At 39.9% G+C, this 125984-nt stretch overlaps 1 protein-coding gene across 3 annotated transcripts; it reads left to right on the top strand.

Moving 5' to 3' along the window:
* Positions 1-40254: 40254 nt before the first annotated feature.
* On the top strand, positions 40255-125487 carry Vmat (Vesicular monoamine transporter). Of its 3 annotated transcripts, none has more exons than XM_089241592.1 (14): positions 40255-40474; positions 85981-86129; positions 95672-96029; positions 100022-100080; positions 101228-101311; positions 101956-102138; positions 106880-106981; positions 108073-108247; positions 110834-110885; positions 112215-112278; positions 118697-118816; positions 118963-119008; positions 119099-119186; positions 122808-125487. In XM_089241592.1, exons 2-14 carry the CDS (start codon positions 85997-85999, stop codon positions 122913-122915), a joined length of 1572 nt encoding a protein of 523 aa, XP_089097718.1. In that variant the 5' UTR covers positions 40255-40474; positions 85981-85996; the 3' UTR covers positions 122916-125487. The 3 variants fall into 3 exon arrangements, with proteins under 3 accessions (XP_089097718.1, XP_089097720.1, XP_089097719.1); XM_089241593.1 differs by lacking the exon at positions 40255-40474 and adding an exon at positions 51867-51902; XM_089241594.1 differs by lacking the exon at positions 122808-125487 and having other exon boundaries at positions 118697-118812; positions 119099-119151.
* The last annotated feature ends 497 nt before the right edge of the window (positions 125488-125984 follow it).

Here is a 125984-nt window from a genome sequence, read left to right as displayed (position 1 = left end):
GAAGCTTGGCACTTTTCTGCTTCTATCCTCAGTCTCTCGAGTTCGAACTGCATTTCTGCTCGCCGGTTCCTCTCTTCGGCTTCTTCTCGTCAAATTTTCTCTTCAGCTTCTTCTCGTCGAATTCTCTATTTCTCTTCGGCATCTTCCCGTCGAATCCTCTCCTCTGTTTCTTCTTGTCGAATTCTCTTTTCTACGAGGGTCTGTAGCACTCCTTTTGCGAGGACCTCGTCGTATTCTTTACTGGACGTAATAAGTTTCTTCAGCTCTACCACTTTCATCTCGGGTTCGGTAGGTTCGCCCATCTCTTCGGCAAGGCGACGGAGTTCGTCTTTTCGATATTTCGCTAAATAGGCCATTTTCACTCACTTGCTACCTAATTAGGATGTCCGCTTAGCTAAAACACTCACGCGTCTATTTTAAAACATTGGGTGCCAATGTGACGATTGGTGAGGTGTATACGAAGCGACGAACATGAAGCATTCCTTTATTTTGCATTAACATGCGAAACGCACAACCCTTCGTTATGAAGGTTAAAATCGAACTCCTCGAGAATGTCTTCGTCTCTCGATACAACTTAAATCTCACGTGTCTCGTGAATAAAAGTATTGCTGTACATCCTTGTTAACAGCTTGCCTGTTACAAACTGTCAATTAACCAAGTAGCATTTTTAAAATCGGCAATCATTTGACAATCATTACTGAGCATTTAGAAAGCATTGCCGAAATTTAAACTGAGCATTAAATAAATTTTATACCAGAGCGGCGGATGTGGGGCCTTATGTTAAGTTCATAAACAAAATGTCATATATTGATGGTTCTTTTTTTCCCGATACAGCGACGCATACGTCATGTGCTGCCTTATTCCGAGAAATACGGTACCGTATATACGGTATTTCATTATTTCAAAAGTTTTGATCCGATGCTTGTAGTGACAAGATAAAACGTAATGAAAACTTAACGATTTAATATACGAAAGAAACATAACGAGAAGGATGACACGTGTATACAAATCGGTGGTACAATTCCAACTGACATTTTTTCATTTTTTTACAATCACCAGAAGCGTGAGGAGGGTGCGCCATCTATACAGATAAGAACGCACTACAGCACTCCCCCTCCAGTCGAAGACGAAACATTTAAGAGAAGAAAATTTGAATAATAATCATACAAATAATAAAAAAAAATTGCAATGTATATACCATACATAATTACGAATCATATAGCTAATTTCGAAGGGTCAATACGAAATCGCACTCTTCGGCCAGACCTGGAAATATACTGATTTTTGAACGTGTCACATAAATTAGTATTATTTAACATAAAACATAGCTTAAGGCGATCTATGGATATATTTTTATGATTGCCATTAATGTTAACTTATCAGTTCTTGAAATAACTTCAAATGGTCCGGTGTATGGTTGTTGTAGAGGTTTGCGTACACATTCTTGTCGGACGAATACTGATGGAGAAGTTAGCAAGTCTGTCGAGACGAAGGGCTTAGACGAATTGTGATGAGAGGTTGGTACTGGTCTCACACGGGAGAAATGGTCTCTCAGTCTTTAGAAATTATGTAATGTGTGCATTTATTGATTTTGTTGCTAGACTGTAACCAAGTACGCAGAAAGTATGGTGCATACATTCGAATTAAATCTATCAGTGTTTTTCATCGATGTGTAGGCGCATGAGGGCTGGACGTTGAGCAGCCCCCGTTATATATAGCAATCATTATGGATCGGAATAGGATACGAATACAGGACAGAAAAGCAAAATTTAGGCGCAACTAATATACAGTAACCACTTTTTCATTTTGTTTATGATTTATAAGTAATGCCATGGGAGTGGTGGAGGGAGGGGGTGGCAAAATTTGTATAGCTCACAAGCGGCAAAAACATAAATACGGCCCTACCTCTACTACTAAACCAGACATGGACCTCGTCCATATTCCTCAGCGGAACTTCTAACGAATAGGTACATGTTGGAATGTGTGTGTATGTATAGTGAACCTTCCGTGAGAAGTTTGTTTCTGTATAATGCTTGTTATGTGTAGTGCTGCCATCTGCAATTCGGAATTTGACCAAAACTCTTGCCCAATTCGCACACCAAGCTTTGGCCAGGGATCTCTGGCCACTTCGCGAAATGGACGGACAAAGTCCGAATCATTTCTGCTATTCGGACTATGGCCAAAACTCTTGCCCAATGCGTGAAGTGGCCGACCCCGTCGTAAATTGGCCGCACTTCGGCCTTTGCCAGTAACATCTACATCCCCAGCGTGGTCCAGCCCCTCGGGGTAAAACGCTTACATCCCTCTTGGGACAGAGCGTGGACCATGTCTGGTCTTACAGTAACATCTACACATTTGACATACAAAGCGTCGAAAAACGTATTTTGAATATCAATGACACTCCAACGATCACTCCTCAAGGACTTTAAATTCATAATGATAGGGTAATAAATAAGTCATAATTTTCTGTATTATCGGAGTCATGAGCACCGCTAATGTCTATCGTTGATGAGCACCCATAAAGCTGCTTTCAAATATGCTTTCACACAAAAATCAACATTATACCAGTTCTTGGATCTTTTAGGTTGCGATGACTGAAACGAACATAAGATGCTCTTGGGTATTTCAGTGAGCACCTCTGCGCTCACAAGCAACAGGTCGAAGGTTTTTGATCTAGTAAATTGAGTTATATGTCCCGTATATATATTTCCAATTAGGCTATATAACTACAACATTTATATTACCGAAGAAATTCATTAATTAGGTAAAATTTATTTAATTTATGGATAGAGAGGGGAATATAGAAAAAAAAATGTCCGTATATCAAACAATATTTTGCGTTTGACTGTTACTGTGATTGTTTAAACTGAATGCATTCTTGTTAAAAAAAAGTATACGAAAGCGCAACAGTCAATTTTTTCTTCAGTTTGGGATTGTCGTCCGTCCGGTAAAGGAGAATTTCTCAAGACCTCCTTCGTTTTATCAATTAGGTAATCCCAGTGAATGTAGGTATAGATAATTAATTCTTTTATTCTCAAATGTAACTATTTCACTGCCTTCAGATATGATGTGCAACCTAATACATTCATTTATATTTTTTTCAGTTGGCAGATGAATGGCAGGTCCGGGAAATTGCTGAAGATGTTCGACCGACAAGTCGTGTCTAAGGATCCCCAGTTCGGGTAAGTAAAGGAGACATAGTCGTTTTAGTTATCAATTAATATGTTTTATACTATAGTCCTTCTTATGGATAAGAGGGGTTTCTTATATATGGGGGAAAAACTTTTGGTAGGATTATAAGTGTTTCCCAAAGTGGTGGGCGATATCTAGGATTTCCCAAAGAGGGGAAATGTGGAATGGTCCAGGAGAGGGGGGGGGGGGTCTATAAAAGTTACCTTGATTCAGGGGCGATGAGAGGGAAAAAAATTAAAGTTTGTTAAAAAAAAAACCTATTTTATTAGTAGGGGTAATTTGTAGTAGAAGCACATGCTTTGGTACGAATCTAGTCAGCACCTCCTAGAGATAGAAGGCCTCCACACTCTGCTTGTGACTTCGGTAAGTAGTCCATTTTCATCTCAGAATATTGAGGGGGAAAAAATTCCCTGCTCGTGCAAGTATCATCGTTGTGAGGGAAAAGAAATGATCGGGCTCAGAATTGGCGATTTCTATGCCCCGCATCCAATCACTATGCGGTATTTGCGAGCCAGATTCTACGCCAAAATAAGAAGACACGAAATAGGATGCTGTGTTTCAAAATGGGGCAAACTTGCTAGGTAGTCTGAATGACGTTTAAGGCAAACCCGTGCAGAAGCCTTCGGTCTCTAGGAGGTGCTGAAGTAGTGCAGTGGTAACCATCAAGTGATCGGGAAAGCGGTCTTTAAACTTTTTCAAATACTGCACCAAGCGGTGGTTTGGGCCTATTGTTATCAGAAGAGCACCCACACGCAAATTGGACATGTCCTCAGATATAAAATAAGCAAAATGTTAATTGTGCAAGTTGAATAAGGTGCACAATTGGTGATGGTCAAAATGGGATGCTCAATCAATAGTTTGCAGCACGAAATCAGAATCGAGTAGCCTTAGGTGCTTTAGCGAGCACCGTAGTTGTAGCTAAATTCTCGGTAGAAGACGGATGTAGGGATTCCTCGTAAAACTTGACAAATATGTCTTAAAATTAATCGAAATATGAGGTAACGCCAAGTAACCTTTATCGTTGAAGCTGCTAAAGTTTTCTTTGACCATAAGCATAATGTGCCTAAATAAAGTGCTCTGGAACTGTGCTACGCATCACTTAAATAATCTGAGAATATGCCGCGGGTAACTTGAGTGGTGTAGAACCGCACTGGGGGACCACTTGAGTGCTCTAAAACTACGTCACATGTCACTCAAGGGATCTCTAAATGTGTCACGGATCGCTTAAGTGTTCTGGAACTGTTTCCCGGGTCATTCAAGTGATCTGAAAATGTGCCACGGGCGGCTTAAATGTTTCGGAATTGTACCAATGGGACACTTAAGCGATCTGTGAATGTGCCGCTTAGTTCATTTTTACAAAATTAGGTTTGAAGAGGGCAGGCAGGCCGCATCAGATAACCCCCAGGGCCATATTTGGTTCTCGGGCCAAGGGCCTTCCTTCATGTGATTTATCATGATGAAATACGGATTCGTGTGAGTCAAATATCTTGGCAGAAATTTAAATGATCATGATTTTTCCTACCACAACTTATGTAATTGATAAATTTAGAGAGAGCCAAGTGTGTTGTGTGTTACCGTATTCCCTAGCATTAGTCGGCATGCCATAAAACTCGAGGGATACCTGGTTTCTGAATATTCGGGTCTGGTTTGTTCCCGGCATGCTGGAAAAAACGAGGTTCGCAGTAAACATTCGGCGAGTTCGATGAATTTTTAGAGTAAAATTGTTTAAGAATTTTCCCAGAATATCTGTGACTCGAATTTCCCGAAATGAAGGAAAATACGGGCATTCCTGGAAAATGCGGGTTTTTCCCTCGCTGTTTCCCGGCATGCTGGCCAATACGGAGAGATACGGTTACATGTACATAAAAACAAATATTAATCTTTATTATTTTTTGGCTCTGAAAATATTGGGGATGGGTAACTGGGGATCCTACATCACACATTGAATCATCAAAACGCATTTGATAGATGATAATTCGATATATCATATTACAATAGATGCTATTTTGAAGAAGATAATCGTCTCGAAGTACAACATCCTTGCTGAGGGAGGACATCGAAAAAGGGACTCCATCTTGCTGAGGGAGGACACCGAAGAAGATACTCTATCTTGCTGAGGGAGGACATCGAAAAAGGGACTCCATCTTGCTGAGGGAGGACACCGAAGAATATACTCTATCTTGCTGAGGGAGGACATCGAAGAAGGTACTCCATCTTGCTGAGGGAGGACACCGAAGAAGGTACTCTATCTTGCTGAGGGAGGACATCGAAGAAGAGACTCCATTTTGCTGGGATCTTTTAAGAAAGGGGTGAGCTCAATCCATGTAGCTATTATCGCTATCCATAATTTAGCGTAAGATACTCAAAATATTTGATACGCGTAAACCAGTGTTTCCTAAAGTGAGCAATATCGCCCTCCCTTTGGGTGAAGCAATGAAATGGTACGGGAAAGGGGGGTGGGGATCGGAGTTACGAGGCTACATGTTGGTTCGAGTTGGGGAGCTACGAGAGAAAAAAAAAATTCGGAAGAAAGGGGCGATGGGGAGCGATTAATACGAAACAGAAATAAAATTATGTCGCGTAATTAACTGATTATATCTCAAAGCTAAGCATAGAAATTCATGACAAAAAAGCCCTTACTATAGGAAAATCACTTATACGTGGAAAAATTAAAGAAATATAGTAATAACATTAATATATTCTAGTTTGAAATTAATGAATTAAGATCTAAGAAAACTAATATAAAGAGATGAATAGAAAAATAATATTAATTTTCAAATACAATTATACTTGATTTTTATAAAGCTAGCGGTTAGTAGCTAAAACGGCAGTGATGGAAGTAGATCCCAGGGCCTAAAGCACGGCGTCTACCCTGTTGGTAAATGAGTAAGCGAGCGTTGCAGAAAACTTTATCAAAAGGGTATGGTGAGGTTCTATATAGGTCTTGGCCTTGTATACAGACTCTCACGCAGATTTCTCGAAGCGTTATTTCATTGGCAAGCAAGTAGGTGAGCGTTGCTGAAACCTTTACCTTCGAAATACGTCACTAGAATCTGTGTGGACCCTAAAGGGCAGAAAATGTGAGGCATGACTCTAAACGAACTATATAATTAATATTAATTAATTTTCACGAAACAAATAATAATTAAAAGAAGCTATATTTACTTAATATACCTACACTTAACGAACCTATAAAAATACTAATGCGCAAACTATTCCCAAATTTATAAATCGAGCTCATTTTTTAATTAACTGTGATAAACTACATAACAAACTAAAATAACTTACATAATTTTTAAAAATAATTTTTTTTTTGCTTCCAGTACAAAAAAAATTACTTTTATATTCATCCTCATATTTCTAATTCCAGATTTTTTTATCGTATAATCTACATATTTTACTACATGTTAATCAAAACTTAAACAAGCTATTTTCAATTAAACGTTTCAGGAAACAATGACAGTAAAGCTTGTAAATCCGAATCTAAAAATCTTCTAATTCACATTCAGCACAAAAACATTCGATATAAAAAGAATCCATTCTGAATGGAAACCGTGTAGCTCGCGACCCCAAAATACGCCCGACCCTATTTTTTTAAGAATAAGCAGTAACTTTTTATCTGTTCAAATAATGCATCCAAAGTTTAAATGTGAAAAGGTATTTGATACGACAAATCGTTTGTGGCTCGAGATGCTCACCTAAAAAAAAATTACTACAAAATCTTGCTGTCGAATAATAATCAATTGAACATAAAACAATTTAATTCCAGGTACAGCAGTTAATAGCATCAGTATTAATTTTTAAAATAAAAGAATTGTAATTCGGAAGGACGGCAAAAACTAAGATAATTAGATAAATCTAAATTTAGGACGGTAATAGTTGAGTTTAAGACTCATAATGAGGCACGGCGTCTACTCCGTTGGTAAAGCGAGTAAAGTGAGCGTTGCAGAAAGCTTTACCAAGATGGTATAAAGAGGCTGTATTTCTTTGGGTGTCAGCTATATACATTCCTCTGACACGTAGATGACTTGCGGTGCCATTACACTGGCAAACAAGTAGGTGAGCGTGCTGAAAAATTTGCCTTTGAAATGCGTCGCCAACATCTACGTGGATGCTAAAGTGCAGACAATTACATGAGTGACTAAAAACTTACCATAAAAGCATTATTAATTATTAATTTTCAGAATAAAAGTAATATTGAACTATACAGTAATTAAATTACACTACAACATTTAAAAAAAAACCTATAAAAATACATCACGAACTATTTCCAGCTTTATAAAAATTGAGCTTAATTTTTTAAAAACTAAAAAAATTATGCTATAAAAACGAGAAAAAAAAAATTAAATCAACATCTTTGTATAAAAGTTCCATTATTGTAGGAAATTATATTTTATTCGTCCTCCAAGAGTATCAATTAAAATATACGACCTACACACTTCATAGATGAATATTCACACTTCAAATGTTCCTTCTCATCGCCCCCAAAACTCAATACAAACCATAGGATCGTACATTAAACCCAAAGCTCTTTCCACCACTGAACCTTTCCATCGCCCCTCAGGGGGTGATTGATATTGTCCACACTTTGGGAAACACTCATATAAATTAACTAAAATTTTTTTTCGGAAAAATTAATCATATATAGTAACAATTAAATTTCTAACAATTTATATATAATATTCATTACCATTATTGTAGTGCAGGTATCAACTGTTCAGTATTTCTATGTAAGGCACGGCGTCTACCCTGTTGGTAAAGGAGTAGGCGAGCGTTGCAGAAAACTTTACGAACAGGGTATGGGGAGGTTGTATATATGGCTTTTATCGTGTGTACACGCTTCTCACACGTAGATGTCTGGAAGCATTATTGCTCTGGCAAGCGAGTAGGTGAGCGTTGCTGAAAACTTTGCCTTTGAAATGCGTTGACAGCATCTGCGTGGATGCCAAAGTGCAAAAAAAAGCAAAAACTAGACCATAAGATACAGCGGAGATAAATAAAAGTGATAATTTTTCTCGCAAAAACAGTAATATATAGTAACTATTTCAAATTACGATTTAAACGGTTTCAAAGCTATCATTAATGCCCTAATCGCACTACAAATATTAATAAGTTGCTAATGTTTCCAACGCAGACACACAAGTAAACTGAATTCGTAAATCAAACTTTTAGGATAAAAATCTCTTGTTTGTATAAAGTTTCCAATTTTAAAAATACTAAAATACCTAAGACCTAATAATACTAAATAATACTAAAGACCAAATGATACTAAATAATACTAAAGACTCTAATAATAGTAAATAATACTAAAGACTCTAATAATAGTAAATAATACTAAAGACTCTAATAATAGTAAATAATACTAAAGACTCTAATAATAGTAAATAATACTGAAGACGCTGAAGACTTTCAAATTCTTCAAGCTTAGTTACTCATTAAAATAATTCAAGATGATAAAAGCTTCGATATTTAACTCTCTTTTAGTAAAACCTCCTAATAATTTTATTTTCTCTATTCCGCGTCTGCTAAGTTTCAAAATACTTTTCCTGCGTGATACTGCCGTCGATTCTATTGTTCATCCTTGCAGATCTAGTAGCCTTGTAGCTGTTTAAGGACGCCACACCGGTTAAGAAGGCATCATTAGGAGCCCGGACGGGATTCCTGAGACTTTTCGTGAAGAAACGTCCGACTACTTGTAATCATTGATTTGAATAAACACTCGAAATTTTAAAAGTTTGCTCGTTCTCGGTACTTGATATAATCGTCGTGGAAACATATTTTTCAACTTCATACGAGTTGGAAAATTTCCATTAAAATTCATAAATTTAATGCTTCAATAAGTCGAAGCTTAATATTATCAAATATTATTAGTTTCTTCAAAATATTTGTTAGCTTCAAGTTATAAACATTGAATATGTGAATTTAAATGGAAAATTTGCAACTTGTGTATGAAGTTGAAAAATATAAATATTATGAGTGGATAAATGTTATAGCAGATGCGATAAATTAGTTATTATGCATAATATAACCGATTGTTATACATCCATTTTTAATCGTCTCGGTACGTAAGTTTCATAAACTTATCTTTACCACCGTTTATGCATAATATCTAAGTAGCTTTGATAAATTTGTGAATACTAAAAAAATTACCGCTTTTCCTGTGGCAATTATACATAAAACCCAAGCATACCTGGTAAATTTGATAAATACTTTCCTTATCTTTTACCAATAAATACTGTCATTACCTATTTGATAAATTTAGCGGAATTTATGAAGCTTACCTAAAAATGGTCGTCTTACCAAATGGTTTGCATAATAACCTATGGTTATGCGTAATACGGTAAACACCAATTAATTGGAAATTCCGTATAGGAATGTGTACGAGCTGCAAGTACGGTTAAGTAGTAGTATAATACTCCAATTTACGTCAGTAATTCGGTCCATGAACAGCACGTAAGTCGAATAAGATGTAAATCGAGATACATTTTTTCACACAGATGCTGTTGAAATAACATCGTATCAGTGAACAACTAACTTTTATAAAAATTCCAGTGACCTTAATCAACACTACCTATAGCAGAAGGCCTCCGCACGAAGCTCGTGACGTCACTGGTCACATCATATCATCTATAGCCATTGGATATACATAGCAGGCCGACGCATGAGCCAGCTTTACCTTTTTTTATTGTATATCCAATGGCTCTAGGTGAGATGGGTTTCTTCAGTGACGTCACAAGCTTCGTGCGGTGGCCTTCTTCTATAAGTGGTGTTGCCTTAACCCTTTGTATTCAATGGTCTTAATGATATACACATTTCTACTACTTTACCTTAGTGCGCCCAAGGGGCATAGGGGTAAAACAAGCCTCAAGTTCGTACGAAAAGAAAATAGGTAGCAAGATGTTTCACACCTAACGAACTTGAGGCGAACACCGATAGATGGCGATTTAATTTCCAACCCAATTCGTTAACGGCAGTAAATTGCGTACAGCCGAAATTGGTGTGTGGGTGAAATATACATTTTCCTACTGACGATGAATAATTTTTTTAATGCTCTTCAGGCTGACCATATTTCACCGAGAAAAATACAGGAAATACGTGACATTGCTAATTTTTGTCAGGAAAAGCAATAATTATTTTCGATTTCAGTTAAAATAAATTCTTCCTTGAAAATACGGGAAGCAATAGGTTTGTAAGAAACTCGAGACTGTGAAAATTTCGGTTATGTCCTGTAAAATAAGGCTCATTTATCTGTCCATCCTAATCCAGAAAGATTTCTTAGGCTAGCCAGTGCCAGCATAACGCATGACGTTCTGTTGCAATTATGACCCCAAATTTTATAGTCCCGTATTTTTTTTTGGGCACTCTCAAGTTTTTGATGTCGTCAATTTCCTAGTTCGTTCAATTTAGATGCTACCAGGGCCGTCTGAACGCACAGGCCCACCTGGAAACGGACTCTGCTGTATTTTATGCCCCAAAATGATCAGATCTGGTTTGAGGTTTTACAAGAATATTCAGAGAGACTCAATAGCTTTCAATTCAACCGATTCACAGAACAGCAGGGCTTTACATGTGCGTAGTGGATCTTCAGCTCCGTATACTACGAGCGCACTGCTACTTAACCTCGTACACATTCCTCCGCAGGATTTCTAAGGAATTGGTACATGCCAGAATGTGTGTTGTGAGTGTATGTATGACTAACGTGTTTACGTCGTCAGAATTGTGCTTGTTTCGTCTTTTTAATGCTGCAGAAAAAGAGACCATCGTGAGGGAGATGCACAACTCCGGGGGACGTATACAATATCCACGAAGGGCTCCAAAACGGACAAAGGGGGGGGGGGTAGGCTCAGCTCTAGTTGTCTACAATAATAACAAAGACATAGGCTGCAAATTCAGTCTTTCAGGCTGAGCCGAAAGTCAGATCATAGAAATCACTCAATCGCTAAAGTGATCTATAACAATCAAGTCGGATAACTTATCTATCCTCCATCAAAGCAAATAGCAACTCTCTTTCACCGAACTCAATTTCCAAAGAAGCGGGCCACCAACTTCTTACGAACAACCGCATCAGTATAGAGTGGGTCAAAGCTCATAACTACAACGCCGACAACGAAAGGGCCGACCAGCTTGCTAAGGATGCCACACGGCTGAAATATGAGGATAGCTCCAATTTGCCGTCCAGGTCATAGGTCAAACGAATCCGGCAGTAAGACCCGCTCTCCACATGACAGGAGAGATGGACACGCGAGTGCAGGAAGATCCACCTTTGCTGGTGGTTTGTTATTTTGTTTGCAACAATTAAGTTATTGTGAATACAGACAAAGGGTCAACCTCAAAACCTACCGGGGAGACGAAGCAACACTTTGTTCGTCATTAAAAACGGGTAATTCCAGGAGTACCTGCATCGATTTCACGTAGTGCCCATTATAACGCGTGTACGTGGACAAAAGTGGGGAGTACCTCAGACACTACACCACCGAGTTCGTGATCACCTCGTTGAAGTACGAGCTGAAGATCACTCCCAAAGTTGGAAATAAATACGCCTCAATAATTCCATAAACTGCAACAAGGCAGAGGAACTCGCTTGAGGTGGTTTGGGATTCCAAAGACGAGCATTACGACGCCGAATCACGTCAAGCGAAGAAAGGAAGCCAAAAGCCGGGTTTTCCTAGGAACAGGTTTTCTGCGCCACGCGCAACGTGATTCGCCCAGCGCGACACACCGTCCACTCACCAATAAGAAAAGCAGCATGACTGTTTTCCTACAGAGCACAATACGCCTGACGATAGCGCTTTACGTCGAGCGTGATTGGCCGACTGTTTCTGGAGGAGTTAAACGCGTCGTGCGCCGCGCGCGCGGTTTTGCCCCGATATTCTCTTCACTCTTGTGTGTTTTCTTTTCCTTCCCTTCAAACCGGAGCGTGCAGACGACAGAGTAGCTGATGCCAAAGCCATATACTTTATATAGTTGTCCTGATCTGATGCGCCACGCTAGGAAAACACAAACGCGTAGCGTGATTATGTAACACGTTTCTGTCGGCGGGTGCGAAATGGTCTAATTCTGTGCACGCTGCGCAACAAACCTATTCCTAGGAAAACCAGGCTAAAAATATGGCAAAGACGCCCGCAGGGGACAGTGGCAACACCTTCTATAGCATGTAGAAGTCTCTACAGCTGGTGTTGACAGTGATTTGTGCTGTGACTTAACGTATATATATATATATGTGTGTGTGTGTGTGTTGTTGTTGTGTGTTATAACGCGCTGCTTTGTTAGTTTCTAGTTAATGCGTTCTGGTTCGATTAATCGAGTCTGATATCATCAGGCTCTCCGAGACTTTTAGGAAAGAGCACAAACCATCCCAAGATGGTATTCCTGGGTGGTCAGCCGTCACGTCTGTCTGCCTGGTGCTGCTATCTGCTTCCATATTTTTAAGTAAAGATGGTAAATGCTTGGATTTTTCATGTTAGGAAAGTATCGTATTGTAGGTCTCTGCGGACAGACTTTTTTTTAAATGGAAGACCGCTAGTATTCACCCCGCGAAGTTGGTAAACCTCAAAAAAACCAATTTCATCCGACCGCCGCTGTGCCGCAACGGGGTTCGAAACCTCTGGATCCTCTCCGTGAGAGTCCAGCACGATACGCACACGACTGGACAGCGACGGCTCAGCTCCGTATAGAAAGTCAGTATATTTAGGATGGGAATTTGTCGATTTTTTTCAGAAAGCTTCTGTATATGCTATACACCGGGTCCTTTAGGCCCCACATGAAGTCCCCCACTCCGATTCTATTGTACGGTTTCGCACTTATTGGGGGCCGTTCAAGTATTACGTTATCATCGATGGGGGGGGGGGGGTTTGGATAATGCTTACGTCATCAACCACCCTTTATGGAAATATGAAATATTTTTAATGGCATCTTACTCGGTGCGCCAAAAACAGAAAAAACCTTTCGATAGTTTGTGGGCACTTGAAGTAACAATCCCCCTTTTGATAAGTACCCTACAAGAGCCACTTGACTGATCTCTAAATTTTTCGCGGATCCAAGTGATCTGGAAATGCGTCCGGGACGCTTAAGTGTTCTGGAACTGTGCCACGCATCACTTCAATAATCTGAGAACGTGCCGCGTGTAATTTGAGTGATGTAGAACTTGGGGGTGGGGGCGATTAAGTGCTCTAAAACTACGTCACATGTCACTCAAGGGATCTCTAAATGTGTCACGGATCGCCTAAATGTTCCGGAATTGTACCAAGAGACACTTAAGCGATCTGTATATTGTAGCGCTCTATCTTATTACAAAAGCTCTATCTTTATCTACAAAATTAGGTTTGAATTCGCGGGTCACATCAGATGACTCTGAGGGCCACGTTTGCCCGGCGGTTGAGTATGAGTGATATAAAGGGTATTTCTTTTTCGTTATTTCAATTTTTATCACCGAAATATTACATACTTATCGAATTTTTAGTTGGCTTGTGGGGTGCACTTGCCCCCTTGAGCACCCTCCTGCGCGGAAGCCTTTTCCCACAAGGGTTGGGCTGACGGTGCTGAAGCCCTGGGACCCTTATTCTGATTCTTATCAATTTTTTGTTTTGTTTTTCACACTATAAATTCTCTATTTGGCGGTGGGGGCAGTAGTGAAAAATCTGACAGGAACTGCAACGCGGGTCACAAATGGGTAATCTGGAAATGTGACTTTTAGTTCACTTTTACAAAATTAGGTATGAGGTCATGGGATACGTTTGGCTTGCGGTTGAGCATGAATGATATAAAGGGGAGGGGGGGGGTATTTTGTAACGTTTTACTAAGAAAAACCTATCGTCGGGGGGCACCCGGTTTTATTCGTCAGAATGGTGGCGGCATCTGCAGTGGAAATTGGTAAAAGTGACATTACCAATGGTGCGCGCAGGCGTCCTCCTTTCTCAGTTTGCGCAATCGGGTTACCCATGTAGGCTATATGTTACGGTAAATCAGGGGCATAGCCAGAACTTTCGTTCCGGGGGGGGGGGGACCAAAGTGACAGAACAATTGATTTGGCCATCTTTTTCCCTTTTTTCGGTCATTTTCTCACATATCGGGGGGGGGGAAGACCAGACCCCCAAGTCCCCGTCCCCCCGCTACGCCCTTGCGGTAAATGTGATAAATCAATTATTAATCGTTTTGGTAAGTTTGATGAATTTATCACTTTTTTTACCGGCGAATATGCGTAACACCTAAGCATTAGCGGTAAATTTGATGAATACTAAAAAAATTAGCACTTTTTAAAAGTGATTATGCATATAATACCCAAGCGCGGCACAGTTCCAAAGCAATTAAGCGACCCGCGGCTCAGTTACAGATAATTTAAGAGGCCCACGGCATATTTACAGATCACACACGAGACACATTTACAGATTACATAAGTAACCTGCGGCGCTGTTCCAGATCGCTTAATTAAGTGGCCCGCAACGAGTTCTAAAACAAATGAAGTGGCCAGCACCGTCGTAAGGAGAAGGTCGAGCACTCTTGCTCTACATCAGTGATTTCCAACGAGGGCGTTAACGCCCACCACTGCTGGGGGGGGGGGCGGAATGTTCCAGGGAGGCGGTAGAAGCTACGGGTATAACATGGGATGCTATGGGTTAGATTGCGTTTGGGGGGGGGGGAGGCGATGGGAGAAAAAAATTTCTGAAGAAGGGGGCGACGGGACAAAAAAGGTTGGGAAACTGTGCTCTATATCAACCAATTTTTCTTAATTTAAATGCTTTTTGAAGGGTGGTTGCTCAAAATGTTTTGGAAAGAAAATGTTTGTGCCCCCCCTCCAAAGGTTGATCCTGCGTACGTCCCTGCTTACGGGCCCTTGTAGAAGACTCACAAAATAGTAATGCAAATTGGTGGTCCTTTAAATTATTTCAGATATTTTAGTGATCCTTGAAATTATTTCAGATATTTTAGTGATCCTTGAAATTATTTCAGATATTTTAGTGATCCTTGAAATTATTTCAGATATTTTAGTGATTCTTCAATTATTTCAGAATTACTACGAATTATTTCAGCTGGTGCTGCCGTCTGTCTTCCATATTCTGAAGTATAGATGGCAAATGCGTCGTGTTGCAAATCTGGATTCTCTCTGCGGACAGATCCTTTTTTTTTTTTTAAAGGGAGAGACCGACTCGTGTTATACGCCTTGAAGTAGCAAAACCGCAAGAAACCAATTTCAGCCGACCACCGGCAACGGAGTTCGAACCTAGATCTTCACGCTCAGAGTTCAGCGGGATGCCCACAAGACCGGACAGCGGCTGAGCTCCGCATAGAAAGAGAAAGTCAGGGCATTTAGGAAGCGAATTTGCAAATTTTTTTTTTTTGCTGAAAATTGTATATGCGATAATAACAAACTTGAAGATTGGTGTTGAGGGTTTTTTTTTTTCAACATTAGGTTGATGAAGGTTCATAGAGACTAAAAGAATCGATACTTCCCTTTAAAAAAATATATATATACATCTTATATAATATTAAAGCTTTAATTAGAGCTAGGAATGAGCTCAGAATTATTTGAATTGTGTGTCTGATGGTAGATTACGATGGCCAATTATTGCCATCAAGCAAATTCGTTCACACCTTTTACTGTAGTTTGTACCTAAAGCGCTCTATCTTAAAAGCACTATAAGCATGGAGAGAACTAGAACGCATAATGTATTATCATTATTCCAGACTAGACCAGAATTGAATTTTGGCTGATTCCCAGCCCTATGGGCCGGCTGTCAGCATACTAACTAGCCAAGAAGGCCTATGAAGAAAGGAAAGTATACATTGTTTGTGTATAGAATTATGTTGCGCGTGTATGTGTTTGATAGAAAGAAGTCCAATCGGTCATGGTCTGTCTGTCTCACTTAACACATTCAATGCCGCCACAACATACTCAACACCACCACATGACACACAATATCATCACACACATCACCAAGGGAGAAAGTCCATTCGCTCGTAACACTCAATTCGGGTGGAAAGGGGGGGGGGGAAACCCTCACATGGGTGTCGCAACGCAAAAACCCCGTCAATTTTTATCATCAAAAATTAATGTTCAAAATAGCAAGTATGAAAGTTCTGCTCAAGTATTCAGTGCAGTAACTTCAGAATATACAAGTTGTATATATATATTTTAAACAATTCAAAAATTCTGCCAAAAATCGTTGCTGAAATGATCGATGCGATCTATAAATGATAAATTTTTGTTTAATATGCAACCTAGGTATTTAATTTTTCTTTCTGGCCTTAGTATTTGGTTACCTATGTATAAGGCCCTATCAGGCAATTTGCGTCTCCTAGTGAACCAAATAAATTTGCCCTTTTCAAAATTTAACTGTATTGCTGTGTGTTCACACCAATCCTCGATTTCATCAATTGTTTCTTGAAGATTATTGTATGCTTGGTTAGCATCTCTACTGCTGAAAAGGACAGTACAGTCATCAGCGAAGAGAGATATTTTTCCATTTTGAGGCGCTGAAATATTGTTGATATAAAATCAAAAACTATTGGGGGGCCCAAAAACGCTTCCCTGTGGCACAGATGCTCTTATGGACTTTATTGATGAAACGGAGTCATTTATTTTGACTTGAAAAGTTCTTCCAAGCAGATATCTGTAAAAGAAAATGACCATATGAGGGGGAAAATCCAAGTCAATTAATTTTTCAAGAAGAGTTGCATAATCACATTTGTCGAAAGCCTTTGAAATGTCTAAAAAGGCCGCCGCAACGAAATCGAAGTTGTTGAAGGCATCAGTTATGAATTCTGTGACTCTTAGGAGCTGAGTCACACATGAATGTTCAGGTCTAAAACCATAAATTACGTTGTTGTCAATCATATATTTTGTCAATCTAGATGCAATAATTCTTTCAAACAGTTTACTACAGTTACTCAAGAGACTGATAGGTCTAAAATTTTGAGCAACTAGAGGGTCTGTTGCCGTTTTATGTATGGTTTTAATTATAGAATGTTTCCAAGATGATGGGAAAAAATTAGATGAAATAGCAGATGAAAATATTGGTCATGTGAGTGATAATATTGTCTGGTAAACATTTGAGTGCTTTATTACTAATTCCATCGACTCCAGGGGCTTTTTTTGTATCAAGTTTATTAATTAGAGCCCGAAGTTCCTCATTTGTAGTAAATTCCATGTGGTCAGTAGGATTGTTGATGTGATTATGAATGAATAATGAGATCTTTCGTCTAATTTGTTGTGTAGTAGCAATCGGTTGGTTTCTATTTGTAGTAAATTGCCTCTCGTATGTCTGGGTAAATGCAATTTCTGCAATTTCTTGGCTTGTATATACAGTGTTGTTGTCACTAGTTTTAATTTTGTTAAAAAATGTCCTTTTGGGTTTACAGATGCGCCACGCCTTCCATAAGTTCCCATTCTCCGCTGTGGCATTACCAACAAAGTCGGAGAATCTCTCGTTTACATAAGCCGCAACCTCTAGTTTAATTTCTTTTTGCAATCTATTCAAAATTATTTTGTCTAATGAACCTCTAAATCTTTGCCATTTTTTACGAATTCTGTTTTTATACCTAATTTTATCCATGATTTCTCGAGGAAGACCAAATTGATTTTCAGTTTTCGGCTTAGTAGCACTAGATGAATCAATGGTATTTTTAATTAAATCAGTAATTTCATCCACAGCAAGGTCAATATCTTGTAATGTAGGATTTTCTGCCAAAGTGGGTGTTACGTCTGCCAATTTACTTGTGTACTCAGCCCAGTCAATTTGTTTGATCAAAGTCTTAGTTCTTGGGACAAGAAAATCGATATTAAAAAATAGCGGATTATGTGGTGAATAAAGTAATTCTTTAGTGTGCATTTGTATGTCACAGAGGAAATTTTTTGCTATTCCAAAGTCAATAACGTTAGGTGTTCCTCTATTTTGTGACGGGAAATGTGTTGGTTTAGGTGACGAAATAACTTGCAGAAAATTTTCAATGCCAAATTTTCTCAAAATTTTGCCATTACGGTTTGTAGATTTGGAAAAAAATAGCGAAGATTTACAGTTCCCGCAGTCTCCTGCCACAAGGACAGGAATTCTTGTATTGAATATTTCTCTAAGTATGTCAATATCTAATGCGTTGTTAGGAGGTTTGTATACACACACGGGTTTCCTTTTTTGCGATCTTTTTTTTATGAAAGTTTTTTTATTAATCAGATATTTTTTATTACTCAAAGTTTCAGACAAATACAAAGACTTGGACTGTATAGATACCGTAAAGTTGAGTGATTTGGGCACAGATTTTAGACATTTTTTTGTATTATCTCCCTTATGAATTACATTTTACTAGAAAGAAAGAGAGAGTTTTGCAAGTTAATTATGAGAAAAAAAAAAAAAAATGAATGCAAAGTCGTACCTAAGTCATCCCGTCAGATGGTAGTCTTGCTAATATTATGGCCATTCTAAGATTCAATGGATTCTCCTTGGAGGAGGAAAAAAGGACCAGGCGTCCTCTTTTTTCAGTTTTGAATCTGGTAACCCTATCTGAAGACCACATAATCCATGTTCGATCATCCATATTGTCTGAATTTTTTTGTGGAAAGAAATAATAATTATTTTTTGCAACATAAAAATCGATTATTTCAAATGTACAACTTTTGTTAACGAAATTTTCGTCTCATAAAAAAATTTTTATGCTAGAATATAACAAAGAACTCCCTCTTTTCTCATCATCGCATGATGGCGGCACCAGCAGTATATAAATCGAAAGCCTGTATAAACAATCAATAAACATGACATGAATGTCGCTCTCCACCCGCCAATACAAGATATACAGAAGACTGGATGTTGTGAAGATATTTAGTATTTGAGATGTTGATTTTTTTTTTTTTTTAAGGAAGGAAAAAACTCATCTCTGCCTCTACCGGGAGTCGAACCCGGGTCCCTCGATTGCCGGACGAGTGCTCTGACCACTAAGCTACAGAGGAGATAGAGATTTAATTAATAATTAACATCTCAAATACTAAATATCTTCACAACATCCAGTCTTCTGTATATCTTGGATCAATAAACATCTCTAGAGATGTATCTCTAGGAGGTAATGGCTGAGAACGGTGTCCCCCAACATCTTTCATCAGAACATCACATGACTCGGTGAAAACAAATACAATCCCACGTTATTTTCTTATGGCCTCCCCACGGGAATTTAAAACAATAAATGAAAGAAATAATTTCAGCATCGATGAGATAATTCCAGAATTAATGTAAGAGATAATTTCAGCATCGATAAGATAATTCTAGAATTAATGTAAGAGATAATTTCAGCATTAATGAAAGAGATAATTTCAGCATTAATGAAAGAGATAATTTCAGCATTAATGAAAGAGATAATTTCAGCATTAATGAAAGAGATAATTTCAGCATTAATGAAAGAGATAATTTCAGCATTAATGAAAGAGATAATTTCAGCATTAATGGAAAGAGATAATAATAAAAATTAATGAAAGATAATTCCAGAATGAAGGAAAGATAATTAATGAAAAAGGGATAATTCCAATATTAATGAAAGAGACAACTCCAGAATCAATGAGATATCATTTCAGAATCAATGAGATATCATTTCAGAATCAATGAGATATCATTTCAGAATCAATGAGATATCATTTCAGAATCAATGAGATATCATTTCAGAATCAATGAGATATAATGATAAATAATTTCAGCATTAATAAATGAATTCATTTCAGCATTTATGAAAGAAACAAATCCAGAATTGAGAAAGCAATTATTCCACGAGTAATGAAAGAAATAATAATTAATAAAGGAAATAGTTCCAGAATTAATGAAAGAAAATTCAAGAAATAATGAAGGAAAATTTCAGAATTGATGAATGAAAATTCAAGAATTGATGAATGAAAATTCAAGAATTAATGAAGGAAATGATTCCAGTATTAATGAAATAAATAATTTAATCTTTTTTTCACCTTTAGATGAGTTTTCTCTGTCTTTTTTTAACCTTTAAACCCAATATTTAGAGACCGAATATTTAGAGACCACTTCAATGGGCAAATTGACAGGCGGGAAATGTTTTCACCGAGTCCCGTTATTTCCTTGCATTCGATGGCGCTGCCGTCGCGGCGGCTGGATGTTCCCTCAAGTAATATAAGCTCGATGAAATCTCCTCAGAATCTCTGTCGTCTGCTTCTCTCCAGGTTACTTGTTTTGGACGTCTCCTTGTGTCCTGAAAAAATTACTGAACTGGCAGTTCGAACTTCCAGTTCTGTTTGTAGGGAACCGAACAAACCGACTTCTTTTCGGTCGTCTGCTCATTAAGAGGTTCTTTGTTTTGGACGCCTCCTTATGCTCAAATAAAATAACCGAACTTTCAGTTTAAATTTCCAGTTCAGTTTATGAGCTTTGTTTACAAGGAACAAAGCGGAATAAAGAATATAGTTTTTTACTTCAAACTTCATCGTCACCAGATGAGTCACTTTTAAATTCGAGAATAGATGGCAGCACATTACTATAAAGTGGAGTTTGGAAATATTCACTTTTTACGATCTTACCTACCGTCTGCTTGTGTGGAGGTTCTTTCTTTGTTTTGGATGTCTCCTTGGGTCTTGAGAAAATAACTGAACCGGAAGTTTGATCTTCCAGGTCAGTTTATAAGCTTCGTTTATAAGGAGCAAAGTTGAATGAGAAATTTAGTTTTTTATAACTGAGCTTCGTCATAACCACATAAGGCACTTCTGATTTTGAGAGTAGATAGCAACACCAACAATATTTTTAAAAATGAATGTCTTAAAGTATTCTAGAGTATTAAATTTTAATTGCCTTAAAATTGTTAGTGCCATTGTGAATTCACTGCAAATGCTACAAAAAAAAAACAAAAAAACACACACACACACGGCGTAACGTTTCCAGTCACCCGGTATATACGGGACTCATTACTTCCTAGGTACAACATCTATAGGACGTACTGGCCTAGTCGGGAAGACTGGATGCATATGTCGCACCCACGCCCTGTAGCAAGGGTCGCTAGGCTGGGATCATTGCTGGGGCCTTAGAGGTCCGATTTTTCACTGGTCCCCCGATAAAGAATTTATAGTATAAAAAAAACAAAAATTATATATATATATATATAAGAAAAACTAGGCTGAAGCCTTTCAGCCCACACAGAGGCCGTGCGACCTGTGCAGCCACATGGGGCACCTCTACAGGAAAGGGTGCCAAATCCGATACCATAGTAGACCCGGAGCCACAACTAGAGGTTTGGTCAGCTGGCTGTGCAAAGCAAGCATTTTGGCACCCTCTTGTAATGTTGAAGCAGAGTTGGAAATAATTCACAGAAAAGAAACTATAATCGGTGTTCTTAACTAGGGACGGTTCCTCGACCGTGAGACCTGTGCGGCTGTACGGGGGCACCGCCAGGGATCCAGGTCGATGTGTCGGGAGAAGCGTTCGTTGGATCGTCCCGTATTTTACGGGACAGAAAATTTTTCCAATATTATTCGGTTCTTACCTATCGCCCCCACCCCTGGATCCGTTCCTGAGCAAAGGCAGACATCTTCAGCTGCTGCGAATGGAGCAGAGGTGAATATCTTCAGCTGCGAATGGAGCAGAGGCAGAAATATTCAGCTGGGAAAGAAGCTGAGACAGATATCTTTAGCTGCGAATAAAGCCGTGGCAGACATCTTCAGCTTCGAATAACATCCCAAAGAAATTATGTTAAACGATAAGGAGATTGAATATCAAATAAATAAGACAGGGGGAATCTCATCCGGACATGTGACAAGGGAATTTTAAACCACAACATTTATTAAACATGCCAGTGACTATACGCCACTGCCAGTCCTAGTCCTGAATAAAACGTGAAAGAAAGACAATGCTGACAGGGTAAATAAAGTTATCTATCAATAATCGGTAATAGCAGGAAGGATGAGGGCAATGTCCAGTGCAATTCGGACATAGATAACAAGAGTGGAGCAGTGCAACTCGATAGCCACGCCTACCTTCCAATGCAATTGACCCATCTCCGATAGGAAGCGCTGATCAAAATATGGGTAATTTGAATTAAGAATTCATTTCACACAATATTACGAAATTTGTGACATACCGAAACTGCATTTTTTGTGGGTTTTTAGTATGGGGAGCGAAATTAAATCAAGTGTCACCGAGCAGGAGTTTGAGGAGAGCGCTATGACATGATTTTTAGTCCAGAATTCTATCATTTGCACCACAGAGTGATTTATTCGGACACTTGACGCTACCAGCACGAAAGAAGCCACCGAACTTTTCCCTGTTGCACAGACAGATCTCTTCAAGCTTGGCTGTTCTGGCCATGTGTGGCGAACCTGTCAAAGACCTTGGCAATTTCTTTGGGTGACAGTTTTGTTGGCTGTGATTGGCACCTTTACTTGCCTTCGACAATCGTTTTTTTCGCGAGAAATAGCGATGTCACGTATATATCCAAATTTCCCGTATTTTCATGGAGGAAATTCGGTCAGCCAAAGCGTTTATCTTGTTGTGTGCAGCATTGAAACTTTTCGTGGGCCGGCAATGTCCGTCTCTCGCACGGGGCCAACGAACTTTCGGGAAACCAAAATTTGAATTTTCTTTCGGCATTTTAGTTTTTCACAAAATATCAAGTAATTTTCATCATATTGAGGGAGAAGATTAGCATATGACCTCCATGGCCCTTCCACCCCCGCCAACGTCTCTGCTACGATAGAACGCTATTTATAAGGTCATCCCAAGATGTAATTGTTGTCCAGGGCCCGAACTTATGAGATACAGGCCCTTCTCCACTGGCGTAGTGGGGTTTCGCGATAGTACTTTCTTTCTTTCAAACTTCGGTAGTGATGCTACTGATAGAGTTGGGCAGGAAATGAAGCGCCATCTATCGGTGGTAGACTCAGGTTCGGTAGGGAAAGAACTTACTTATGTTCTTCCCCAAAATCGGATACACCGACCCGGTCGGGGAGCACCAGTTTTGTAATACAGTTTGTAACGAAATAAAAAAAAAAATCTAAATTTTTATACGGTCCCTCTGCACTCTAACTTCCCGTTAGAAAGTTGTTGTTCTGTCTCCCCTGATGCCGACAAAAATAAAAAACAAAACAAAAGTGCAATATTCAAAGAGATAGTCAAATTCGAGAAACGGAGGAAATTTGGGAAAGAATAGCGTTAAATGCGGGTAAAACGGTTTTCCGCATTTAACGCTGTTCCTCCCAAATTTCTTCCGTTTTTCGAATACTCTGCGAATATGACACTTAGAAACATGGATTTTTTTTTTTGTTGGCATCGGGGGGAGACTAGGCAACAACTTTGTAATTGGAAGTTAGAAGCACAGGAGGGCTGTATAAAAATTTAGATTTTTTTTTTATTTGGTTACGCACTGTGTTTTCACTCTCAAAACTGGTACAGAGTATTTTTTGAACGCCTTTCGAGCATTTTTTAAATTGGAATCATACCTCTATGACAGACGGTTGATGAGATAAAGACAGACACCCTTTATATAAGACAACATGTCGTGACTGTCCGATTCGACTCATCATCACGCAGCCGAAACTACTATAACATTGTATCAGTTTCTCATTTCATGATATAAATATTCAAACAATTGTTTCAAAATTTGATCCCTAAGCGGGTCATAAAGGAGGGGGGGGGGGAAGGGGTCTCAAAACTTATATAGAGAAATCCCGAAAAGCCAAGCCGAAACCGCTGAAGCTATAAATATGAAATCTGATCTGAATATGAGATCTGAAGTTTTTTTATTGTAAAGACTCAGTAGAAAGGACATTTTTCGACATTCGACCCCCCTAAAGAATTTGGGGGGGGGGTGCTCAAAGGTTGTTATATGGGGAAACCATCGCTGAAGCTATAAATATGAAATCTGATCAGTAGTTTCATTTTTAATGTAGAAACTCACGAAGGAGGGATATTTTTCAACATTCAACCTGAAAGGGGGCGGAGGAGTTCCAAAGGTTATATGGGGCAATCATCGCTGAGCCCAAAGCACTGAAGCTATAAATATGAAACTTGGTATTTTCTGGGAAATTCAACTCCCCAAGGGTGTCATGACGGGGGTTCAAATGTTATATGGGAGAAATCAACACCGAGAAATTTCCAGATTACACAATCCACACGAGCGAAGCCGCGGGTAACAGCTAGTAGTTACATATAAGTAATACACAAACGTAAATACCAATTCAGAATTGTGAAGAAAAATAGGTATTTATTTAGCTTTTAAAAAACTGGCGACGAAAAGAAAAAAAACACATTTTTTTTTGGCGAAAATTTTTGTCGCCGGAAAAATCAGGAGACAGGAAACAAAATGGATATTTACACCTTAGAAAATTAATAGTCAGCAAAAAGGAATCAATTACATGTGGGATTTTCGAATATGATTTCTACAAAGACCATACGTAATCACAAAAAAAATAAGTGAGTAAAATTGGAAAGAAAAAATGCAAAATGCTAAAAAACTATTGGTTTTCTTCAAAATCTGATGAACATGAAATTTTCTTCATTCATTGAAACCCTCGTACGATAAAACTCCAAAAAAGAAAGAAAATGCAATGAAAAACTGTACATTATCGTCTAGATCAGTGGTCCTCGAAGTACGCGTCGCGGCTCGCCAGGGAAAACTCACGAAATAGTCCAATGGTGTCGGCCAGAACGAGCCGAGGTTGTTAATGTACGCCAACAAGCAGTGGAGGTGGGCGGCAAATTTCGGAAAAGCGGCAAATTTACGGAATGAGTGCCAATGAAAATTAATAATGGGAGAAAGGGGGCAAAATTTTGTAACTGTGAATACGCCTTTACGCAGCGAGCGAGAGACTACGCTGGTGAATGGCCTATATAGAGTTTGCAGGCACATGGGTAAACAAAAGAGTGCGTAAGCACGCGAGTGAACAGAAGAGTGGCCTAGTGCGTGCGCAAGCTTGAGAATGATAAAAAAAGAATGACGCAAAGAGTGTGCCAGCATGTGAATGACCAGAGGTTCTTAACGTATGGGTCGTGACCCAAACGTGGGTCGAAGGGGGGGGGGAGGTTGCGAGATGGGTCGTTGTCCAAATTCAAACAGTCCAAATCCACTAACAACAAGGAACTCTGAGCTACGGGTCCCGACTCGAGATTTATTCACAGGGACTTCCGAAAAGGGTCGGACGAATCCAGTCCAAGCTAGGGATTCTTAAGCTATGGATCACGACCAAACCTTCATTCGCAGGGGCTTCCTAGATGGGTCGTAAAAATCCACTAACCCAGGCACTCGAGCTACGGGTAATAACCCAGAATTCATTTCGAGATAGATCGTACAAATTCACTCACAGTCAGAGATTCTTGAGCTATGGATCGTGACCCAAACTTCATTCACAGGGGCTTCAGAGATGAGTCGTAAAAATCCACTAACAGACGAGCTGTGGGTCACGACCGAGGTTTGATTGGCAGGGGGCTTCCGAGATGGATAATAAAAATCCACCAACAGCCAGGGGATCTTGAGCTATTGGTCACGACCCAGACCGCAATCGCACGAGCTATCGAGATGGGTCGTATAAATCCACTAAAAGCCAGTGTCTCTTCAGCTAAGGATCACGACCCCTACTTGATTTACAGGGGCTTCGAGATGTGGGTCATAAAAATCCACTCCTAGTCCTGTTTATAAATTGCGCTTATTGCGTCACTGGTTTCATTAATTTCGAATAACAAAGTCATGGGTCGCGAAGCAGATCTGGTTTGCTGATTTCGGGTCAGGTTGAAAAAAAGTTAAGAACCCCCTGACGTAGAGCGTGTGCAAGCATGTGGATAACTGAAACAGTGTGCAAGCATGCGAGAGTGCGTGAGCATGAGAGTGGCCTAGAGAGTGTGTGAACGTGGGAGTGACCAAAAGAGTACGCAAGTATGCAAGTGACCTACAGAGCGAGGGACCATGTCGGTAAATGACCGAAAGAGTGACCTAGAAAGTTTGCAAGCATGCGAGTGACATAGAGAGCACGAGAAGAGGTCACTGAGCGACCAAAACAGAGACCTAGAGCTTGTGCAAGCACGCCAATGACAAAAAAATTAACTTAGGGGCCGAAGGACCAACTCGGCGAACGATCAAAAGTGTGACCTACAGCGTGTGCAAGAATGTGGAGTCACCAACTGTGCAAGCACGTGAATGACCGAAAGAGTGACATAGAGACACAAGCACAGCATACACTGGAAAGATGCATTATATGTGGGGAGTAATCACTAACAGGAGGCACATAGAAGAAAACGAGGAGGAGGAAAAACAACTCCGGTTCATTGGGTTACAGTAAAATTTCGCGATGGTGAGGAAAGAAGACACAGAGAGAACTGGATTGACTTTATTCAATCTCTGGTTTTGGACGAAATATTTCGTCCGTGAGAGCAAAGTGATTGAAAATGAAAGAAACGGTATTTTTTTTCCGGGTGAAATTCTTTGGGGAAAAATTGCTTTCTTTCAAAAATAGGAATTTTTTTTTGTTTTTTGTTTAAAATCACGATCGAAATTCGAGAGAGGAAATAAATTTTCTGGAGTCCGAGAGATGGAGTAGAAATCCGGGAGACCTGGTATACGATAGGCAAGGGGAAAAAAACAAGCTTCGAGTAAAAGATGATCGGTTTAAAGGGTGTGAGACGAGCAAATGATCGCTAGGGCAAGAGCGTCCGAGAATTGCTGGTCTAGAATTTTTCTAACCCGTACAAAACAGCGGCAGGGTCGATTGATTTATAAAAGAAATAAAAAAAATCTCGCCTTTATGTACCCCATATAGTGGCTTATTTCATTTAGCAGGGGAGGGGGGAGGGTGTCTAAATGAAATACAGGACAAGACAATGAACACGTGACCACGGGGGACCAGTAGGAAAAATCCATGTAAACCTGAGAAATGGCAAGCTTCTAGTACAGGATTCCTTAACCTACGAGTCAAGACCCAAACTTGATTCGCAGGGCTTCCGAGATGGGTCGTACAAATCCTGTTACAGCTGGGATTTTTGAGCTGTGGCTCACAAACCCAGTCTGATTCGCAGGGCTTCCGAGATGAGTGGTACAAAGCCTCATACACTTAGGGATTGTTGAGCGCTATGTGTCACAAATCAAACTTGATTCGCAGGGGCTTACGAGATTGGTCTTATAAATAATCTTACAGCTAGGGATTGTTGAGCTATGGGCCACAACCAAAGCTTGATTCGCGGGGGGGGGGGGGGGGCTCCTAGATGGGTCGCTCAAATCAACAGTCCGGTTATAAATGCACTTATTGCGTCAATGGTTTCTGTAATTTTACAAAAAAAAAACAAAAAACAGTTCCATGCAGTGCCGTAACTAGGCAGGGGCAACAGATGCACCCGGACAGGGCCCATTTGGAAGGAGGGTTTGTTCCAGACTCTGCCACGAAGCTGTGCTGGAAGAGATCTCGGCAACGGGATAAGTTCAGTGGCAAAGTTCTGGCGTTCATTCATTCGGCCCAAGAATGGGTCTAAATGCAAATTATTGCACAGGAATGGCTAGTTACGGCATTGTGGTTGCATGGGTCGCGAAGCTGATTTTGTTTATTCTGAGTAGCGGCTAAAAAAGGTTAAGAACCCCTGCTCTAGTAGGTTGAAAATGATACACAAAAATGTTCTTGGATTGACCCTCCCTCCCATCCATGACCAAAAAGAAAACATAGAGCCAACGCGTCAGTGCATCTGTTTGAACGTTTCCACGAAGACCTGTTCGGACCTTATCGTGATGGACTCGACGTCATGCGACACCCGTTCCGAGGACGCGTCGTCACCCGTCCATCCGGACACAACGGCAAAACCGTCCACCGACTTCACTGGAGAGACGTTGACAGAGGCGACCTTCTCGAACGGCCGGCCCCTTCCCCTCTGCTCGTCCTCATCAGCGCCGTCTTGAGGCTGGAACTTGCTGCTGCCGGCGGCGGACACCGACGAGAACCTTTGCTTGCTGATGCAGCAAGGAGGAGGCTGAGGCGGCACCGCCACCAGCCTCGCGCAATCCGCCAGAATGGGAGCGGGCGGCACCCGGACGTTGCTCCTGCTGATCTGACGGGACAGCTCGAACGAGCTGTGGTGGCAATTCGACCGGATCGCCAGAGCCAGCTGCTGGTTGCTGGCGGTGATGCGACTGTTGAGGCTGTGTCGGAGTCGCTGCTGATGCTCCGGGGTCGACCAGATGTTCTTCATCAAGTTGAACGGGAAAGCCGTCGGTTCGCGATACTGGTGGTGGTGGGGTGGAAGACCGAAGAGACGACTGCCATCCGCACCACCGCGGACAAGCTGCGACTGCTGTTCCTGGTGGTCGTTACAGTACGGTGGTGGTGGTGGGAGAGCCGGCAGGGCATGGTGATGCTGCTGGAGCACCCTGCCGTCGCAACAGTAGTTCCTGTTGAGCTGAGCCGACAGGACGTCATCGAGCTCGGCGTAGTGGCCTCCGGCACTGACTGCGTGCGATATCCTGGTCGAAATCTTCTGACTGGCGACCACCGAAGCATACGTTATGTCCTGATTGTGCTGGACGTCACGGATGGCCTCACCGTATCCCACGACGCGTCCGCTGGCGATCCGCAACAGCGACTCGGGTTGCTGTTGGTCGACGGCGCACGGCAGCTTCTGTGACGATTCTGATCTCTTCGAGCACCTCACGCATCTACAAGTCTCGTCAACTGTCGCTGAACCACCACCACCAACGCCGCTGAGGTCCGGAAGCGACAGGTTCCGAAACAGATCCACTTCATTGAAATCAGGTTGAGGCAGCGACTGGACGGCGAACGACGCGCGTTGCTGCGGTGGGTAGAACCCCGTCGCTGGTGGAGGCGGCGAATGTATGCAGGAGACCACGGACGACCAATCGTGTTCGTTCTTCTGGGACTCGTTGCCCAAGGTGTGCACGCACATCACGTAGGAGCTCTCTCGGTTCTCCGGGAAGAGCTTGTACTCGTAGACGCATCCTTCGGGGCAGTAGGTCACGTCGTAGTGCCAGAATCTCGACTCTTCGTGAAGTGGAGCCGGAATCCCTGTAAGTATAAAGAATATCGAGACATACATTCTACACTTTGCGGTTATTTACCAAAATGAGTGCACCACTGTTCTGGCCTAGGCCTGTAATCAGAGGCGTATTTACAGGGGTAGAACACTAAGCGGATTGTAGCCCAACCCCCCTCTCCCCCGACCCCCCAAATGACGGGTCTGAGTAAGGGTGGCGAAACCATAAATCTGACTGCCCAAGAGCCAGGGACAGTGAAGTGAGTGACGTCGAAAGTGTGCAAGCATGTTAGCGACCACAAAAGTGGCCTAGAGAGCGTGCAAGCATGTGAGCGACAAGAGCGACCTAGAGTGTGCAAGAATGTTAGCAAAACAAGAGCTACCTATAGTGTGCAACCATGTTAGCGAAAACTAGAGGAGGTATATAGAGTGTGCAAGCATGTGTGCGACAAGAGTGACCTAGAGAGTGAGCAAGTATTCCAGCGACCACAAGAACGATCTAGAAAGTGTGCAAGCATGTTGGTCAAAAAAAAAAAAAAAAAACTAAAAAATTGTGCAAGCAACTGCAAGAGTGACCTATGGCGTATTCAAGCATGTTAGCGAAAACAAGAGTGGCCTAGAGAGTGTGCAAGCATATGAGCGACCACAAGAGCAACCTAAAGAACCAAAGTATGCAAGCGACGACAAAAGCGAACTAGAAAGTGTGCAAGCATGAAAACGACAAAAAGAGGGACCTATAGAGTGTGCAAGTATGTTACCGAAAACAAGAGTGGCCCTAAGCATGTGAGCGACCACAAGAATCACAGGGAGAGACAATTAGAGCAGGGGTCTTCAACGTTTCTCGTGTCGTGAGCACTGTCTACGTTCTTATTCAAACGAAGAGCACTTTTCAAGGCAACTCTGATATATGTATGTGCCTGAAATACGCATAATTTCAATGCTTTTGAATCAATTTTTACAAGGGTATTCAATAAAAGTGCTCGCGAGCACAAAAATCAGACACGAGAATTAGCACTCTTGGTGGTGTGGTGAGCACCATTGTGAAGATGACTGACCTAGAGAGAGGAGAAGGGCAGGTCATGATTATAACCACCACCAAAATAAGAGCCCCCGTTCAAGAACTCTAACATATGGCTTTATGAAATAATCATGATGCTAATCATTAATCCAATAGGGTTGTTTATCTGAGTTGTCGCTCAGGTCTGCAGAATTCATGTAGCACTCAGGCGGCAAAACCATACATTCGCCTCTGGGTGGCTCACATGCTTACACACGTTCTAGGTCACTCTTATTTCCCCATGCATGCACACTTAGTAGGTCGCTATTACCGAGAAGCATTCTCAGTCATTCTCAGACTCTAAATGTTCATACTTTATTAAACTTATTCACCATAAAAAAAATGGCGCCTTTCTAAGTTACCTTTATCCATAACCAACAAACGGGTAAAAACAAAATTTTATCAGCCAAAATATGCCTTTTAGAAAATATAATAGCTATACAGTACAGCAGGGGGTTGCAAAACGTCAGGCCAAATGTGGCCCGCCAAGTAGTTTCCGGAACGCGACAGATGTTCTGGTAGAAATTTATTAATACGCAAAACATGACAAAAAGCCTATGCTTTCAACATATTTCCTTCATAAAAATACGGGAAATCGGGATCCATATGGAATATCGCCAATTACCGCAGAAAAATCATTTCCTATTATAGCCCAAAAAAAAGTTGCCAATTACAGCCAAAAAATTGTCATAAGCTACTAAAGTTGCTATTTACAGCCAAAAAATTGCCTAAGGTAAGTATTGCCAATTATAATGAAAAATTTGCCAAAAGCAAGTGCCATTTGCCAATTACAGCCAAAAAAAAAAAATTGTCAGAGCTAAGAAAAGTTGTCAATTACAATCAAAAAATTGTCACAGGCAGATTAAGATTAACAATTACAGCCAAAAAAAACTGTCACAAGCAAGTGTAGTTGCAAATTACGGCCAGAAAATTCACAAAAGAAGTGAAGTTGCCAATTACAGTCAAAAAAACAGTCACAGGCAAACGTAAGTTGCCTGTGTACTGCAGTAAGTTGTCAATTACTGCAGAAAAAGTTTTCAAAGGCAAGTAAGTTCGCCAATTAGCACCCAAATTTTTTTGAAAGGCAGGAAAGGTTGCCAGTTATCGCCTCAGTATCTATATTTACTTCGTTGAATAGGATCAAATTATGAGATTTCCTTTAGAATCATTCGAATGTGCTGCAAATATAATAACCAGGGCCTGTTTCTTGCATACGTAAATGGGGCACATATCGAGCTCCCATAAATTTTCAGGTCCGCAAAATCAGGGCCCCTTTCGTATTTTAGGAACAGCCCACATGCCCCCCCCCCTACCCTGCCTCTGCTTCAAAGAAAGCTACTATGAGCCCCCTCCACCAAAAAAAAAAAAAAAAAATTCGAAATTCCCTACGGTCCAAACTTAATTAAGAGGTGCAGGTTCTGATTCTATGGATTACCCTGGGGGCCCCTAATGCAGTGCCGCCTGAACTCCCACCAGGGTGGAGTACCTTCCCCACCGTACTCCTGTGTTTCAAAGACTACATATAAGGGGCCAACAAAAATTCCAATTTGCGCCTGGCCCACAAACTTATGGGGAACAGGCCCTTATGCTATGGATAACTCTGAGCCCAAAGCATGGTCCCACATCCTGACTCCAGCCGGGAGGGGGAGGACGAGCTGACTGCTGTTATTATTTTTTTTTTTTACGCTATAAATTGACTACTGGCCTCAAGGCTGAGACTTTACAATGCCCCTCCCCCCCAGGCCAGAGTTTTTCTCTGTCCGCATTTGTTTTGAACTATCTAGTGTAAAAAAGATAAATAAAAAGTAACAAGAATATCTCTGGCTCCCCGGGCTGGAGTCATGGCTCCTAGGCCATCTTCAGAGGGGACTCTCTCTCTCTCTATATATATATTATGAATTTATACACTGAAGAACGAAAATATTGAGAATTTTCTCCCGGGACGGAGAGCTGTAAGTCCCACTCTAGCCATGGGCCTCCCCAAAGCAAGACTATATTAACAGCATCATGAGCCCCCCTACCCGGGCAGAGCAATGCACTGAATCCCACTAAGAGAAGCTCCCACAATGCTGAGCAAGATTGTAAGAGGGCCTCATCATGCAACGAGTGGGGTCCTTCCCTGGCCCCGATACTTAATATTTACTTCGTAGAATAATGTCAGGTATAATGAGATTTTCCAAAGAATTATTCCGTCTCTCGAGAATATGGGAAATATCATAACCAAGGCCTGTTTCCTACATTGACGAACGAGCCTAAGGCCCTAAACCGGCTGCCTTTTGCATATTTTAGGCACAGCCCACATGCTACCTTCCACTGCGTAAGCCTCTGCTTCAAAGATTATATGTGGGGGGGGGGGGCGCCATAACTTCGAATTTCCCCAAGGACTCATAAGGTCCTGCTCCTATGAACTGCCCCGAGCACCAAGGCAGGGCCCTCCAAACAGCATCACGAACCCCCTATCCGGGTCGAGCACCTTTCACTGCGTACGCCTCTGTTTCAGACTCATATAAGTGGGGAACCCTCCAGAGATTCGAATTTTTTCCAGGGCCAGAACTTAGAAGCTGGGGTCCTAATCCTATGGATTGCCCTAACAATGCCATCTCAAGAGAATCATGAGGAGACCCCTACCCAGGAAGAGCACCTTCCCTGCGTACGCCTCTGCTTCAACGACTACATACAAGGGGGCCCCAAAAAAATTCAAATTTCCCCAGGGCCCAAAACTCTGGAGGTCCGGATACTATGATTTACCTAATGCCCCCACCTGAGTCGAGCACCTACTCTTTGCGCACGCCTCTGCTTCATAGACGGATAGGGAGCATCAAAAATTCAAATTTTCCCAGGGCCCTAACTTAGGGCAATCCATAGGATCAGGACCTCCACTTTCTGAGCCCCAAGGCAGGGCCATCTTAACGAGCTCCCCCCTCCCCTACCGAGCACCTTCTCCTGCGTACGCCTCTGTTTCAAACTGAGCAGAAATCCGGTCCTCTCGCCACGAATCAAGGGCCTATAAGGAGCCCCCCCCCCCCTAAAAGTTAATTTTTTGCCCACGTCCCGGATCCTATGGATTACCCTACGCCGGACTATTTTAACAGCATCACGAGCCCCTACCCGGGCCAAGCGATGCACCGAAGCACCGTGATCCCACACAATTCTGAGCAAGATCATAACAGGCCCCTCATGCAAAAAGCGGGCCCCGGTGGCCACAATATTTACTTCGCTGAATAAGGCCAGTTAACGATATTTTCTCACACACAAGCACCATTCGTATTATCATAACTGAAATTAACATTACGAACATGATCGGCAATTCTAACAATATTATTCGGAATAGAAACCATTGCACGGAACTTATAATGAATGCAATAAATGATAAATTTAAATGATTTACCCATCGGGGAATTCAAGAATGTTGAATTCTCGAACATGAGAATGTTTCTCGGCCAACGGCACCCAAATTGAAACATCGGATTCCTAGATACTTAGAAGAAACTAAAGCGACGACGAAGTATTCCCGAAGGTAAACAAACACGATGTGTGAACGAAACCCCGGGCGCGGGAAATTTTCAAATGGAAACTGCTGTTTGGTGGCGCTGCGATCGTCTGCTCTTTACCTGGAATCTACCGTGTTGGCAGCGAGACCGATTCCTACGTTCGTGATTGGACAGAATTTTCGTGATGGTTTGAACTCAACGTTGGCTTCAAAATTTCATGCTGATGAAATGTATGTGATAATATGATTGACCATATTTTCTCGAAAAAAAAAATGCGGTATGATATTTGGATCACAAATCGAAATAACTACATTTCTTCGAGAAAAATACGGGAAATTGGAAATACAAACAAAGAAAAAATAAAAGAGAGATAGAAAATTATCGCCAAAATTGACGTTAAATGTAAGCAAAGAGTCACCAAATATTGCATAAAAAATACGCCAATGGCGGCAAACGAAGCATCACTGCAAATTGCGATAGATTAAAACGAATTCCACGCAATCAAACGCTCAACATGAGAAATACAGCGAAACTTTACTACAAACATGCTCGATATAACGACAAATCCTTTTACAATGATATTTTTTTTCAAATCTTGTTTGGAATTGCCTATAGTCCAATGTTCAACACCTGTCGATATAACGATATCCTTTACTACGATAAATCCCTCTATAACAATATTTTTTAAGGAATTTCGAAATAGCTACAACGATATTTCTTTATAATTCACTCAAAATCGTCTTGAATTTTATTTTAACTCTTCGCCACTTGTTTTCATCGTTCCAAGAGTGTCTAATAACATTGGTGTTTTGTAATTGTGCATCACGTGATCACCGAAAATGTAGATGAAGCTGTTGATATAGTCACTTTCTCTGTAACACACTAGAGTGCAATACGGTAAACTTCTTTACAGCGGCAATGCATCTGAATGAATTTCATTAATCAACTAATTAATTACTCAAGGATGACGTCACTCTCCGCTACCATACGAAGGTTTTTAACAACTGGCTGTTGCGAAGATAAATTTCGGAAAGAGAGAAAATTCAACTGCCCCTGCGGGGAATCGAACCCACGTCCTTCCACTTTCCCGGTGAACGCCCTAGACCACTAGACTACAGAGGCCCTTTCAGTGTACACGAGCTCCAAGGAAAGATTGAGAGATTCTGTGCCTCTGTAGTCTAGTGGTCTAGGGCGTTGGTTCGATTCCCCGCAGGGGCAGTTGAATTTTCTCTCTTTCCAAAATATATCTTCGCAACAGCCAGTTGTTAAAAACCTTCGTAATTAATTACTGTTTGCCGCAACAAATAAATGCTTTCTGATAATACTCGTAACACTGATTTAGAAAAGATTCCAACAACAGCATGAATTTGGTGGCATGTGATGGCAATGTTACCTCTCGATATAACGACAATCTCTCTACAACGACAATTTTTCTTGCCCCACCTCAAAATATCGTTATAAATAGAGGTTTTTATGTATCTGAGGTGAATATACTTATTTATGGTTGTACTTACCGTAATAACTATAATTTATGATAATTTCAATCCTTGATTTCAGTAACAAATAAAAATTCAAGAAGGCTGCGTTCTAAAATACGTCAAAAACCGTGAACATTCTTTCAAGAGAAGTCGGGATGACCAAAATTATGCGAAAATACAAGAATGTTCCTAAATATAGGACGAATGGTCTTGCCACAAATTCGCGAAAATACGGGACATTGGCGATTTTTGCCAAAAGTAGGCATATTTGCCAACTGTTACTACAATCACTGAAAATCACCTAGTCTAGAGCGTTACTTACGTGTTTTTTTGTTCATTTACCAGTGGACTCACTCAGCAATCGTTTTCCAGCGGGTTTTACAGATCCATCACTTGTCATTGGCCATCGTTTTGTCAGTTGTCTTAGTTGCTCCTCATTTACCAGTAGCGTTACGTGGCTATCATTTCACCGCTAAAATATATGTAATGGCTGTCGTAGTTCACCAATAGCTCTTTAGTCTCCCTGTGGCTACGCTAATTACTGCTGGGGGAAAAAAATAGATGCTCAGAAATATGTTTACCGTTATACGGTCGTGTGGGTATCATAATGGAAGCGCATTGTGAGGATATAGGCTTGAACCCCACTGCCAGTGGCGTCGGAGCCGGGGGTGCTGTGGGTGCTCGAGCACCCACGGAAGTTTGTAGAACGGATTCAAGCACCCACAGAATTGATTCAAAAATCGAAATTTCCTGCATGAATCTCAAGACGGGCACCCACAGGTTCGAAACACTTCCGACGCCCCTGCCCACTGCGGTGGAGTGGTGATCGAATGAAGTTGGTTTTCGGTGGTTTCCAGCTTCTATTCGCGAATGTGAGCCGATCTCCCATTTAAAATAAGCTCTCCACATAGAGTAACCAGGGCTTTCCTTCATTCAAACCGGGCACAATTCCGGCCTATTGCCATGGGCAATTTACTACAGAGTGAGTTGTGCCGGAATTGTGAATACCTAAACAGTCTGAGTGCGAATAAAGTGTTGTATCTGATTTTTCAGTGCTGTCATCTATATTCTACTTTTGCTGATACTGGAATAATACTTACTGAAATTATTTATTCCAGTAATTCTCTGTATAATTCGGGAAATATTACCTTCATTAATTTTGGAATAATTTATTTCGTAACTCCGGAATTATTTTTTTTACATAAGTTATGAAATTATAATTTTATAATGTCAATTCCGAAATAATTTCTTTCACTAGTTGTGGAAATATTTGTTTTTCAGAAATTATTTCTTTTAATAATTCTGGAATTATTCTCCCATTAATTAGAAATAATTTTACGAAAATTCAGCTACGAAATAATGAATTCAATAATATCGGAATTATTTCTTTCAAAAATTCTGAAATTATTATTTTTTCAAAATTTCTGAAATTATTATTTTTTAAAATTTCTGAAATTATTATTTTTTAAAATTTCTGAAATTATTATTTTTCTAAAATTTCTGAAATTATATTTTTCAGAATTTCTGTGAATTCTGTAGGTAGATATGCCTATTTAGTGGCTGAATTCCCCTCCAAAACTATTCGGGCCTCGTGCTCCGTTAGTCACTGGCGGCCTACGGATGTAATCAAATTATAATTTCTCTCCTTAATTCGCTTGTGTTCAATGATTTTAGCCATTTTCTAAAAATGGTCAGCATTCGGTAAGAAAGCTCCGAGGGTCGAATGTGGCCCCGCGGCTCATACATTGAAGACCCCTACCCTTGAGGAATATCGAGGTGTATGTGCGGTTTATTACTAATAATAGTTTGCTGGGAACGAATCACATCAGGGTTTCCCAACGTGAAAGCTCGCGCGGAACCCTTGATGATTATGGGACTATTCAGCGGAACACCCTTAACAAGTTTTGATTATTTCTTCAATATAACTGGGTGTCCAAAAATCCGCATTCGCTTTGATGAATAAGAATCGAAACTTCTAGCAGATAAAAAGTGTCTAAAAATATGTATATATTCGCGAGTAGCGCATAATGTGACCATATGACCCATATTTTACGGGACAATGATTTTTTTCGTGATATTTAGCTATTTCAGTTTTAATAAAAATGTCAATTTTGTGAGTCTTGCTAAATGAAAAAACTCACTTTGAAATTTTTAAATCGCGAATTTACGTTATTTTAACATGAGTTGTAGGCCCTACATCAATGGAAATGTCCGTTTTGTTTTCATTATTTGATCCCCTATATCGCCACCACCTTCATTTTCTGCACAGTAGCACTAATTATACAGTTCACAGCCGGTTCCGAAAGGCTTTTTTTTATGTTTCTCACTGTACTCCAAACGTTTGTTGTGCAAACTTTCCTCAATATCAATGTGCTGTTTGATCATCATAGTGTTGTTTTTGTAATACTAGTTCTTGTATCAGAAAAGACACTGGCAAGGACAAAAGAGGGTATCGAACACACATCACGGATCATCTTGTGGAGCAGTTTGCGAATATCTTATCGACCTGGCTTTAGATATGCAAAACAACAACAAAAACATTTTTCTTGTAAAAAGTGAAAAATTACGTTTTCTTCTTTCAAATTTTCAGGATAACAATTTAAGAATACACGAGACTTAAACAACGGCGTAATACGCATTACAGTTATAAGTAGGCTGACCCAATCTCCTCGAGCGAAATACGGGAAATTGGGATTACAAATACGGGAAAATACGGGTCCAGAACACTTGAGCGCTAAATGTGTCACGGACCGCTTAAGTGTTGTGGAACTGTGTCCCGGGTCATTTAAATAATATGAAAATGTGCCACGGGCCGGTTAAATGTTCCGGAATTGTAACACGGGACACTTAAGCGATCTGCAAATGTGCCGCTTAGTTCAATTTTTCCAAAATTAAGTTTGAGGAGGGCAGGCCGCATCAGATAACTCCCAGGGTCATATTTGGTCCGTGGGCCAAGGGCCTTTATGCGATTTATCATTATATGGCTTAGAGGGATGGGGCGTAATGAATTTATTAAAGATAAATTTTGAGTTCATAGCCTTCAAATAACATTGAAATTAACAGAAATTGATTATAATAACGCATATAAAGGTATTTTCTTCCGAAATTTCAATTACAAAAAATATTTTTTTTGCATTAAAAAAATAGATTTTTGATCGTGGGTATTGGGGGGCCCGAGCCCCCCCCCCCCATGCTCCCCGTGTACGTCTCTGATCCCTTCTATATGCGTTAGGATTCAGAAGGGCAGAGCTGATGACGAAAATTTTCTGACAAGGGGGAGGGGGGGGGGGTCAGAAATTTCTAAAAATTTGCTTACGTAATATTTTAACGGACCCTATTCAGAAAAGCGATAAGAATCGGATATCATGAAGCTCAATTGGTCAAACGAAGGCGAAGAGTGGGGGGGGGGGTGGAGGCATACAACAGAATGCAAAGAAAACAGAAAACAGCCGTTCATAAAATCCGCATGTAGGTCTCGAGTTACAGGAATATGAGTTTTCGGGAATTCCACGAAGTCTTCTTATAAAAAATTGCTTCAGGTGCAACAGTGACGAGAAAAATTTTGAAACAGAGTTCCAGGATTTTTGGGGTTCCGTCACTTTTGATTCCATGGAACCAACCCCAAAAAAATCTACCACGGAACTCAAGGGTTCCGCGGAGCCCCAGTTGGGAAACCCTGGTTTACATTTCACGACACGCAATTCTAAGTTGCATGCACTGCCGTAATTAAGGCATGTGCAATTATCAACAGCTGCGCGCGGGTGTAAAACTTCAGGTGGTGGTATTTTTCAAAGGGTTTTGGGAGAGGTTGGTTTGGGCAAAGGAGGAGGAAGTGACAAATTATACTTTGCTTTTTTGGAGGTACATTGCTTTACTGTACGTGTGTCCTGTCTGCTTTGCCTTAGACCCAGGCAGAATAGAAAGAGTGGTCAGAATAGCGCGCGAAAGAAAACAATCCGGTCACTCGCAGCACATTAACGGAAATGAAACTAATATCGATGACTTGATAATTATCACCCGTCGATGACTATTTTCGGTAAACATTAAGGGACACGGATAGAAAAAAAAAGGTAATTACTCGCGATACGGGAATTATCTTCATCAAGTGCGAGCAAATTGAACGAGCTATTGCGCAAAATGGACGAGTTAATGTGTGCGTTAAATTCCATGGCACAGGGCAGAGTTCGTAATTTCCCCCCCCCCACCCTTTGCACCCCATTTTCTCTTGGTCCCCTGTCCCATCACGGGGCGAGACCATTTCTAGTTGTTAAATTCATTTCCGAGTAAATTTATATTGTATGAAACATTGGTCCTTAATCTTTTGTGTTCCGCGGTTCCCTTGCCCTAGGAAACATGTATCCGCTGCTTGTGGCGGCCCTCCTGATCACCTGATCGACAGCAGGGTCGGTCCCTATGCTGGGATCTTCTGCGCGGGCCCCCCCCCCCATGCCAGACTTTTCAAGAGTCTACTCTACATTGAATTTATAGCATAAAAAACGATGAGAATCGTACCGGGCCCCCGGCATGGAGCCCTGTCAGCCTCACCTTTGTGGAAACCATGCCGCGGCTCGCCAGAATAGTCTAACAAAGAACCGCTTCGTGGTATTGAATAGGTACATCTTAATAAAGGCAGCTTGCCGCGGAGCCCTTGACAATGATTGGCGGTGCCCCGAGGAACTGCGGCACACAATTGGAGAACCCACAGGTATAAAAATTTAAAAATAAAGTCGATATCTGGACCAAATCTTTTAAAGTAGTCTCACCCTTTCCCAGCATATTTTCTCATCCAATTTTTTTACACACCTCTCTGTTGTCCCTTCAATTCGTCCCTTCACTCGATTTCTACCCGTGGCCCTGACTCAAAATACTTTTAATAATCATTATGGACGTCTATACTTCTCCAGTGGCGTGCCTTAATTTCGACATACGCCTCTGTAGACTGGGGGGGTTGGTAGCCCTGCTCTTCTTCTTCCATTATTCCCGAAGTTTTCCTGCTAGGGGGCGCCCCTACTCCCATCTCATCATCAGCATCATCTTCTCCGGAGAACACTTGTTGGATTTATTTTCTCTCGGGTCGCGAACAAAGCCAAGTTTTCCCACGGAATATAATTTCATAGGCGGGGCGGGAAGAAGTTTTATATTATCGTAATAATTATAATATAAATATTCAAATATTATCGAATTAACATTTTTTTAAATTAGAATCCCGATATAAGTGAAGAAAATATCGATTTTTTACTTGGATTTTTTTCATAGAGTGAATTTCTTGGCAAGAAGAAGAAGAAATCGGGAAAAGCTTTTTGCTGGAATTTATTGGTAAATATTTATTTGCAACATTTTGAATTATAATTATGCATTATATTTAATATTGCATTGGGTGAGACTTGGAAACGGTATTGTTCAGTTGTAACGGACGTTAAAAATAATTTTTTAGTAATGAAAGTGAAAGATTGATTACTAATTAAATTATTAAGTGATTTATGACCTTCGTGAATTATTATTATTCAAACTATGTGACGTGGATCCTCACGGTTCTATGAGATCTCAAAAAGTTGCCGCGCCAGTCGTTTTAGGGCAGGGTCACCCTTACCAGACGCGGGGACAGAGGCATCTTAATAATCTTGTGGCCTGTTTAGCCTCAATTTTTTATATTGCGTGGGAGAGGGGAATCGTGCATCCATAAAAATTTATACAGCATTACAAAATATACAGCAATGCTGAAAAATATCCGTACAAAATAAATAAATATATATACGGGGTGATTATAAAAAAACTATCCCGAAATATGGACCCCTAACTATGTACCATTCACAGAAACTGAATGAAATTTTGGCATAAGGTATTTTGAGGTATGCGCTCAAGAATGATATGGAAAACAAGTGTCACTCTAACAGTTACGGTTACAGTGAGAAAATTTCGAAAATATCAAATGGCAACACCAAGTTTTTTGTATTGGAATGCGATCTCCATACTGAAAAATACTAAATAGCGTTGGAATGGCACCTGTAGCACGAAAATGCCCGGAGCTAGGCAAGGAAAAAGGACTTTGCCGCGCACCAGAGCATTAATGTTCGTTTCATTCGTCACACCGTCGTTTCTTCGGCTGAGATCCCAGCCTGATTAGTCCTCCACAAGGTCATGTGGAAACACAATAAAATGCTTTATTTTATGCTGCTTCTCTGTCCTTATTGGTTGTCCTCACTTTTAGCCTATCTACCGCCGGTGATTTTCATGCTACAGTTGCCGTTCGAACGCTATTTAGGGGTTTTCACAATGGAGATCACATTCCAATACAAAAAACTTGGTGTTGCCATTTGATATTTTCGAAATTTTCTCACTGTAACCGTAACTGTTAGAGTGACACTGTTGTTTTCCATATCATTCTTGAGCGCATGCCTCAAAATACCTTATGCCAAAATTTCATTCAGTTTCTGTGAATGGTATGATAGTTAGGGGCCCATATATCGGGATAGTTTTTTTTATAATCACCCTGTATATCCAGACACAATTTGATGTAAATTAATAGAAAAAAATTGATGATAATTTGAAGAAAATTTGAATTTGATGAACGAAATAATTTCAAAACTAATCAAAATTAGGACCGAACAAAAGAAATCGTCTGAGCACTCACGAAAATTCAGAATTGATGAATTGAAAATAAGAAAAAAATAATTGACAGAATAATTTCAGCGCCCGTGAAAATTCAGAATAAATGAAAGAAATTTAGGATCTATGCAAATGCAGAAAATTCGGAAATTATTTCTTTCTCGATGAAAATGCGAAATTCCAGAACCAAATTTTCACGACGTGAAAATGCAGAGTTGCGTGCCACAAAGAAAATTGAAATTCGAAACATGGAATAAAGACATAAAAAGTTATATTCTGGTAAATTAAGCTATTTTTTTCGAGCTTTAAGGCACAATTTCTCGATGGACAACTCACCATCCAATGTAAGTGCTGTGTGTACGTGCGTACACTCATATTATCTATGCCAGATTTTTTGAGATTACAATGTAATTCCAAAGGGGGTGCTGATATGCAACAAAACTTCTGAGTTTGTTTGAGCTCCATAAGACTTATGGCCGAAACACGATACACTGACGTGACGTGATAACCGCATCACGTCAGTGCAGTGCGTTTCGGCTTCGCTGCTTTAGGTAGACTTTATTGCTCCGTGGGAATGGGCGGGATACGGGGGGGGGGGGCAATGCATCCCCAGCGTCAAAGGTAAAGCCAACTGATTTAATATATTTGCATATATATAAATTGAAATCACCATCATCATGCCCCCCCCCCCCAGACTTACAAGTCTATCGCCGCCTATGTCCGTAGGGTTCCGAGTCTCATCTCAAGGTAAACTAATTACATGCAGGAATTTTACATGCATCCTTACCGGATGTAAAATCCACCCCGGACAACAGCAAGACTAGCGGTACACCCCTATATTGATTCCAACTTGAATTGACGCCACAAACTTCAACGAAATCATTCAAGTTCCAGCGTTTAAATTCCGTTTCTTTACACCTTTGCTTCGCGATCAATATCCAGATTATCCCTGGCTAACATGGTAAATCGTCAGGAAAAGGTTGCTACGTCCTTCGAATTCAACTTGTGGATTGTCATGATGGAGAAATGTCACATTTCTACTGGTAATTTCACTTGAAATTATGTTGCAAAATATAAATGTTATTCCCGGCCATTTTTCTTATTTTTAATTAAATTTCATCCGTTTGACATGTTGTAAATAGCATTACGTGATATACAGGGTGTACCATAAATTAATAATTATTTTAAAAATTTATAAAAGTTGAAGTAATTCGAAAATTTTTGAATGCACGCTATTTGTGAAAAACTTATTCTCATGAAGGGGGATTTTTATTAAAAAATAGTTCGAATTTTTGTGAATTGAGGGCACTGCCCGAATGTCCAACAGGAGTGATTGGATCTGAACTTTTCTTCAACCTCTTCTGTATTCGAAACATTCGTAAAGCATCAGCCGTCGATTAGTGGTTGAGGTAAAACAACTTCAGCAATAGCGCTTTATCCCCATATTAGCAGCAATGAAAACCTGATGTAAGTGCTAGTAGCGGAAAAATTCAAAAATGAGCAATCACTGCATCAATGTTCGCCATTGCACATCTAGATGCATGATTCCGGAATCAAAACTCAATTTTACTCCTCTAAATTTTGTTGAGGAGTAAAAGTTTTCCTTCAAATTTTAGGTAACCCTTTCTAAATAGAGTTATTTCTCAGTTCTTCATAAAAAATACCCGAATTTTCAAAAAAATTACTCCTTAAAATTTTGGGAAAGAGTGAAATTACTCTTTAAAATTATTTTTTCGGAAATCACTGCCGTGCATTTTATGGGACGCTGATTTGTATATTTCCAGTGATTTTTGCTTTCGTGCAGCTTCCTCTATCGACAGAAATTTTAACTTAATTTTTTTCCTGTAAAAAACAACAACACCCTTTCGTTGAGAATAACCTTTTCGCAAACCGCATTCAAGTATAACAATTCCTTGAATAGAATTGTTATCTTTAAACTATTGACGAATTTACAGGACATCCTGGCTTGTATCACAGAGTAGTTTGAGATTATGTCGCTCATTTTATTTTACTGAATTGACATTAGACCGATTTCATCTCGAGACGTGCATCAATAATTTTCATAATTATTTATGTATTACCCCGGGTAGCAGCATTCCTAGGTTAATAACACTGATGTACGGGTTACACGGAATTTTTCCTGCTAACGTGAGATAATGATTCATCATGTCTGTGAATAGAAATGGATTTTTTTTAAGAGAAAATATTTTATAATTTGAAAAACGATTTGTGTGTGACACTAGAATTATCATGAATTATTTTTTCCCACATATTCTTTTGCTGGTCCGCAAATTGTTACCCTGATTTATTTATCTTTTGCTAATTCACAAACGATAGTTTCTGTTTATCGATTATCTGTTGGTCCTAATTATTCCTCTTACATTTTGAATAATTTAATTTATTATTATTTTGCCGGTCCGCAAATTGTTTCTCTTATTTATCTAACTTTTTCCAGTCTCTGAATTATTTTTCCTATTTATTTATCTTTTGCCGGTCTGCAAATTATTTCTCCTATTTATCTTTTGCTACGGTTCCTATTTATTAATTTTTAGTCGGTCCGAATCATTCTTCCTATTTATTTACATTTTGCCGGTCCGCAAATTATTTCTCCAATTTATGAAACTTTTGTCAGTTCCTGAATTATTTTTCCTATTTATTTATCTTTTGTGAGAAATCCCTCTTTGTGAGAGAATAACTAAGTTTTTGGCAATGATGCTGGTGACTTAAAATGCCACATTGAAACCCTCCCCCCCCGGTGTCTACGACCGGGACTACACAATAAAGGTTTGATGGAAAATCTTTTACAAAACTTTTATAGGGTAATCCCGGCCTAAGTCACTCGTTAGTTGCCCATTTGCTTGCTCTCTCTCTTAAATCGCTCTTTTGATTACAGTCTAATCCCGTTATATCTCGTTTTAACGAACACTTTTCTAATCCCCCAAATAAGTTTACCTAGGAACAATGTAGGTAACCTGGAATTCCTTTATAACGAAATTTCGTTTTAACGAAGTGATTCCTCCGGTCTCTTCGCGTTCGTTATAACGGGATTCGACTGTATTACCATGTCTGCGCATTCTCTTGGTGTTCACTGACATGCTTGCACAATCTCACCCCCTCCCTCCAATGAGGAATGCCCCCCGGCTGCTAGCTCTTGCGTTTTTTTTTGTATGGATTATGGGTTCTGCTAAGAAGTCAAATTCATGGGGAGCCTCCCTGTGATCCTAAGGCAGGGGATCTGCAGCCTTTCAGACATTGCGGGCCAAATTAAATTTTCCGCAAAGCCCGCGAGCCACGAAGTCATACCGCGGCATTCTCGGTTATTAAACAAGATTCTCAAAATTATTGAACACTTCAATTTACGCTCTGAACCTATTACTTTCATTTAAATTTGAATTTCTATTGATTTTCAAATAAAATTTTTTCATTAATTAATTGATTCAGTAATTAATTAATTACTTTGTTTTATTAAATCTGAGATCCGCCCGATGATTCCGGAATTATTTTTTCATTAATTATAAAATTATTAATTTTAAAAATTCTTAATTTTTTTTCATGAATTCTCTTGGGAAGGGAAAAAGGTCCCGCCCTTCATGCGCACGTTATTGTGGAGTACAGCCATGGCCCCCACATCAAGGAGCAGGGCCCCTAGGATGGAACCTTTGGTGCGCCCCCAGACCAGACTTTTCACGGGCCCCTTTATACTGAATTTATGGCGTGACAAAACAAAAAAAATTATGAGAAATCGTCCCGGTCCAAACATTTACAGAGTACTCTGTTACTAGGTATAGAGGCCTGTACTATGAGGTCGGAAATTATGAATAAGAGCATTTTGGTAGGAAAAAAAGGTGGTTTTTAATGGCATGGGTGGGGTAGGAAGTGAGCATTTTTTTAACCCCAGCCTATCCGGCTTTCTTTTTTTGTTATCCGGACTGCCCTTCCGTCACATTAAGCCGGATAGTTCAGACTCTACTGTTTACCGATTCCTTCATAATTCTTACGAGTTTTCAAACTATTTACGAATTTACGGAACGCACTGTAAATAGTGCAAAAAAGATTCCGATTGTCTAATATTTTCGTCTAAGTGACACATCGGCGCCGAATTCCAATAACACCGGGACGAAGAGAGAGACACGAATCTCTTAATCGCGAAATAAAATATTTACCACACATTCTGCTATTCCCATTATCGAGGATATAAACACTTCCCCCGACCACCCCACACCTTATGGTATTAAAACAAAACAAATATTGAGAAAGATCTACACCTCCCCACAGATGCAAAGAAAAACAATATTATTATATTTTTTGATCCATAAGATAATGGTGCCGTATTCAAAAAAGAAAATAAAAATTGGTCACACATCCTTTTTATCTTTAACTAGCTATAATACCCGGCGTTGCCCGGGTTTTCTTCAATGAGGCTTTTTTGGATCACGTGATATCTCCCTCTTTCTTTGAGGGACATACAAACTGTGTCCAAGTTAACCAATATGGCAACTTCCCGCGCGACTCATGAAATAAATAAATCTAGATTTAAAGAAACGTAGAAGTGAACATTTTTTTCCTTTTTTAAAGGGCGCTAGGTAGTTAGTTCGATTTCCCCCCCCCCTCCCTTTTTGAACTTCAAGTTATCCATCTGCCTGTTTAAGCTACCAAAAATGCTTAGTTAAAGCTGTGGAATTTCTTCGATGCACTTTATGGGCCCATAATTAATTTTAAAACAACATGTAAACTATATGAATTTATGCAGTTGAATATTGAAACATTAATTTTCATGCTTGAGAAGATATAAATGGAAACTTAAAATCAGTGTTATTGCATGAATATCCAACTCAAAAGTAGGTCCGTCTAATCACTTCGTATTTAATTTTCTGGGCGTCGTATCTCTAAGCGAACTCAATATTTCAAAAATTGAGAATTCAATACACTTTTTAAAAATTATTGATGTAGTGGAAAGCCCCACTAAATTTCCGCATTTCTACAGTAAAATCGGCAATTTTAACACTGATTTCTATGAGGATCATCCTTTTCCTGACCCTCAAAGCGATGCTGATAATGATTATGACGTCATTCAAGAAACCTCATTACTGGGAGAATTGAAAATGTGGCAAACCATTATAAAGGCATAAATATTATACATATTATCACAAAAATATATAAATATTATACATATATTGACACCGTTGAAGAAGTGGCAAGCCATTGTAAAGGCATAAACACGTCTGAAACGCATTGCTAGGGAACCACGGTAACCAATGTAAACGTTCGGAAAGTGATTGTTGAGGCCCAAAAACCATTGTTGCCCTACAGTTTTTTGCCCATTTGGGGCACTTGCCCTGCTCTGACGAAATTTTAAAGTAGCCTATCGTTCAAGTCGGGCCCCATTTGGTATATATGCAAAATTCAGCGACGATCGATTTAAAATTGTAGATTTGTATAGAGAACACACACGCACACACAGACAGAAAAACAATTTTATATATATAGATTTCAATTTTATTAATACGTTGGATGAATGATAACAATACATTAGGTTAGTGAAAACCACCAAGGAGACACCAAGGTCCCATACTGGTTGTTACAATGAAGTTAATACAATAACATTTCAATTATCATACAGTGTAAAATAACGAGTCACTATGTAGTGATTTTTCAGATTGACAACAAAAAAATTATGAAAAAACATCAAAATAAGAAGGATGGGGGTTGGAGGAATGCGATTACACAAACACATATAATACAAATATATATAAATAATGCAATAATGCAACGGTCACAGGGGGGTGCTTTAGTGATTATAAAAAAACTATAAATCAACATACGATTTTGTATGAATTGGACTGGCAGAGAAATTGACAGCAAGGGTATTTTAATGAATAATTCCACCGCTGGAGGGAGAGAGAGAGAGAGAGAGAGACTTGAAAAGACAGTAACACACACAACAGGGAGTGATTGAGAATCTGAGGATGAAATCAGATTGAAAATTCGTAGCAAATGAGAGGAAGCCTCTTTTTTCTTATTTTAAAAATTTTCCCCAATTTTTTCCCGGGTTATTGGTTTTGGTACAATGAAATGAGTTGGTTCAAACTTTTCTCGGTAGAGGGAGCTACACAAAAGCAAATCACTGGAAATACAATAGTACTGCAAATAAATACATAGTCCTATAAAATGCATGTTGTGTGACTTACAGATCATTTCTGAATTTTCCTGTTACTGGCGCTCGCATAATGTTGTTTATTGTGATGTTGAAATCGGTGGATAGTGCGCAACTATTGGTTAAATTGTTTTACCTCATCCACGAATCGTCAGCTGAAGTTTTACGAGCTTTTGGACTCGGAACAGATAGAAGAAAGGTGGTCAAAACAATGATTCGCTCTCATGCAGCGCCATCTATCAGCAAAACTTCTAACCATATTTTTGCTTTAAAACCTTCCTTTCGATTCTAATGTGAATTTCTAACCTGTTTATGAATTTATGGGACGCCCTGTAAATCAAGGGTGTTCAACCTTTTGGAGAGTGTGGTTCACTTTATTGGTTTGAAAACGTGTCGCGGGCCACTGAAGTGATCTGAAATCGTGCCAGAGGGCACTTAAGTGGTCTGTAAATGTCCCGCGGGCAGTGTAAGTGTTCTAAATCTGTGTCACAGGACACTTATGTCGTCCGTTAATGTGCCGCGGGCTTCTAGAGTGATCTGGAAATTTGTCGCGGGTTATTGAAGTGATCTGTAGATATGTCAGGAGTCCTTTAAGTGATTTGTAGATATGTCAGGAGTCACTTAAGTGATCTGTAGATATGCCATGAATCGTTTAAGTGATCTGTAGATATGCCGCAGGTCACTTTCATGTTCTGAAAATATGCCACGAGTCCCTTAAGTGCGGTATTCACCGACATCGTAAACTGTGGTCACAATTTTTTAGTAAGAGATTCACACGGATTGGTTAAATTCATATTTTTAACCAATCTACGTTGATCTCTTATCCAAATATTGTGTGACTACAGTTTAAACCACGTCTGTGAATACGGCCCTTAGTGTGATCCGGGAATGTGCAGCTTGATTCATTTTTATAAAATTATGCTTTGGTGACGCGGGGGGGCCACATCATATCACTCCGAGAGCCATGGGTTGAGCATGAATGCCGCAGATCAGGGGGGGGGCATCCAACGCGTTTCTCGAGTAGCTCGAGAGAGAGCTCTGCTTATCATCAAACCAAAGAGCACCTTTATGGCAACGTTGACGTATACGTGTGAGTGATATTTGGATAATTTCAATTCTCGAATGCAATTTTTTACAGGGTGTTTAATTGAAGCGTCGATCAAACGTTCGCGAGCACCGAGCACTCTTGTTCGCACAATCGTGCTCGCTATAGCTACGGGCTGGCTGAAGATACCAGCTATCCACTGTGAGAAAAAAATATTCCAATATTCTAAAATTTCCGTCCGAATAACACACGCACATCGGCGCCGGGTTCCAATAACACCAGGACGAAGACACGCGAATATCTCTTATAATCGCAAAATAAAATATTTACTACGCATTTTCCCCCCATTATCGACGATATAAGCACCCCCCCCCACCCCGCAACTTCCCGTTATGGTATATTAAAACAAAAATAAATAATGAAAAAGATCTTCCGCACACACCACCGAAAGATGGGGAAAAAATAAACATTATTATTATTATTATATTTTTTGATCCATAATAAGATCATGGCGTCGTCTTTAAAAAAAAATTGGTCCGCATCCTTTTTTTTTGCTCCAGTTTTTTTTTCCTATTTTTTCCCGACTTTCGCATATTGGAATTCGCGCGTGGGTGACGTTATAAAAGGGCGAGGTGGGGGAAAATTTTTCTGTGGCGGTGGTGGTGGTGGATGCGATGGAGGCGAGAAGTAGTTTGATGGCAGTTCATGTGGAAGGCACTGCGAGAGAGAGAGAGAGAGAGAGTAGTGTTAGAGGAGGTTGGACTCTTAACTGCTCCTGGTGAGATGCGTGTTGGAGAGTGAATAAGTCTGCAAGGAGAGAGTCAGGTACAGACCCCGAACAAGGAGGACGTGGAGGACGTGGTGGTGGAAAAGAGCTTGGAAAATCGGGATGACTTTCCGTTGCCCGGGAATTCCTCTGGAAGTCATTATTATGGTACGATGCGAGAGATCATTATTGAATAGTCTCTCTCTCTCTCGCTCGCTCGGTGACAAGAGGAGGCGGAAAAAGAGGACAAAAGAACAGGATAAGGCAAGGATGAAGGAGATAGGTCAGAAAGAAGGAAAAAAAAAGGAAATATAAAGAAGATAATAATGTCAAAAGTTATGTCTTTTCTTTTTTATATTTATTTTGTTTTTGAAGTTGGTGTCTGGACATGTTTTTCTCCGGTGCATACGGTTGACATGTTGGAAACCGTGGAACTTGAGGTGAAAAGATGGTTTTTTTTGGAATATTGTGGAATACATTCTGGAACAATTCTATGGTCCCCCGTTATTGGCGTACATGTTACGATGAATGTTATAAATCTGGTGATTATGCATAATTTCCGGATGTTATTTGTAATGACCGACCATTTTTGTGAGTTGGTAATAAATCTCACTAAATTCATCACTTTTACCGGTGATTATGGCACAATTTCGACATTTCGTATCGACAATATACAATTTATTCAGATCAGCTCTTCTGATGTCTTTTTAGCTCTATTGAGCTTGAGCCCTTTGTTTTTCTCTGTGGTCAAGCGCCAGGTCCTGGACCACGCGTCTTTCCTCGTTGGCTTGTTGGCTCGGGTAAGCCCTCCTCCGTGGCCAGGCCAGGTCCTGAACCACGTTTTCCCTCATTGGCTTGTTGGCTCGGGTGAGCCTCCGCCGTGGCCAGGTCATGTCCTGGACCACGTTTTCCTTCATTGTCTTGTTGGCTCGGGTGAGCCCTCCTCCGTGGCCAGGCCTGGACCACGCGTCTTTCCTCGTTGGCTTGGATGAGCCTTCCGCCGTGGCCAGGCCAGGTCCTGGACCACGTTTTCCCTCATTGGCTTGGAGAATTCTACCGGACGTTTCGTCTAAACTTACGGTAGGCATCTTCAGCGACCTCTCAGCTCAGAAGATACGAAGGAAGTTGATAAGATAACTGACGGTCCGATGGTGGAACTCATGCTGACGAATACCGAGCTTCTTAGCCCTCAGCTGCTTTTCCTTCTATATGACGGCACTAAAAAAGTTGTTATGACCCGACACCTCCGAACGTCTATCACGAAGTAGTTTTCGGACATACTTCACTCACTATAGCAGTGAGACCCCATCGTAGCAGATGTTGGATGGAGAAACCATCGTCGTCATGTCGCGTCAGAAGGAAACAGTAACCGTAATTGTTGGCACATCAAACAAATTTGTCATCAGAAAAATGTACCGCAGAGTATTTCGAACATTTTGCAGCGGAGCCGTTTCGCGTGTGGGTCTGCGTACAAGACTAACTTATAAGATGTGTGGTACTAATGTTATGGCTCTTACAGAGTGTCCCACTATCGAAAGTTCGGTTTTCAAAATGGGATAGCAAGAAAACGGTGATAGATATTGAAGTCAATCTCGCGGAATATAATGTGCAAAGAGTCGGGAATTTCAGCTTCGTCATTCATGTTGCAAGGGGAATGTATAGTTTAAAATATAATAAATAAATAACTAATAATTATTAAAATAAAATAACAGTTTACATGGATACCCTGTGCCCAAAAACCTGATTGGGAAGTTGTTGGCCTGTCTCCCCCGATGTACAAAAAAGAATTCCATGTTTTGATAAGTATAAATAATTTGTGATAATTTCCCAGCTCAATTTAACCGTAACTGCAAGTTGTTATGTGGGAACACTACGCTGTTTTGGCGCACAAGAGGGTGTCGGTTGGCGCACAAGAAGGTGTTTGGCGACATACAATGAGACCTTCAGGAAGAAGCGGTAACACAGGGACAGAGTGACAAGAAACAGCATCGAGTGCGGACCTGCTCAATTTAACCGTAACTGCAAGTTGTTATGTGGGAACACTACGCTGTTTTGGCGCACAAGAGGGTGCGGTGTTTGGCGACATACAACGAGACCTTCAGGAAGAAGCGGTAACACAGAGACAAGAGTGACAAGAAACAGCAACGAGTGCGGACCCCTCTGCCTGGCGGCGGTAAGTTAATTACTGACTCCTCCCTCTCTCACTACTTGCCACCTCGCGTAATTAAATGATTATGTAAATTTTAAGAAGTGTGGGTGAATGATGGATTAAAAGAGATGGTGAATGAACCTGGAGTTAAGTACTTTATTTTAATCGTACTTTTGTGTAATTAAAATTGATACAACCGGCCTTCGTATCAGTTTCTAAGTGCAATACACTGAGACATTGGAATTCAGAGGACTGAGGAATGTCGGGAAAGAAGCCTCGTCCGTTGATGCCTAATTTTCTCCGATCTATGAATTTAAATATCTCAGCGAATATTGCACTTAGAAACGGGGAATTTTTTTTTTTTCACCAGAGACATGGCAAAAACGTTTTTTATTGGTTTTTTTTTTTGCACAGGGTGTCCATATAAAAAGTTATTTTTTTAATTTACTAACTATACAAAACTCCTTTCACGTAGCTGAACTTTGCATATTTATATTCCACAAGAATGACTGATATCAGTCACCACTTTCTTGCTATCCCATTTTGAAAATCGTCAGTGGATCGTGGGACACTACGTATAGGGTGTACATTGATTCTATGGATACTAAGTTTAGTGATATATCCATTCTTAAATTTTTTGTCTGCTTTTTAAACAAAATGCAATCTATATATATATAATTGATTTTCTGTCTGTCTGTCTGTGTGTATGTTCTCTATACAAATCTACAATTTTAGGTCGATAGTCGTCAAATTTCGCATATATACTATATGAGACCTGACTTGAACGATAAGCTACTTTAAAATTTCGTCAGAGCAGGGCAGTGCCCCAAATGGGCAAAACACTGTCGGGCAACAATGGTTTCTGGGCCTCAACAATCACTTTCCGAACGTTTACTTTGGTTACCGTGGTTCCCTAGCAATGCGTTTCAGACGTGTATATGCCTTTACAATGGTTTGTCATTTCTTCAACGCTGTCAGTATATGTATAATATTTATGACTTTATAATGGTTTGCCACATTTTCAATACTTCCAGTAATGAGGTTTTTGAATGACGTCATAATCATCATCAGCATCGCTTTGAGGGTCAGGAAAAGGATGATCCCCATAGAAATCAGTGTTAAAATTTCCGATTTTAATGTAGAAATGCGGAAATTTGGTGAGGTTTTCTGTCACATCAATAGTTTTAAAAATTGTATTAAATACTCGATTTTTGAAATATTGAGTTCGCTTAGAGATACAAGCCCAGAAAATTAAATATGAAGTAATTATCCGGACCTACTTTTGAGTTGGGTATCCATGCAATGACATTGATTTAAACTTATTTATATCTTCTCAAGCATGAAAATTAATGTCTCCGTATTGTCTTTTGATATTAAACTGCATAAATTTATATAGATTATAGCTTTTTTTAAAATCAATTATGCGTACGTAAAGTACATCGAAGAAATTCCACAGGTCTAACTAAGCATTGTTGGAAGCAGAAACAGGCAGAAATAGATAACTTGAATATACGCTCTAGCGATATATAGATATATCTCCTCTGTAGCTTAGTGGTCAGAGCACTCGTCCGGCATTCGAGGGACCCAGGTTCGACTCCCGGTAGAGGCAGAGATGAGCTTTTTCCTTCCTTAAAAAATTAACATCTCAAATAATAAATATCTTCCCAACATCCAGTCTTCCGTATATCTTGTAGATAACTTGAAGTTCGGGAGGGGGATCGAAATACCTAGCGCCCATTAAAAAATGAAAAAAATATTCGTTTCTATGTTTCTTAAAATCTATATTTGTTTATTTCATAAAGTCCCGCAGGAAGTCGCCATATTGGTTAACTTAGACACGGTTTGCATGTCCCTCAAAGAAAGAAGGAGATATCACTTGATCCAAAAAGCCTCATCGAAGAAAACCCGGGCAGCGCCGGGTATTATTAGCTAGTAACTTAATTTACATTAAACTCCCTTGAAAAATTCAGTTTTTTACGCTTTTGGTTTTGATTCGATCGAGGACGAGCACCGAAACTCCGTAACCGTTGAATTGTGGATTTATTTTCGTTTCCCAACAAGGTGTTGAGACTCCACACCTCATGCATTGGATACTGTTTTCCGTGGAAAGATGTTTTCGTTTTTTGCTCCCGTTCATCTTTAACGTGGAAAGCATAGAGCTGATGTTATTGATGGTAAATGATATTTCCCCGGGTAATTAATACCCGCGTTTAAGCCACCAAGATCTAGTTTGTCCGAGTTTCGATGGAGCTGCCACAAGCGATCACGAGAGCAGTACTAATTTGATCGTTTCCAGATCAGCTATCTGTGAGGGAACGACTAGAAAAAGGCGAAATAAAACTACCATTAATAGATATATATTCTAGCTTCTTCTGAATAATATTCCATCACAAGTACTTTCTTCGGTACATTTTTTTTCGTCGAAAAATTACTCTTACGAATGAGGATTATTTACTAATTTGGAGAAAACATTGGTTATAATTTTGTCGACAGAGGAAGTGAAAAATTTTTTACTTGCGTCCAGACAAATTTTTACAAGAACATATCGTGAAAAAGTCCTTAATTTTGCATTTATGCGAATTTTCACAAGCAGGGAACTATGTCTATTTACATTGGAGCAAATGTTTATGATCATATATCCCTGGAAACTACATTTGTTCGCATTCAAGATAGAGTTTACAAGTATATATCGTTCAGAACCATGCTTATTTGTATTCAGGAAAATGTTTACAACAGCATATATCTTGAGCAACTAAATTTATTTGATCATTTTTGTCACACCACGGTGATTTTCTGCACACGAGGGCTAATGAGAACGGGACGTGCAATTTATTGCCGATTCCGAACGGCTGCATTTGTTTTTAATACTCACCGAGAGGTAGATGTGCTAACCCTGCGATGTGAGACTAATTGCAGTAGCAATCTTTTTCTGTGGTCGTGTCACCGTTTCTGTTGTAACTCCATTGTCAGGAAAATTTCTGACAAGGATGAACCGGGTATGGAACTCGCGACACCTCTAAACATCATCCTTTGGTACTTTAAGGCGAGTACCTTATCGACCTGGGCTACCACGACCCAAATGCATTTATTTGCATTCAGCTGCATGTTCACGAGTTTGAATGAAGGAGAGAACTGCATTTATTTGCACGCGCGCGCGCGCACACACACACACACACACATCTTTAAAATCATATATCACGAGGAACTATTCATTTACATTTAGGCAAATATTTAAAACAACGTATATCTTGAGAAACTATATTTGCACTAAGGCAAATGTTTAAAAGAATGTATCGTTGGGAATTCCTTAATATTTCATCCAGCCAAACGTTCACAAGCATATATTAGGGAGATCTGCATTTATTTGCATCCAGACAAATGTTTAAAACAGCTTATATCTTAAAGAACTACATTTATTTGCATTCAGGCAAATGTTTACAACAGCAAATATCGCGAGGAACTACATTCATTTGCATCCAGGCGAGTTTTTACAACTACAAAAATTTGAGTGGAACTATATTTTTCTGAAATTCACGGAAATGTTTATAAGCATAATATATCAAAATAACCACATTTGTTTGCACTCAGGCAAATGTTTAAAAGAACATATCGTTAGGAGTTCCTTAATATTGCATCCAGCTAAATGTTCACAAGAGCAGATCGGGGAGATCTGAACTCCCAAAATGTTGTGCATTTCAGACAAATGTTTACAACAACATATATCGGAAAGAACTAAATTTATTTGCATTCAGGCAAATGTCTACAACAGCATATATTGTGGGGGGGGGGACTATATTCGTTTGCATTCAGGCAAATGTTTACAACAGCATGTATTGTGGGGCAGCTATATTCGTTTGCATTCAGGTACATACTTACAACCATATAACATTCAGGAAAGCGTCTACAACAGCATACATTCGTGGGGGGGGGGGGGTATGCTAACTTGCATTAAGACAAAGCATGTATCGGGGAAAGCTACATTCATTTGCATTGAGGTAAAGTTTTGCAAGCATGCATCGTGAGGGAACTGTTCATTTATATTGGGATAAATGTTCACAAGTGTATATCGTGGATAATAACGTTCTTGCGACACTGAATAAGATCGACTATTGTGGACCCTTTATGTTACTCTACAGACAAAAATAAATTGATGCCGTGTGAGCTGAACAAACTGACCGTTCATTTCTACGACAACAGCTGATTATTCATTTCTCAGTAATGTGCCCGTCAGGAACTACTTCAACAGAGACTTCGTTTGTTTAAGACTAGTTTCTTTCATATAGTCATAAGAAATGATTTGCGGCCATTGTAATTAAAGGCGAGAATAAGTGGGGGAGGTGAAAGAGAGTGTATTGCGTATAGTCCTAATCTATTATATTATCAGAGTTACGCGCGCTTCGCATTCTAGTAGTGGGGTGCTATCTGTCTTCGATGTTTTGAAGTGAAAACGGCAGATACCCAAATTTTTCGCGTTGTGTAAGTATCATGTCGAAGGTCTGCCTGCTCCCTACGAAGACTTCATTAGGGACTGGGTGCGATGGAATAATAAGGACTTACGCGTCGTCATTCTTTGCGAAGCCCTGCACGGAAATGTGATCGAGAGAAATCGTTTGTTCGGTTAAAAGTGACTCTCCCTCATTTGGGATATGCAAGTTCTTGTGCAGTTGGACACACACATTTGAGCAATTTTTTAGGTTTTGGTTTTTAAAAGATGGTGCAACAAAACATATGATAGTACTTAGAAGAAGAAAAAATGTATTTCGATGTGACATTCTTCAAAAAACTTCTCTCAAAGTTCGTGGAAGGGTTCTTAAGTATATTATTGAATTTTTTTCTGGTTATCTCGGCTGTATCATCGCCAATTGGAACCAGATAAGATCTACTGAATGAACGAAGCTTCGAGAAATATAGCATTTCTAAAGGTTTTCCAAGATTGGAAATGACTTTTGACTGCTTCATGAAGTTTCATGCATGATTCGATGTCACATATGGTACAGAGGAGTGTTTCCGAGAAGTTTTCTGCTCAACAGAAACTGCCGAATCGTTAACGCAGTGTTCAAACCTGTTGGAGTGATCCAGTGCTACGGCAACGCTACAGAAGGAACTGCACGATCCGCCGCTGTCGTGAAGAAGAGCCTATCGGTGAATTCAAAATGAGTATATATTTTCTTCAGCATGATGCTTTCATTCTAAGGTGACTTAAAAATTATATCGAGCTGACTCATCGCCCTCTATATTTAAAGCCCCGTTTACATGTGCAATATTGCGGTAACATTGGGAGTTCTGGCACCTGTCTCTCCTGAGGCAAACAAAAAAGACCAGAAAAGTTTTGGAAAATAGCATAAATAGAAGGGAAAATGCGTTTGCCGTTAGATTTTACTGTTTTTTACAAACTTTTCCTCGTTTGTGAATTCAAATACCCCCACAAATACTGCACTTGGAAATATGCATTTTTTTTTTTGTCACAAAGAAGAGATAGGGCAAAATTTTCTTTTTAGGATTTTGAAGACAGGGTGTCCGCATAGAAATTAACATCATTATTTAAATCCACTATACAAACCCTTGTATTATGAATGACGTGTCAGTATAATGCAGCAAGGAGGGATTATGGAATCACCTTTATCTAGTGTTGTTTGTGTTGATGCTTTTATATTAAGAATCTATTTGCGGGCCCGGATGAAACCCCTTGGCGGGCCGGACACCCTGCTCTTGCGAATGGGATATGATTTCGAACCTAGTCTCGGGCATTTCTGAAAATATGCGTAACCTTCATAGATAATAATCTCTTGCGAATAAGACATATCACGGCATAAAAAGTGCTCGCAAAGATAAAACATTGGGAGATATGTTACATGCCAGCACGATTTGTATCTCATCAATCATCCGTCGTAGAAGAATAGTTTCGATTTAAAAATGCTCAAAAGGCGTTTTGGAGGACTTGTACCAGTTTTGAGAGTGAAAATACGATGTGTAACAAAATAAAAAAAGAAAATCAAAATTTCTATAGGGTCCCACTGTCCGGGGAAGTTGTTGCCCCGTCTCTTCTGAGGCCAACAAAAATAATTGCAAGTTTCTAAGTGCAATATTTACTATGATATTCGTATGCAAAAAACAAAAAAATTGGAGGAAAAATTACGAAATAACAGCGAAAACTAACGGACAATGCTCCTCTTCCAACCTTTTTCCCAATTTTTGAATTCGAATAGCTTAGCGAATATTTCACTTAGAAGCATGGAATTTTCCTTTGTTGGCCTCAGAAGAGACGTGGCAAAAACATTTTAATTGGAAGTTGAAAGACAAGGGGATCGTTTAAAAATTCAGATTTTTTATTTGGTGACACTCCCTACTTTTTCACTCTTGAAACTGGTACAGGGTAATTTTTTAACGCTTTTTGAGCATTTGTTGGAATTGGACTCACAACTCTACGACGGACGGTGGATGAGATAAAGGCCGCATTAGCACTTACAGGACACCCTGTATAAATCTCTTGCGGCATTTTGAGCCATATGTTGCCAACACTAGTTATTTTCCAAGTAAATCTAATCATTTATATTCCGTTTGCTTAGAAACAGCTTATCGTAAATTTATTTTTGGCCAGCTTTTTGGTGTGAGCAGTGATGCTTAGTAGACCAGAATCGTTCCTGAATAAGAATCAAACTTGAATTAAGAATTGAAACATTAAGAATCAAACTTGAATTAAGAATTAAAACATTAAGAATCAAACTTGAATTAAGAATCAAACTTGAATTAAGAATCAAACTTGAATTAAGAATCAAAACATTAAGAATCAAACTTGAATTAAGAATTAAAACATTAAGAATCAAACTTGAATTAAGAATTAAAACATTAAGAATCAAACTTGAATTAAGAATTAAAACATTAAGAATCAAACTTGAATTAAGAATTAAAACATTAAGAATTGCCATGTACTTTATAGGAATATGATTTGCATATTTCCAGTGATTTGGTTCCGCGATGCGCTCTCTATCGACAAAAATTTGAAGCAATTGTTTTTTGTGCCGGAAAAAACAATCCTCCTTCGTGAGGATATCTTTTCGCAAACCGCATTCAAATATACCAATGTCTTCAACTTTTATGAATTTTTAAAATATTTACGAACTTATGGGACACCCTGTGCAACTTTTTTGGCTCCTTCGAGGAAAATTTCAATTTGCGAGGTGAAAGGCATTTAAGAATGAATGTGAGGAATATCCAAAAATTTTCACTCTTGTTATGAATTCAGCTGATATTAAAACTTTCAGCCACGGGTGCACAACCTTTCCAGTCCAGATATGTAGCGTTTCTGAAACTCGCGGGTCAGAAACTTGAACACATTGGATGACCATAAGACCCCATTTTACGGGACATTTGCACAATTTTGGCAGTTCTGACTTTCCTATAAAATGTCTTATTTCTTCCCGATTTTCAACGAATTTTCATTTTACATAGATATTAAGGATTGAGATTAGAAATTATGTGATGATAATTGCTTCAATCATCATAATTGATTATAGCCATAAATATATTCATTTCACATAGTTGGCAAACATATAGCACGGCTTTTTTTTTCTTTGGTGAATTGTGAGCTGCAGTAGCACTCTATTTCCCCACCGTTAACGATTTTGCAGAAGGCTTACAGATAGTTGGCAATTTTATTTCCATTTGACAATTTTTTTTGGCTATAATTTTCGTATTTACTCACCTTTGACATTTTTTTTTGGCGATGGCCCGTATGGATTTCGATTTCCCTCATTCTTATGAATTTTATAATAAGCCTTTTACCACTATCTGATACTTTTCTACAGAAACAATTTTTGTGGGCCGGATGGAGCCCCATGCCCCGTGGGCCGAAGGTTGAAATTAAGGAATATGGGGAAAAGTTCCATTGAAAATAACCTTTACAAAATGTCTTGGCTTGTCATTGCTAAAATAAGAAATTTTCAACGGGGCGAGATAACTCGTCAATGCCACTTAAAGCGTTAAAAAACTTTACTTTGTCTTCCTGTGGAATAGTATGGCAGCTGAATTTAGATATACTTATTTTTTTTTTTACCACCAGAGTAATTTGTGGTAAATTGGAGTGAGTAGTATCCACTGGATTGATCAAAGTCTTCAGTGGTATCTATAATGAAGTTATCTTTCGCGATAGTGACATTTGCGGCTAACCCAAGCTTCTGGTGATTGAATTTATTTCAGCTGATGGAATGATTTCATTGACTTTTCCATCGATCGACATCTTTGTCACTCGGTCTTTCTTTTATTGCTCTTTTCGAAGGTTTTCGTTCAATCTAGTTCGCTCTTCCAAGATATTAGGGGCATAGGCGGAGATAGACTTGGAAGTCTGGGGGGGGGGGCACGGTCCTTATTGCTGGGGGTGGGGCACGATGATGATGTCAATTCATATATACTTTAGATCAGTCGACTCTACCTTACCCTCCCCCACCCCGCCCCCCCCCCGCATCTCCGCCCATGGTTAGGGGAGTCTTCAACGTACGGCCTACGTGCCACACGTGGCCCTCCGCCCATAAGCTTATACTGTTACAGATTTAATATAGAAACGCTGGAGAAAAAAACTATATGAAAAAAATGTATGGAAAAATAACTTCCTTTTAGAAAGCGGAACTAATGAAAAAATAATTTCATAATTAATGGGAAATAATTTCATAATGAGAAATAACTTCATAATGAGAAATAACTTCACAATCAATAAGAAATTAATGAAATTTCACATTTTATGTATGAAAAATAATTTTAGAATCTATATAAAAATTCATCAAGTAATTTCAAAATTCATGAAAAGTAATTTCAAAATTTATAAAAATTTATAAAAATTTATAAAAATTCATGAAAAGTAATTTCAAAATTCATGAAAAGTAATTTCAAAATTTATAAAAATTCATGAAAAGTAATTTCAAAATTCATGAAAAGTAATTTCAAAATTTATAAAAATTCATGAAAAGTAATTTCAAAATTTATAAAAATGCATGAAAAGTAATTTCTGAATTTACAAAGAAAATCCACCTTTAATGAAAAAATAATTTCATAATGAGTAAAAATTGAAAAAAAAAACACACTCCAAATAAATAAAATTTCAAACTAATGTAGGGTTTCCCCCAACCTCCCCTCTTTGATTTGCAGCCCTTGCCAATTCTACCAATCACGAAACTAGTTCTGGCATTAATTTTTTCATTAATTCCGAAATTATTTCTTGTCTTACTTCTTTATTAAGGTGTTTTTTAGCCGAAACCGGCGATGATACAAACATGAAATTCCGTCGGTTGTTTTATTTTATGACGTAAAGACCCGCCAAGAAGGTTTTTTTTTTTCGAAATTCGACCCGGGGGGGGGGGGGGAGGAATTCACAAAACTTGAAAAAAAGTGGCCATAGAGTGGTCCAAAAGTTACATAGTGAAGTCCAAGTTCAAATCCTACTGGTGCCACCACAGTGGTGGCACCAGTAGCTCGAGTTGGTTTTCTGTGGTTACCAACTTTAATGCAAACCGATCCCCCCGTTAAAAAGTCCCGCCATAGAGAGAAACAGGTCCTACAAAAAAAAAAGCTACAGTACAAATATTCAATCATTACACTTCACTTCTGAAATATAGATGGCAGAGCTGAAAAATCAGACACAACAGTAGATACGCATTCAGACGGTTAGGTAGACACCTACATTCCGGGTACAACTCATTAAGTAGTAAATTGTGCAATGGCGTTGACCTGAGCTGAGCCAACACCTCCTAGAGATAGAAGGCCTCCGCACTCTGCTTGTGACGTCAGTGAGTAGTTCCATTTTCCCTCAGAATATTCAGGGAATAAAATTCCCCTTCTCGTGCCAGTATCATCGTTGTGAGGGAAAAGAAACGATCGGGCTCAGAATTGGCGATTTCTATGCCCCACATCCAATCACTACGCGGTATTTGTGAGCCAATCAGGAAGATCCCATGCCAAAATAAGAGGAAACGAAATAGGATGCCGTGTTTCAAAATGTGGAAAACTTTCTAGGTAGTCTGAATGACGTTTATGGCAAACAGTGCAGAGGCCTTCTATCTCTAGGAGGTGCTGGCTGAGCCAACACCATCTATAGCAGAAAGCCCAAGCGCGAAGCTCCTGAAATCACTGAAGAAGGTCATTTTTCACCTACACCCACTGGATATACTACAAAAAATGGTGAAGATGGAGCATGCGTCTGCCTGTTACATCCAACGGCTATAGGTGAGATGACCTTCTTCAGAGACGTCACGAGCTTCGCAAGGGGGGGGGGGTTTCTGCTATAGATGGCGTTAGTTGTGCTGGGTTTGAAAGAAAGAAAGAAAGGTTATACATGGACAAATCGAACCGAGCAGAAAAACCACTGAAGCTACAAACATGAAATTTTGTCAGTAGTTGAGTGAGTTTTTTAGTGAGTCGTCGTCGTCGTCAAGACAGTCGTCTTGAGAAAAAAAAAGTCCACCTATCTGATTGAAATGCTCACATATCATCATCATCACCACCACCACTACCACCATCATCAACAACAACAACAACAATTTTCAATCCACTGCCGGATGAAGGTCTCCTCTAAATTTTTCCATTCTGCTCTGTCTGATGTTTTAGACATCCAGTTGACTTCTGCTACTTTCCTGATCTCGTCAATCCATCTTGCGTGGGGACGCCTTCTCGGACGTTTAACAACACGGGGGTGGTACCAGTCTAGAATACTTGTGGTCCAATCTGTTGTCCTGTCTTCTTGCAATATGTCCAGCCCATTTCCATTTCAAACGTTTGCTTCTTTCCGTGATATCATATACCTTTGTGTGGTTCCTTATCCGTGATTCGTTTTCCGTCTCTCCTCGTGATGCCTAACATACATCCTTCCATGCTCCTTTGCGTTGTCTGTAGCCTTTGTATCGTCTTGCTTGTGAGTTTCCATGTTCCAGCTCCGTAAGTCAGTGCTGGTAGCACAAAATTTGTTAAAAACTTTTCTTTTCAGGCATAATGGCACGTGACTCTTCAGAATTACGCAGTTTTTGCCAAAAGTGCTCCATCCAATACTGATCCTTCCGTTTATTTCATTAATGATTCCGTTATCCATGGTGATTTCTTGTCCTAGGTATGCATAGCTTTCTACTTCTTCCATATCTGTGTTGTTGAGCAAGATTGTCCTCTTCAACACAAAGGGGTTGAACGTAACTTTAGTCTTTTGCAGAGTCATTTTCAAGCCCACCTGAATACTTGCCTTCGTCAATTCTTGTATCATTTCTTCCAGTTCGTCTGGATTACTGCTGGTTACAACAATGTCGTCTGCAAAACGCAAATTGTTGAGAAATTATCCATTTATTTTACTTCCTTTTTTATCCCAATCCACTTTACTGAATACTTCTTCTAAAACAGCGGTAAAGAGTTTTGGTGAGATAGTACCACCCTGTCTGACTCCTTTTCCGAGTTTAATTTTTGCTTTTCCTCTATCCAAACGAATCGTTACAGTTGCTTTGTCATATATTTTCTTGATGATATTGATGTAAATCTTCTCTACCCCAATTACATCTAGAGCTTTAACAACAGCAGATGTGAAGACAGAGTCAAACGCTTTCTCAAAACCAATGAAGGCCATACACAAATGGCAATTCGTATTCCTTATGTCTCTCTATAAGTTCCCTGATTGTTTGGATGTGATCCGTTGTACTAAATCCACTTCGAAATCTTGCCTGTTCTTTTGGTTGAGCTTCGTCCAATATTTTACTTTTATTTTTATATTTTACAATATTTTACGTCCAACATATACATTAGAATAAGTTCTAGATTTTGTAAACACTTTGGGAGTGAAATATTCATACTCATCTATGAGCAGAAACTGCTTTTACGCTGTTTCATAATCACGATAATGGATTTGAAATTACGATTAAGTGGTAACCCGCTATCATAATCAAATTTTCGAAGTGATATGCATTTTTCGGAATTTTTTCAGGTGGAGATGAAAGACGAAAAATTCGAGTATAACCATAGGAATTAATCCTATTATACCGCCATTTTTGGTGCCATGGGATGCCAAAGGGTTTAAATCCATGAGAATATTGTACACAAGCTGGATCAATTCCTATGGTTATACTCGAATTGTTCCTGTCTTTCACCTTCACTTGGAAAAACTTGATTATGATAGCGGGTTACCACTTCATCGTAATTTCAACTATATCGTCCACATTCTAGTAGATTATATTTATACAAACATAAATATCAAAATATATGGCTTAGGATTAATTGGACATAATTATTTTATTCTTGTTTTTCCAGCAGTGAATTAATAATTTGACCATTATTTCGTTGACAAGTATTTCAAGTCCAATTTATTCAATTTTAAGATTCAGATTGGATCACTAATCAAGTTATCAATTTGAATGCTCAGTCGATGACGCTGTAAACAAAGTTAAACTCTGTCATATAACGGTACCCAAGATTCCACGACATTTTGTCGTTATAACCAAGGTTGACGTTTTCAGATTCTACGACATTTTGTCGTTATAACCAAGGCTGACGTTTTCAATACCTTTTATTGATGAAAAATATAATCAGACGCAATCTCAAAAATACTTTGTATGATGTTTTTATTACAGGAAATTGGGATAATTAATACAGGACATTGCCGATTCACTCCAAGCATGTTATCAAATGACGACTAACCAAAATCACCAAATCACCAAAAAAAATCTAAATCGCCAAATATCGTTTATAAATAATTGTTGGCGTAAAAAAAAATACTATAGGAAGTCTGCTGAAATGTATTTCACGTAAAAAAAAACGAAACAAATATTTGTGCGCCAAATAATTTTAGATGAATATTCATATTCATTACAACACTATTTATAAATTATTCAAAATACCTTTATTCCTGATTTTAGTAAAAATTGGGAATTGAAGCAAGCTTTGTTGAAAAAAAAAAAACGGGACATTTCTATAAAAAATAGCCGGGAAAAGCAAAATACGAAAATGTTTCGTTCAGTGGTTATGCCAGATCCCAGTCAGCAAGTTGTAACATCAAACACGTAAGGTATAGATAGAACAACAGACCCACGCTCCCTGGATAATGATCAGCTCTAGGAATTTCTTGGGGGAAGACGTCAATGAAACGGGAACAAAGAAGTGACGAAAAATTTGTCGCTATACCCGAGGCGCGACGTTATAAGCGCAAGGTTCGTCAATATTATTCTGCACGGGAATCAGTCCGGCCTGTTAACTATTGACGTTATAGCTGAGATTTTGTTACAACTGAGGTCGTTATAACCGGGTTTAACTGTAATTGTAGAATAATTTGAAATATCCAGAATATAGTAGCAGAATGTGTAATGGAAACTTTCGGAACAGAGTTGCAGAATAAATTACAAATTTCCAGTGGTCGGCTGAAGTTGGTTGTGGTCGGCTGAAGTTGGGTTTCTGTGGTTCCCAACTTCAAGGCTCAAATGCGAGCCGATCTCCCCGTTAAAAAGTCTCGCTACAGAGAGCAACAGTCCTACAACGATAAATCATTCAATCATAACACTTCACTCATAGTTTGAAAAACTGGTGGCAGATGGCAGCACTACACATAACAAGCATTACAGAGAAACAAAAAAACTTCACGTCAGGTTTCACTACACGTACACGCACATTCCCGCATGTACCGATTCGTTGGGAGTTCCGCGGGGGGGAGGGGGGTGCATGTGTGGTGTAGCAGTAGTAGGTAGGGCCTCCAAAAATGGCTCGGGGATCCATGATGTTCTTAAGTCAGCCACCTCGTTGGGCAATTTGCCTGTTGTGGCGTTGTATTTGTATTTGTATTATTTGTAAGAATAGTTATAGCAAATTTTCCAAAATATAAGAAAAACTTCCGGAACGTGATAGAAATTTCATCAACCACACGAAATAATTTCAATATTCTGGAATTATTTCTTTCAAAAATTATGATTTTGTTTTCATTAAGGTATTTTCAGCATTTCAGTAAATTCTGCAACTAAGTATGCTATTACATATGCTGACATTGTCGTCCTGAAATATTTGAAATCAGGGATCCCAAAAATTGTTGGGGGGGTTTCGACGTCCCAGTAACTTGTTAAGGCGGCCCTAGCAATGCATCAAATACAAAGCTGTTCAACGTAAAAAACTCTCTGCGGGCTTTAATAAAAGGCCCGCAGTCATGGTGTTGTGGACGTTTGCATCTTTTGTGACATCTGTGGATCAACACCAGGAGGTTGCTCGGTGCTTTCAAGGGCCTTCCTTTCTTTTGGTTGATATTAATGTCGCGCGTGCCGAAGGGTACCCTAAGTATGTACAGTACCTAGGATACCCTTCTGCACCTTGATCATCGTCCTAAGTTGGAAACTTGCTTAATTACCTACGGTTGTAGGCCCTGTTTTCCTCATCACGAGTCTTTCTCCTCTTGACCTAAAAGGTTCGGAAAGATAAATATGAACTTAAAAATACTTACTATGATAGAGGTTACCCCCTACTCATCGTTTTAACGTTTTAGGGTGGAAATTTGGATTTCAGTAAATTGCCATGCAGAAATTTATAATAAAATATTGGGCTTATAATTAATTTGACATGATCCGTATTTCAGTTTTTTCTGTAATAAATTCTATAACTGAATTTTTATGTGGCAGCAAAATACTCCAAGATCACTTTATTGCTTTAACGATCCGGATTGAACCACTAATTGAGTGATCGACCTAAATACACGGCAGATGACGCTACAAGTATTTAAGTCTTTATTGTTGCATATGACAGTCATGTTCCTCCCCGAGAACGCCAAATCAACTTAGCCCCCTATGGTTCACTTCCATATAAACGTATAGAGAGAAAATACTTTTAGAAAAACGGATAATATGCTGTTACCATACTCTCAATTGAAACACGCGCATCAATTTAATTGATCAGATTGAATTTTTTAATTAGTTAAAATAGTTAATTTAGGGTAAAATGTAGTTTTTTATAATTTTTGTACTATCTTACTCGTATAACCCTTTATTTGGCAGTGTTGTTCTCAAGCAACGTGGAGATTTCTTACATTTTTCTAGCAAACTCATTTTATATTTTGAGCTCTTCTCGGCATTGATGCTTTTAAGCAAGTCATAAACATTGGATTTTTACTTGTTCGTGAAGTTTCTATAATTACCAGCCGCATGGCTCAAAGGAACAAATCCCTACCTATTTCTTGACAAGCCAAAATGATTTTGGTGGAAAATACCACGTGTCGGGAAGCCATATTGCTGTGCATTCTTCAACAATGACAGAAGAGTGAGTTGGCAAAGAATAAATGTAACTTTTTTACACTATTCGAATCTATGTAAATAATACAAATACCGTGCGTTCCCTGTGAAGTGAAACATCCCATATGTTTTCAAATATTGACAATATTTTTTTTTGCCATGTAATATCATTCAGGGTACCTCATATTTGCTTAATACAACCGCTCAAACATTTTCAATGCTTGCCATTTAAATGGTTAAACATGATAAAATCTTGCTTAGAAAAGTTGAATAGATTTGTAATCTTGAATTTTGTTTCAGATTCCCCCAATTTGGTGCACTTTTATTAATCTGTGTGTGTGTGAATGTGAATACGTAAAATTTCCAATGACCACCTCTCAGAAAATAGTACCTACTGAAGAGGAATCAACACTTTCTGTACAGATAAAAAATGTATTGTACGTACGTATGTTGCCGTATTTTGGATATAACGATGATACATTGTCAAAAAAAAAAATCTTAACGTGATAATGATTCTCGAGACAAATCTATCTGAACGAACATGAAGACATGACTTGGACATATTTCAGGGGTATAATACATGATTTCGTTATAACAATTAACGTAAAAATCCCTCTGCAAGGGGGAGACTCTCTGAGACGTACTTTTCCATGGACTGGCGAGTCCGCATCTCGATAATCGACCAAAACGAAAACAAAATCATCATTGGCTTTCGGTTGTACAAGAGTGTGGGAATCATTGACTCTGTGGAGTAGTAATAGAAGAAATGTATATCGCGATCTATCACATGATAACAGTCGTGTCATGCAGTTTGATGTTCTCAATGGCGGCCTATTCAGACTTGAAGTTTAATAACTTACAGAGTCTAGTGCATATTTGATGGACAGTGGATTTTTGGGAGGCATTATTGGTCAGATAATTTTGAGGGAAGAAATGTTGCCAAAATGATAAATTTGGGGAGACGGAGAACAAAGAGAGCTCCCTATTATAAGAAAGATGTTCAGCTTGTGCTTTTCTGTTGAGTAGCGTGTTGTCCAGCAAGATTACGATAACAACGACGAGTAGAACTAATTTCCGGGAGTCGCGCATACCACGGATCCATTTCCAGGAACCTGTTGTGTGATTGCACTTCCTGATGAGTCGTGGCTGGATCATACAACCATGAAACAAAAAAATGAGAAAATACATATGTATGTATGGATAGTATCTCGTGATTGATAAGTATTTGAAATTTATCACCTTTATCTGTGATTATGCATAATACCTTAGTGAAGTTGGTGAATTTGATAAATATGGGGAAAATTCCAAATGAGTCTAGTAGGTGTGAGGAATATAGTCGGACCCTGATATAATGATAACAAATTTTACGACCGTACCCCGATATAATGGCGCAATACGTGTATTATGATGTACTGGTGTAGTAGGCCTATATCATACAGTAAGATTTATCATGTTTACCGACGCTTGGGTAGCTATGCATAATCACAGGTAAAAGTGATAAATTTAGAGAAATTTATCAAACTTACCAGAATGCTTGGTAGATATGCTTAACAACCGGTTAGTGTGTAAAATGACTGCTGCATTTATCGCATTTACCGTAACGTCACCAAAACATGTACAGGGTGTGTCAAAAAGAATGATCCGATTTAAAAAAAAATCATAACAATTCAGCTTTTAATCCGCTTGGATCGAATAATGTATAGATAGAAAGAGGGAAATTTCGAGTTTCACGCAGTTGCCGACAGGTAGCGCTAACGATATTCCTTCAGCCGCACTTCAGTGTTTGTCAGTATTTTCTTTTCTCACAGTTAGAAACCGATTCGAATGACTTCACCTTCCAGCAGGACGGGAGTTTAGACGTTCGAGGACTTTTGAACAATCGCATTCGTAAACGACGGATCGACCGTACGGGACCTGACGATTCAGTTAAACATCACTGGCTTCCAATATCGCCTGACCTCACAGTGTGCAATTTCTTCTCGTAGAAGTTTGTAAAAGACTACGTTTATATAGTCCCTTCCAGCTACATTAGCCGAGCTGAAGATACGCACGACAGCAGTCGTGAATGCAAACATGTTCGCAAAAGTTTGGGACGAATTTGACTACCGTATATGACGTGCATACCATGGTGGACATGTTGAATAACTTTGATTTTTTTTTGTAATAAAACTTTATTATTAGCCGTGTGTAATATAGAATTAAACTTAGGTGTTAAACTATGTTCAATATTTTCCGTAATACAAAATTCGCCGCGGTCCGCGGCATATTGACAGATCACTCGAGTAACCCGCGTTACATTCACTGATCACTTAGCGGCCCGCGACACCGTTTCAAATTCCCCTCATTCTCCTAAAGGTTGAGCACCCTTGGCTTAGCGAAGTGCTTCTCAACGTGTGTGTCGCGGCTCCTAGGGGCGTCGCAGCAATCTGGATATATTTATTGTGCGATATATTGATCTATTCATGCTTTTGGTGGCTATTTTATTAATGAAAATATCTACTAAATTACTATGGGGGTACAGCGGTTGAATCACGAATTGGCCAAGAGAACCGCGGTCGCCAAAATTGAGGAACCACTGGTTCAAGTGGTACCAAAAGTGGTTTCCAAATATAGAAGTCTTAAGAAAAAACAAAAAATACCTCGGAATGAAAGAAAAGCGGTGTCTATATATTAGGCTATACTGGGCTGAGTCTAATCCATCCCCAGACGGCAACTAATCAAAACACTTTGAACCGTATACCCCGGAATATCCTCTGATCCCACCTTTTACCATGATTAGAAAGCGTTATTCCGCGGGGAGTAATTTCTAAGTAGCACCGCGTGAGGTCTTTCGACTTGATGGATCGGAACTAATGGACTTTCCAGAGAGAGACACAGATTTATTCTGAATTCATCTCATGAAATTTCAAAACAAACTGAGATGCATCAGAAAAAAAAAAAAAGGACGTGAGGAAATCTATACCAGTGATTCCCAATGTGGGCGTTAACGCCTCCTGGGGGGGGGCAATGGAATGTTCCAGGGGGGTGGTAGAAGCTACGGGTATAACATAGGATCTTATGCATTTAGAAAAGTCCTCTCCACTTGTCAATACAAGATTCATTGAAAGACTTGTTATTTGTGGAGATGAAGATTACAAGGAAGAAAATTCATCACTGCCCCCTACGGGAACTCGAACCCCGGTCTCTCGCTTGCCGGACGAGTGCTCTACCATCTAAGCTATGGAAGCAGATAGAATACGTCAACCTTGGAGCGTATAGATGTGTTGAAAGGCACCGTACATGGACGGCGTCAACAATCAACTAATAGCTCGTGAATGACAAGTGGAGAGGACTTTTCTAAATGCATGGTTGGCCATCTGGTTGGCGTATGTCATTCACGAGTTATTAGTTGATTGTTGACGCCGTCCATGTACGGTGCCTTTCAACACATATATACGCTCCAAGGTTGACATATTCTATCTGCTTCCATAGCTTAGATGGTAGAGCACTCGAGCGAGAGATCGGGGTTCGAGTCCCCGTAGGGTGCAGTGATGAATTTTCTTCCTTGTAATCTTCATCTTCACAAATAACCAGTCTTTCAATGAATCTTGTGTTATGGATTAGATTGCGATGGGAGAAAAAAAAAAAAATTGAAGAAGGGAGGTGAGAGGGACAAAAAAGGTTGGGAAACTATATGATTCAGACCCGGTACAAGATCATATAGTTTCAAAAAAATGGACGAAAATCGTCTACCAAAGATTTGCTTTCTTGAACTCTGCCGGCACACAGATTCGGAAAACTGGGCAAATTCAGCCAAGACCCTTCTGAATAACTGCGGTCGACCTGATATCTGGTGCACACCCACTCCTTACCTCACTCCAGTGGTTCTAACATCCCTTACTAATAATTTTACTGATATCTCTCTCCAAGACGACAGATCTCGGCTGTCTGCTTCAACATTATTTCATTTTGCCGGTATTTTTGAATTTTCGCTGTCCCTACAGTCTTACCTTCTCTTCAATCTCCTCCGTAAGAATATGGCCAGGCTTGGCCTTTATGGCCTTTTTTATCCTTTATACTAACAAAGGTATATTGCACAAATTTAACCCTGATGAACCTTGTCAGTATTGCAATCAACTAAACAGCCGCTGTGGTGGGCGGGTCCGCCACGGGTCCGAGCCCCACCGTCGCCACAGTGGTGGTCGGCTGAAGTTGGTTTTCTGTGGTTCCCAACTTCGAGGCGCAAGTGCGAGCCGATCTCCCCGTTAAAAAGTCTCGCCACAGAGAGCAACAGGCCTACAAACAGTACAAATATTCAGTCACTACACATCCACTCACTTCACTTCTGAGATATAGATGGCAGCACTGATAAATCATACACAACACTAGATACGCACTCAGACTGTTAGGTACACACACTTACAATTCCGGCACAACTCACTAGGTAGTAAATTGCCTACGGCGATAGACATGAGGAATGCATATTCTTTGCCCTTTAAAGACATACTCATATCTCTAAATACCTTCGCCATACCTACTTGGTATGGAAGGTCCTACCTACTTGGTCCTCCTCCGCCCTCTCTGTTTTTGTTTGCTCCCCATCTCTGCCCATGCGTCCAGGTAACATTTTATTTTATTTCAATCTATTTATCTGGATTCGAGACTATATTATGCATGTATATTTTTTGTGTTTAAACCTTATGCCTTTGTTTCTGTCTTGTGTGTGTATCTCCAATAATTTAATCACTAATATTTGTACTTGCCATCCACTGGTGTATTGATAGGCACGATTGTGCAAATCATTAAAGGTTCAGTTCAGTTGAGTTCTAAACCCGGTACTAGGCTCCTGAAAATCTATATAAATTCGTCTTGATAAATACAGTCAACCCTTGGTTTACGTAAAATTCCGTTTTACGAACAAAAATTGATTCCGTCTACGAACTCGACTTACAAACGGGCAAGCAGGAAGAATGAGGAATTAACAGGTTTGGAGCAACGCGTTCTTGCCAGAAATGATAGATGGCGCCAGACGAGCTGCTGCAGTCGTGCTTACAGTCTAATTTGCATGATCGCGATCGTTTCGGAAACGTCAAAGTGTGTTCTAGTGGTTCTCAAAATGTCGTTAGTTGTTCGCAATTTTTTAGTCGTAATACGGGACGCGTAAAATGTTCCATTACTACTAAACCACACATGCACCCCGTTCATATTCCTCTGCGGAACCTCTAACGAATCGGCACATGTTGGAATGTACGTATATGTGTTTTTGAACCTAATGTGAAGTTTGTTTATGTGTAATGCTTGTTATCGTGCTGCCATCTATTTTTCTAACTCCGAGTGAAGCGTAATGATGAAAGTTCGTACCGTTGTAGGCCTGTTGCTCTCTGTGGTGACACTTCTTAACGGTGAAATCAGCTCGCATATTCATGCCTCGAAGTTGGTAACTACAGAAACCGAACTTCAACCGACCACCACTGCGGCACCATTAGGGTTCGGATTGAAACTGCACAGGATTAATACCAAATTAGTATTCTCGGAAACCATGACTGGTCAACTTTCACACGCTATCGCGTTCTATCGCGCAACGGAAATGTTCGTACTGCGATATTTCATCATTATAATCACTTTTGATACTTTTCTTTTCTGAATAATGATGGGTCGCGATGATAAATATGTACCGCGAATATAAATATATCGAAATAAATCTTAGGAACCAGTATATTTTAGCATTAAATAGAAGAAGAGGAACGTGAAAATAGATGAGTAAAATCGACGGCGAAGAGAGAAAAATGTTGTCAAGAAGGTGACGGCGGTAAGAAGCAATGGAAGCGTAAAGAAAAGATTAGGACATGAGCGATGATCGGGGCTCCTCTCGACGTCTTCCGCTTGCCCAAGACTTACTTTCTCTTTGGAAAAAAAGATGGAAGCCGAACGGATATCATCAACTCATGCGTATATATTTCGGCGAATAAACGACGTATGCCCTAGAGAAAGTTTCCAAGCATAGTATCTATTCGACGTGTTTCCCCCAGCAATGGTTGCCGTAACGTTCCTACGCAAGTCCAAGCAGAATGATCTACACTGGTGGGAAAACTTTGGATATTACGTAATATATTCATTCCGATATCGATAGATTTTCCTCGCATTCGATTGCTCTATCGATACCGTTTAATTATCGTGAATAATCGTATTTATTTAATTCTGTTCCGTTTTTTTTTGTATTCAGTGATCTCTTGGAAATCTTTGATCTATTAAATCTCTTACTTGAATTCATAGGCATACGCAGAATTTTCTCAAGGTGGGGGGGGGGGGGTTATAAAATAACACTATAATCTCTGCTTGTGGGAGGGGGGGGGGTTAGAACAGAAACCCCCTCCCCTTGCGTCCGTCAATGCTTGAAAGTATATTGTTAATGCATATAATAATAATGTAATCACTACGTATTCCCAAGAGATCTTTACGATCTGTCCAGGGAATTTGTTAGTAGAGATCCATGCCCGAACCGGAATCCGAACCCAGACCTGCACAGTCAGAAGTTGGCTGTTTAACCACTGGATTGCCAGGCGGCGAATGTGTGTTGTCAATATGAATGCACATACATGATTAGGGGTCATTTAGATACCATGATAGGGACCCCAATTATTTTGTTCCCGTCCTTGTATGTTGCGCACTTTGTTTTTGTATCATATTTGTGTATACACACGCTAATTTGAACCTATATTGTCAAATGAATGTGTATTTCCAATTTGAATGCTCATACATGATTAGGGGCCACTCAAGTAAAGTATAACGTAAGCAGATTTTCAGCCATTTTTAACCCTCCCCCCGTCAGTAAAAGTCAGCAAAACACTGCCCCCCCCCCCCGTCAGCAAAATTTCGTCAGCAGCTTAGAATATTTCATATCTTCAAAAAGGGGTGGTTGATGACGTAAGCAACCTTCAAACCCCTTCCCCCCCCCTTGTCATCAAAAGTCAGCAAATGCGAAATCCCCTCCTCCACTCGATGCTGACGTGATACTTGAATGACCCCCTGACCGGTCATTTAAATCCAAATATAGGGGACACCACCCCCTCCCAATTACTATTCTTTTCGCTCCTTGTATTTCAGAATTTTGTCCGGCGCGACCACGCCCTCCGGAGCAATTGGCTATGATCCCGTAAACGTCCAAAGCAGCTTGAAAGGTAATGCAGCTTTGTAAGCGACAGAGCCTGGCCGTGATTGATCTGTTCCGTATACAGTTATCTCTCACTTATAAACTCTCTCATTCACACGTTTCTCTCAGTTGATAATGCTATTTCTTTCCAATGTTACGACTTTCATGTATATTGCTTTTCAATTAATATACGTCTCATTTTGCAATACAGTTCCCAGTTATGTATTATTGTAGAAATTTCGGATTTCGTTTGCTTCGCTTTTTCTGTAAAAATAACTTTTTTCAAAGAGACTAAAGATATTTTCAATGAAGAAGCTGTTTTGCCTAAATTTTATAGTATTTATGCCAGAGAATATTCTCTTCTTTCCTTGGACTTTATCCCTGTTTATGATAATAACCATCACAATTGGTTCGCTATGAAAGTTCTATTCCACTTCATATGGTGCCGTGTCCTGTGCGACTGTGCCTCGAGCGACCCTGCTCTGTGCGACGAAGATAAATTTAGTCGTGCTCTGAGCGACCAAGTTCTTTTTCGTTCTTTTCTCAGACAAATCCTTTCTTTTGATATTTCTTCGATAACCGAGAAATTTTGTCGTGAGATTTGTGCCATGCGACTCGAGATTTAATTTCTTTATACGGTATTTACTTCCTCCTCCTCCTCCTCCCACCCTGTATCAAAAGCAGGGCATTTTATAGTTCAACCCTTAATTAAATTTTGAATTACCAGAATGTAATTGAAGACTCCGCTGCAAAGCAGCGCGATCTCTATCCATGCACATTAATGTGCCACGCGACACACCGTTGGAAATTTCTTACACAACTAGTACTTTTAACGCGATGTTATTCTCAAGATGTCCCGTGGGCACACCTATCCTGTAAATCTCGCGGCATCCTGATGTGCAGCGGCATGTTATTTGGAAATCCCGGTGTTGGGTATAATTAAGTCACGCTTATTGGCCGTAATTAGCTGGAAGTTCCCGTTTTCATCTCGATGAACTGCAGTTAATCTTCTAAATTCGAATTTCTCACGCAGAAATAATTCAACTTCAGGAAATTAAGTTGGTGACTGGCTGTGTACCAGGCTGTATCTATACTGTATAGTGAAAAGTTTGAAAAGGAAATACCAGAAAATACAGGAATTTACACTTTAACACACGAACTGAAAGGTAATCGCTGGCAATTATGATATCATCTCATAAGGGCCGGCCTCTCTTGTCTAAGTAAATGATAAAAAGGATTTATGGTCGCTCCGACACGGCGATATTTATCTTGGTCGAACAGAGCACGTAACCCCTCGGTACAACCATAGCCCAATAAACAATTTTGTGTAACTAATAAAACGCCTTTTTTTCAACAGCTGGCTGATGCGAAGATATATTTTGGAAAGAGAGAAAAAAATTCAACTGCCCCTGCGGGGAATCGAGCCCACGTCCTTTCACTTTCCGGGTGAACGCCCTACAGCACTATACTACAGAGGCAACGAATCTGTCAATCTTTCCTCGGAGCTCGTGTGCACTGAAGGGGACCGTACACGGACGGTCGGACCTAAGTCAGGCCAAAGCTCACAATTGCTGACAATGCCACCAGATGGCGACTTATCCGAAGATGATGTCCCTCTCTGCTACCCATAATGAGGTTTTTTAACAGCTGCCTGATGCGAAGATATATTTTGGAAAGAGAGAGAGAGAGAGAGAGAGCGAGGAAAAGCGTCCGTATTTTCTGGAAACCCGCGTCGTCTGCAATTGGCTAAAAACCCGAACTTCATCTTTTTTTTAGTTTGAAATTCGCGTTTTTAATCTATCAGAGACGACGCGGGTTTCCAGAATCGGAAATACGGACGCACTATGTTTACACCCTAAAGCCGGGTTTTCCTAGGAGCAGGTTTGTTGCGCAGCGTGAACCGGATTAGACTATTTCGCGCCGACAGAAACGAGTTACATAATCACGCTTAGCGTTCGTGTTTTCCTATCGAGGTGCGTCAGATCAGGGCGGCTATATAAAGTATATGGCTTTGGCACCAGCTGCTCTGTCGTCCGCATGCTCCGGTTTGAAAGGGAAGGGAAAGAAAACACACGAGAGTATCAGCAAAACCGCGGCGCACGACGCATTTGACTCCTCCAGAAGCAGTCGGCCAATCACGCCCGACGTAAAGCGCTGTCGTTGCGCGTATTGCGCTCTGTAGGAAAATGGTCATGCTGCTTTTCTTACTGGTGAGTGGGCGGCGTGTCGCGCTGGGTGAATCAAGTTGCACGCGGCACAGGAAACCTGCTCCTAGGAAAACCCGGCTTATGGAGACAAAAACTGCTTTCACTCGAAAGCGGAGTTGTTAAATTAAGACTCGTTGAAACATTAAACAAGAAAAATATAATAATATTAAGTGAGTTAAACAAAATTTATAGATAAATTAAAGAGAAAAATATCCATATTTCAGGAACACAAACCATAAAAAAACGACGTGTCTCCAAAAAAATCGCAAATCCGATTATTATCGATCAATACGACGTTAATTCGATTGATTAAGATTCAAAAATCAAAACGCGCACATCATACACAACCTCTTTAAAAAGAATTATCGGCAAAATAGGGACTTATAAGCGATGTAGTATAAATACACTTCAGTTATCAGTAACTTAAACAATGGCGCTCTCATTTCCATGACTAAAAAATAGAACCGCTGATAAAATTCACATTTTTATGGAAAACATACAATAGATTCTATTTTTTTTAGCTTCTTAAGAATTGCGTTGAGGAAAAAATTTTTCCAGCAGCTTCTCGGGAAAAGCTCTTTTTTTCTCCCGTTTTTTTTTTTGTCCGCTCATCAGTGGCGAAGCTTTTCATCAGCTGAAGTGGTATGGTTTCCGGGTGACTGGCTGCTTCTCTTACCTCTCCAGGACGGCGATTATTTCTTCGACCTCGCGGTTTGCTTATCTTAACAGGTTTCCTGGAACAAAACAAGAGACAAGTAAAGGGAATGTGGATGCGCGTGCGTGTGTTAAGCTTCTTGAGAGAATGAGTTGGACACACGGTTTTTATTTCGGCTTTTCTTTCCCCGGTAGGGATTCCAGTGAAAAGGGGGGACGTTCGATGACCCTTATTTTCCGGCCCACATCCTCAATCAAACCATTACTCGGTCGGCCGCGGTCTCTTTTATTCCTATTCCGGTTGTTCGGATCGCGGGATTTTTCTGACCGAGCTGGTATTGATTCGTGTTGTCCGATTGCTAAGATGTTCTGAAACTTGAATACGAGTTTTGACCAGATCTGTGTCGGAGAATTTCGGACTCGTGATAAGAAGGTGGATGGAGTTACTTTATACAGGGTGAATACTCGAGTTTCTCGGTGACCCGTTGATCCTAGAAGGATGTCCTATTAAAAAAAATACAAGGTGCAGACTCAGATAAGTAATTCATAATGCAAGGGGTTGTATAGTTATCAAAATAACTTTTTATTTGGCCACCCTCTGTCCTTAAATACCCAATTAGAACGTTGCTGCCCTGTCTCTACAAAGGCTAACCAAAACAAATTCCATGTTTTTAAGTGGAATATTCACTGAAATATTTGAATTCAAAAAATGATGAAAATGAGGGAAAGAACAGGACATGAAGCGTTGAATGATCGTGCTGTTATTTTCAAATACAAATACAAGTACAACGCCACAACAGGCAAATTGCCCAACGAGGTGGCTGACTTAAGAACACCATGGATCCCCGAGCCATTTTTTGGAGGCCCTACCTACTACTGCTACACCACACGTGCACCCCCCCCCCGCGGAACCCCCAACGAATCGGTACATGCGGGGATGTGCGTGTACGTGTAGTGAAACCTGACGTGAAGTTTTTTGTTGTTTCTCTGTAATGCTTGTTATGTGTAGTGCTGCCATCTGCCACCAGTTTTTCTAACTATGAGTGAAGTGTTATGATTGAATGATTTATCGTTGTAGGACTGTCGCTCTCAGTGGCGAGACTTTTTAACGGGGAGACCGGCTCGCATTTGCGCCTTGAAGTTGGGAACCACAGAAAACCGACTTCAGCCGACCACCACTGTGGGGTTCGAACCCGGATCCTCGCATCGCGAGTCCGTCACTATAATCACTGCGTCCGTTATATCTTTCCCTCATTTTCAGCGATTTTTTAATTTATATATCCCAGCGAATATTGCACTTATAAGCGGGGAATTTCTTTTGTTGACCTCAGGAGAGACAGATCCACAACGTTCTAACCGGGTATTTTAGGACGGAGTGACCAAATATATAGTTATTTCTTTTTATTTTGATAACTATACAACCCTTTTCATTATGAATTACTTATTTGAGTCTGCACCATATACTTTTTTTTTATAGGGATATCCTTCTAGGGTCACCAGTAATACACGGCCAAGAAACTTGAGTGTTCACCCTGTATAAAGCTTGTTAGAAAACTGATATTGCAAAACCTTAAGGCAGGGATTTGCAGTATTTTCCACATTACATTGCGCACTTTTTTTTCATTGGCTCCTTTCTGCGTTTTGATTTTACAGAGAGTTAGTTCTATTCTTGTTTATTATTGCTGCGAATTGCCTTTGATTTTCACGTGATTTTTCGATTCACGCAAGTTTCATAACGATGCACCATTTGTAATCTTCGAAATCTCAATAAATCCTGGGCTTGTCGGAGATGTCCGGGTGCCGCTAGGGGTCGAATTGCTCACGTTGCTTTTCGTGACAGAGCCCGTGCGTCTCGCGGTTTCCAAACATTTGCGGGCCAAAAAAAAACAATTTCCCTGAATCCCGAGGCCCAGCACGTTATACTGTGTTATCTAAATTCACATAGTGACGTCTTAACGGGGCTCAGAGTCTAACAGAAGGTCTGTACGAATAGATATATTACTGGAAATATTTATTCAGTATAATTCTGAAAAAAAAATTCTTTTAATAATACGGAAAATATTTTTTTAAATTAATACTTAAAAAATTCTTATAAATTATTAAAATGCAGGGAATCCTACGTATAACGTTTATCAAAACGTCATCGTGAACAAACGTTGTAAGCGGGAAAACGCTTTAAAATGAAATCTTGATGAGTATTATTAGTGAAAGCAGGGACCCCACGAGAATAAGTCGTACCGGAGGCGTCGGAAGTATTTCAACCTGCTTCAAAGCCGATTCATCAAAGCCATTGGTTTATATGAGAAATTATAGTTTTTACAATTCATGTCATTGTTTTACGTTTCAAAATCAAAATCCAATCCAAGTATTTCAACCTTGTGGGTGCTCGTCTTGAGTTTTATGTAGGAAGTTTTGATTTCTCAATAAATTTTAGGGTTGCTCGGACTATTGCCACAAATTTTCGTGGGTACTGCAGCACCCGCAACACCCCCAGGCTCCGACACCGCACGCTCGTACTAAGCTGGAAAACATTCTACGTGGGAACGTTATAATCGAGATCCACTGTCTCATTTTCATTTACGGTGCAAATATTTTCCACTAAATCTGTATATTTTGTGTAAAATAATTCTGGATATACTTCCCATAATAATTATGGATATTTTTAAAAAATAATTCTGGATATTTTTAAAAAATAATTCTGGATATACTTCCCATAATAATTATGGATATTTTTAAAAAATAATTCTGGATATTTTTAAAAAATAATTCTGGATATACTTCCCATAATAATTATGGATATTTTTAAAAAATAATTCTGGATATTTTTAAAAAATAATTCTGGATATTTTTAAAAAATTATTCTGGATATTTAAAAGAATAATAATTCTGGATATACTTTTCATTGGTTATGAAAATATTTTTTTAATAATTAAAAGTGTTTTCCATTAATCATGAATTTCCATGAATTACGAAATGAATTTTTTTCTACCAATTCTGAAAATATTTCTCATTAATTCTAAAAATATTTTCCATTAATTCCGAAACAATTTTTATCAATTCTAAAACTATTTCTCATTAATTCTTCAATTATTAATCTCATTTATATAACTCTGAAGTGAATTGTAGGAAGAAGTACAGAAAATTTCAAAAGGGCGTCCACCAATTTTGGATTACATATTTTTTTCTTCAGAATTTGCATAAAGTCTGTAATAGAGTGAGTTTCTCCAGCGGTGGGCCAATTTAAAAAAGCTTCAAAGGCCACACTTGGCTGGCCCACGAATCACGCGTCAAAAACCCCTGCTTTTCGAAATTTTGGGGGAAAAATTAGCTTGTAAAGAGAAATTCAAAATTTTCGAAGTCGTATTATTCATTTTTATAAAATGTAAGCCATATCAGGTTAAAAATACTGAAAAAATTATAATAATTAATTGCAGAATTGAACTTCGCTTTCTAAATAAGCGTATTAGGGATTATCTTACCGTTCGTAGTAATGGAACGGTCTCAATAACGTTTGGCCGTTATAACGAGCTTTGACTGTACAATACTATATTTCTTGATTGACAGAATGAAAAATAATACGATACACTCCTAAAAGTATATACAGGGTGCATAGGAAACACGGGGTATGACATTTTACTGACGAACCGTTGATCTAAGGCTGGGATTACACTGTAAAAGTTTTAGACACGTACATTTGTAAAACATGGAAAATTCAACAATAACAGCATCGATTACATTTGCTTATATCGGTTGCATTACTTAAGTTTTATAAATGAACTTTTTCTAAAACTTTTATAGTGTAATCCCAGCGTGTAATTTTTTTTTTCAAATAACATGTAATACTAATATATGTCATTGATGTTTCAAGGGGTTGTATAGTTAACAAAACAAAAAATTAACTCTATACAGTGCCCCAAAACTCAATCAGAAAATTTTTAGCCTGTTCTTCCTGATGCCAATGAAAAATTTTGATATTTTTAAGTGTAATATTCAATGAGATATATTGGAATTCGAAAAACGGAGGAGATTTGAGAGAAAACGGGGGTTATTTGCGTTTAAAACGGTTTCTCAGCATTTAGAGCTGTTTTTCTCAACTTTCCTACGTTTTTCGAATTCGAATATCTCATTATATATTGCATTAGAAACATGGACAGGGAAACAAACAGGGTTACAACTTTCCAACTGGGTTCCAGGGCACACGGGGACTGTATAAAAAGTTAGTTTTTTAATAACTATACAACCCCTTCATAATTATAGCTATTTAAACCTTTTCTAAGGCCACTATTACACTATAAAAGTTTGGTAAAAGTCCTTTTATAAAACCTGAAAAATGCAGCCAATAAAGTCACCGATTCCATTTTCTAGAATGTAACCAATAACCTTATCGGTTAGATTTTTCAAGTTTTATAAAAGGGATTTTACCAAACTTTTACAGTGTAATACCGGCCTAAGTACACTTCTGATGCCCGTATTCACCGACATAGTCTAAACTACAATCGCAGGTTGAAGGATTAGAGATCGACACGGATTGGTAAAAATCCTGAAACTAACCAATCCGTGTAGATCTCCAATCCTTTCACCTGCGATTGTTGTTTAGACTCTGTCGGTGAAAACGGGCCGTAAGATGTAAATGGTTTTGCAGTAGGATGCCGCTGTTTGCTATGCACCCTGTATAAGGTGAAATTTAAAAGAATCCCTTAAAACAGTAAATTCTTTATAACGTGTTAAAGAAAAAAAGGATCTTTTTTATGGAATTCTGGTATAAATTTATTTTCTTTCGCGTTGGAATTTTTCAATTCGGTACAAAATGGAAGACCGTTTCCTCGATTTTATATTCTTTCATTCGTGCATTAAAACCCACGTTTGAAGTAATTTGAAAATTCCTGGGAAAACCATCGGAATTTTTTTTTTTTTTTTTTTCTAAATGGGATTCTTCGTTTCGATAGGAATTCTCTCGTTCTAGAAAATTCCTTTATGAAGTTCGAATGAAATGCAATTTCGATTCCGCGAGAGGACTTCTTGGAAATACCAATGTAATAATGACCCGTGAAATTTTGTTTTGATCAAAATGAAATTTGAATACAATTTTGCATTCTCTAAATGCAATTAGCGGGGTGATCGAACAATTAAAATTCTCTATTATTGTATCTCTGTTTAATTTGATGGTCGTATGGACACGTTTGAAAGTATGTATTATGATCGTCCAAACTTACTGGAACACCGCTACTGAACCACACACGTGCAACTCGTCCACATTCTTCCGCGCGGAACTTCTAACGAATTGGTACATGTTGGAGTGCGGGTGTACGTGTTGCGCATCCGTGACGGAAGTTTGTTTCTGTGTAATGCTTGTCATGTGTAGTACCGCCACCTGTTATTAGTTTTTCTGACTATGAGTGAAGTGTAATGATTGAATAATCTGCTGCTCTCCGTGGTGAGACTTTTTGACGGGATGATCGGTCAGCATTGGCACCTCGAATTTGGGAACCACAGGAAATCAAATGTCAGTCGATCTACACTGTGGCGACGGTGGGGGTCCCAACCCGGATCCTCGCGATGAGAGTCCGTCAATATGATCACTCGACCAACACAGCGCGGGTAATTATTGTAACACAGACAAACATTGGTGAACGATTCGAAACACTTAGTTTTGCTTACGACATACTCAATTCATGTTGGACACCTACGATACAAAGGATGATATCACTCCCTACTATATTTTGATCATTTTGTCGCACCACGGTCATTTTCTGCACACGAGGGCTAATTAGATCGGGACCTACAATTTATTGCCGATTCCGAACGGCAGGCTTGTTTCTTATACTCATCGAGAGGTTGGTACGCTAACCCCTCGATGGGGGCCCCCTGCGGTAGCAATTTTTTGCTGCGGTCAAGTCGCCGTTTTTGTTGTACCCCTGTGTCAGGAAAGTTTTCTGACAAGGACGAACCGGGTATCGAACTCGAGACACCTCTAAACATCCTTTGGTACTTTAGGCGAGTATCTTATCGACCGGGCTACCGCAGCCCTTATCACTCCCTACTATCAATACGGAGGTTTTTCAACAGCTGGCTGATGTGAAGATGAAGTTAGGAAATAAATAAATTCCTACTTCCCTTTCGGGGAATCGTCTCACGTGCCAGGTGAGCACCCTAGACTTGAAGACTACACAGGCAACGCATCTCAATCTTTCCTTACTGCTCGTGTGCGCTGAACGGGACCGCACATGGACGATTGGACCTACCTCAGACCAAAGCTCATAATCGCTGACATTGCCACCAGATGACGACTTTTCGATGAGCTCTAAGGAAAGATTTAGATTCGTAGCCTTTGTGGTCTAGGGCGGTGTTTCTCAATCGCCGGGCCGTGACTCAGTACCGGCACCCTAACACTAGTCACACCTGACCGTGAGTGATTCACAGTTTAATTTTTCCCATTAATTTCTCATTAGTTGTGCGTATGACCAGGCCTTTACTTACGCATAAGAAATTTACCGGGTCAAGGGCTTCCAAAGGTTGAGAATCACTGGTCTAGGGCGTTCAAGGTGGACTTTCTTTATTTCCTAAATTCATCTTCGCATCAGCCAACTGTTGAAAAACCTTCGTATAAATAGCGGAGAGTGATATCACACTTACGCACGCACGCACGTTGCCATATGGTGCCAATGTCAAAAATTGTCAGCTTTGGCCTAAGTTATGTCTGAACGTCAATGTACGGCTCTGTTCAGCGCACTTGAGCTCTGAGGAAAGATCGAAATCATGTCGTAGTCTAGTAGTCTAGGGCGCTCTTTGAAGTTCCTCAGGAATATTAACGTGGGGACGCGTTTGGTTTAGTAAAATCTAGGGCTCTCACATGGCAAGTGAGAGGCCCATTCCCCGCAAGGGCGTCTGAGGTTTCTTTCTTTCCTAAATTCACCTTCACATCAGACAGCTGTTGAAAAACCCACGGTTCTATTGGAATTATGTGCAAATTAGAGAAGTCTCAAAGATATAGGGTATGATACTGCATTATGGGGCATTCTTGGTTCTTCAAATTTTATAGGGCTATGATCGGTTCCATTCAAAATCGTCCAATGTAAAGAGGTTTGCAGAATAGAGTGGTGTACAAATTGACAATTTTACTGTTCATTACTTAGTAACTGAACCGAAGTCTGAAAGTTGCTGCAGATCGCACTCGTGAGAGTAATCCTGCTCAGTCGAGTGTCTAAAAGGTGCCACTTGTGCCTCAACTGAACGAAATACCACATACTTGTGGTTAGTGACATAAACTTGACACTCGTATGGGCTAGTGTGGTCCCCGCGTTTCGGAACCTGCCAATGATCATACATAAGCAATGATCTTTGGTAAGTCGCTAGGCCGAGTGTTTTTATTGCCTCTCCCTCTATAGCGAATTTCTTGTGGAAAAGAAAGCAGACGCCACCTATTTTTCCTCAAGGAAGTTATAATCTCCTTGCCTCGGCAAAAGCCTTTCGAAATTATCTGCAGGAGGTTTTGAACCTACAAAACTGTTAGACTACCTTCACATACGATTGAAAACCATGAGAAAAAAAACAGAGAGCAACAGGCCTACAACTGTACAAAGTTTCAAACATCACACTTCATTCATGGTTTAAAAAATAGATGGCAGTACTAAAAATTCTTCCCACAAAGAATTGTTTGCAGGCATTCTACCTTCTCAGACTTTCGCCATGGTACTTGCATAACATAGATATTCAAGCATTTACCATCTTCACTTCAAAACGGAGCACAACTCCGGCAACATAAATACGCTAGGCCCACCAATTCGTTTGAAATTTCGCTGAGGAATGCGTACGAGTTGCGTGTACGGTTAAGCAGTAGCGCTAAGAAATTTCGCACAGCACTAGAAACGCACTGAAACTCTCCGTTAGGTGCACGTGAACAATTCCGGTACAACTCATTCTGTACGTATCGCCATCGATATAACTACCGAATAGATCGATGGACTACTTCACCACACACCATCTCCGGCCACATCGATGTACGCAATTTACTGCCACTTACGAGTTGGGTTGGAAATGGAGGCGCCATCTATCGATAATCGCCTCAAGCCTCGTTAGGGAAAATATCTGATCTATATTCGTCAGGATCGAACCCGGAACCTGACGGAAACCTTCATGGAGGTAGACCCATCACATGTTATCACCACGCCACTCGGGCGAGTTGGCGGTAGACTGGAGTTTTGCTTGGTTTGAAAGAAAGTAGTCATGGGGTGAAAAATCAACGACATGATTTCATATAATGCACGTTGTTCCACTGATGTACTTGACAGAATGTGATATATTCCAACTTTTTTCACACAAACCATTTGCGTGGACAGCAGTCGAATGAAGTATTTCTTAAAGCCGGGTTTTCCTAGGAGCAGGTTTCCTGTGCCGCGCGCAACGTGATTCGCCCAGCGCGACACACCGTCTACTCACCAATAAGAAAAGCAGCATGACTGTTTTCCCTACTGAGCGCAATACGCCTCACGGCAGCGCTTTACGTCGGGCGTGATTGGCCGACTGCTTCTGGAGGAGTCAAATGCGTCGTGCGCCGCGGTTTTGCCGATATTCTCTTCACTCTTGTGTGTTTTCTTTCCCTTCTCTTCAAACCGGAGCATGCAGGCGACAGAGTAGCTGATGCAAGAGGCCATATACTAATATATAGCCGCCCTGATCTGATGCGCTCCGCTAGGAAAATACAAACGCGTAGCGTGATTATGTAACACGTTGCTGCCGAAGCGAAATTAATACTGTTCGGTTCACGCGACGCAAAACACCTATTCCTAGGAAAACCCGGCTTAATATACTATTTCAATAAATATTCTCAGTGTTAATTAATGACGGAATGTTACGTTCACGAGATGCTGCTACTCATGTTTTCTCATTTTTGTTCTAAGGTTATATGTTCCAGTCATGACTCATCAGGAAGTTCAGTCACACAACAGGTTCCTGGAGTGGATCCGTGGTATGCGCGACTCCCGGAAATTAGTTCTACTGGTCGTTGCTATCGCCATTCTACTGGACAACATGCTGCTCAGCTCAGTAGGTAAATATACAAAAACAAAAACAATCTTGAAAATAGGGAAAAACTCTTTGTTTTCCGTAATTACTACGTACGCACCTCGTTCATATTCCCCTACAGGACCTCTAACAAATTAATGCATGTTGCAATTTGCTTGTATGTGTTTTGAACCCAACGATAAGTTAACAGCACTGTAACAACTATTACACAAACGCCATCTTTCATCTATTTTTCGAACTATGCGTGGAGTGTAATGACTAAATATTCGTACCGTTGTAGGCCTTTTGCTTTCTGTAGCAAGACTTTTTAACGGGGAGATCGGCTCGCTATTTTCCGTCACTATTAAACCAGACATGCACCTCGTCCATGTCGCAACCAATAAGCTGATCGGTTACATTCGTGCGAATGCAACCGAAAAGCTTATTGGTTGCATTTATCAAGTGTAATCCCGGCCTTATACCACAAAGTGGTAATCAGCGTGCGTCGCAGCTTCTAGAGGCGTCGTCAAACCTTCTTCAGAGGCGAGATGTCGATATTGATTTGTGTCTGTTCAGTGATTCGAAGTGATTTTCAGAATATTCTGGGAAGCCATGTGTATGTATACAGGGTGTCCTGTAAGTGCTAGAAAGGTACGATTCTAATTCAAAAAATGCTCAACAAGCATTCAAAAAATTACCCTGTAGCAGTTTCGAGAGTGAAAATACAGTGTGTCACAAAAGAAGAAAAATCGAAATTTTTTTTTATACCGTCCTCTAACTGCCAATTAGAAAGTTGTTGCCCTGTCTCTAGTTATGCCTACAAAAGAAATTCCATGCACCTAAGTCTAATATTTACAGAGATATTCAAATTCGAAAAAGGGCGGAAATTTGAGAAAGAACAGCGTTAAATGAGGGTAAAACGGTTTTTCCGCATCTAACGTTGTTCTTTTCACATTTCTTCCTATTTTCGAATTCAAATATCTCTGTAAATATTGCACTTAGAAACATGGATTTGTTTCTTTGTTCGCATCAAGAGAGACAGGGAAACTCTGTCTACTTTCTGATTGGAAGTTAGAGGACGGTATAAAAAATTTAGATAATTTTTTTATTTTGTGACACACTGTATTTTCACTCTCGAAGCTGCTACAGGGTAATTTTTGAACGCTTGTTGAGCATATTTTGAATTGGAATCGTACCTCGACGGTTGATGAGATAAAGGTCTTGCTAACGCTCTTACAGGACACCCTGTATATAACGTCCGATTTATTACCCCCATTTACCGTAACATAGACATTACTTCCATACATAAATTTTTCTGGCAACTACTACTACTACAACTACACCAGACATGCACCTCGTCCATATTCCTCTGTGGAACGTCTAACGAATTGGTACATGTTGGAATGTATGTGTATGCATAGTGAGAGCCTTTCGTGAAGTTCGTTTCCGTGTAATGCTTGTTATATGTAGTGCTGCCATCTGCAATTAATATTTTAAACTAATTTTTTCCCCTCAAGTTATAGGGAGTGAAGTGTAATCAATGAATAATTGTAACGTTGTAGGCCTGTTGCGCTCTGCGGAGACTTTTTAAGTGGGGAAATCGGCTCGCGTATTCGCGCCTCGGAGTTGGAAACCGCAAAAAAAAAAAAAACCAACTTCACCCGACCACCACTGCGAATGAATGAATCAACGCCCGGGTCTCTGCTACCGGACTTACCCCGTTGCCGAGATCTCTTCCAGCCCAGCTTCGTGGTAGAGTCTGGAACAAAGTGAGTGTGTACACCTAACACTCTGAGTGTGCAGCTAGTGTCGTGTATGATATTTCAGTGCTGCCATCTATACTTCAAATTGTGAGTGAAATGTAACGATTGAATATTAGTAACGTTGTAGGCCTGCTGCTCTCTGTGGCGAGACTTTTTAACTGGGAGATCGGCTCGCATTCGCGCCTTGAAGTTGGGAACGACCACCACTGCGGTGACGGTGGGGGTTCGAACCCGGATCCTCGCGACACGAGTCCGTCACTATGACCACTTGCTTCCCGTCAAATTTTCAATTTGATGGAAAGCATTCTTCCTTCAAAATAATCTGGCCAGTAAAGCTTTTTCTCCGAAAATCATCGCCAATATAATAGGTAATAGGTCTGCATCGACCGCCATTCAGGACATAAAACTGCGCGACATGACTGTGACATTCACGGACATGTCATTGAGACACATTTGTTTTATTACCATTCCACAGATGGAGATTAATGATTCCATACCACTATTGTAGTATAGAAAGCCAACGGTCATTTTCTTTTCGTGCGGTCCATTTTCGAAATGCGGATTCTCCAGACCATGCAAAAGTGCGTCTCACAGTGTGTCCCCATGCAGAGGGATTTTTATGTTTATGGTTATAACGAAATCATGTACTATACCCCCCGAAATACGTCCAAGTTATGTTTTCATGTTCGTTCAGAGTCATTTGTCTTGAATCATTGTCGCGTTAAGATTTTTGTCTTTTTAAGAGAATGTATGATTATCATATCCGAAATACGACTAACACGAATATTTTCGGGAAATGAGCTAGAAATTCCCATAATTTTGAAGGATGAGCTGGATATTCTGAGAATTTCAGAAAATTAGTCGAGAATTCCAAGAATTTCGAAAAATGAGCTTGGAATTCCAGGAAATGTTGAAAATAAGCTAGAAATTCGAAGAATATCTGAAAATGAACTGGATATTCCCAGAAATTTCGGAAAAAAAGCCGTGGATTTAGAGGTTTTCGGGAAACCAGTTAAGAATTTGAAGAATCTCAGGAAACGATCTGAAAAAATTCGAAAAATTTCAAAAACCAATTAAAAATTCAGTGATGCTATGTTATTTCATGCGCGTGTACTCAAATTATACCTCGGGAGGGACTATATCCTGAACAGAAAAAACCGAGAAATAATCAACCCCGCGGAACCCCCAACGAATCGGTACGTGCGGGAATGTGCCTTTACGTGTAGTGCAACCTGACGTAAAGTTTGTTTCTGTGTAACGCTTGTTATGTGTAGTGCTGCCATCTGCCACCAGTTTTTCTAACTATGAGTGAAGTGTTATGATTGAATGATTTATCGTTGTAGGACTGTTGCTCTCTGTGGCGAGACTTTTTTAACGGGGAGATCGGCTCGCATTTGCGCCTTGAAGTTGGGAACCACAGAAAACCAACTTCAGCCGACCACCACTGTGGGGTTCGAACCCGGATCCTCGCATCGCGAGCCCGTCACTATAATCACTCGACCACCACAGCGGCATTTCTCTCATCGAAATCCATTTTTTTCGAAGAGAGATAATAGAGAAGAGAGAGATCCTATATATATATATATATATATATATATATATATACACAAAAATATATATGCATGCATCGAGTACATGCGCTTTGCCCCCCCCCCCCCTGGAAAAAGTTGAAATTACGGTCTTGCTAATTTCAACTTTCACTTGTACTTTTCTGATTCATCGTAATGTTTCGTGGACCCATTTTAAGAAAGTGTGGGGCGCGGTAGCCCAGGTAGATAAGATACTCGCCGAAAGTACCGAAAGGATATTTAGAGGCGTCGCGAGTTCGATACCCGGTTCGTCATTGTCAGAAAACTTTCCTGACATAGGGGTACAACAGAAACGGCAAAATGACTACAGAAAAAAAATTGTTAACCGTGTGAGTCCCACACCAAGGGCTTTGTGCAACAACATCTCGGTAAAGTTCGGAATCGGCAATAAATTGTAGGTCCCGGTCTAATTAGCCCTCGTGTGCATAAAGTGACCGTGGTACGACAAAAATGATCAAATTAAGGAAGAGTCATAATTAAATCATTTATTCTTTAAAATTAAGATTCCAGTTTTCCGTTATTTTTGTTGTCATTATCGGTCCTCTTGACGCCCCCTGTTGGTCACATTTCTCCAAATGTTATTAATCTTACAGCAAATTCTTCAATGTTGTAATGATTCATTAAATCAGGCCTCTTCAACATTGCTCGTGAGCACCTCGGTGCTCTAAGTACCACTCAGAGTACTCAATGTTCGTGTCCGATTTCGTGCTCGAGAGCACTCGATCAATAACTCCAATTAAACAACTTGTAGCCATTGCATTCAAGGATTGAAATCATCCTAATTTCGTGCATTCGTATGTCAAACTTGCTGTAAGGGTGCTCTTCTTTTGATGATGAGTACAGGCAGTGCTCGTGAGTAGAAAAAGATTGAAGGCCCGTGGGTTAAATCAAGAAGTTTCCATATTTTTCTAATAGCTAGCAAGCACCCCGTATATAAAAGAACACAAAGTTCCTATTATAATAAAGACGTATCAAATTCAAGCATTTGCAAAAATTCATTTAATAAATTTATTCCTAATATGGAAAGTAGATGGCACAACCATCCAAAAAAACCACAATTCAGACAACATAAATGCTTTAGATACAAATACACACACACACACACACACACACACACACACACACACACACACACACACACACACACACACACACACACACACACACACACACACACACACACACACACACACACACACACACACACACACACACACACACACTCATTTCGACATGAACTAATCTGCTCGAAATTCCTCAGAGGAATGTGTACTAGGTACATGCACGGTTAAGTAGTAGTTGTATCACGAAGGAGCACATATGTCACAAATACTCATACTTGGAATGAACTAGTGTAGTGTAAAATTTTCGAATGCAATCGGTTGGGATAATTGAAAGTTTAGGTGAATTAGGTGAAAATTTAGGTGAAAGTTTATCGTGAGCATGAAATTTGGCACAAGTGTAGAACGTGTTTTGGAGCTTTAGTAGGCTGACCATATTTACTCGAGCGAAATACGGGAAATTGGGATTGATTCCCCAAATACGGGACATCGCCAATTATCGCCAAGAATGACGCCAAAAAGTGAAAAAAGTTGCCAAATATTGCTGAAATTACTGCAAAATCGCAGCGGCGGGAAATGGAGCAATCCAGCAAATTGCAGTGGATTAAAATGAATTCCACGAAACAAAACGTTCACCAAGATCAATGCACTTATTTATGTATAATTGTAATTATCATCATATAATTTATGAATTGAAAAAGAATTTCAATCTTTGACTTCAATAAAGAATAAAAATCCAAGTAGGCGTCATGTAAAAAACGGGGAAAACCGGGACACTTTTGCCAAAAAGTCGGGACGGGCAGAAAAAGGAAAAAAAAAACGGTACTGTCACGGGAAATACGGGACGTATGGTCACTCTAAGCTTTAGAAAATATTTTGTCACCATCTTGATTTCTAAAATACGTTCAATAACATGTCTAATATACGGAGTTCATTCATGCGAATGCGCGAATCTGAAAATTTTGAAACAAACAGACAGGTTTAGTTATAAACTGACCTTCATCTGGCCGTTAACTGAACTCAATTTACACCACCAGCAGTACCGCCATCGACAACGTTTCCCAAACTTTATATATTCACTCGGAAATGAATTTCAGCGGCTGACAGAGAGATGATTCCGAAGTATAATTTCCTATATATATATATATATATATATATATATATATATATATATCTCCTCGTCTTCATCTTCTTCTTCGGAACCGACCCCGTTTGGTATTTCAATGAGATTCCGACCCGGAGACTCTGCAGGAGAGGCATGAAGCCATGATTCAAATGATAATGAGGCCTCAAAACTCTCCGTGTTTGCCGCCTCCCAGGGACGTCGCCTATCTTCGTGGGAACTTCCCCTAAGCTACAGGTTCCTGTCGTGTGAAACGGGGGATCGTAGTAAAACTTCTTTTGAGTCTTGTACCGATATGATGGAACTGTTACGGCAAATGTGGTTATCATGCATGATTAAAAAGCGTTTTTTGGCAAGTTTAATAAATTTTCCCTAAATTTATCATTTTACCGGCGATTATGCGTAGTTTACTCAAGCAGCACTGGTAAATTTGATAAATTTCCTTAAATTATACAATATGATATGATATATATAATAATTCACACACGTAATATATCAAATCTGTATATCACCATTATATCGGGGGGTACGATCGCAAAATTTGTTATTATATCGGGGTCCAACTATATTCACCCCACAGACAAGACTCATTTGAAATGTTCTCCATAATTATCAAATTCACCAACGACGCTTGGATATTACGCATATTCGCCGGTAAGAGTGATAAATTTATCAAACTTACCAAGACTATTAGTAAATATACATAATAACCGGTTATTATGAATAATTATCGATTCGTGACATTTACTGTAACAGGATTACTTCGCGACGTTAGCTTCAGTACAGTTGCAGACATTTTTCAGTTCAGTGGTGCAAAACTTAAGGCCATATGACCCCCCCCACTTGCGGTTTTCGGTTATTTTAAGGGAAGCCACCACGGATGAAAATTAGATGAGAGGTGGGGGGGGGGGGTTTACGACAAATGATGCGAAGGGGGCGGGGGCACAGAGAGCTGTGAAGAAATAAAGCTTTTAAGGGAAATGTTGTGGGGGGGGGGAAATGTGACTTCTTTAATCTAACAATGCTTTCCATGGAACCAGAGCCATCTTTACCCATGTGCCCATGGCCTCATGTCCATGGAGGGGGGAGGGACTTACATGGTGAGATCTGGTACTATGATTTTCCAGCCTAAGTATGTATATGTGTAAGCTGTAGCTTCTCTACCTAAGTATGGGCCCCCCCCAGAACATGACTTTGCCCGCGGACCCATGAAATCAGACGACCATAGACCCAAAAGAAAGAATCTCGCTGAACTATAGCTCAGGGTAGGTGTGGACCCAGGGTGATGTATCGGGAATGATGATATATTATGTAAGTTTGTTGGGCTCGTCCCGTATCTTAAACGGACAAATCTCTCCCCCCCCCCATATTTCAGGTCTTGGAAGGGATACGCTGTGGTGGTCGAGTGGTCATAGTGACGGACTCGCATCGCGAGGATCCGGGTTCAAACCAAGGTGGCAATCGGCTGAAGTTTGTTTTCTGCGGTTCCCAACTTCGAGGCGCAAATGCGAGCCGATCTCGCCGCAGAGAGCAACAGGCCTACACATACCGTTATAATTATTCATTCGTTAACTTCATACTTCACGCTCTATTAGTTGAGGGAAAAATTCACAGTTTAAAACATTGATTGCAGATGGCAGCACTAGACATATAACAAGCATTACACAGAAACAAACTTCACGGAAGGTTCACTATACATACACCCACATTCCAACATGTACCAATTCGTTAGAGGTTCCGCAGAGGAATATGGGCGAGGTGCATGTGTTGGAAGGGAAAAATGATAACTTCCTCACCCTTTGGATCCACGGAAGCTGCGAGTAACAGAACAGCACTATGGTTGGACCATAGTTGAGAGCAAAGTGCAATTTCCTATTATTTTTCTTATAAATATTTTTAAACGCACTCAACAGTAAAAATGTTTATTAAACACATGCAAATACTGAATTACCTGTAATGCAGAACATCAATAGCGCAGAACAGCTTGTTGTAGTAACTTGTAGCTGAGAAACTCAACATGAAAAACATAACCCCCCCAAAACTAACAGCTGATTCCCGAAAAAGTATCGGATAGAGGGCGTCCTAACCACCGACATCTCCATATCACACTATCTATGTCTCTTTGCTTGAGTAATTAAACAGTCCATTAGATGTTGTTGGCATTTCGGTTATCGATGTTTTAGTGAGGACGGGCGTTTGGACCATAGTCGTGCGAAATTACGGTAACTCAAGTACGCGACTCAACTGAAATGGGTAGGAGAAAATTATTCTCAGCACTTCATAAGCAAAGATGCACAATATATCTAATTTTAAATGCTTAAATGGGTGAACGAAGCAAACCAATATAAATAAACAGATACCAATGACAAAAATCGGAAAAAAATTTCAGTAAAATGTACCGTGTACAGCGATTGCAAGCTATCGTGATTAACATGTTAGCAAAGCGAGCGCACTCGGTTGTATTTGAGCAATGACGTCACACATGACGTCAGTTTGTACCGACTCCGGAGTCTTTATTATATAACCCTGGTAGTTGCCCCCCATCTATTTGTGATTTTAGCTCATTTCTGTGTCCCGTATTTGTGAAATGAATTCCTACATAGAATATCCGTTCAGTTAACAGTCTTGCACTGAAACAAGACGCGTGCTCTGAAAACATAGAAAATTCATTAAAAAAAAGGAGCCTATCTTTCATTTTATACGGAGTGAATGGTTCAAAACTTTCATGAAGAGAAGGGACACCTGGGAAACTATTCCGAGGTGGACGTGATTTAACTGTGCTCGAGAGACATAGTTCTGATGATGATTGACGTGCAAATTTAGCTCACGACATTGCTGGGTTATCAGGTTAGCACGTGAATTCAGATATCAACGAAAGAGACTTATATACCAATACTGGTAGTCAGTGGCTCCCGACATGTGCGTCGCAGCTTCTAGAGGTGTCGTCAACCTTCTTCAGAGGCGAGATATCGATATTGATTTGTGCCTGTTCAGTGATTTTCAGAATATTCTGGGAACCCATGTGTATATACAGGGTGTCCTGTAAGTGCTAGCACGGCCTTTATCTCATCAACCGTCCATAGTAGAGTTATGATTCTAATTCAAAAAATGCTCAACGAGCGTTGAAAAATTACCCTGTAGTAGTTTCGAGAGTGAAAATACAGTGTGTAACCAAAAAAAAAAATATATATAAATTTTTCATACTGTCCTCTAACTTTCAATTGGAAAGTTGTTGCCCTGTCTCTACTGATGCCTGCAAAAATAAAAATCCATGTTTCTAAGTGCAATATTTACAGAGATATTCAAATTCGAAAAACGGAGGAAATTTTGGAAAGAATAGCGTTAATGAGTGTAAAACGGTTTTTCCTCCGCTGTTCTTTTTCAAATTTCCTCCGTTTTTAGAATTTGAATATTGTAAATATTGTAAATATTGTAAATATTACACTTAGAAACATGGATTTGTTTCTTTGTTCGCATCAGGGGAACCACAGAAAGCCAACTTCAGCTGACCGGGTGGGCCATTATTGTGGGGGGTGTGGGGGGCACGATGATGATGATGTCAATTCTTATATATACATATATACATTAGATCAGTCGACTCCACCTTTGACGCTGGGGGTGGGGGGGGATTGCCCCCCCACGCCTATGCCATAGCGGCACATTTTTCTGCCTGGCGAGCGGCAGAATTACGGTATGTCTGGCCCGAAGACTAAAAAGATTACGCAGTGTGCTACCCTGATGTTAAGCCTCTTCGTTGGCGTGCTACCTCAAGAATCTTCAAGGGCCACATGTGACACGCGTTGAAGGTGCCTGCCGTACATTATTGAATAATAGGTACTCCCGGTGACACCCAATTTCCACATATTGGACACGTTTCAAGAAATGAACGTGAATATCACATAATGGAGGGTTGAAAAAAAAAATTAGGACCATGGAGGTATTCTATGTATCTAGAAAATAATTGCTATTAAAAAAACAACAACTTGTTGCAATAATATGTAATAATTTGCACAAGAATTATTTCATACTGATTCTCTCAAACGTACTTACAGTTCCGATCATACCAGACTTCTTGTACCAGCTACATCACGAGGAGGACATCAAGAGACTGAACCTGACGGAAAGCGGACAGGACATCGACGCCCAGAAGACGAACTGGGAACAGTTCTCGACGCCGATGGACGGGAACCCGGATTGTACGTCGAATGGGCAACGGGTAGGAAGCAAAGCATGCTCGAATCAGGGCCAGATGACCATCGGGGAGCAAGAAACGACGACCATGCCACCGGTACTGGTGGAACTGCGCCACGAGGAGCTGGTGAATGAGAACGTCGAGGTGGGGATAATGTTCGCTTCGAAGCCCGTTACCCAAGCGATTACGAACCCCTTCATTGGACCGCTTACCAACAGGTAAGTCACTCGACACCGATATCGTGACTGTAGATGTTAAAATAACGTTGTCGGTATATACCGAAAAAGGAAAGAATCTGATGCGCTGTTGACATCGGTTATATCGGTGCGTCATTGGAGAACTATTTTCAATTTGGTATGACTTGCAGTTGTGTTGATGGTAGTCTGGCGTAGTCTATTCGTGCTTATAATTCAAGCAGTAATATTTTTCAACTGTAAAAACTAGGGTTCCTCGATAACCCAAGGCTGTCTCATTCACCATCTATGAGTGATGTGTGATCTGCAATTGTCGGTATTTCCATTATTGCCGATCGCTGTTTCCTAAGTCACCTGAATGAATGAACGCCAGAACTTTGCCACTGGATTTATCCCCTTTGCCGAGATCTCTTCCAGCCCATCTTCGAAGCAGAGTCTGGAACATTCGAAAGTCACCTATAAAGGCGGGCAGATTCAGCATCCTCAATCTTGGAATGCGTTTTTTTTAAAAGTGACCTCTAATCGTTCAAAAAAACAAAACAAAACAGGATAGGAAACAGCGAAAGGCCCCTATGAAATCGGCTTTTTAGTAGAAATCATAAGCTATAACAAAAAACTCAACGGGGCAAACATCTAGGGGCCTTCCTCATTACATACAGTGGAGGCGCTATAAAGTACGAACTGTGCCAATGAAGTGGCGAAAAAAAATCGCTGAACTGTAACTGTTAAAAGTAATAGAATCGTCCAATGTCGCGTAACCAAAGTCCATTCCTATTTTTTTGTGACTCTCATTATTATACTGAAGAAAGAGTTACTCAGTGTAGCGCCATCTATGCTCGAAATTTTTAACTGGTGCCTCTGTGGGTGCTTTTCGAATTTTCCTATAACTTATCAAGTACACACTAAAAAGTTGATTTCATAAGTTGTATAATGTTACATTATTGTTTATTTCTTGAATTTTAACCATCAAATTACTAAAGGAAAATTTTTGAACTGTATAATTTTACATACAGGTTGATTATAAAAAAACTATCCCGACATATGGGCCCCAACTATCATACCATTCACAGAAACTGAATGAAATTTTGGCATAAGGTATTTTGAGGTATGCGCTCTAGAATGATATGGAAAACAACAGTGTCACTCTAACAGTTACGGTTACAGTGAGAAAATTTCGAAAATATCAAATGGCAACAAAAAGTTTTTTTGTATTGGAATGCGATCTCCATACTGAAAAACACTAAATAGCGTTGGAATGGCACCTGTAGCACGAAAATTCCCGGAGCTAGGCAAGGAAAAAGGACTTTGCCGTGCACCAGAGCATTAATGTTCGTTTCATTCGTCACACCGAGATCCCAGCAGCCTGATTAGTCCTCCACAAGGTCATGTGGAAACACAATAAAATGCTTTATTTTATGCTGCTTCTCTGTCCTTATTGGTTGTCCTCACTTTTAGCCTATCTACCGCCGGTGATTTTCATGCTACAGTTGCCGTTCGAACGCTATTTAGGGTTTTTCACAATGCAGATCACATTCCAATACAAAAAACTTGGTGTTGCCATTTGATATTTTCGAAATTTTCTCACTGTAACCGTAACTGTTGGAGTGACGCTGTTGTTTTCCATATCATTCTTGAGCGCATACATCAAAATACCTTATGCCAAAATTTCATTCAGTTTCTGTGAATGGTATGATAGTTAGGGGCCCATATGTCGGGATAGTTTTTTTATAATCACCCTGTATATATAAGGTTTTTGCGCCCCACAACCTATGCAGCGTTTTTTCTCCTCTGTTTTTCTTCACCTGCAAACTGATTTGCTGTGGACTGTTTTTTGGCGATTGTCAAATTTGTTGGCGTGGGATCTTATTTCTTGTCGCGGAAACGATGTTGTGGCGGCTAACTCTCTCTGGCATAATTTTGGTAAGAGTCACTGAACACATAACTAATAATTTCAACCATAGAGATTATGTTGCGGCAATTTTTTTAGACATATGTAAAGCTTTTGACAAGTGCGATCATCTAACTCTCCTTGTCAAGCTCATTGAACATAACTTACCGCCTTACATTATACTTTTTTTTCCATAATTACCTTATTGGAAGATCATTCCAAGTCAAAGTTGGGGGCAAAACGTCAGGAAAAAAAATAATAAGAGCTTCAGTCCCTCAGGGAATTGTGCTGGGTCCCCAACTCTTCTTAATTTACATTAATGACATTCCAGCACCCTCCAACGGTATATTAGCTCTGTTCGCGGACTATGCTAGCAGCTGATAACTTACAAGAAACGATTGATGATATAACTGATTGGTGCAGGGATTCAGATATTAAGCTGAATCAAGAGAAATGCAAGTTTGCCTGGTTCACCATCGCCTCGATGGGACAAAAAAAGGACTGAATTTCTTCAGAAATTTTTTTTCTCCCATTGCCTCAACACAATCTTACCCATAGGATCCTATTTTATTTTATACCCGTAGCTTCTACCGCCCCCCCCCTCCAAGGGGCGTTAACGCCCACGCTGGGAATCACTGCTCTAAAGCAATGAATTTAAGGCCACTAACGTACGACTCTAAATTTACCGAGCCTAGCCCGAGGGCTCAATTGCCTGGCGTTGGGGGGGGGGGAGGCAAATTGAAATTATTTCCTTCATAAAGGATTCTAAATTATTTTCCTCTCACTGAAAATTTCCGATTATTTTTCGCTCACTTCAGAATAATTCTTCTCGTTATTTCTGGAATAATTTTTCATTAATTCAGGAGTTATGCTGTTCTTACGTGTTTCAAATTCTCATCACACGCATGAATTTCAAATAATAGTTGTTCAATGCCATAATTTTACGTAGATAATTTTTCAGAATTCTTGCGCGTACTGTAATAATGCCATGCCATGTTGGATGGTGCCGAACTCTTCCCAAAAATATCATACATAACATCATGGCTCAAGAGGGTCCTGTCTGGGTCAGAGTTCACGCCGCAGAAATCTTTGAGACGCCTCCGAAACAAGTGGTGGGAAAGAGTACACGCCCCCCCCCTCCTCCACAAGGGTAGGGCTGACAACGCACCCCCAAATCAGGAAAAATCTCATACTTTTTTGTTTTTTACACAATAAATTCACTATAGAAGGCCCGCATCGAAGATTTCGGCCTAGGGGCTCGAATCTAAGATGTGGAGGGGGGAGGGCCTTGATGCAACAAATATAGATAGAAAACTAGATTGTAAGCAGAGCCGTACGACACATCTCAGGACCCAAGTTTGGGCAGCTACACATAAGTTAAGAACCCCTGCCTTAGGCTAACAAACACTTATTGAACGAATTCCACAATCGGACCTCGATATAACTAACTCCTATTTTACAATTTTAATGACTTTGCCCTTTTATATTTAACTCTTATTTAACGAATTTCATGATTTTACCCCGATAATGCGTATCATTTTATCAAATTATCATTACTTATAACTTTTTTAGCATTTACCAAATTTACCAACGGCACTTGGGTATTATGCATAATCGGGGTACAAACGATAAACTTATCAAACTTACCACCACCCCCCTCCTCCGAACCAGAACATGGCCCGCATCTCTGTCGGAACGAAGTAATATAAGCAGGCGATCAGATCCGGGGCAGGCTGGAACTTACTAAGACGATTGGCGAATATGTATAATAACCATAATGACCGATTTATCTCCTTTACCATGATGGATATGTCTTTAAAGATGACAATTTCGTATTTCCCAAGAAATATAAAAATGGGGCTCTCAAAGTGTTTTGAACCTAAATCCTCGAGCTAATTTAGGCCGGTATTACACTGAGAATTTGATAAAAGATCTTTTATAAAACAACCAATATAAGCCTATTGGTTAACTAGTTGCGCATATTGAATGTATTTTTCAAGTTTTATAAAAGAGTTTTTATAAAGGTTTTATTGTGTGATTCCGACCATAGACGGCTCTGAGTATTGATGTCATCACTGATGATAATTTCACTTTTCCCAGTGATGATAATTTGTATTATTTCATTCAGAATAGGTTACAGCGTCCCGATGTTCAGTGGATTTGTGATAATGTTCGTCTCCACATTGAGTAAGTAACATTACTGCAACATGACCGTGTAAATGTGCTTATAATAATATTCGCTGCGATGCCTAATGAAAAAACAATTATGTACATTGTGTTTCAGAAAGGACTCTCTAACCATGAAACAACATAATTTGGATACAGGGATTGACAGAAAGGTTACTGACAAGAGTTCGTTCAATTGGCTGAAATTTCTGTCGGTTCGTGGAAATTGCTTAGGTTTGTGGCTAATACAAGCACCACGACCTATAAAAAAAGGCCTCTGCACGAAGCTCGTGACGTCACTGAAGAATTCCATTTCACCTATTGCCATTGGATATAGCAGGCCGACGCATGCAATATCTTTACCTTTTTTGCAATATATCCAATGGCAATAGGAGAAATGACCCTCTTCATTGACGTCACAAGCTTCGTGCGGAGGCCTTGTGCTATAGGTGGTGTTGATACAAGGCCCCACAGTCTTTTGAACAGTGCGAAATTATTCTTCACAATCATGGGTCAGACCGCGTTACAATAGCTTCGGAATGTTCAAAGACGTGACACAAAAATAGAGTGGAGTTTTAAGACACTTTCCTGCAATGTCTCTGCTGCTACGAATGCGTGTGTCTTGCAGATGAACTGTTGAAGCTGACGCAGCGTTTGAGGACTCTTTCGGTCAAAAATGACCTTCAAATAACATCTCCCACAGGAAGAAGTCGTCGAATGTGAGGAGCAATCTACTGCTTAAGATTGTAAGCAATTTCGCAAAACAGTGTATTTAAAATTCCAGGCATGTCGGTCGAATCGAACGTGCCACTTGTTTGATTTTTCTATTTATGAATTTTAGAATACCCTGCACTTTCTATTGATTAATTGCACACAATAAGCACCAGCACCATAATTCCCCACAGCAAACACTTTTATGATTTCATAATTCATTGAGAAATGCATATGATAATTGTCCACATAGTGTGGAACCTCCCGTAACGGACACTTTTTCTTGGATCCCTTAAAAAAAAAAAAAGACATCGGGTATTTTTGGCTATAATTTAACGGACAATCTACGTTAGCGGATAAAAATTTCGTTCCCGTGGGTGTCCGTTATCGAGAGGTTCCACTGCATTGCGTGTAATTAATTTACTAACACCATTTTATTTTTGTTTTGGGAATGGAGTTTTCGCAGTTGGCACGAATTACACAACGCTCTTCATCGCACGAGCACTCCAAGGTGTTGGATCAGCTTGCACCAGCGTTGCCGGTCAGTATATTTCACATTCAGCACTACTTTTACAGTGTTTACTCTTTTATTTCAACCTAACGTTGAGTTACATGAACGATATAAGTTCTACATTTATGCTCTAAAACAGAGGAGGTGGGTGTCCTACCTTTTCTCACCAACGCCATTATTAGCATAATTTTTATGACTCTACAAATTTTTAAATTGAAGATTGCAAGTCCCAATTTTTACAGGACAAGTCATCCTTTTCTCTTTAAAAGTTTTATTTCTGCCATATTTTGGAGTAAGATTTATTTTTTAATTGAGTCGCTTGCTCCATAGTCACCCGGTCTCCAGGCTACTCGCGAGCGATTTGAGTCTTTTCGTCTGAGAAGGGCATACCTCTCCTAGCCGTTTATCATACAATTATGAAATACTGTAGAAACCTGATTCGTGTTCATTCGGATGAGAACACATTTGCCTCTGCATAAGGGATACCTCTATTTAAGGGTTGAAAAATCTGGTTACACGGATGATCCCCATATTGAGAGATTGTCTATCACCCACCACAAGGGAAGCTGATCATCACCAGGGTTGATTTCACTAGTAATATGGTAATTTTTTTCTTGTGAATTCCCACGTAAGTTCTCCAATTCAGTCTAAGATGTTGCTGGAATTCATTTCAGGAATGGGTATGTTGGCCGCAGTTTATCCGGATGACCGTGAAAGAGGTAACGCGATGGCGATCGCTTTGGGTGGCTTGGCTTTGGGGGTCATGATCGGACCTCCGTTCGGTGGCGTCATGTATGAATTTGTCGGACGTGCCGCACCGTTCCTGATCCTGGCAGCACTATCCGTCTTCGATGGATGTAAGTAGATGATGATGTGAAAATTAGATAAATATTGATAGACAGGGTGGTCATAAAGATAATTTCGTCGATAGCCTCTAGTGGCTGTAAAAATCAACGAATGCGAATGAAACTCGAGATATAGGTATTGATTCTGAGTACGCCTCGAGAACGAGAAGAGGAAACAAAAACTCAGCTCTCGTACTTACGGTCACAGCAACAATATTCCTAGAAATTCAAACGGGAACACTCACTGTTATGCATTGTAAGGTGATCGGGGCAGTGGAAAAACATGGATGGCTTTAGAACAGTACCTGTAGCACCATAAACGTCGGCGCAGGACTCAAAGGAAATCTCACCAAGAGGCGGGTACACCAACACCTAGGAGGGGGAACTTCCAGCTGCGGCAATATGATCGGCATTAGTTGTTTCCACATGTTCCTTTGTCTGTGTCTAGCGTCGGCATTTATGGTGCTACGGGTACCGTTCTAACGTTATTTACGGTTCCACTTCCCAAATTTATTTTCTTCATTTCTTTATTCAATTCCCCAATCACTTTGCAATGCATAAGGGTGAGTGTTGCCATTCGATTTTTTTCTACATTTTGTTGCTGTGACCGTAACCACGACAGCTAGGTTTTTGTTTCGCTTCTCGTTCTTGAGCGGATATTCTAAAACACCCATATCTGGAATTTCATTTGCATTGGTTGATTTTTGCGGCTGCTAGGGTCTCGTATATCGGTAAAGTTATTTTATGACCACCCTGTATATAGAAATAGAATTGGATAATTTCATATTATATCCATCGATGTTCTGCTGTACTTGTGATTAAAATACAGTCACAGACTCGGTTATAACGACATCGAAAATGCCATGAAATTTTGTCATTAACTGAGATTAACCTTATTTTGACGAACAATGTAATCAGAGAGGCAATTAAATACTTTGCACGAAGATTTTATCGCTTTATAATTTGGGTGATCGATTTAATTGAGAAAAATAATGGAAATTGGGGAAACTAATACGAGACATCATCGATTCTCGCCAAACATTGTCTCCAAATGTCTACAAAATTACCAAATAAATAATCCTTGGCGAGAAAAAACAATGCTACATCAAGTCCACTAAAACGTATTTCACGAGGAGAAAAATGAATTTGTCAAATATGTGAGATGAGTATTTGTAGTCATATTCAAAGAAGTAAAATTTATTTTTATATTGCAGATCACTTTCATTCCCGATTCTATAGTCCGTTTCAGGTTAACTTTGCAGTGAAGAGGAAGCTACGAGGGAACCGCATCACTCGTTGCTATGACAACGAAAGCCTCTTAACCTATGTATCGATGCGCGGCCTCGGTAAGGTATGGACGATTCTCGCCAATCGCGCAGAAAAAATATTTTTTACGTGTAACGTAATGCTTGTAGAAAAAATTGCAGTCAGTTAGTAACAAAAAATTAGCTAATGAAAAAAAAAAAAAATCATTGTCGATACTTTCAGAAATCAAAGTTGCGGTTTTTGAAATAATTTTTTTTTTTATTGAAAAGTAACTCCTATTAACCCGGTTTTCACGTTTGAATTTGGGAATAGCCCCAAATAATAATAATAATAATAAAAATGATAAGGCAAAATTTAGAATTCTTTTACTCACTTTTCTTGCCGAAATTTCCGTCGCTCACCCACCCGAACGCATATACGTCGATGCCACTTATTATCACTACAGTTTTAGTCATTTTTCACGGATTCCCATTCTATGGAATCCTCACTTGACGTTGTAGAACTATCTGATTCTCTATTACTTATTAATTGTTGTTGCTCCAACATGTGTTCCATCAGGCCACCTGCAATCCAAAATTCCTCTTCTTTTTCAATAACGTGCTTTATGCATTATTGCCAAAAAGAACGGAGAACGTTTTAGCGTGTCTATCTCTGGTGAAAAGCAAGGTACAACTGTCACAGAAGAAAAAAATACACTGCAAGCCTAAAGCATTGTGGGTCTCTCTCTCTCTCTCTCTTGCTTATTTATATTTATCTGGAGAGACACTGAAGGGGCATCTGGAGGAACAGCCTCTGCTGTGGGGGAGGAAGTTGATGTGGGTGAAAAAGAGACATTACTTATGTCAACACCCTCCGCTATCGGCTATTGGAATTCAGAAACCACCCCTATCCTACGAACACGGCAAGAAATAGATATAAAAAAAAGGGAGGGGGGGGGTCTGGAACCGTAACCTACCCCCATAAAGAGAGCCTCTCACAACGGTATCGGCGCTGTCGTGAAAGACGGACACTTCCTCTAATCTATGAGTGAATATCTGAATTCGTTGGAGGTTATTTTCGCGAGAAAAAAAAACCTGATTGAATATTCGTCTGGGTGTGTAGGCCTATAACTACATGCAAAACTGAATGAAAAATTGTATAGGAAAAAATTCAACAAAATGACGATATAATATATATATATATATAACTCTCTATCTCTCTCTCTGAGCAATCAAAAAAAAAAGCACGATAGTAATATTGGCGGGGAAAATTTCTTGGAAATCACGCCAAAATGTTCTTGAGCTCGCCATGGATTTTTGATAATGGTAACCAATATTTTTCTAATTTAAAAATTTTAAACGAATATACATTGGTTCAAAACGGTATTCTTTCAGTATCTTTTTCAAAATCATAAAAAAATTTGAAATATTCTATATAAATGATCATCAGAAACCTCCGATGTATGGGAACTATATTTTGCGGCGAAGGAATACACTCTCTACCTTTCTCTCCACTGCAAAGTTAACCTGAAACAAACTACAGTAAAGATTGAGAACTAAAATGAGCTTCGTTGAAGACAATAAAAATGGGTCATTTTTTGATGTAGGAAAATATTCGGGAAGGGAAAAATATACGGGAATGTTTTGTGTTTAGTGAGCATGTCAATGAGCAAGTCCGAACGTCAAACATGAAATGAAACATTTTTCAACGTTAATAAACAGAATGATGAAAGTTCTCAAAAAAAAAAAAAAAAAAATTGCTCAATTGGAAGTTTCAAATTTCAGAATTGATGAAAATTCAGAATTTACTAAAATTATTACTACCGTATGTTAGCCCTGTAGCGACCGCAGCTGTCGCACACCCCTAACTAAGGTCAGTTAACATCTGTTAACATCATTCTCTATGAGATTCAGTGTAGACCACCAATTATTGACGTTATTGCCGAAGTGTCATTATAAACGAGTTTGACTGTAATATACATTTTAACGATATGTTAATTTTTCGTGTAAAACGAATGCCACGATAACTTGAAGGAGCCATCTTAGGAAAGAAACTTTTGCAGCACTTTTCTGTCCCACGCAAGAAAAAAAAAGCAATCAATACTCGAGTTCATTCACGTATTTGCTTTGTTCCCGTCTTCTTCAGAGACAAAAGCTCTCTTATCAGTTTTCGGTGAAGAGCTCTCTCCAAGAAAACTTCGAATAATTATAATAATAATCAATACAATGGCTAAGAATTTGTCTTTTGATTCGCTTCCCCATGATGGACTTGTTCGTGTCAGCATCAATTACCGATAGAACGTTTGTATTATGATAAATTATAAACAAAATATACCGAAGAGTCGATATGGTTACGATAAATCGGTTATCATACATTATAACCGGTTATTACGCGTGCTTGCCAATCGTCGGTAAATTATTAACCATAGTTGCCAACATAACTTGCTTTTGACAAATTTTTCGGCTGTGAAGCTACTGAATGAACTGCCAGCGAGTGACAAAACGGATGGCCTAGAGAGTTTGTGAGCATGTGAGTGACCTAGAGAGTTAAGCGAACATTGAAATAGAGAGTTTGTGAGCACCTGAGAGGCCAAAAATAGTGACCTAGAGAGCAAGAAACCAGGTCAGTGAGTGACAAAAAGAGTGACGTATAGAGAAAAGGGACCTGGTGAATGAGCGACGAAAAGATTGGCGTAGAGAAAGTTTGCAAGCATGGGAGTGACATAGACGTGCAAGCATGTGAGTGACATAGACTTGCAAGCACGGGAGTAACCTAGAGAGAGCAAGAGATTAGATCAGTGACTGACAAAAACAGCAAGAGACCAGGCCAGGGAGTGACAAAAAGAGTGAACTATATAGAGTGTGTACAAGCATGAGAGTGCGTAAGCATGTGAGTGACAAAAAGAAGTGAGTTAGAGAGATAGAGGCGTATTTACACGCTTAGCCCAGAGCGGCAAATTTGAGGACATGACCTGTCAAGAAAATTATACGTACAATAGTACCTCAGCTAACGAACGCCTCGGCTAACGAATTTTGCAACTAACGAAGATTCGCGATTCATTTTTTCGTGCTTTTCTGTCTCGGCTAACGAATGCGGACTCAGCTAACGAACATTTCCGTTGATATGGATGCACGCGCTAACATCAAATAGCCGCGTTACGAGCTGCATTTTAGTGCCAATTGTCACATCAGAATTACAGTCACTCGGGGCAAAATAACTCCTGTTCATATCGGAAATGGAAGACGAAAGATTCAGCTAATCGAGAGCAAATACAATGAGCCATATTATAGAAAATACAGTTGAAACAAAAGGAGTCTGTTTCCGGAGCACGCGGTCTGTTCTTTCAGAGCAACACACTTTAGGCATCAAACTAGTCAAGAAGCTTATCTTTTCCATTTGCATGTATGGTGAGACACCATCTCCGCATAATGGATACGCCTTACATGTGTAAAAACGTGGTGAATTTTCAATTATTAGTTCATAATTTGCAATGTTAATCTGATTCCAGTATTGCAATTGGCCGTTTTGAGACCGAAAATAGCCAAGGAAGCACAAGAAGGAGCTTCTTTGATGACTCTCATCAAAGATCCGTACATACTTATAGCCGCGGGTAAGTTTGATTTCACGGTATGTCTTTTTTTAGGGGGGGGAGGGATAATGATTTTACTATAGCATATGAATAATAACAATTTAAATCGAAAAGTTCATTTATTGATATCTTAACAGCTTAAATGCATAGCTTCGAACATGTGCAAAGGGTTCTCCAAACGTTCAATTACGGCAGCCATTTTGAAGAAAGCAATTCAGAATCACATAAAATGAGGTTCTTTTCATATTATAGTTTGAATTTGCCGGTAGATGTCCCAGCTAACGGTAACAACTCTTCGTTTGTTGTTGCAGGGCATGTGTGGCTGTAATTTGGTTAATTTGTTAAAATGTTTTGTTTGCATTTATTTATTTTTTCTCCCACAAAGTTTGAAATCCGAAATATTTTTCCTTCCTTACTACAAAGTTACGCGGTAGGTGGTTACGCGCTATTTATAACCACCCTGTACAGAAATGTCATTTTATTTTTCGCCATCTTACTTTTCTATCATGGTTGAAGAATGCACAGCAATGTCTTTTCCGTACGAATTTCCCTCCGAAATTGCGAGGTCAAAAAACGTCCTTGCTTGACTTGTCAAGAAGAAATGGGAGAAGTGTACCTTTGAGCCATTCTTGCTAGTGATTATAGAAACTTCATGAACAGTTCACAAGTAAAAATCGAATGTTTAAGAGTTGCTTAGAAGCACCAAAGCCGAAACGGGCTCAAAATATACAATGCCTTTATTTGAAAAATATAAGTATCTCATATGTGTTACTTGAGAGCAAAGCGGCCAAATACAGGGTAAGCTAATGGCAATTTGCTAATAGATCAACGGAATCGGAAAAAAACTTATTGACAAATCAATGAGTCTCGCAATATTTTCATATTTACAAATGAAAATAAATGCACCCTCCGGGGAACCCCCGTATGGCGAATCATATTCTCCGGGACCGGGATAAGTTACTCATATTTACGAAGTTGTAGGTAATCGTTTCGTTCAATGATGATAATTGCAAGACCAGAATGTTGTATTCATCTTGAGAACAGTTGAACATGCATAATTTATTACCCCTTTCTATTCAAACATTATTATATACGTTTCGATCATGTCGCAGGAGCCATCACCTTCGCGAACCTGGGAATCGCGGTGCTCGAGCCGGCTCTACCTCTGTGGATGATGGACACGATGAACGCCCCGAAATGGCAGCAAGGGGCAGCGTTCCTCCCAGCCAGCATATCGTACCTCATCGGAACCAATCTCTTCGGACCCATGGGACATCGAATGGGCAGGTACTCGTTATAGATACGTTTTCATGAGTGCATGGAAAGGTCGAGTTCCCGTAATTCATATTAATTATGTATGCAATCATGTTATAACTGCTTGTTGATTTCTAAATTACTTTTAAAGGTGCCGTTTATATTCGCGTGCTATGCGTTGTTTTCCGTGGTGTAGTTACAGGGGGGGGGGGCCTTAGCGGGATATAGACAAAAGCGACAAGCTCGGAGGGATGACCAATTTGAGGAATGAATGGCCAAGAGAAAATTAGGGGAATGGGGAAGGGCGGTAAACATGTTATAGTCCAACACTAATCTTCATTTGTTCAGAAAGGGAGAGACTAGGTACTGAGGGTCCAAATGAGTGACCTAGAGCATGTGCAAACATGTGCATGATCAAAAGAGTGACCTAGACTAAAGAGCAAGGGTCAGTGACCAACCGAAAGCGTGACCTAGAGTGTGTGCAAGCATCTAAGTAATCAAAAGAATGACCTAGAACGTGCGCAAGCATCTAAGTAATCAAAAGAATGACCTAGAACGTGCGCAAGCATCTAAGTAATCAAAAGAATGACATAGAACGTGCGCAAGCATCTAAGTAATCAAAAGAATGACCTAGAACGTGCGCAAGCATCTAAGTAATCAAAAGAATGACCTAGAACGTGCGCAAGCATCTAAGTAATCAAAAGAATGACCTAGAACGTGCGCAAGCATCTAAGTAATCAAAAGAATGACCTAGAACATGCGCAAGCATCTAAGTAATCAAAAGAATGACCTAGAACGTGCGCAAGCATGGAAATTACCAAAATAGTGACTTAGTGCATGTGGTAGTATGTAAATAATCAAAAGAGTTCCCAAGCACTCGAGTGAATAAAAAATATCAGCAAGCACTAGCATCAGTAAAAGGGTGACCTAGAACGTATGAAAGCCTTTGAATAACCAAAAGAGTGACCTACAGAGCGAAGGGTCAAGTCCACGAGCGATCTAAAACGTTACCTAGAGCGTGTGCAATCATGTAAATAACCAAAGGAATGATCTAGAAAGTTTGCAAGCATGTAAGTGACCAAAAGCGTGACCTAGACAGTGTGTGAGAGTGGCCTAAATAGTTCGCAAGCATGCGAGTGACCTGAAGAGCGACTTAGAGACGCAGGCGTATTTACAGGAGTGAGGGCCAAGCGGGTTACTGCACAGGGCGGCGATTTCGGAGAATGAGTGGTCAAGAATGGGAGAAGTTGCGGAAGAGAGAGGAGGCCTCAGACCCCTTTACAAAATTGCGGGAGTGGGACTCAAATAGCCTGTGGCCATGAGTCTCCGTCTATATAATGGGTACGGACGTTACGAAACATTCCATTGCGAGCCAAGCAACGCACACTAGACCAACGGACGGTCTATAAAAGAGACTTGAGTTGCGCCTCCTGGATTTCTTATACCGAAGGCTATGGCGCAGCGATCGGTACGTGGGAAAGAAAGTGAAGTAAAAATCCAGCATATTTATCTATTAATTATGGTCAAAGAGAGTAAGCATATGTATATGTATCTTTACAGAATGATTCCTTTCCTAAATTTATCCACGTGTAGCGGCTCTGAGTGCCACATATGTATGTGGTGCTGTAGCACTATTCTATATGGAAAGCCATATATATAGGTCAACTAGGTACTGCTTGGATCACGGGTGCACAATCTTTTCAGTCCGTGGGCCAGATACGAGGTAATTCTGCCGCTTCTGGCGCAATAAGTTTATGTAAAGGGTGACCAAATGACCTATATTTTACGGGATATTCCCGTAATTTTGGTCGTGCCAACTTTGCCATAAATTTTCCCGTTTTTTCCTTTATTCTCAAGGAGGCTAACTTGAATATTTGAGGAAAGGAATGGAGAGATCATTTTCACATGACTTATAAGTTAAAGCTTTTGAAAATTGGTTTTTCTGTAATTGGCAAATTTATTTGGTTTTGACAATTTTTCTTGGTTGTGATTGGGAACTGCACTTGCCATTGAAAATTTCTTTGCCTGCAAGTTAAACTTTACTTGGCGCGGATAAATTTTTTGGCTTTAATTGGCTACTTCACTCGCCTTTGGAAATTTTTCTGTCTGTAATTGGAAATATTACTTGCCTCAGACAATTTTTTGACTGAAATTGGTAACTTTACTTGCCTTTGACAATTTTTTGAATGTAATTGGCAACTTTACTTGTCTATGACAATTTTTTGAATGTAATTGACATTTGAGATTGGCTATAATTGGTAAATTTCCTTGCATTTGACAAAATTTTGGCTGTAGTTGTCAAATTTCCTTGAATTTGGCGATTTTTTGCGGTAATTGGCGAAAAACCGGATAGATCCGGATTCCCCATATTTTTATGAAGGAACTATAGTAAGCCTAGGTTTTTCATCTTTTTTGTGTGCGTGTTGATAACCTTTCGCAGTCCGGATGAAACTTCTTGGTGGGCCACATTTGGGCCGCGGGCCGGAGGTTGGGCACTCGTGGTTTAGATGAACCCCCACACTATACAGATTAAATACATACGAGTAATTGATATATCATTGGATAATTTACCGTACCCATCCTTTCATATTAATAACTCATTATTTTCATCTCCACCAGGTGGCTCGCGACGTTGGTCGGTCTGCTCATCATCGGTGTCTCAATGATAATAGTATGATATTGGATTTCTTTAACATTAGTATAGTGAAGTTTTCATAGCTCTCAATTAGAAATTATCATTGATTTCAAATGATTTGCGGAAATTTCACACCTGGCACGTTTCATCACCGGTACATTTCATGCCTGACATTTCGCCTGCCCTGATCGTGTCAGCGGCGGAGTGGGTGGATGACCAAGTAAGTGACTGCATCAGTGACCAAGTGAGTCGGTGAGTGACCAATAAGTGGCTAAGTGAAGGGTTAGAAGGGGACCAATTGAGGCCGTGAGTATTAATGCGTATTAGTGATCAAGTGAGTGACTATATGAGTGAATGCCAGTGTGAGACATCAAGTGAGTGTGGCTACTCATATGATCACCAACTTTATCACTCACACGGTCACTCATATACGGCCACTAACTTGATCCCCGATACGTAACACACTTGATCACTCATTTGGTCACCGATACGTAACACACTTGATCACTCATTTGGTCACCGATACGTAACAAACTTGATCACTCATACGGTCACTCATTTGGTCACCGATACGTAACACACTTGATCACTAATTAAATAACTAACATCCATATAGAAGAGTTGATCCACTTTGCCCAAGAATATTTAGAAGACACCAACGAATAAGGCAAATACACAAAAAAAATAATAAAAGTCCTAATGCATTTCAACACCAATGGGTGCCGTCTTCAGAGGAAACATTTAACCACTAGTTTCGCTGACCGAGTTTCCCATTTGGGTTGAATACCAAATCTTCACGCTCGGTTGCTCAGCAGAAGAAGTACGTCTGCTGAGCAGCCGAGCGTGAAGATTTGGTATTCAACCCAAATGGGAAACTCGGTCAGCGAAACTAGTGGTTAAATGTTTCCTCTGAAGACGGCACCCATTGGTGTTGAAATGCATTAGGACTTTTATTATTTTTTTTGTGTATTTGCCTTATTCGTTGGTGTCTTCTAAATAACATCCATATCCTACGGGATTTCTGACCATAAAACCATCACCGAGAAACGTATTTTCAATAGGTTTGACAAATTTTGAACATGTTTAAAATGAAAACTGAAATGGTACATGTGTGTGCATCCCATACACATTCCACAATTTCCAAACATTTCATGGATAGCAATACACACATTAGCACAGTAAAATAAAATAATACTTATGTGCATATATCAACTGGTCACTCACTCTACCACTCATACGGTCGGGGCAGGCGAATTGTCTGGGCGAAAGGCACAGGAGATATTTCCTGGTACCAAACGTAGGGGGCGAAATTTCCGAATCCCATTTCAAAAACTGCTCATAAATACCAATTTTCCTATTTTACAGATACCGTCGGCCAGGAACATCACTCACCTTATCTTGCCCAACGCTGGGATCGGATTTGCTATAGGTATGAAATGGATATATCGTAACATGCAGTTAGAAATATATCGATGCAGAACCATAACGAGGGTGCATCACACAGGGCTCACTTGGAGGTGGGGCCCCGAGTGGACCATTTAAGCCCACTCGGGGCCCAAGAATAGGCCAGAAGGGGGCTTACATGAAAATTCTCGCACAGGACACAGAATGACTGGTTTCGGCACTGGTAAAATGTTATAAATACCGTATATGAAAATATAAATGTGTGAATTTTGAGATGAATTGATGTGATTTAATTAAAGTGCAGTCGAACCCCGATGTAACGCCACCATTTGTCTCGAGGATTTCTAGCGTTGTAACGGGTTTGGCGTTATATCGAATTACGAATTAAGGTACGTAATCACAGTGTCGTAACTAGCCATGCCTGTGCCCTGTGTGAGAATTTGCATTTATTCCCCCTTATGGCCTAATTTTGGGCCCAGAATAGCCCATTCCACCCCGCGGGGGCCCCTCCCTGTGCGGGTGCACTTGTTGCACCTGCCTAGTTACGGCACTGTGTAATCGATATACAGGGTGGGGCAAAAAATCCGTAGAAACTTTAAAAATTCATAAAACCCGGAAAAATACCCGAAATAGCAAACGGTTTGCAGGGTTATCATCGCTAGGTCACGAGAATTTTTATGACAGGGGAAAAAAAACTCAAAAAACAGCCGATAGATGGTGCTGACGTACACAAGTCAAAGAAAAGATACGCAAATAATGAACAGAATGACTCCCAATCGTTTATTACAGCAGTATGTGTTCTCCACATGACCACCACCACCACAGGGGATAACACAATGCAGGCGAGTCACAAATCCAGCAACGGCAGAGTGCAGCAGGTCCATATTGAGCTATTGGTCTAAGCCAAACTTGACCATTTTGTTGGTTTTTGGGTCGCTGCTGAGAATAGTTAAGAACTCCTGCCCTAACGTAATTACGTCGAAGTTAAGCGTGTGTTTGGAGTTTTAGTAAAATGTTGCCATCTGTCGTCTATATTTTGAAACTCATATTTGACCATCGTACTATTTGTAGGATAGGAGTTTCGAATAATCACGGCGCATTTATCTTAACTTCTTCATCCAGCTCGTACGGAGCAGCATCAAACAGGGAAGCTTATGGGAGTCTTAAAGACTCGGTACGCCCTGAGAAAATGTGTCTACCTCAGTCAGTCATTAATGGTATAAAATAGAAGTATTCAAATTTCGTCCTGGTGGTGGCGAGAGAATTATCTTCAACCACATTTACGAAGGGCCAAGGAGCGAACATGTTGATGTTTGAATTACTTTAGTCCAAGGGTCTTTCAACGCATGGCCTCGTGGGCCGCATTTGGCCCTGGAGGATTTTATCACGACCCGCCGACTATTTTTAGAAAATACCTAAAGACTAAATAAGACTTTCAGTAATAGCGAAATAAATAACTTCAACATTAGCAATAGGAATTATTTCATAACTGATAAAAGAGAATGTATATTCGAGAATCAGTGAAAGAAATTATCACGCAATTAATGAAAGAAATGAGTTAACGGGATGAATAATTACAGAAGCATTTGAAAGTAAATTTAGAATAATCAAAGGAAATAATTAATCAGAAACTTTTTCCCCCCAGAATTGCTAATAGAAATTATTTCAGAACAAATCAAAATTGATAATTAATGAAAGAAATAATTTCAAAACAAGTAAAAGTCTTCAACTACTTTGGGCCCCGGTTTAACACGGTGGGGGGGGGGGGTTCCATTGGCACTTCTGTTAAGATGTCGCTGTGCCATTGTAAATTTGGATTCCATTTTTGATTCTTAATAGGCAGCTCCGTAATGAGTTCGAGGCCCGCGGGCTTCGTGGGAACTTTCAATTTTTCCCGCGATGCCGTAAATGTTAAAAACCCCTAGCTTAATGAAATATAGGTGCAAGTGAAAATGACAAATGTCTAAATTTTCATGTTTGGCACATTGATAACGCTGCTAGGAATCAGTGTGTAGCCAGCGTAATTAGTTGTAGTAATTCTTCCTATCGATACAACAATAATCCCTCTATAACGATATTTTTCTCAGTGTCCGCTCAGTATAGTAATATCGACGTGCCACTGTATTTCAATGTTAAATCACACCGTATAACATATAATCTGCTACAGAAATATTATCCTAGGCATTCCTTTATACCGTTTCATACACAGTATAAGGCTAGAACAGGGGTTCTTAACCTTTCCCAGCAGCGACTCATTATCGGCTTCGTAACCCACGAGACTCAGTTCTTCGAAATTAGTGAGTCATTGACGCATTTATAACAGGTTGTAGTGGGCTTTGTGCGACTCTTTTAGGAAGCCACTGAGAAGGGCGTTTTGATTTAAGGTTTGGGTCGTGGCCCATTTAGCCCAAGAGCCCCTGGCGCTTGGTGGATTTGTACGAGCCATTTCGGAAACCCTGAAAATCAAGTTTGAGTCATGACTCATGACCCCCATAGTCCAAGAGCCCATGGCTGAAAATGAATTTGCACGACCCATCTCGGAAGCCAAATTTGAGTCGAGACTCATACCTCATGAAACCCTGGCTGTAAGTGAATTTTCACGACCCACCTTGCGAGTCAAATTCTGGTCGTGATCCATAGCTTAAGAACCCCTGACTGTTAGTAGATGTTTACGACCCATCATGAAAACACATGCGTGTCAAGTTCAAGTCGTGACCCATAGCTGAAGAATCCCTGACTGTAAGTGGATTTTTACGACCCATCTCGGAAGTCCCTGCAACCCATAGGTTAAGAATACCGGAGATAGAGCGTTCGTTCATGTCGAGTATTCCAATAAGTCATCCAGTTCAGTTCATCGCAGCATAAAGTCGGCACCGTGCTGGTCGTGCAAAAGTCATTCGTCTTCCGGATTATAATCAACATGATAATAATATAAAAAAAAATGATCGGGAGTACATTAACACGACGCGACGTCGGCGCATAATGAGATAATCCCTCCTTCCCTCGTAGAAGCATTTGATCACGAGGTGCGACTGCCATAAGCAGAAGCCATTAACTTCTGATCCCGCATCCCGTCGGCAGATATTGATTGAGCGGATGTGGCCATTACTTACCTAATCACATTTCTTCGCTTTCCAAAAATCAATTTCGTTCCTTTCTTTCGCGGATATTTAAAGGAAGCTCCAACGAGCGTGATTTCATACAAGAAAAATGTTATAAGGATAAAATGTGCATTGCCCTGCCTTACATTTTTGTCAACAGCGACAATCTGACAGATTGATGTCTTTTGTTGCATACACGCTCGACCCATGGCCCGCGAACTGAAACTTAATTTTGTATAAATGAAGTAAGTGGCACATTCACAGACCATTTAAGAGTTTGACCAGCGAAACATCTACAGATAACTTGAGGGATACGCGGCATATTTACATATTACTTGGAGCGTGGGGGCACGATCTTGACTTAACATGCTTTCATATGGGACAATCCCCCTGCATTTAAGGAGCATTTGGAAATTTTCTACTCCATTCAGGCATTCAATTTTCCCCCTCAAATTCTATGAATATTTTTATGCAATTGAACAAGAGCATTTAATATTTTAGTTGTCGGTTATTTTCTTCTCGAATTTTAACTTCAACAATATACAACTTTTTTTTAAAATCATTTTTAATGAGAAATTCTCTTGTTAACAAATCATGGACACACACACACACACACACACACACACACACACAAAGTTTCAAGATACACTCATGTCCATAAATTAAAGATAATTCAGAATCACACGGAAATCGAAAGTAAAAATTTCACCTGTAGAATTATCACACACATCTGCAAGAATGATATGCAAATTTCAGGAAGCCACCGGATGATGCCGATAGTACGTCATAATGACGAGAGTGTGAGGGGGGGGGGGGTATATAAGGAACGGTGGCAAAGAAGTGAAATTGTTCACAAGAGTTCCGTAAGGCGCTCAGTGCCATAAGCGAATAGTTATGACACAGAGAGGACGATTTTTTACGTGATAGAATTATCGGCCGCCTGGAATGTGGGCGTACTCAGATGGAAGTATCCGAGGAACTTGGAATTGCCCAAAGTGTCATCTCTAGGCTTTGGCAACGATTCCAAGATAACGAAAATGTCAGTAGACGTTACAGTACAGGTCGCCCCCCCCCCCCCCGAGTTACAACGCCGAATGAGGACCGGTATTTGGCAGTAACTGCCAAAAGAAGCAGACGGACACAGCATCCGACCTGTCTCGTCAGCTATCTGCAGCCACGGGTACCACAGTTTCAAGGCAAACCGTGTACAGACGTTTGGGAGATATTGGTCTATATGCTCGCAGGCCTGTTAGATGTGTTCCGCTCACGGCAACTCACTGTCGGCAGCGATTAGCCTGGAGTAGAGAACATGCAATGTGGACATCGTCACAGTGGGCTTCTGTGATGTTTTCCGACGAGTCCAGGTTTAGCTTGCAGTCTGATTCACGTCGGACTTTCATATGGAGAACGCCAGGTACCCGTTACCACCAAGATAACATCATTGAACGACACCGTTACGGTGGTGCAGCATTGCTCGTTTGGGGTGGAATTATACTGGGTTCCAGAACAGATCTGCATGTTCAAACCGGAACCATGAAAGCCCAAATTTATCAAGACATCATTCTGGAACAAATGTACGTTTGTTTAGGGGTACCATGGGCGCAGAATTTGTGTTTATGGATGACAACGCCCGTCCTCACCGAGCAAACATCGTAAACGAATGCCTTGAATCTGAGGATATAACCCGTACGGAATGGCCAGCATTCTCACCTGACTTGAATCCGATAGAGCATGTGTGGGACATGCTTGGCCGACGAGTTGCAGCCCGTCAACCACCTCCTACATGTGTACCGGAACTTCGGAGAGCATTGCTTGCTGAGTGGAGTGATCTTCCCCAAGATCAGATCAATAATTTGATACTCAGCATGCCTAGGCGTTGCACGGACTGTATTTCATCGCATGGGAGACATACAATGTATTAACCATCATACCAACCATGTAATAGTAAGTTTTTGTAAAGGAGATATTTTTTACAATTGCTCCAGGGAGCAAAAATCGTAGTTTTTATGAATAATATCATACATACACCATCGTTTTTGTTCTTTATCTTTTGTTGAATAAATGGGCTTTATGAATAAGAACGTTTGTTTTGTTTCTGAACCTTTATTTGCCGGAGCTGGCATTATCCTTAATTTATGGACATGAGTGTATTTGAACACACAAGCGGTGTTCGAAAAAATTTCCCTTGTCGAGAAACTCAATTTTGAGAAAAGAGCATTTCAATGGAAATCATTAGTATATAAAGGGTATCCTGTAAGTGCTAGCACGGCCTTTATCTCATCAACCGTCCGTCCTAGAGCTTATTATCCCGTACCAGTTTTAAGAGCGAAACTACAATGTGTAACAAAATTAAAAAAATTTAAATTTTTATACGGTCATCCTGTTCTCTAACTTCCAATTATAACGTTGTTGCCCTCTCTATTGAAACTATACCTCTACGACGGACAGTTGATGAGATAAAGGCCACGTTAGCATTTACAGGACACCCTTTGTATATAATGCATGCCGGCAGTTCATATATTAAAATATGTAAAAATACTTCTAGTGCAGGTTAAGGACAACTCAAACACAATTGACGCAAAATGTTTTATAGTATTCGAAAATGTGCTTCTTTTTTGAAAATTTTCTTGCAGTAACCCTGTTTGACCCGCGGCACAGTTCCAGAGCACTAAAGTGACCCCACGGTGCAGTTCTACATCACTTATGTGGCTCGCGACATATCACAGATCCCTTATGTGGCTCGCGAGATATCCACAGATCACTCAGATGGCTCATGGCACATCTATTCATCACTTGGGGGACTCACGGCAGAGTTCCGCAGCACTAATCCCCAGATTCCTTATGTACTTCTTGAAATCCGAGGCTGTGGTCTCCAGCCCTTATGTGCCACTGAGCGCAAGTGCAATTTTTCTTCCTAGTCATTTGGGCTCAGCTATCCATTTTAGTCAAATGGCTTGCACGTTGCAAGTCGAGTTGATAGCAGTCTTCATGGAAAGAACGACACCAGTGATTCGATACTTGCGAGCACGGGGCAAAGGGAGCCACCACTATAAATATTTTCTAACTTTTCCGACACAACTTTTCCTCCTTTGAGGTAACGGAAGTAAGGTGCTCTGCATCAGTCCGGGGTTGTGAGCGGTTTTATCAGCTTAGAACTACTTCCCATTGGTATTAATGGTCGACTTAAACCACAGATTGCAACTAACTAGACTACGGTTGTTGAAAAAAAGTTGAAAATATACTCGAACTAATTTTTAAAAGACCTTTGATGGAATTCTTTATAGAAATTGAAATTTAAAAATTTTGATACATTCACATCCCATATTTCATTCTTCTAATAAGGGATGGTTGATTCGTCAATGATGCCAATGTTGGGATACCTCGTGGACATTCGTCACACCTCCATCTACGGGAGCGTCTACGCCATCGGAGACGTCGCGTTCTGCGTTGGTTTCGCTGTAGGTATGGTTCATGATCGTTCATATTCCATCCGTTCAACCAATTTCATTTCAAACTGATGATAAGTTTGCCGTGAAGTTTGAATAGAAAATCGTTTGGTAGAGTGATGTTCAAGAATGAAACATTGAATTACTTTATTTTACTTTTAGGGCCCGTGTTGAGCGGTAGCATCGTGAAAGCCGTTGGATTTACAGGGTGTGTTTCTTTTGAATACTGTCAACTAGAAACCATTATGGCTATGATTTCATTTTGTTGAGTTTAACTCATTTGTTTTGTTCTTTTAAGGTTAACTTATTGCACCAGTGCCATCTGTTTTGTTTACGCACCCCTGCTAATTCTCTTACGCCATCCTCCAGGACGTGAAACTGATCAGGTAATCCTACATAGCCACTATTTTCTTGGTCTTTCCAAGGAACATATGACATATACAGCATGCCCAATATGAATAGTTTAAAAATTGAAGGAATTGGTGCATTTGAATGAGGTTTGCGAAAAAAGTTATTCTTACGAAGTGGAACATTTTTGTGCAGAAAATAAAAATTAGTTCAAATTTTTGTTGATAGAGGGTGCTGCAGAGAAGCACATAACTGAAAATATACAAATCAGAGTCCTATAAAATGCAAGGTTTACGATTAAAAGCTCATTTCTGAATTTTCCTGTCGCATATTCAAACATAAGTTTTTCATTGTGGTGTTGACATTGATGTATAAAGCACCATTAATGGAGTTGTTTTACTTCAGCCACGAATCGGCGACCGAAGCTTCATGAACGTTTTGAACCCAGAAGGAAAAAACTGCAGAAAGGTTCGGGTAGAAAAGCCAAACTACTTCTTCAAGGGCCAAATATGTATGGAAAAACACTACACGCTTTATTATTGTATTTAAAAGATAAAACATTTATCTTTTAAATACATAATGAAACAATCTAAATAAAATAATCATTGCATGTCTCAACTGTTACAGTCCCTAAGAATAAGCAATACCACATGCCAATACAAACTTCTAAACACGACGATAAGTCATAAAAACATAAGTTTTGATCTTTAATGTTTCGACAAATTCTGCTTTTAAAAATATGAAAATTTTGTGGGTTTTTTTTTGTTTTGTAGAGCAGGCCACCGAATAGGGATCAAAACAACATCGCCAAATTGCATGATGAAATTTCCTACAAGTGTAAGCGTAAGAGGGTTCTCATACTAGGGGATTTCAATTATCCAGGTATTGATTGGGAGAACCTTTCATCTAGAGATCAGTATGAAAGAGACTTTCTTAAGTTGGTGCTCGAAAATTTTTTGTATCAGCATGTATCAGAAGCCACGAGGGGTACTGCTATTTTGGATTTAGTTCTTACTAGTTCTGAGGATCTAGTTGAACATGTTTCGGTGGGGGAACAGTTTTCTTCCAGTGATCATCGTATCGTCAGATTTCACTGTAACTTTTCCTCGGGTAAGGTTGATAACAAAAGACTGGTTCCTTGTTTTCGAAGAACTAACTTTGATGTTCTGAGAGGAAGGTTGGCGGAAGTTTTCAAAGACCGGTTGGAATCAGTAGGGGTGGTAAGTCAAAGGGTAGAATTTAGTACGAAGCCGTTCCTCTGTTTTGCATGACGTCATATATATCCTTTGTTCGAAAAAAGCGTGTTAGTACATCGCGCCCTCTATGGTTCACGGATACCGTGCGGAACCTTTATCTTGAAAAGAAAAGAGCATTCAGAGAGTATAAAAGTGGACGAGATGACCTATCATTGTTTACTGATAAAAGAAGACTGTTGAAGAGAGCAATAAGGGATAGTAAGAAGGAAGTTGAATCTAGGTTGGCAGGTAACATTGGCTCTGACCCAAAATCATTTTTTCGATATGTCAATATTGGATGTAAGGGAACAGTTGGCCCACTCTCGATAGGAGGCTCTAGGTTAGAGAGCAATGTTGGCATGTGTAATGCTTTCAATGACTTTTTCGCGTCGGTTTTTAATGGAGATAATCATATTCGATATACGGGTGTTGCATGGGGTAATAAAACCCTCAACGATATTCAAGTAGAAGACGTGGAGGTCCTAAATCTTCTAAGAAATGTATGTGCAAGTAAAGCACCAGGACCAGATGATATCTATCCCAGAGTCCTCAGGGAATGTGCTAATTAATTGTTGGGTCCAGTCGCACAGATATACTGGAGTAGTGTTACTGAGGGTATCGTCCCAAGGGATTGGAAACTTGTTAATGTTGTTCCGATATTTAAGAAGGGTAGTAGAGAAGCTGTGTCCAATTATCGTCCAGTGAGTTTGACGAGCTCCCTCTCGAAAATTTTGGAAAATATCGTCAAAAGGCAGTTTGTGAAGTGGATAGACGAGAATAATGTATTGTCGGATAGACAGCATGGGTTCCGGAAGGGGAAGTCATATGTAACTAACCTCCTTTGCTTCTATGATCATGTGACTAAGGCTTTGGGTAAGAGCAAAAATGTAGATGTTGTTTACCTTGATTTCCAGAAGGCATTCGACTGGGTCCAACATGGTAAACTCTTGAAGCGTTTACACGAGATTGGAATTAGGGGCAACTTGCTGAATTGGATAGAATCGTGGTTAAGAGATAGGTTGCAGCGAGTTATGGTGAACGGGGAATTCTCTGGTTGAACAGACGTCACCAGTGGAGTTCCTCAAGGAAGTGTCCTTGGCCCCATACTTTTTTCACTTTTTATCAATAAACTCGATCAGGGTATCGATGGGATTACTAGCAAATTCGCAGATGATGTGAAGTTAATGGGGGTAATCGGGAATCAAAGCGATAGGGAGTCGCTCCAGACCAGTCTAAACAGGATTGCAGCATGGGCAAATGAATGGAGCATGACTTTTAGCGTTGATAAGTGCATGGTCGCTCATTTTGGTTCGAAAAACCCACGGTTCTCTTACGAGTTGAATGGTGTCACTATCGTGGATGCAATCAGGGTCACCGATTTGGGAATTCTCATTGACGAGCGGCTTAGGTTTTCTGAACATTGTTCAGCGGTGGTCAAAAAAGCGAATATAATGCTTGGTCTCATTTTCAAAAAGGTCTCTTCGCGTTCTCCTAAAGTCATTCTTCCGCTTTTTCGAGGCTAAGTTCGTCCTGGGCTGGAGTATGCTGTAAGGTTTTGGAGACCATGCCTGCAGAGGGACATAGACTTGGTTGAAGTGGTGCAGAGAAGAGCTACGCGTGTCCTTATTGGCACACAGGGCTTGAGTTATGAAGAGAGACTTCACTTTTTGAATATGTTCACATTGGATGAACGCAGGTGTCGAGGAGATATGATCGAAGTGTTCAAAATTTTCAATGGGATGGATAGGATGGACCATGAACTTTTAGTACACCGCCAATCGACTGCTTTTACAAGGGGACACCAGTATCGATTGGTGAGGGACAATGCAAGGTTATGGTGTCGCAGGGAATTTTTCTCCAATAGGGTTGTTAATAAATGGAATAGCTTACCCCCGGAGGTAGTAAATTGTAACACAATTGACACGTTCAAAAAGAAATACGATAAACATGTTGGGGTAAATCGAGAAGCTCTGTCCATACTTAGAATAAGACAACCATAAGTATTCTTTATGGGCATTGTATAATATTCAATCATGCGTATATATTGTCTATAATTTTTGTTAATTGCATTTTTAATTGGATTGCTGTATTTTTGAAATATATGCCATCCATACTTTTATGGGCATCTTTTTCTCAGCCACTTCGTTGGGCATTTTGCCTGTTGTGGCGTTGTATTTGTATTTGTTATGCATTCCACTTGTTGGAAATTTAAGCATACGGGGACGACGACGACGACTGAATAATGTTTGATACTTTTTATGCATACGACCCTTAAAAAAATAACATTTTAAGAAATCACCATGCCCCTTTGAAAACTTTTTCTAACTGGAAGTATTATACTTCTAAAGTCAATGATTGCAGTAATAGAGACCTATGGACAAACAACTTAAATCACCCTGTATAATCCGTTGCATAATTTTCCAGATCCTGTTGAAAGAGACGACGATGCCATACGTCAGTTACACCAACGAGGAATCACCAGATGAAGACAATTTCCGCAAGACATCGGTGCAAGACGATTGGGTGAAATGAGACCGAGAAATATACAAACACACGCAAACACACTTACCTGTAAAACATTTTTAATTTCAAAGAATAATTTTCAAAAGTATCTCGTTGTTTGTATCGATTCGATGCCGATGTGAGTGACGGACATCGACAGAAATAATAATCATTTATCATCGTTTTGTATGAGTTTTTTTGTGTTACGTGTATAAGCATATGGATTTGATGTTGAATACGTCATTTCGACATTATCCATTTTAAATGTTTCAATATTCTAAAAAGGATTATGTTGCGTGAGAGAACTGGTGTATATGTAAAGCTGAAGATAACGGATACTTGAGGATACAATGAGCGAACGGCGCTGAGTGTTTTTGTTGCATTCGTGTTGTATTTCTAAGGATACGTCCACATTCATAGACAAAATCATGCACTATGTGTCTATAGACAACGTTCTTCGATTGCCTACAGACAGTCACGCAACAAGGCGAGTATCTTGCGACTTCTCATAGACCAAAATAGCAGGTCTATGGGTTTATCATCTCGGACGGAAAACTTGGATGGAGATAAAGTTGCGCAACATTTTGTAGGTTTGGACGTATGGCAAGGTGGATGGATCGTCTTAAGCAGGATGCACACCACCAGCGCTACACACCTTCAACCCGTGGAAAACCCGGTTCTGTGGTGTGAGGGCCTACACCGACTGCACTACTGCGCAGAACTAGTTTTTCCAGTGTTGCTAGTACAAAGCTGGTGATTGTAATGGCCCAATTTACGTGGCCACAAAAGAAATAAAAAAATCGGGTATGCGCAGGTGTAGACCAACACCACCTATAGAACAAGGCGTCCGCTCGGAGCTCGTCACGTCACTGAAGAAGACTATTACACCTATTGCCATTGGGTATAGCAGGTCGACGCATGCGATATCAATCTTTTTTTGCAGTATATCCAATGGCAATAAGAGAAATGGCCTTCTTCATTGTCGTCAAAAGCTTCGTGCGGAGGCCTTGTTCTATAGGTGGTGTTGTGTAGACCCGGCTTTATTGGTCGACTGGGCGTGGCCACCCCCCTTTTAAGCAGGTTTTCCGCAGGTCAGAATCACGTAGGGCGGCATGCGTGGACCCGGCTTTGCGATTTGTTCGTTACTGTCTATAGACAATCGCGTGATTTAGTCTATGGGTGTAGATGTAGCTTCATGGTTCTTTTTTTGGATGATGCTATCAGTGTAAAATTTCATGTATCGGTTGTTTTTACGCAATCGAAAATAAGAAATACGATTTGAAGTTATATTTAACTGAAATTATACCTCAATACGGTTCTAGAACCTTTGTCAGAAGCGTTTTTGGCCGTTACGACCTTGAATCTATACCTCGTAAATACAACTGCTAATATAGTGGAGAAAAAGCGCATATTGATATTCTAGATCGAGGGATTTTCAATCTTTCAGAAACTGCATTTTTTTCCCCATGAATCTTGAGAGCTAACAAATCATAATGATTCGTAAATATTCATAAAGTTGCATCTTAATAAGTGGGCCCAACGGGGCTCTCGGTGCTTTGAGTCAAACAGGAAGCAGAGGGATACGCAGGAGTGTTCTAGATCAGCGGTTCTCAACGTTTGGAAGCCCGCGGCCCGGTAAATCTCGGTAAAAAATAAGTGAAAAGCCCGGTCGTATACACAACTAACGAGAAATTAATGGGAAAAATGAAACTGCGAATCATTCACGGCCCGGCGGTTGAGAAACACTGTTCTAAATCACTTGAATGGCCTGCGGCACCTTTCAAACCAATGAAGTGGCCCGCACTCATCTAAAGATTGAGCAGCATTTGTCAGGGTGCCAACAAGATAGGGGCGACCAACTTCTTTCTGTTCGTGGGCAAACATAAGCTACTGCGTCAAGGCCGCACCATTATTCTAATTAATTAATTAATTAGTAAATTACTTTCGTCACTAGAAATAAGTAGTTTGCAAGAAGTTTGTTAATATGGAAATCTGATGCTGGAACTGGTAGCTCTAATAATGATCACAAATTAATTTCATACATGGAACCTTATCGGGGGCTGCACAAAACCAATTCACGTGTCTCATGCGGCCATTAGCCAACCCTGGTCTAAGATATCAAGGCTCTTATTCTCCGTTCTCGTAGTTTGAAAAAAAAAGACAGCTGAAAACAGCTGACACCGAAACTACCAAAAATACTAATATAAGTAGGTGCTAAAGACAATAATTAGTAGAGCAAATGATTTTCACAGATTTGGCTCTTTTTTTTTTTGCTTCCACCAAAGTGTCTCGTTCGCAAAACTTCAGAGCTTCAAAAAATGGAAATATCCGGTCATTTCAGCAAAAAAATCTGTGTATTGATGCAGCTTAAACGAAATTATTGTACATCGGAATCTCGTTGTGATGAGCTTCTACCGCTTGATGTTGCGCTTGATAAAGCTTTACAATATTGGACTTTACGAAGATTTTTTGTGTGTGCTGGATGTTGTGTATAATTCATGTGTAATTAAATATATACTGTATACATACCATAAAATATATTTATTCTTTGAATGTGCTTCTAATATACATACGTGTGATAAATAAAAACTTCTAAAGTTGATTTCGTATTTATTTCTCCTCGTTTTTCCTTCTACACTGCATGGATGCAGTTTATTATGTACATATGGACACCAGTATGATTGCCGGAGATGATTAATGACATTTAAATTGAAGTGGCTATTTATCCATAGTTAAATTTGATTTGACTCCACTAAGACTGTTCGATTCTAGATACGGTTAAATATACAGTTTATTAATTAGAAGAAACACATGGTACGTTAACACATGTATACGAAACAAGAATACACGGACACACAGTAAAAAGACATCTCTACTCTGCAAGAAAACCAAAGCCTTCTCTCTCGAACAGGGGAAGAGAGGCCAAGAACAGGAGCGCACGCATAACGAGGTGTTGGCAGATTTCTGATATTCGAAACCAACACCTACGCACTCTTGCCGACAGCATCGCCACATACAATATTTGTTCCAAAAACGATATTTATTTTTTGAAACGTATCAAATTTTCATTTTCATGGTTTTAATTTCATAAGGTCTGCG

This window comes from Pholcus phalangioides, unplaced genomic scaffold (genome assembly GCF_987345545.1).
Source record: "Pholcus phalangioides strain wild (caught in Gottingen) unplaced genomic scaffold, Ppha-v1.0 ptg000014l_1, whole genome shotgun sequence".
Lineage (NCBI taxonomy): Eukaryota > Metazoa > Arthropoda > Arachnida > Araneae > Pholcidae > Pholcus > Pholcus phalangioides.
The sequence above is the reverse complement of the archived record's forward strand: the minus strand, read 5'-3'. Positions and strand labels throughout refer to the sequence as shown.

Excerpts from the sequence above, each read along its gene's own strand:
- Vmat (XM_089241592.1), top strand. The coding sequence starts at position 85,997 with ATGACTCATCAGGAAGTTCAGTCACACAACAGGTTCCTGGAGTGGATC. Across the intron at positions 108,248-110,833 it reads ATGGGACATCGAATGGGCAG|GTGGCTCGCGACGTTGGTCG; the intron begins GTACTCGTTATA and ends CATCTCCACCAG. Across the intron at positions 119,187-122,807 it reads CAGGACGTGAAACTGATCAG|ATCCTGTTGAAAGAGACGAC; the intron begins GTAATCCTACAT and ends ATAATTTTCCAG.